At 40.3% G+C, this 113394-nt stretch overlaps 10 protein-coding genes and 2 long non-coding RNA genes across 23 annotated transcripts; 5 read left to right on the top strand and 7 right to left on the bottom strand.

The window, feature by feature from the left end:
- Positions 1 to 2809: 2809 nt before the first annotated feature.
- Positions 2810 to 10888, bottom strand: LOC137594055 (uncharacterized). Its single transcript, XM_068313282.1, has 6 exons — positions 10604 to 10888; positions 8262 to 8718; positions 7820 to 7895; positions 7031 to 7109; positions 5468 to 5594; positions 2810 to 4357 (listed from the first exon to the last, which is right to left on the bottom strand). Exons 2-6 carry the CDS (start codon positions 8676 to 8678, stop codon positions 3968 to 3970), a joined length of 1089 nt encoding a protein of 362 aa, XP_068169383.1. The 5' UTR covers positions 8679 to 8718; positions 10604 to 10888; the 3' UTR covers positions 2810 to 3967.
- A 673-nt stretch (positions 10889 to 11561) lies between these two features.
- LOC137594056 (uncharacterized) lies at positions 11562 to 13010 on the bottom strand. Its single transcript, XR_011035205.1, has 3 exons — positions 12879 to 13010; positions 11986 to 12065; positions 11562 to 11634 (listed from the first exon to the last, which is right to left on the bottom strand). It is a non-coding gene; the product is annotated as an uncharacterized lncRNA (long non-coding RNA).
- A 127-nt stretch (positions 13011 to 13137) lies between these two features.
- Positions 13138 to 14136, top strand: LOC137594434 (uncharacterized). Of its 3 annotated transcripts, none has more exons than XR_011035248.1 (3): positions 13138 to 13224; positions 13543 to 13635; positions 13729 to 14136. It is a non-coding gene; the product is annotated as an uncharacterized lncRNA (long non-coding RNA). The 3 variants fall into 3 exon arrangements; XR_011035250.1 differs by having other exon boundaries at positions 13144 to 13224; positions 13480 to 13615; XR_011035249.1 differs by having other exon boundaries at positions 13144 to 13224; positions 13480 to 13635.
- Positions 14137 to 36339: 22203 nt separating this feature from the next.
- Positions 36340 to 41654, bottom strand: fbxl22 (F-box and leucine-rich repeat protein 22). Its single transcript, XM_068313570.1, has 2 exons — positions 41226 to 41654; positions 36340 to 37217 (listed from the first exon to the last, which is right to left on the bottom strand). Exons 1-2 carry the CDS (start codon positions 41558 to 41560, stop codon positions 36827 to 36829), a joined length of 726 nt encoding a protein of 241 aa, XP_068169671.1. The 5' UTR covers positions 41561 to 41654; the 3' UTR covers positions 36340 to 36826.
- Positions 41655 to 42999: 1345 nt separating this feature from the next.
- Positions 43000 to 53920, bottom strand: usp3 (ubiquitin specific peptidase 3). Of its 2 annotated transcripts, XM_068312888.1 has the most exons (15): positions 53552 to 53920; positions 53222 to 53282; positions 52302 to 52439; positions 51849 to 51932; positions 51552 to 51633; positions 51188 to 51267; positions 50371 to 50484; positions 49312 to 49425; positions 49016 to 49165; positions 48567 to 48673; positions 48370 to 48450; positions 46809 to 46927; positions 46587 to 46700; positions 45199 to 45266; positions 43000 to 44627 (listed from the first exon to the last, which is right to left on the bottom strand). In XM_068312888.1, the coding sequence occupies exons 1-15, from the start codon at positions 53640 to 53642 to the stop codon at positions 44159 to 44161; spliced, it is 1872 nt and encodes a 623-aa protein (XP_068168989.1). In that variant the 5' UTR covers positions 53643 to 53920; the 3' UTR covers positions 43000 to 44158. The 2 variants fall into 2 exon arrangements, with proteins under 2 accessions (XP_068168989.1, XP_068168991.1); XM_068312890.1 differs by lacking the exons at positions 53222 to 53282; positions 53552 to 53920 and adding an exon at positions 52567 to 52663 and having other exon boundaries at positions 43002 to 44627.
- Positions 53921 to 55749: 1829 nt separating this feature from the next.
- On the bottom strand, positions 55750 to 60003 carry si:dkeyp-73b11.8 (BPTI/Kunitz domain-containing protein). Its single transcript, XM_068313947.1, has 6 exons — positions 59918 to 60003; positions 58766 to 58957; positions 57774 to 57950; positions 57600 to 57644; positions 57316 to 57394; positions 55750 to 57198 (listed from the first exon to the last, which is right to left on the bottom strand). Exons 1-6 carry the CDS (start codon positions 59982 to 59984, stop codon positions 57108 to 57110), a joined length of 651 nt encoding a protein of 216 aa, XP_068170048.1. The 5' UTR covers positions 59985 to 60003; the 3' UTR covers positions 55750 to 57107.
- Positions 60004 to 60989: 986 nt separating this feature from the next.
- On the top strand, positions 60990 to 70753 carry ca12 (carbonic anhydrase XII). 5 transcript variants are annotated; one of them, XM_068313475.1, is made up of 10 exons: positions 61008 to 61097; positions 61398 to 61418; positions 61566 to 61642; positions 64955 to 65134; positions 66183 to 66325; positions 68131 to 68226; positions 68295 to 68358; positions 68548 to 68705; positions 68857 to 68983; positions 69549 to 70753. In XM_068313475.1, the coding sequence occupies exons 5-10, from the start codon at positions 66206 to 66208 to the stop codon at positions 70157 to 70159; spliced, it is 1176 nt and encodes a 391-aa protein (XP_068169576.1). In that variant the 5' UTR covers positions 61008 to 61097; positions 61398 to 61418; positions 61566 to 61642; positions 64955 to 65134; positions 66183 to 66205; the 3' UTR covers positions 70160 to 70753. The 5 variants fall into 5 exon arrangements, with proteins under 5 accessions (XP_068169571.1, XP_068169576.1, XP_068169573.1 ...); XM_068313472.1 differs by having other exon boundaries at positions 61566 to 61679; XM_068313474.1 differs by having other exon boundaries at positions 61011 to 61097; positions 61516 to 61642.
- Positions 70754 to 77282: 6529 nt separating this feature from the next.
- man2c1 (mannosidase, alpha, class 2C, member 1) lies at positions 77283 to 85270 on the top strand. 2 transcript variants are annotated; one of them, XM_068312518.1, is made up of 26 exons: positions 77283 to 77446; positions 77995 to 78120; positions 78204 to 78327; positions 78426 to 78496; positions 78575 to 78752; positions 78830 to 79019; positions 79378 to 79484; positions 79565 to 79675; positions 79800 to 79892; positions 80007 to 80123; positions 80219 to 80314; positions 80420 to 80565; positions 80877 to 81000; positions 81469 to 81590; positions 81688 to 81773; positions 82581 to 82727; positions 82840 to 82919; positions 83316 to 83410; positions 83491 to 83595; positions 83688 to 83844; positions 83939 to 84082; positions 84326 to 84435; positions 84520 to 84599; positions 84719 to 84861; positions 84938 to 85041; positions 85130 to 85270. In XM_068312518.1, the coding sequence occupies exons 1-26, from the start codon at positions 77283 to 77285 to the stop codon at positions 85239 to 85241; spliced, it is 3132 nt and encodes a 1043-aa protein (XP_068168619.1). In that variant the 3' UTR covers positions 85242 to 85270. The 2 variants fall into 2 exon arrangements, with proteins under 2 accessions (XP_068168619.1, XP_068168621.1); XM_068312520.1 differs by having other exon boundaries at positions 77354 to 77446; positions 78065 to 78120.
- A 79-nt stretch (positions 85271 to 85349) lies between these two features.
- On the bottom strand, positions 85350 to 89308 carry neil1 (nei-like DNA glycosylase 1). The gene is made up of 10 exons (XM_068312521.1): positions 88829 to 89308; positions 87786 to 88264; positions 87587 to 87706; positions 86644 to 86752; positions 86455 to 86548; positions 86176 to 86297; positions 86065 to 86092; positions 85893 to 85960; positions 85606 to 85813; positions 85350 to 85521 (listed from the first exon to the last, which is right to left on the bottom strand). The coding sequence occupies exons 2-10, from the start codon at positions 88238 to 88240 to the stop codon at positions 85475 to 85477; spliced, it is 1251 nt and encodes a 416-aa protein (XP_068168622.1). The 5' UTR covers positions 88241 to 88264; positions 88829 to 89308; the 3' UTR covers positions 85350 to 85474.
- A 180-nt stretch (positions 89309 to 89488) lies between these two features.
- Positions 89489 to 92254, bottom strand: commd4 (COMM domain containing 4). 2 transcript variants are annotated; one of them, XM_068312522.1, is made up of 8 exons: positions 92194 to 92254; positions 91853 to 91924; positions 91689 to 91754; positions 91567 to 91606; positions 90876 to 90995; positions 90224 to 90304; positions 89941 to 90117; positions 89489 to 89842 (listed from the first exon to the last, which is right to left on the bottom strand). In XM_068312522.1, the coding sequence occupies exons 1-8, from the start codon at positions 92194 to 92196 to the stop codon at positions 89802 to 89804; spliced, it is 600 nt and encodes a 199-aa protein (XP_068168623.1). In that variant the 5' UTR covers positions 92197 to 92254; the 3' UTR covers positions 89489 to 89801. The 2 variants fall into 2 exon arrangements, with proteins under 2 accessions (XP_068168623.1, XP_068168624.1); XM_068312523.1 differs by lacking the exon at positions 91689 to 91754 and having other exon boundaries at positions 92194 to 92224.
- A 2176-nt stretch (positions 92255 to 94430) lies between these two features.
- On the top strand, positions 94431 to 107920 carry sema7a (semaphorin 7A (JohnMiltonHagen blood group)). 3 transcript variants are annotated; one of them, XM_068312208.1, is made up of 15 exons: positions 94431 to 94604; positions 94878 to 95017; positions 95737 to 95775; positions 95897 to 95992; positions 96305 to 96398; positions 96584 to 96694; positions 96803 to 96945; positions 98496 to 98674; positions 99443 to 99551; positions 100019 to 100214; positions 100428 to 100540; positions 100945 to 101090; positions 101345 to 101403; positions 101546 to 101826; positions 103170 to 107920. In XM_068312208.1, exons 1-15 carry the CDS (start codon positions 94487 to 94489, stop codon positions 103275 to 103277), a joined length of 1932 nt encoding a protein of 643 aa, XP_068168309.1. In that variant the 5' UTR covers positions 94431 to 94486; the 3' UTR covers positions 103278 to 107920. The 3 variants fall into 3 exon arrangements, with proteins under 3 accessions (XP_068168309.1, XP_068168308.1, XP_068168310.1); XM_068312207.1 differs by having other exon boundaries at positions 101546 to 107918; XM_068312209.1 differs by having other exon boundaries at positions 94463 to 94775; positions 101546 to 107918.
- Positions 107921 to 109644: 1724 nt separating this feature from the next.
- On the top strand, positions 109645 to 112787 carry islr2 (immunoglobulin superfamily containing leucine-rich repeat 2). Its single transcript, XM_068312204.1, has 2 exons — positions 109645 to 109993; positions 110637 to 112787. The coding sequence occupies exon 2, from the start codon at positions 110646 to 110648 to the stop codon at positions 112785 to 112787; it is 2142 nt and encodes a 713-aa protein (XP_068168305.1). The 5' UTR covers positions 109645 to 109993; positions 110637 to 110645.
- Positions 112788 to 113394: the final 607 nt, after the last annotated feature.

Genomic DNA, 113394 nt, shown 5'->3' with positions numbered 1-113394 from the left:
TCCGGCAAAGTTACAGGATGTTCTGAGACAAGCTGTTCCTTCTCCTTGTAAGTCCTGCAGCAAATTATCCAAGAAATCCGTGTTTTCTTGTTTTGTTTTGATGAACTCTTCAGCAAAAGAGCAGAAATGATCGATCTGGTTTTCTAAGTTAATTAATCGACCTGAATTTGATGCCCAAAAACTTTGAGTGACCCATGCAGGGTTAGACCTTTTGCGCTCAGTCAAGAATCTGGCATTTGAGACTCAGGATTTAATAACAGTAATTAATCTCTACTGGGCCTAAAATGGCAGCAGCTTACATTTCATTGATAGCAAATCCATTTTTGGTGACAGAATCTAATTGTGAAATATTTATGATGGAATTTGCAGGATTAAAGACACAAAGTTAACATTAGTGCATTTAGTGGAGCTGCTCATTTGAATATCGCACCTTTAGGAGGATTTGCAGAGGAGATGCTGCAACTGTCTGCCCTTCATTCATCAGATGCACAAATTCCATCTGTGTTTTATACAGGTTTGGTTTCCGTTGTCTCATCTTCATGCTACTTGTACGGATTTTATTTCTCAAATACTAACCAGCTGGGGGCGTTAGCTATTCTGAGATGAGCTAACACCTGCCCATTCTCCCCCCCTCAGTTTTCCTTCAGAAATGAATTATATAGACACGGTACATATAAATAACTATCGCAGAGCAACGCGCAGCAACCTTGGACGTCTTGTCATTTCACACTCAGCTGGAGCTCAAATCAAGGCCAATTTTCGATGAAAGGCAGGCTGAAGAGAAAGAAGCTCCATTTACTATTCCTGCCACCCTTTTTTTTTTTTTGCAATGGGGAACATGGACCTGTCCTCCTCCCTCCTCTCCCTTTTCTCTCTCCCACTCGCCTTTGAATGCTTGCAACAAAAGGCTCCCTTCTCTCCTTCAGTAATTACTGCTCTTTGTAGTTTTGCTCACATATAGTTTAGGACATCAAAATTTTTTACATAAGATACCCTCTGTGAGACAAAAGGAGATTTTGCTCCTCTAGCTGCTCGTTGTTACCTGATTAGATGACTGCAACTGATGCAGGTGAATAAATTCACATTTAATCTAACATGTCATATGAGAGGTCACAACACTTTGTGTCATGCGCATGTGATATTTCATTAAACTTATTTCTTATGATCTGTCCTCAGCCTTTTTTTTTTTTTTTGGTTTGTAATCGACCCAAATTAAAGTGTTTGTCTCCTTTTTTGGTGACATTACTTTTCTGTTCTGTTTCCCAGCATGCCTCATTTTTTTGTCATTGGCAGGCTTACCCCTGAACAATGTGATTCCGTCCAACTTTCTGTTGATGTAGTTCTTCCTTACATTCATCACAACTTCCCTTTTCAAAAACCAACGTGACGTGGATCAATGCCAGCCGTGCAGGGACACGTTCAGGTCGTTCAGCCCACGTGAGTCCAAAACCATTTGCCTTACCCCGGGAGATGGGATCAGGGTCAGCAGAGACAATGCTGAAACAATGCAGTCTGGGTAGTCAAAGCCTCCGGCTCCTGCCAATCAGCCTTTTCAATCTGGAAAAATCTGGAATGTCACAACGCTTGGTAGCTCAGAAGTAGACCAATCCAATCGTCTTCATATCCAGACAGATTATTTATCAGGCTGAAGTTCTCTGTAATCCTTTTCATATGTCATGTTTTATCTCAGGCCCAATATACAAGGTCTGCTTTATAATCAAAGCAATTTTTATAGTGGTTTCAAAAGGGGTGCTTTCCAAATAAGAAACAAAATACTGCAATGGCAATAATCCTTTTCTCCAGTGTCATTTTGCCCATTAGAGGTAAATCTATACAGACTGCACTGGCAGAACAAAGGACAGACCCAGGACTTTAGCTTGTAATTCCTACAGATGGCAGTGTTCTGTTGCAGATTTTCTTTTTAAATAGTCAGTCAGAGCTGATGTCTCTTGGCTCCTTTTAGGCAGCAGCTCAGGGGGCAGCAGGAGAACGTTGTGTCTTCACTGTTAAGAACTAGTCTGAGTGGTAATTTAGATCATTGCGTAATGTTCTCACGTTCTGAAGGAGTGTTCTTTCTACGCCAGAGATCATTTTAATTATTTTATAAATACAAAGGCGCTTCTGTTTTTCTCACTTTTGTTTTTGTCTGACAAAGACATCAACTGTCGTTTTCTGTGTTGAACAAGTACGGATTTTTTAAATGTGCTGTGTGGTTTGTGAACAAGCATTTGAGTACTGATCAGTATGTATAAATAAAGATGAATTGAAAATTACATTTTAAAAAACCCTCTCTTGCCTAGAAATGCAGGGCTTTCTGTGAAATGGGAAGCGATACTGAGCTGGTTTATTTTACTCCACTTCTGAAAAGCACAGCTGAAGTGCTGAAAATTACATCTTTCAAGACAATAATTCTTACTATTCTCTCAGTAAGTGAGCTCCCTGTGAGTGCTCCTGTTCCACTCACTCTATAAAGGGTCTAAGTGTCATATAAATCTGATAGAAATATTTTTTAGGGGGGTGTTCTTTGAAGCTTAATTGAGATCACAAAACACTTAAAAAGGTAATTTGATTGGTTTCAGTCATGGACACCATTGGGCTTCACCTCCCTGTTTTTAAAATAACAATTTTTGTAGAAATACAAAGACGTTCTGAATATTTCAGCAGGTGTGAATGGGGAAAAAAACCCAGAGCAAATTAGTGTCATGTAATATAATTGCGACAAATCCCAGATGGGAAATGTGTCTGGTGTTAAAGGTTCCTTTGAATACACTCACATAATGAAAAACTCAAATAAAACAAACTGTAGCCATTTTACATCAAACAAAGATAACCACATTTATTTTGAAAGTATAAAATTTCACACTATAAAGGCCACTTTTCAGGGTAAAATGACAACCATTCTGTAAGATTTACACAGAGAAAATGCCTCGTCCCTCTCTGCTGGTCTAGCATACTGTCCAGTTCTCTGGCAAACAAAAGAAATATTCTACTCCACCACAGAAAGTAATTGGCAAAATCTGAATAATTTACTTTGATACAGGAAAATGGCAGGAGAGCGAGAATTCCTGATTTGTACATCCGCGCAGAGGAGCAGGTATTCTGAACGACTCTCTTTATCAAACCGGCTTACAGGCACAGCTTGACGTTTAGAGGCACTGTTTGCCTTCTATTGGAAAAAACTCAGAAATGAAATCTTCAGTTGACATTCTTTACAATGGCACCTCAGACCTCAAAAGCGTCCTCTGGGGGGGGGGGGGGGGGGGCGTCCTTTTAACGCACGAGCAGAAAGGACTCGTACTGCAAGGCCTCGCCATCAGAGGCGGTTTGGCTCACCGACGCAACACCAGGTTCACATTCCTGCTCACTAGCTGTGACGTGGTGCCCACTGAGGTAGAACAGTTGTACCAAGACTTATTAATAAAGTTTATAGATGAGTAACAGTCACATCAATAGAGTTAAGAGTGGAGTCGAGAAGAAGTAGAGGGAGATGGAAGGGTGGGGGGGGGAGCATCACATTTTACCCACATTTTCTGCACAATACTTACACCAGTGACATGTCTGGGTAGCTGACACACTCCCTTCCATCAGACATGATGGCAGATTCACATGTACTCTAACTGTATTATTGCATCTACGAGTCAGTGGGAAGAACTCCTTCGCTCCACTGACCTCTTGCACATGAACTCCATCCTTCCCACCCCCACACAGGCTATTTATTCAACAGTGCAAACAATAAACAAATGAAAGTAACGAAATGGAACTAAAGCGGATGCTTGTGGTGTCAGAGAGGGCACATTCCTTTACAGACAGTACAACACGTTCATAGACGTTCCCTCCACACTGAAGAGGAGTCTGTGACGTCCCTCATGAAGCCCCCCCCCTCCCCCCGAAGGCTGGCTCCCGGCAGGGTGGGCAAGGCTAAGCTGGGCAGTGGTTACAGCTGGACACCCCCAGCCCTCTGCGAGGACTAGGACCAGCTGCTGTCCATCAGAACACCAGCCCCCTTGAGGGTGATGATGCTATCTGTTGACTTGAGGAGCCTCTCCAGACAGGGCGCATTAATTTTACCCGGCGGGGGCCCTCTGGGCACAGAGTCTGTTTTAGTGTGGCTGTCTGTGCTGGACGACACCACGTTGTCCTGCGTTAGGTCTCTGTCTCTGTGGGACAGCAGGTGCCTGGGGCCAGCCGGGGCCTGCTCGGCGATGGGGGAACAGATGGGGGAAGTGTGGAGCCACTTCAGGTTGCTGGCCGAGTAGGCTCCAGGAGGAGTCAGGTCTGTGACCCTCAGGGCTTTGACTCTGGCTGGAGGATCGCTGAGGGTGACGGGACTCAATGCAGCGGGGGTCACTGGAGACAGCTGCAAGCACAAGAGAGTTTCATTTATTAATTGCCCACTGATGGACATGAGTGAAAATGTGCAACTTCTGTGCTAACTAATTACAGTACTTTCTTACAGTATTTTCTGCACTATAAGGTGCACGGAACTATAATGATTGGCCTATTCTAATGATTGGCCTATACTAAAATAAATAAATAAAAACCATATATAAGGCGCACTGGATTATAAGGCGCACCGCCGGTTTTTCAGAAAATTAAAGGCTTTTAGGTGCGGAAAATACTGTAAATTAATTGACTGAAAGTAACACATAAGCTGGAGTCACTTAGAGATTTTGTCCTTTATGGGGTTTTTTTTTTTTAGCTAAAAGTTAAAACACTAATGAGAAATGATAATTATGGGGAAACATTAAGATTCTACACTTTGTGGTTCTTTAAATTTGCAATAATTAATTTTCATGGCTAACCTGATGAAAGACAAAAACAAATTAACTGTTGTTAAAATGATTCTAAAAATTTCGAGTTATTTCATGACGTTGCCATCAGCATGCGGGTCAACATTTACTAGAAATGTATTTTACACCACGTAATACCAAAACATGCTGAAAGAAGCTAAAATGCTCTGTTAAGGTAAGAGCTGAAGAAACAGTGACAACTCTCCGTGGAGCCGCTACCAATGAGCGACGACTTTTAACAAAATTATATTAATTTCAACAGCCTTAAAATTACTGAGTAGCTTTAACAGCGTGTCTATTTATGAAGTCAGCAGAAAACCGTTGTCTTAGTCTGGTTTAGTTTGTGATGACATGAAATTCTTCTTGACAACAAGATGTGTCAGGATTAGCCCCCAGAAAAAAATCCTCTCTGATTAAACACAAAAGAATGTTCCAGAGAAAACGGACCTTTCTTATCCCTTTAGGGACACAACTCCAAAATTACCTTTTCTCCTCTGTTATTGTTCCTTGCGAACCTGAGACTACAGTAATACCTGAGTAAAAATAGCTTTTAATCCTTCCTCCCCCACCCCAGACCTGCAATTAAATGGTAATAGGTATTTCAGTTCCTCTCTCATTACTTCACAGTCTTACGTCTTACGCAACACACTTCCCCTTTCTGTTTTAAATGACTTTACCTTCGGTTTCTTGGTAAGAACCACTTCCTCTGTCTTTGTGGCAGCAAGTTGTTCTGGTAGTTTGACATTAGGAAACCAGCTCTTCAGCATTTCCTCCATTTTCATAATGATGTTGATGTACTTCTCCCTGGAAAAGATGGTAAGAATAGCGGAGAGACAGAACGCAGAAGAGAAACAGACAAACAAAATATTTAACCACGCCATCAATGAGAACCTGACATTCACCAACGATCCATCGACACACTTCTGTTATCTTTCATCTCATCTACTTCACACACATGAAAAGTAAAATATTCAACAGAACGCAAACATTAATTTGGGACACAGTGTGTGTTTGTCTGGAGGAGAATTGCCATAATTACATTTATCACGTTGTGAGCTCACACGAGACCTGACGTATAATGGCCCCGCTCGCCTCTAAATATACCCCAGAGCCGCCACACACACACTCTCTCCAGCAGCGTCATTATGAAAACGCAACCAGCGACCGTGACGCAAGTTCTGCCTTGGAGGTGGGCAGCAGAGACAGAGCGCCCCGTCCACGACAACTCCCACCAATCAAAAACCAGATGGCGGATAGGGATTAGCCTGTGTCATGTGATCAGCACCTTTCTGCTACATCCCGTTCAGAGCATGTTAAATTCATGTGAAAGATTATCCAGAAAAAAAAAAAAAAGAGTCACTTTGATCTTATCCGCCATTGTGTGGCCGCGGAGCCTGCCAGCTGGCGGCACGGCGCAGGGGAAGGGGGTAACGTAGGGGGTGGGGGTTAGCACACCTTCCAGCCTCTGGCCTGGCTGTCTGCAGACAGGCTGCCACACCCACTCTTTGTCTCCCACACGAAGGCAGCAGCTGGTGGGACGGGGCCGCGAGGACACAGATTAGTGTGTGCCAAACTCAACGGGCCGTCACACACACAGGCAACACTGCACTGGGGTTAAAACGCAACAGAACACACAACGCTAAGCGCCCCCCTTCTCAGTTAGATGGGCTATGATTTGATTCTTTAACGTATTTGTCCATAATATTTGTAGTTACAGTACCGTTTCTGCATACTTCAAGTCGCTGCTGTCTCTTAACTAACATATATATGCTCATATTAATATTGTGTAGACTGTTTTATGCACTTCCTAAAAGTAAGACTTTCAAGGGAGCGATATCATACTCCATTTTACCTTCTGGTCAGTGGAGAGCTGCAGCTCCCACAGTGGAGCCTGATACATTATTAACAAGATGCCCAGATACAAGCGAGCGCCAGCATCTCTGCAGTAAATTTGTCTTAAATGTGTGAGGGTGGCAGTTCCTTGCAGGGCAGCTTGCTGTGAGCCATGTGTCACAGACAGCGAGCAGCGTTTCTGCCTATTGTAACTGTAAACCGGGTTTCAATGCATCACAGCTGAAGGAAGCGGAGAACACCAGAGGCTCTCTGGACAGGAACAATGAAACACATGTCGTTTCACACCAAATGAAAACACACAAAACATGTAAAGTGCTCAAAATGTGTTTGCAGCTTCACAAAGGAGACACAGTGAGCATTATGTGGGCCATGCTGAGGACACTTACCCCATGCAGGGGTTCTGGAGGACACCCATGATCCTCTGGATCCTGTCCATGGCCACACTCTCTTGGAAACTGCTGAGTCCTGGAAAAGAATATGGTTTTTAACCACATGTTACATGAAGTGTGTGTGTGTGTGTGTTCTGTGGGGCTGATTCTGTGGAGCATGTGTTGGTGAATATCTGAAGTGTGGACAGACTCCCTGCCTCTGAGGCACAGGAAGCATCAAGGGTCGGATCTGACAAAGAGATGCGGTTAAGCGTTTGTCACAACCGGTATGAAAACGGCCCTTTCCTCCCAGGAACCCGTACGTCTGTTGACTCATAAACAGCAGCTGCTTTTTGAGGGACTGTGGTACGCCATTTTCTCACTCGCCTCTGCCAAGCAGTTAATTTACCAGGAAGTGTGACTTAGTTTGTTCTCAATGGGTAAAAACAACATTCCTGTTTCCTGACTCTGAACAGGTAGATTTAAAAAAGTGGAGTTGCTAAACAAACCCAAAAATGAACAATGAACTCCAGTATAAAAGCCAACACACACACACACACACACACACACACACACACACACACACAGAGGAAATACTTGTGGTTTCTCGATAGTCCAGTAACAATACACTTTTCACAAATCTCGCTCTAAAATCTCAGGAACGCATATTCCACAAGGAGTGGCAAAACACAAGAGAGACGGGTCAGAGAGGGAAACGGACGGAGAAACGCGACAAAGAAAAAGGTTGCATTGGACAGATACACCAGATTTAAGCATTAAAAAAAAAACTTAGAATGACTAACTTACGTTCTCTGTATCTTCCTGAGCGAAGGCCATTCAGGATAGACGACAGGGGATGGATGTAGCATTGTAGCTCCATGCACTGAAAATCACAACAGAGTCATTTAAAGCTGGTCCTCCTTTGTCAAAGTATTTTTACCATCAACATACAGGTTGCTCAACCTGATTTAGACATCCTATAAACTCCCCTTATTTAGCTGCTGATAAACAGTTTGATTTATGATATAGTTGCTCTGGTTCCTCAGAAAAACATGACTAATTCTGCTCACAGAGTAAGGGTGGGGTGAGGGGGTGGGGGTGGGTGTCAGCTTTACTGGAAATGACATAAGGGAGTCAGTCTAGTCAGTCTAGGTGATATGACATGCTCTGGTTTTGCTGAGGGAGCACACACACACACACACACACACACACACACACACACACACACACACGTCACGGAGGTGCTCACCTTACGGCTGAACATTTGGTTTTTCTCCGACCCGTTGGGAAGGAGCTGCCAATCGTTGGGCTCTCCCTCCGTGGAGCTGTGAGGTCTCTTCAGTGCTTGCTGAGTGGTTTTGCCGTTAGCTTTCTCTCCTTGTTGTCTTTTACACAGTCCAATGCTGCCGTTCCACATCTCCTTGCAATTTGGGGGGGATCCCCGACCGGAGGCCTCCCTGACCTCCCAGTTATTGTCGCAGTCTTTCACCTCGCCGCCCCGGCGGCAGCTGCCATCAGGCGGGCCCAGGCGTGTTGTGTCGCTGGGGGATGGAGGAGCCTCCGTCTGGCTGTGCTTCCTGCTGGAGTCAAACTCCTGTTCGCTCTCATTGTCCTCATAGTCACTAGCCAGCCAGTCAATGGAGTTGTCCGAATCCGTAGCAGACATCCTCGACTGGAGACTCTAATGAGCACTGACCATCACGGATCTGACAAACAGAAAGTCATGATTACTACAAGTCAGACAAGCCATAAAGAGAGGAAGGCAGCGCTGGGATGATGATGATGATGATGATGATGATGATGATGACGATGATGAAAAACACAAGCATGAACAAACAGGATCCATGTAACAGCATAAATACATGCAGGAGCAGATAAAACAAAAGTGTACTTGGGCAAATGCTACTGGTTAGTCTGGATGAAAACACACGTCAGGAGGATCCGGCACCTCTAAACAAACAGGCGTGAATAAATGCAGACATGGCAGAGCAGATGGTGGCACCGAGACCTCAGTCATTCAGACCACAATGACCTGTTTGTTTTTCAGATGTAACACCTGAGTCGGTAAACAAGGGCTACCTGCTATCAAGAGTAAACACCAAACAGTCCAAGGCCATCCCGCCAACAACTGAGATCCGTGTCTCTGACGTCACACAACAACACGTTTTTGAACATTTTACAATCACCAGCTTGAATCTTTTCTCCCATTCAGGCCCAATCAAACGGCTTTCCAGCTGCTACCGCCACGATCGTTCAAGTTAGCTTGTTTATTGAAAGAGTGCAGGGATGTGCCACCATGACGACCGTGTATCGCCCAATCGACACAAGCAAAGGGATTTGACAAAATGAGAGCCGGTCTCTGTTTGTTCTCCACATGCAGAATGCCTCACAAATAAAAAAAAAAACCCAACCCACTGACTAAATGTTGCTTGCAGCTCTCTTTGCGTCGCTCCAACATGTTTCCTTAGTGATTAGTAGATAAGGAAGTGAGAACAAGGCTTTCTGCAAAGGGATTATTTTTGGTGTTTCTGTGGTTTATGCCTAGCTGGCCTGTCGGTGGTATCCTGTGAAACACAAGGCTCTGGGGGTTAATTACCCTCTACTTCTTTGTCTCCGGATGACCACCTTTTGATCTTATTGTGGAGGTGGGGGGTGGGGGGTGGGCAGATATTTACTGATTTTACCGGCGAATGAAAACATATGCTTACATATTTGTACATTGGCCGAGGGAATCGTGGATCCGGAGATGAGAATGGAATCCACACATGTCTACAGCTATATTAATATCCAATCTCAGGTGGTCTTTTAAACACCACACAAACAAAATAACATACAGAGGAGGACATATACCCAAGCACACATCCCATCATACAATAATCCCTATTGGCCACATGTTATTACTTCTTACCACTGCAGTCCTGATGACATTCAGCACATCTGAACAGATAAATGTGTGACTCCTTTTTAGTGATTGATTATGTTCATTTTATTATTAAAAAACAAAAAAACAAACCGTATTCAATCCAGGTGTGTGAACACAACACACACTGTCTTTGGATCTCAACATTTAAATATCTGCTGCAATACTGATAGCAGCGGATGCTTTTATATGGACTCATTATATGTAGACTCGAACCAGATAGCCTTTATGTCTCCATCTACCTGTGTAGGTGGGGCACATGAAAAGAGATGCCCTGCACTTCAAACAAGTGATGAACATGGATTTTTAGGAGACTTATTGTCTCCCCCAGATATCGAATATCTCTACATTTTAAGACGGAGAAGAATCAAATTAAAATAGAAGAGGTTATCCGGTCATATGAGCGCCTAAATGCGGTTCTCATCTCAGCAGACACAATGGACTTCCTCATCAGTCATAGTAAATTTGTCAGCATGCTGGATTTTAGTGATAGTTCCCTCAAAAACAGGGAAAAAAAGGAAACCCTGACGCGACACAAGTATCAAATTCTAGTTTTACGTATCAATTAGATACTGTTTGCGCTTTTATCGTTATTTACATTCCTCCGGATGTTTTTGTTTTTTTAAAATCTGACCATCCATTCCAAACATATCCGCTTGTTTTCAGCTTACCTTCCCAGGATGGAGCGGTTGGACGTGTCTTGCTTGTTTCTCGGTAGATCCACCAGCGTGTCGGGTCTCTGTGTGGCTGATGTGCGCTACGTGCGGGCGGGTAGACGGTACAGCCAGCTATCGGCCCGTGTTGCTTCTCCCAAGGCAACGTGTCTGGGTGGGCGGGACTAGTGGACACCGGCCCACCCATTGGCTTGTCAGACGGCCTCGACCGACCAATCAGCTCCGCCTCTAAGTGGAGTTGGGAAGCGATAGGCGGGACGTGTTTACATATTTAAATGAGATGGAAATGACACAAGCACGTGGACACGCGGATCGGTTTCATCAGCAGCTGGTCCAGAATCAGTCCAGCGTGGGTTCTAGTGGTTCTAGAGGCGTTCTGTCTCCTTATATCACCGGCATGACGCGGACTACAGGCATGTCAACCAGCTGAGGGTCTGTAGAATCTGTCAACTCACAGCAGAGGCAGCCCAAGTCTTTATGGAGCCCCTGAACACAATCTGACTTGGGGACCCCCACCTCCAGCATAATGCAGTGACTATTTGTGCACATTAAATCAATTTAACTCCTTGAATTTGTGTTACTTCCTTCCTTTCAACCTAGAATGTTATTACTTTTGTGTGTTCGGTGCTCTAATATTAAAATTCACTTTAATATTCAAAGTTATACTGATCTATGTGGCGTACTGTAGCTAGCATTCACCACAGATATAAATAGTATCTCCTAATATATAGAACAAATACAACTGTTAAAAATAAGAATGAAAAGAACAATGAATTAAACTGAGGCAATTAAATAGATAAATTAAATAGATCAAAGGAACCTGTAAGAAAATAATCTGCAACAGTAAAACATAAAGCTGATATTTATTATTTTTTTGACTGTATGTGCAAAATGGTCAAAAAGATGGAATGATTCCCAAATATACTATTTTAATTTAGGCATTTATTCTTCACAATTCTTTGTTGTACAAACCATCACAGTATTCCTCTTTCTCCACTCTTAGAATCTTAGAGTTTTTCCTGGATTTTCTGCAAAGGCAAAGACTTTTTAATAATAGAAACTAATGAAAAATAAATCAATGTTCTTGTAGGCCCTGGTGGATATGGTGGTTCCAAAAGTACCAAATGATGTGGCAAGTATTCATAGCATTATCAATGTACCCAGTCATGTTTATTGTCAACATGACAATAAAGGTCAACTTCATTTGATGAAATTTTGTTGTGTTGGAACATTTACCAAAGAAGAGCTCAGTAAATTGTAAGCAATACTATGCATGGGGATGAATGCAGATTCTTATGAACATTTCCAGTTCCTTCAACATTGGGAATTTTAAATGTTCCATTCCTTTTAACAATTTGCTGACATCATGAAAAACTCACATGAAATATTGAGGATCCTCCTCCGCAAACACATTTCATCAAAGAAAGACAGTCAGAAAGTTTTTCAAGTTGATCTGGAGCTGTTAATTGGAAATTACAGAATTTAAATATGAATGACGGAAAATCTGAAATCCAAAAATATTTTTCTCTGGGACTTCAGAGACGTGTGTTTTCATTTTTGTGACAGAAATGTTTAATGTTTTTCAAGTTATCCCCTGAGTCCCCTTTGTTGCCATGGAAATGGGAAAATAGAAAGGACAAAAACCTCTAAATAACAAAAGGTACCACATCAGTATTTGTACTTTTTATGTTGAAAATTTTGTGAAATAATAGGTGGTTTTTGTGTTGTGTTCAGGAAAATGGAATGTGATGTACAGATGGATGAACTATCTCTCCACCCAGCTGCTCACTCAGGTGTTTATTCACTGGTGATTCACCTCTGACAAGCAACTGTTACAGGATCTTAGACACAGCATGGAAACTATTTTCCTTTTGGTTAGGTTTCATTAACGAAGGCATTGTCAGAGATAAGTGTAAGCCTAGGATAAAACGAGGCCAGAATATTAATAAGCAGGTTGTCAATGTATAATGTGGCTTCTTTAAAAATAAACAATGAATAAATAAATAGATTTTCAAGAGGTGCTGTAAACTCAACTCAACTCTTAATTCTATACAATTCATGCTTTTAACCATCTCTGATAGGTTTATATACATTTCTAAACATATTTAGGACCTCAAATGGCAGTTGATTTAACATTAATTCGAGAAATAACCTTATAGTTACTCTATATACTTTATTGTTAATTTAATCTAAATCTCAATGTATAGAGGGATTTATTCTTGATTAAAGGTAGCCTGTAATATTTCCCTCTTAAGAAGAAAACAAAACTCACTTAGTATGACTTCATGATGCAGAAACTATAGGAGGTTTGCTGTATGTGATGAATTCAAATTAAATTGATTAGTCATTTCTCTCCTGCTTAAAGTCCTGCTGTGTTTTAGTAACAGGCAAAACGGGCTATAACGACATGCAGAGTATGTTTGATCTGTGTATTATTGCATCTGTTTTATCTTGCCACACTGACGGTAAAGGCGTGACTCACAGGACTTGTGTTTGCCTGAGAGGGGGGAGTACACTATCAGAGGCCATACGGGGATCCTGAGCCAGAGCCAGTGAGTCATGAACCCTCTCACAGCAAATTTCATCATGTGCGACTGACAGAAAGCCGTTCAGAAAGCGTGAGCAGCCGTCGTTCTCTGTCTTTCTCCATCCAGACACACAAAATGTACAAAACCTGTTTGTCTGTCTTTTGTCTGCCGTCCAGACTGTTTTAACTACTGGGTGTAAATCCATGCGACATTAAACGGATAAGGGTTTCTTCTATTGTGCTTTCTATAATAAGATGGGGTGATCTGATTTTGTGGTCAAGTGATTATAGTGGTTTGTGTTGTGCATGGCTATTTTTCTTATTTCATGTTCTACTGTCAAAGCAGAAAGTGGCAGGAAAAGGGCCCTGGTGGCCCGGCGTCCTCTAACAGAGGGTTTGCTCTTTGCAGCTCCCCCTTTAATCACGTTCTTCTGTGAAGAACGTACACCGCAGACGCCAGAGCACCCATAAAGTCAATCGAGGTGACATGCCTGCTGGCATAGTGAGCAACTCTTTTTGAATTTTAATTGTGCTGTAAGACAGCTGCAATCTTTTTAATATCCCATAAATTGTCTCCTATCATTCTGCACCCCAGGCCAGGATCCTCCAGTGACCCCAGACTTTGTGACGACAAAGAGCTTCCTACAGATTCCCAGCAAACTCTCATTTCCCTTTTTTGTCTTAAGGGCTCCAAGTCACGGTGGAGTACATCACATCTCCTTCAAAGCACAGGAAAAATATCTACATTTTTGGGGGGTGTTTGGGGGGATGAAAGCATCATATGCATCACTTTAAGCTGTACAGTATATGAGATGTAGAGGAAACTGTCTTTATTTATATCACTACTAAATTAGCAGTTTGTCGTTTAAAAAAATGATGTTAAGAAGCACATTATTTTGAAGGTTTCAGATAATCTTTTGTGTGTTTATATGTTAACAAATGCTAGAAAAAAATGTATACATTCCCTTTCATAAGTAGGAGTACAGTATAGTGAATTTGGTTTAAAAAGTGTTATATTAAATTCTTCATTCAAGTTAAAGTGAAAAACTCCACGGTGTTATTTTTACCTAGAAGAACATGTCTAGTGGATGGTTTAGAGAAAACCGGTCCTCAAATCATATTAATATAGGATTAAGGGATTATGAACTTCATTTCAACCTCTTTTATTACCATGCACAGCAAAGAACACGTGTAGAGAATAACACGGTGGATGGAAAAAACCCCGTCGTCACACCTGCTCTTTGTGGTCAAGTTTCCTGCCTATGTTATACGTTTCTCGTCTGTTTGTTTTATGTCCGTCATCTTTTTCTAAGGTCACAGATGAGTTCAACAGGGGTTGGGCATTTCTGTGTGTTACTGACCTTTCTATTTACATTCTAGAAGCAGTCAAGAGGTTTCTGACACGACTTCCGTACATCCATGGCACACAGTGAGGTGAAAAATGGTCTCAAAGTGTGAAAGCTCTAACACACCTTGTAGCACCAGGAACAACCTTATAAATAGATCAATAGACCATGAATAATAATAATGAAGTTGTTCCTGATACAGCAACTTTTACCTCTTTAGATTTTCCTTTCATTCACATTGAATTTACCAAAAACAAATTACAGATATGTGTGTTCACATCCAAGTAGTAAAAGTAGAAAAATAAATACTCAAGTACAGATACCTGAATATATTGATCAAATACATTAACAAAGGATACTTTCCATCTTTGATTAACAATAGTCAAGCGTCATTCATATATTTCATCAACATTTTTTTTAAAAAAAGCAACGATTGGTAATTTCCTCCCATCTCCTTTATCTGTGCATTCTCCTGTCAGTATCAGAGATGAGTCACACAACACAAACTGGCACTGTGATTTTCAATTTGTCAGAGAGGCTGGCTCATTCTGTATCCCACAGAGACGGGATGTCTCTTGCTCTCATTCATAAAGAAGTCCAACAGAGACTCTAGCCTGCTTTATTTTAACAATTCATCTTCCCATCCTCTTCAGAAAAAATGTTGCATACATGCGTGAGGGAGCATCAGGGCTGCGTCTCACTCTATGGGACAAAACATTTTGAAGCAAAGCGTCCTGTGGTTTGACGCATTTGTGTACTATCTACAGATTTTGAAATGTCCTCATTTTCCGTCAAGACAATGGAAAGGATTGACTGCATTCAGTGGAGTGTGGAAGTGATAACCTCAAGTGACCTTTGTTTCACATGCTCACAACACAGTGAGAGTACGTGCCCTTACCTGCAAGAATGCTGCAAGCGGATACGGGTAATATGTGAGAGTGTTTGGTTGCTGTTGGCAGGGGAACAACATGTGTGCGTCATTCTGGTAACTGTCCCCTGACTGGGCTGTGCTGGTCTGGTGTGTATGCAGATCATGGACGTATAATGAAATGTAGACTATACACTCACGTCTCCAAATACCGATTAACAGTCTCTCCAGAATATTCTGTTACACAAGCATTGGTTGGGTTTTGAGGGAGAAGGAGATCCACTGGAATACTCACAATTCTGCTAAGGATTAAACACACACACACAGACACACACACACACACACACACACATACAACACACACACATACACACACACACACACCTTGTGTTAACACAAGCACTTGAGCCATTACAGTGTGGATCAGCCCATAACGATAAATAGCCTGCCTGGACACCATTGACGTTTTAAGTTAAAAATTAAAGCCTTCAGCTGTCTGCGCGTCTTTGGAAATAAAGCAAGCATGCCGGCTTCAAAGAGGGATTAAAACCGTATTGCACCCAGTTTAACAGAATTTTTTAACATGTATGTTATGAAATGTACAGAAATTACTTCATATGTTTCACAGTCATCCACATTTGTTCCACGTGAGTAATAAAATATCAATGATCATCTTTGTCTGAAATAATCTACTCCAGTGGGTCTCTTACGTAGTTGGGGCAGAGCTTCACCGATTTTGAACCTTGCAGCTATTGTTAGTGTTCTTCTCACTGGTGCAGCTCACCCCATATGACATCTTGTTACAGGAAATGCTAGTTTCGCCAACTTAACTCCACCCACACACCAGAAATGTGACTGCACATAATGTGGGCATGCTGCAAGAGTGTGGTGGGAAAGATGCCAATTGTGTGTGGCGAGGCTCAGCCAATAGCAGTTGGGGATTTTCATTAAGGGTTATGTAGTCAGAGGAGAAGCGATACACGATGCACATTCATGACTTTAAAGGGTTGGACTTCCGGAACGTTGTCATACACCCTCCCTCTCCCTCTGTGGATTCTTCCTGGTCCAACTCCGTTCAGTCACATGCACTTTACTCAGAGAGAGCTCCCTCACTATTTTCCACACAAAGTTCACATGCAGGCAGTTGAGAATGTCTGGCAGCGAATCATTGTCAAATCTCTCATGGCTGTGTGTGTGAGTGTGTGTGTGTGTGTGTGTGTATGTGTGTGTGTGTGTGTGTGTGTGTGTGTGTGTGTGCTTTTACTCTTTCTAATGTCTGAATGGCTGCCAGGACAGCTCAAGCGACAGTAGGATATCTATCTACAGGGCTGAACGCTACATGTGACTGGGGTATATTTTAACTGGGTTATGTAAGTGCTCCAGCCTGTGCTCTACGCGCACGCACACACACACACACACACACACACACACACACACACACACACACACACACACACACACACACACGAGAAGGGTTACACATGATGCAGAGAGCCGTGAGCTTACAACCACTGCCTTTACAGCACATTAAATAATTCCTCCACTTGGCTTGAACTTGGGCCACTGAGTATTTTGGACTTTTTAGGACAGATTGAACTCTGTTTTGACTCATCGTTATAGCAGTCAGTGTTTTAATATCGATTACAGATTATGTAATACTTATAGGTTGTAGCAGAATAATATAATCTTAACGTAAAAGTTAGGGTTACATAAGGGGATTTTACAGGAGTCAAAAAAGAGAGTTTTATACAAGCACCGCCTGCTCTACTCGCATGTCTCAGACAGCACAGACCCATCTGAGGGCTGTTACCATGTGATGTGAAATAAAAAGATAATTTGTTAATCACTACATTAGACATGATGCAGATGCTGCTTGAGAGGTTGAAGTATTTAAGGCTCTCCGTGGAAAGCTGTAAAGATAGCTGGCAACAGGCTAGCCGCCAGATCTACAGCCAATGTAGAACTGCCCACGCTCCCTCTGCTATCACTTTTATGGGATGATTATGTGGGGGTTTTAGTGTGAGATCCTATCTAAAAGTGATGCAGTATGGGCTGATAATTTCTTGGGAGGCAACCATCCAATCTCACTTGGAGAGGAGCTGATGATGGTGACTTCATAGCACCACCACTGAGGACTGTTTGGATGACTGTAAAGCCCCAAAGTGAAGGATAACCAAATATATCCTAGAGGGTTTAGTTATCACTGCTGTTGATCAGTTTCATGAAAAAAAGGAAGAAATACTGTAAGTGGACAGCCTCTTTCTGTATCCTGGTCCTCTACTTAGAAGATTTTTAATAGTTTAGAGCATAAACATGACAGACCTCTTTCAAAGATCGCACAGCAGTATAATGTAAGACCACTCATACCTTATAACAGCCGTTCAATAGTGCAGTAAATAAATATACACATTATTTCCTTGTTTGATTAATTGATTAATCTGTAGAAAAACCCTTCCCCCAGCTAACAATTTAAACTTTTAAGACATTTAATTTAATTTAATTTATTAAAGAAAAACCAGAGACAAAACAGAAAGGGCAAGAAGAAAGAGATCGGTGAATACTAAAAGCTCAATAATTGGTAGAATAAGAATAAGAATAAGAAGTTCCCAGTAGTCTAAACCTGTAGCAGCATAGCTGAGGGCTGAAAACCACAAACTTTATCTAAAGCGAAAGTTTTGAGTTTTTTGCATAGAGAATGTCTGACTCCCGTACCGAGACTGGAAGGTGATTAGTCTGACAAATGAACACATCATACTAAGACTCTAGAGCAAAATAAAAATAAGTCATAATGCTAAACTCAGCTAGTCAGCGAAAACTCTTCTCATGTGGCAAAGCAAAGCACTACATCATTCAACGGGATATGTCATACGTGCATTCAGAATATGTAGCCTCAGAAGTACATGCATTTAGTTACAACAGGTAATTCTGCAGAATCAAATGTCTTTGTGCATCAGATAAAGTTACTAAACTTTAACATGTATGCGCACTGCATTCACCATCACCAATGGAGCCACTGACACTCGTATTTATGATTTGTGCCATTAATGTTGTTTTTCAAGGTTGCTATGTGAGCTGACTGGGGTCATGGTGACCTTATCCAGTAGTAACAGAATGCTGCTTCATACTGAGAAGCCTCATCATCACAAATTATTGCTGCAGCGGAACATGCATTAGTCACCCATTCAGAGTTCCTCTACAGTTAAAGTCAGTACTCAGAAATTTCCATCCAGAGCAGATCTTTAATAGCAAGGCTTGTTTGTGACTAACACGTGTCCCTGGCCCTGCCCCAGGTGTGAGGTTTCTGCTTTCCTTACCAATAGGAACGAGGCTTCATTTTTTTTTTTTTTATTATAATGCTGGTGTTGCTCCAGTCATACAGTTGCATAACATTGTGAGGCCCCCATGAGGACTACGTCTCTGTTCTTTGGATGTCATCCCAACCTTTTAAAGTGAAAAAAGTACCTGGCATCTCTCCAGCCTTCTTCTGAGCAGCAGTGCTGGGATTCAGAAGGGCTGCAGAGCAGTGTTGTCTTCTCCTCAATCATAGATACATGCGCGCACACACACACACAAACACACACACACACACACACACACACACACACACACACACACACACACACACACACACACACACACACACACACACACACACACATATATATATATACATACACAGTATGTGTGTGTGCCTCACATGACAGCAGTCCTTTATGCTGTCATGTGAGACACACATGACAGCATAAAGTACTGCTATACTTAATTGCTTTTCAAATGCCAACACTCACTTTATGTAGAGCTACAGAATTGAGATCGTTCTACCAGAATGGGTTTGCTGGTGAAGTGGGAATAAGGCGGACTTACTGCAGTAAACTAGTTGAGATTTGTGCTGGGAGGTGGGGAACAAGACAATAGCCTGGGGTTGGGGGGAGGGGGGTGAGGTTAGGTAAAGCGAAGCGGGGGGGGAGGACAGGTGTCAACGTGTGGTTGCAACAGAAAGTTGGAAGCAGCGCCATGAAAGACCTGAGGGACTGAAGGTCTGAGTGAGTTGCTGCCATGTCCAGAAATCGCCCCGCTAGAGCTCTGTACTTATTCTGGTTTACACGTGACACGCTCTCCCACTCCCCTGCCCCCCACTGCCTCCCTCACTCACTCTCTCTCTCACATACACACACATATATACACACACACACACACACACGCACGCACGCACACACACATACACACACACACACACACACACACACACACACACACACACACACACACACACACACTAACTGCGATCTATCAGGCTATACAGTACACTAATCCTGTTCCTGCCCCCGCATCGCAATTTCTCACATTTTATGCTTCCTTTTCTAATTCCATCAGTGATCTTCCAGTCAGTCGCCTCAGCCTGTCTGCAGCTTCCCTGCCTCTATCTCATGTCATCCCATACATACAGCATCATCCATGTGATCACTGTGGCATGGTGACTTCATACATATTTTAACACTCAACATGCCGGGGAAAGCACAAGTCAAAGCCTTTCTGCCTTTTTTTTTTTACACTCACATGTACATGCCGAAGACTTGTAAATTGTTTAAAAGTGTGTGAACAAAGGCACAAGGCTGATGATGATGATGATGATGGGTCTGCATATAATGAGAGCTTCAACGTGCAACAGGATTTATTTCTGTCAGTGTGAGCTTCAGGAAAATGTTACAGTCACAGAAAAGAAAGGGATGGATGATTCAGACAGCATTGTCTCCAGCCACTGGCATCACTGAGAATGTGATAATAAGAAGGCATTCATTTGCATATTTATTTAGAGTACTATATTCCATGTATTGGAAGGTAATGAGGGCAGACATGAAGGTAGTTGTTGTGAGAGAAGAGGATGCAAAGGACAGGGCTAGATGGAGGCAATTGATTCGCTGTGGTGATCCCTGAAGGGAAAAGCCAAAAGGAAAAGAAGAAGATTCCATGTATTGGCTGTAGAAGTGGCCAGAGAAAGTTTGATGATTTAAGGACTAACAGGAAAATAAGGAAATAATTACTATGCTTCATCCACAAAAGTAATCTGACTGCTTTCACCTTCAAGTTACTTTTTTAAAAATCATATAAGGGAAGATAGGGAAAAATCCTGCCAAATGGTGTTCTGTGGTGTCATTTAAACCAGATTAGGGGTCCTTGATGCTCAAACGTTAGAGTCACTGTTTAACAGACTAGACACTGATCCTGTGCACAACTGCAGAATCTCAGTGAGCTCAGCAGTGGGTAGAAGAAGATCAATAAAACACAAGTGCACTGGAATCACAGTTCCTTTGATTTAATGGTGACATTTCATCCTTCTGCAAGAAAAAAAACAAAACATTAATGGAACCCATTATGGAGCAATTATTTAGGGGGGCTCACAGCCCAGGACCTTCAACATTAATAGAAGCCAATAGAAGGATTTGTAAAATCAAAAACCTTGAAACCTGAAAATGCAATCAGCTGTCCTCCCTCCCACTGGGGGTCACCTTTCAGCAAACTTCAGCAAATCTATTCAAAATGTTATTTCGCATACAAACACATAAACAAAATTCAAACAAAATTTGAAACAGAGTTGATCACATGACCTTGTCCAGCTCGGATTGATAGGATTAACAATACAGCTGACGATGACTGCCAGTTCAATGCTTACTGGGACACTTGAGCAGAGCACAACCAGGTTTTGTCTTATACAAGTAAAATTGTATTTTTCTTGCTAAAACATAAGAACTACTTCAGCACAAACAGCACCAGATCCTGGATCAACGACACCTTCATGGAATGCAGATTAGATCAATTTGATCAAGTACCCTATTTGTTATTCTGTTGTGACAGATCATTTTCATATTACCAATAATTTGCATTGGAAGCAAGACCAAATGAAGATATATCTTTGTAATCACAAAATACATTTACTGCAGATTATACCTTAAACACAAAATAATGTTAGCGCACATTAAATCACAGAAACACAGGAACACATAGATCCATAAAATAACATCATAACAGGACAAGTCATTGCTGAGGAGGCATTTAATTACATAAAAGTGGTGACCTTAAATCCAAAGTGCACACTGTTCTGTTGACTTTGTGCAGTATTAAATTACAAACCACAAATGTCCCCACCCCCAACGAGCCCAAACAGTAAACTGGGTGTGTAAAGGGTGGAAAATTCCAGGTTTTTTTTTTTTAAGTAAAGCGGTTGTGTTTACTCCTCCATCTCTCCTGAGACATTAACTAGGTCAAGCGAAAATGAATCTGCCAACAGTCTAAAGAGTGGTGGTGACAGGACCAGGAGGGAGGTACTGGTGGAAGGGAGGGAGAGTGGGGGTTATTCTGTGGACTTTGACAAATCCCATAGTCAGGATGAAACCCAGTTGCCTAATTTTAGCTCTCACCTCCCCAGTGGCCCATTAACTTTCCAAGGAGGTCTGAATTTACAAGCGTCGGTCGGAGCTGATCTCAGTGGGGTCCTGGTTAAACAGTTTAATGGTCGCACAACTAATTATGTACAGCGAGGAGCTAAGCCGGTTGAGGATACATAAGACCTAAATCTCTGATTCCATAAGCCTCTTGCAAGACATTTACGTGGTGCATTTTACTCTCTCTGTCTTTTGTGCACGTGAATCTGCTCATGATTTCATATTTATTTGGCCTATCCTCACTGTGGTATTTTAATTTCAGTCAGCAAAACGTGCGTCTGAACTTCCTCTGAGAACAAGACCTGTGTCTACAATCATAATTATATTTATTCATTCCAAATAACATGACCACAGAGTAGTAACATCTATTTTAGCATACGTGCTAAGGGAAATTCTAGACATAAACAATCTCACTGTGTTGTATATTTTGATTATGTTCTTATTTATATAAAACAGAGGAAACTGCCATCATGTAAGTATGGTACAAAATAAATGGATAGTAGCACAAATTTAGATTATTTTACTTTACGTAATTCAATGATCCTTTCAATGAACGATGTCCAGTGATTGTGAACAACAAGGAAATGGACCGAAAACGTGGTTCAGCACATTGAGTCTGATATTCAATCCTCTGGAGGATCGAGCCAAATGTTTTAGGCTAATTTACAGGTCTACTTTTCCACAAGGTCAGGAGGTTCAGGGTGTCACAGATGGCTGAGCCCGGGATCTGGTATTTCTTTGCGAAGCGAAACAGCGAGTGGGGGATGGTCTTTCAGCAGGTCAGTGGGTTTTCTGCACCTTTGTTCACAGCCACGTGCTGAACATGCTTGTTTTAGCATCCAAAGCACTTCCTGTGGAGCAACCAATTATATTTATTTTCTAAATGGGAATTTTGTAATTGCCATACAGAAATGTATGTGTCATGATGAAAGTTCTGTTTATTTTGCAGATGTGTGTGATTCTCTTACACCTGGTGTGGAAACACTTGATCGGTAAAGTCAGTGTGCAGTTACTGGTGCTTAACACACAGTGACATCTTAATGTCCTTGACTTCACTCAAGGTCTTCGGCTCTTCTTTTATGAAAACATGACCTTTACTTCAAGCTGCCAGTGACTGTTGTTGTTTCCTCGTCTGCTATTTCCCTCCAACACATGTAAAGATTCAAGTAATTACCAATAACTGCATCAGCAGGCAGATTCATTGTATGTTGCTGCCTGTGAGTTTCAATGTAGTATTCAGCTTAGAGTAATTTTACATAGTGTGATGTAAGGTTGTGAGACATGGTGAAGTTTCTAAAAAGAATCTTCAAGAGTGATTATTCATAACTGTACTAGTCAAAATATGTTCATTTTATTGTGCAAAACAAATTATCTCTTGAGACTTTACAGTTTTCTCAGATTTTACACTAAATCTCACTGTGGCTCAAGTATGAAGAAGCACTAAGCAACATTGGCTAAGAAAAAGTGCCTTTAAACAGTAGAAACCTAAGAGCAGACCCTCTACAAGATACAAGGATGGATCAAGAAGAGAAAAGAGGTGCATATTAGCAACATTAACATCAGCTCTAATGATGATGAAAATACTACCACAGAGACTTGAGTTAGTAACATACAGAAACGGTGCATGAGTGTGTAGAGAAGGAGAAGGAGAGGACATGAGAGTATAATGGGCATTATCAGAGATGGACAGAGTACTTGACCCCAGTACTTGAGTAAGAGTACAAATACTTCTGGTCAAAATTTACTCCGCTACAAGTAAGAGTAGCCCAGTCAATACATTACTTGAGTAAGAGTAAAAAAGTACTTGCTTTTAAATGTACTTAAGTATCCAAGAGTAAATGCTTTTAAATGTACTTAAAGTGAAAGTAAGAGAGTAAATTCCTGCTTTTTTTTTTATCTTTGATGAGAATGGACCTGACTGAATTACTGTCATTTTACAATTTTATATATAGTACCTTGTATCTGTTGTTTCAGAGAAAAGTCTTTGAAACCACCTGCACTGATGTGCTTGCCTGAAGAACCATTATGTTATACTGTACCAAGCCTTCCCCAACATCTATAAAAAATGGAAATAAAATTAATGGAATCATCAAAGAGGACAATTATGTCCTTTTCACATGTAATGGGAATTTCACCTGTGTAGATTTGAAGAGAATAGAGAGGCCTGTTCTCAGGCAACTCTGTTCAGTTAAGTTGTTTTGGTCCATTCCAGTGTGCAAGGTCACCTGATAAAGATGTTTTTTTAGGGGTATGTGAATGCCTCCTACACTGCCTTCCCAGGTGTAGCGAGGGCTTCCCCACGCTGCCTGAGAAACCCCGTCTTTCTCAGACGGTGTGGTGCGTTGTTTATTCCGGCGTATAAAAGTAGAGGGTTTCCGGCGCCATGTTAGAGTCAATTGCGGGTTGCTTGTGGATGCGTACGGACACCCAGCGTGGTTGATGCTACTCTGCCATAAAACTCCAGCTCATCATGTTCATCAGATTCCATGGAGGTTTCTTCGGCAGTCGCCATTGCCACCACGGTCTTGTTTTGAGCTGATTGGGTAGGGGATGATGTATTTCCGCTTTTACGTAAATCCCAGTTGAGAACGTGTACTGTGATAGGTTTCCTTCTTTGACTGCGTGTGGCCAATTGAATTTTAGGGGGGGGGGGACAAAAAAACAACAACAGGCAAACTAAAAGTAACGAGTATTCATGAGCCCTTACCATTACCATTTACCATTATCTTTACCATGTGAAATGTATTTGAGTAAGAGTAATAAGTATGAAAGAATTCTAGTATTTGAGTAAAGTAAAAATCCTCAGAATCTGTACTTAAGTACAGTACTTAAGTAAATTTACTCTGTTACTGTCCACCCCTGGGCATTAATCAAATGGTATCGTAGCACAGAAAACTGTTGTCTTGTTTTGGAAATTAAATTTATTCCCTTATTTGCTGTATAATTGATGAGAAGATTGACTCTGGTCTAAAAGTGGATAAAATTTTTCAATGAATTTTGAACAGAAGGTGAACAAATGTGCCTAAAAAATGCCAAACCTGTTTTAAAAAATGAATGAACTTGATTTTCAGACTTTTTTTGTTGATTTTTTTAAGTGTCTTTAAGTTGCCGTTAAAACTCTTCAGATAATTTCCAGAGTTGAATTGGAAAGCAAAGCTTTATTTTGGATGTTTTTCAATCATGATTGGTTTTAGTCAAAATCTACAAATGGAAATAATGATTAAACAGTAGCATGTCATTAGATAAGTGACAGAAGGATGATATTAACATCACTTCACAACCCAGGGGCCTGGGAGCAACTGGCTTTAACACCACTGAGCTAGAAAAAGAAAAACTCCTGACTGACGTCAGAACTATTTAAGGAGCCAACAAGGGATTTTCAAATACTATATGCTCTGCCAGTTTTTGACGCCTGACTTTTACGTCACTGCCAAACAATAATGGAAACGTGAGAGGGTGTTACAGAATTTAGGGGAAACGTAAATCTCCATTCATCCCATTGAGTTCCCATAGGAAGGTATTGACAACAGAGACCCTCTGCAACATATACTCTTACTGCACATGACTTGACCTTTGCCCTCTTATGTAGAGTGTAATAAGACACAATGGGAAATGTGAGGTCTAGGATAACCAGCCAGACAATTAATTTTCCAACACACTCTGGGAAAGCCAGCTAAAATGTCACAGCTGAGCTATATCTTATCCCGAAAATTATGTGAACCAGGTCAAAAGGCCAAGGTTCACTGTGCGAATGGGTCAGAGGGTAATGTGTTACAGTGTACTCAGTTTACCTAACACCTGTTGGTATTTAACTAGTCTATCATTTTTAATACACGTTATTATCACACAAAACCTATTCTTGAAGATGTAAGACCAAAACCAAAATGTTTTTTTTAATGTCATTTCTTTGTCAGCAAGTTGATTTAGCATATTGAAATGATCTTAAAGCATCTGCAAATTTAGGTTTTAACACAAAATTGCGGACAAAAATTCATTCATTCATCTTTTTGAAGATAGGATGACTGTAATTGTGTCTGCCTTGAGGTTTGTGGTTCTGCTGGGGCCTATCCCAGAAGTGGGCTACAACCCAGATGCGTTGCCAGCACAACTGTGCGACCACACATAGACAGACACACACTCACACCTATGGTCAATTTACAGCAACTACTTCACCTAAGCTGCATGTTTTTGGAGGTGAGAGGAAACCAGAGAACCTGGAGGGAAACCAGACAGACACGGAAATAACCAGCAAACTCAACACAGAAAGGAATCGAACCCAGAACTTTCTAGCTCTAAGGCAACAGCATGACCCACTGTGTCATCATGCTGCCCATGCAGAGAGAATGGACTTTTAAAAAATTCAAGTCTTTGCAGTAAAACCCATCAAGCCAAAACTTAATAAAGTTTGTCAAGTTCCCTCACAATATCCCCGTTAAACATGTCACAATAAAAACCTGAACATCACAAAAAACCTATTTGCCCTATATTTTGATACGTGGTACTTTTAATATATTTTAAAGGCAGGATATCCATTGCAGTGCTGTATTAGTATTTTTACCAAGTAAAGGAGCTGAAATTTTCAAGGCTAGAGGATAGGACACTTTCTTGCTAAGCAAGCACCAAAACATACTTTTGGCTGGGGTCTGATCATTAATCAGTGAGACGAGCTTGTTGATGTCTCATGGAGGCTCCATTCATATTTGTTTTCTCTCACCACCTTTTCATCTGAAGGACACTTTTCAGAGCTACTTCATCTTAAGAAAGAAGACCAGCATCCTAATGCCGCTGCCTTCTCCAGAGTTCTAACCCCATTACTGCTTTTTGAGATTGTCATCCTTTTCTTCCATCTGTCTTTTTGAGTCCCAACAACAAAAGAGTGAATACATGATGAATTCATACTAAAAGCTTCTCATTATAAGAACCATGCTTATGTGCCCGTGCTGTGATTCATGAGCCTGCTTTATTCAGCCTCCCACTCCTGTTTGCACATGTCATCTGCTGCTCTGTCCTCCATCCATGCTAACGTCACAGGAGGCTGGCTACACTCTTACATTCCCTGCAGAGTGTGACCAGTTGGATTGGCAGCCAGGTCCGAGTATGCATCCTCTCAGTAGATGCTGTGATCAATAGGTGACACAGAGGGCTCTCACACTGTCTGTCTAATTACTAGGCCACATGGTGGACAACCAAACAGCACACAATGTACAATATCAGCTCAGCGGGCTCCTTCACATCTCTACACTGCGTTTGGCTGTCCTTGCCTGAAGCTGAGATGAAGAGCATCATCAGTATCTTCACCGTTTCCCCCTTTAGTGCTCCAGTTACTCCCTCACATGCACTGGCTGGAGCTCAGCAGCCTTTTGTGAATTCTCTGACAGACGGAAACAGAAATAGCTCCACAAATAGACCCTTCGTCTGCCTCACAGGGGAGCAGTAGCCCCACTTCTGTGTGCTCTTGCCTCCCATTCCATGTGTGCCTCAGGCCAAAACAAGTTAGCCAAGAACCACAGGGAAATCAAATTTGGAATTATTAGATCGCACCAAAAGTATCGAGGGAGAGACGGAGGATATGCATATATAAATACATATTGTTGTGAAAATAGGTTGATGTGTGGAGCTCTATGCTGCCTGTCAATAATACAACTTTGAACAATTGAACAAACTGCCAATAATCCATCGGTTTGCTTTAATCTAAAGTGTCATGAATTAAAATGGACTACTTCTGATTACACAACGAGAAAATGAAAGTCATTCATCTCAGGGTGCTGTTAGCGTGGAGATTAGATTACTTATGGCTCATGTTTTAGTCAGACATGTTACATGATACTATATGGTGGCAGGAAGCAGGCAGCATTGAAAGACTATGAAACCTAGTCCGCACAATGACAGCAAGATGTGGATGGATATTTAATGTGCTTCAGTGTAGTGGCTTCATGTCATTCCTTCAGCAGCAGATATTTCTTTAAAACACATTCCTAATGCGGTTTGGTAGCTTGTGACAGTGAGAGACTGTAAATGTAGGAATCAAACCTCCTTCTGTATTGTGGCTCTTGAGCCAATTCTTTTTCTTTAAGTGGTGTTGTGTTGTGACAGACACAAGCCTCGTCTCTTCCTGGGACTTCATCCATCTTCAGGATAACCTTCTGTCTCCTCCTGTAAGAATTCTGCATCTAATAACCCCATCTTTTTGTCCTTTTCAGCTCCCGACCCATCATATTTCAAACCCTTGAACAATGTCAGTATGTAGTGACTGTGCAGAGAAGGGCATAAATGCTTATTCTCAGGTTTTAATAATGAAACCACCACTAATGTGCTGTTGTACCATTAAAGAAGAAGATTGAAGTGAATTCTCATAATCAGTTTTAATTCCCTTTGTTGGTAGCCTGAATCTACACATACATTACCAACAAGGCAGTCAGAGACTGCAACATCCTGTGACATCATCACATTTTTGTGGCTTTTTCTGGCTTCCTGAAAATGTTGCTTTTTGTTTTGTGATTATATCTCATCAGGTTTCAGAGATGTGTACCTAAAAAAGGTATCAAAGTGAAAATTTGACCTTGACTGAGTTTTTCAAGGTCAAGGTTGTGATTTTCACCCCCTGGCCTCCCTGAATATAACGCCTTTTGTTTTGTCTTTCCATCTTATCCGGTTCCTGAGATATGTGCAAAAAAATGTAAAAAAGATGAAATTTGACCTTGACTTAGTTTTCTCAAGGTCAAGGTCATCATCTCATTTTCATCCCCTTTGCTGCCCGAGTAATGTGCTTTTTGTTTCCATCTTTCAATCTGCAACGGTTGTAAAATATTTGGTGGACTTATGGACGGACGGATGAACACACAAACACTGACAATTACAAGACATCCCCGCTTCACGGGATGTAACAAAAACTTCCACCATAACTCTGAACTGTAACCTCAGACAGCTTGGAGGCAGATTCCATAGAATCATATACAGACTTAGGGGATGAATCTGAGTTACTCCAGCGTGAAATATGAAGAAAAGAGAATCCTCAAACAAGAGAGAAGCTTCAAAGCTCTGCTACATTATGAAAAATGCTCCATCTGCAGCCGGCCCCGAGGACAAACTGTCACCCACCAGAGCGGGTGCAAGTTAGCACCGACAGGTGTAAAAACACAGACACAAGTACAGCACATTAGTCACTGTGTTCCACTGTTTCACTGATGACACTCATCCGTACCCCATGTTCTGGTGGGCACTTTCAGACATATTCTTTATCCGAACTGGTTCTGCATTAATGGTGAGGGTCCATAAGATGAGTTGTGACATTCGCCAAAGAGGTGACGTTTGTTTGTCACTTTTCAGGAGTAATAAAGCACTGATGAAATTGTTTGGCTCATACTAGGAAGGACCTCAACTCAATTTTAGCTTTGCATTCTTTAAAATTGTGATAACAATTACATCATTCATGTATTAACTACCAGACAGACTAAAAATGGAACTTTGTGAAAACAAAGAGGAACCCAGTTAAGTTTGGTCTCGGATCCAGATAAAGGAGCACAGTTAAGAACTTTATGTTTTGTTTTTGAGCACCACAAGATGAAGCCATTAAAGCTTCTGTCTGCTCTCACTGAGCAAGTATCTAAAAAAAAAAAATCATTTAAAAGAAGCAATGTAAGAATACATAACAGCAAACTCTACATTCAAAAAGCACGCCATTCAAAACATGAAAGGAGAACACTGTCAACATCTACTTAAACGATCAAAAATGAAGGTAGTCATTAAGCAGCGTGTCTATTTACTTTAGACCGCGATAGACAAATTTTGCTCCCACTGTCTAGACTGTGTTACTCATCCCCAATTTAAAGTCTTGGGTTTGATGTCAGAGCCTGACTCTAATGAATAAAGTCTTGGGTCACAGTAACTGATTAGTCACTGAAGACAAATGACACTGAATCTGATGTTGCAGCGTGGCTCAGATATCTTCTTTGGTCAAGGAGATGGAGCAAGCCCCCTCCCCAAGTCTTAATCTGAATTAGGATCAGACACAGACCTACAGATACTGAATTATCCCCCCAAAAAACAAATAATTTCCCTCCTCCCCTTTTGCTGAAGCCTCCCCCACCCTATCTACCCCCCATGGCTGAGCAATCACTGTCGAAAGCTGAAAATGTCTCCAAGGGCTGCCCTTATACCTGTATGGCCGTCAGGAAACTGCTGATTTTAGGTTTCAGGGCTCAAATGGTTGTTCCATTCTTGTTTGCCATCTTTCCCTCAGTGCTCCTTCCCCCATATCCCCCCACCCCACCCCACCCCACACACACACAAACACCCCCACCCCCACTGCCGTACCACCTGCATCTTTACCAGCTTGTATTTCACACAGGAGAAAGGCCGGTGCTACTCATTCCTCAAAGGCTTCTCCCAGCATGAATCATGATTATGCTCCTCTGCCTGCTGTCATCCTGAGAGCAGCCACTGTATGTGTTATATGGAGAACCTGCTCTGATAATATTCTATTTTCTTCATCCAAAAATGGTACACAGAGTGTATAGCAAGCATAATTTATTTGTGATCACTCTAATTAATGCTCATTGCCACATCATTTAAGGCTATAGGTACAATACATTGAGACGCTAGTAAAACAACAAGCAAATGTTGTTTAGGATTAGAATTTAATTTTTTTTTAAAAACTGTTCAGGTGGTCCAATGATCGTAGGATTGGCGGCTCAAATCCCGCTCCCCGGTCATCTGTTGTTGTGTCTTTGGGCGAGAGAGCTTACCCTCCTTGTTCCGATGGTAGTCGGAGAGGCTGTTTGGCGAGGGTTGGCTGCCCTGTTTCTGTCAGTCTGCCCCAGAGCAGCTGTGGCCCCACATGTAGAGTAGCATCAGTAAGTAGGAATGAGGAGTGAATAATGGAACCGCTGTGAAGCTCTATATAAATCTAAACTCTAAACTCAATATAAATCTGAATCTCTGATAACCACTGATATCTCTCAGGATTCTGGTTTAGTGTCATACAAAACTCTATAAACAAATTATTTACTAAAACAAACTTTAAAACAGACTTTTTTGTGTGTTCCTGATTCACATTAAAATGTAGGAATCATTTGTCTTCCAAAAAGACCTATCAAATCATTAACATCATAGTCTCTCCTCTCTCCTTGTGATAATGAAGAGCAGAGCAGCTAATAGAAATGATTAGAGGGGGAACTGAGTTCCTTAGCTGATTTTTTAAAATTAAATTTGTAATTCTAATGGAAAATAGGGGCAGATTTATTCAGCCTCTCAGGAGGACAGAATGGTAATCTTGTTCCTGGAGTTTGTTCATCTGCTCAATATGTTCAACCGGCAGAATTGGAAGTTTTAGTACTTTTACTCAAACACAGACTTCTGTACGGTACTTCTTTACTTTAATTCTACTTCATTACTTCAGTACTTCATTACTCTTCCAAGACAAATCTAGTTCTTGTTACTCCTCCATATTTTTCACCACTATAGTTGAAGATTTATATCCATAAGGGTTAACAAATTCACAATAATGAATACTGTAACTAGCATTACTACTGCAAATTTATGTCTAGTAAATATTTATTAATGTGTAATTCTCATTAAAGTAATTCTCAATCTACAAAGATTCTATTCATAGTTAAAATATTAAAAAGAATTGATGCATCGCTAACAAATGTTACTTACAAAAAACATAATGTTAACCTACGGCCCAAGCTGTTTTTTCACATTCATTTTTTATTTCTTTTTGCTATTTGGGCTTAGGGTTAAGGGTTAAGGGTTAGGCTTGTGGGTAGGGTTAGGGTTAGGCTTAGGGTTAAGGTTTAAGGCTAGGGGTTAGGGGTTAAGAGTTAGGTTAAGGACAAATTGCTTGAAAGTGAAATTCCTAACCCTAACCATAACCCTACAAATGTCCACGTATGTGGCTACTAAGCCTTAGGGGTATTATTTAATTAATTAATTAAATATAAATTTAGCATTTATATTCATAAATATAAATGCCATTTAGTTATTTGTTTGCTTGTATGTTCCTATTTTCTTATGTAGACATTTCCTATTTTGGTGCCTCATCTAAAAATGATTGTGTGTGCTTTCAGTTAGAGCATGATCAAACCAGTACTGAACATTCATGAATGCACATTGTGACCCAAACTAGGTTTAAAACAATTTCCTCTAGTCAAATGCAGACTAAACATTTATTATCAAAGCTGACAATCTATTACTCATCAATCCATCCTGACAGATTGACTGAACAATTTCACTTTTCTACAAATACAACAAGGCAGTCAGAAACTGCAACATCCTGCTACGTACCCTTACCTACTATAAGGGTAGGTCAGGGTCAAAGCTTCAGGGTAGGTTAAAGTTATGTAGCTTTGATCTATGGTCTTACACTGGCCTTCTCCCTCGTCTTTCTATCTTACCTGGTACCTGAGTATACAAAAGTTGAAATTTGACCTTGACCTAGTTGTCTCAAGGTCAAGATCATCTCATTTTCTTCCCCTATGCTGCCTGAGTAATGTTTCAAGTTTCAAGTTTATTTATTTTTATATAGCCCAGATTCACAAACAATGTCTCAAAGGGCTTTACAATCTGCACATGGACGATATCCCTCTGACCTTTGTGCACTGCGAGCAGCACAACCCTCACATCGGATAAGGTATAACTCCCCCAAAACCCTTTTAACAGGGGAAAAAATGGATGGTGAGAAACCTCAGGAAGACTGCAGAGGAGGGACCCCTCTTGCAGGAGTGGACAGACGAAGCAATAGATATCGCATGTACAGATTAACAACACAATAATAATAACAATGACAATAATAAATGTATGACAAAGGCACGCTGATCCATCCAGTAGAGCGAGTCACCACCAGCCGATGAAGCACACAGAGGTCACCGATTGCCGAGGATCCACCACTCTGAGGACAAACCAAACAGTGCCTAAGTCATTGATCTAAAAAAAGTTATAGTTTAAGATTACTCTGCCAAAACCCCAAAACCACAGCAGAACCAAATGAGGCAGAACCAGCACTCCAGGACCATTGTGCAGCTTGTGATATCGCCAACCACGGAAGCAGACAGAGGTAGCCTATTGCCGATGATCCACCACACAAAGGCCTGAGAGAGAGAACAGGAGAAGGAGGGAGAGAGACAGAGATAGCAGGGGCGAGAGTGGTGCTAGAGGGACCAGAATAACAGAGGATTAATGGGAGGCAGGGGCCTAACTAAGAAATCCTATGGCTCGTCGGCAGGACTAGGCTAAACCTAAACATTGAGACTGCCACCCCAGATATTACTTATATGTTAGGTAGAACAGATATGTTTTGAGTCTAGACAGTGTGCTTTTTGTTTCATCTTTCTATCTGCAACGGTTGCAAAGATATTTGGTGGACAAATGAACGAACGGACGAACGAACCAACACTGACAATTACAATACATCACCGCTTTGAAGCGGGATGTAATCGCAGTACTTTATATTATATCAATTGCATTTTGAAAAGTAGCACTGACTAGGAGAGATAATCATGAAGTGATGCTTTTGAGTGGAGAAGATCTCTAGATAAATTAACTTTGTTAACCATTAACATTAACACAAAATGTAGCAACAATACAGCAATGCTGTTAGAAATGTTTCAGCTAAAGATAACAAACACTTAGAAGTTCAATACAATAATAATAATAATAATTATTATTATTAAAAGTTTAATATATGATTGTGTCAAGTTTGCAAGGCTGACACAGACACTAATAAACTCCTGGACGGGAAGAACTCACTGTCAAGAAGTTATGAAGTGTTGCTAAAAGTGTCACAGATACACTCACAGTGAACAACAATAAAGCAGTGATATTTTTGGAGTGTTATGAAAGGGACATTTTTCAACACTAGGATAGTGGTGACAGAGTATATTCATGAATTACAATGAAATAATGCTCATACAGTATGACATGTTGGAGGAAAAAATTCTACATGAAGACCTTGGAGTCTGTCCATTGACTGTCCGCGAACAATATCCCTAATGCTAGTAATATCCCCCACCTAACCATATCCCCAATGTTACCTAATCCTCCCCTTAACCCTAACCTTTACTAAGAGAGCTCATATTTGGTTAATGGATGTGCAGAGGATTCATCTTACATTTAAAACATTTATTGAAACAATTCTCTTTCTGCAGTGGCTCAGTTTTGTAACACATGCTTTTAACCATAAAGCAAGTTTTTAGTTTATTTTTGTTCTGTAAGTGCTGTACATCATTCCTTATTTTTTAATTACATAACCATATGAATGAATGACATGTGCTTGTGGCCGAGTATTATTACATTGCGATTTTGTACATTTTACTGAAGTACAATCCCTGAGTCACATTGATCACCACTTCAATTTAAGCCCATTGTGTTAGCCTTATGCAAAGCATATCAGCAGACAAGCAGCTGTAAAATGGAGACACTGTCATGTCACCAGTTACATAACAGAAAATAAAAAGGACTGTGACATCTTGCATTGTTTTGGCAGAATTCCTCCTCAAACGGGCCAAACAAGTCCTACATTTTTTCAGAGCGCAGGTCATAAAGATAAAAAGCTTCTTCCTGACTGCTGTTTCAACAACTCCGTTGGCACAACGTGCTACTAAAGCACCTTCAACCATGAACCATCTGACACTGTTCTCGTAAAGCAGGCTGTCAACTGAAAATGCTGCTCTGCTCAAAGTTAGCATCAACCCCCAAACCTGGCCTGTTTCATAACAAGGGGGACCGATTCTGACCCCTCAGAACCCCACTGTGGTATTTGACACACATGGATGATTTATATTTCATAGGATTTCCATGTTATCATACAAACATTGATGATGATAAAGAGAAATTTAATTGAATTTGACTATTTTAATACTAAACATTTGAATGGCAGCTATTGAGAATTTCCTGGGCTTCATACCTTCACCATTTAGACAGACCTAAGAATCTATTGTGACTGCATAGCTCACACAGCAAAAAGTAGTGCATTCAAGGACACATCTACACATCTGGTATTTCAAGACTGTCTTCTTATGAAGTCACTGAAGCATAGAGGAGAACAGAATAACACTTTGATCCAGTCACGTTGTAACTAGTCTCCTTCTTAGCCCTGTTATTGTTCTGAAGTGCTGCAGGCAGCCGGATGTGACTGAAGTCTCCCCACCCAGTATACATAAGCCTTTACAGCAAAGGTGTAGCATTTGTAGATGAGCCTAAAAGGTTAGTGTAATATATGCTGTGGTTTTCGGTAGGCCTTACACATTGTTACAAATAGTTCCTGCAGGGCTGCAATAGAGAAAAATTAATTAGAAGCACAATCACTGAAAAGTCTTCACATTCATTTTTTTTACTTATAAAACAAAAAACAAAATTATTCTCAAATATACTTTTGGTGAATGTATAAAAATTTCCCGTAGTCCACAACACTCATCCCGGATGTCTCGGCTGATTCTGAGAAACCCATCTGAGATCCAAATAATATATCAATAAAAAGTTAGAGTGTGTCCCATCTACCACTGGAGTCAAGGGAACCCTGGACAAGTCAAGAGTTTGTCAAAGGGGGCACGACAATCAATCACTCTCACCTTTGTGCCTATGGGCAATTTAAAGTCAGCAATTCACCTCTGTTACATGCTTTGGTGGTGGAAGGAAGCCAGAACCCATGCAGAGTTGGGGATGACATACAAACTCCACAGTCTAGAGTTTGTATTCAATTTAAGCCCATTGTCTTAGCCTTATGCAAAGCATATCAGCAGACAAGCAGCTGTAAAACGGGTTCCTCCTGGGACTTGAACCCAGGAGGATTTGAACCCAGGACCTTCTTGCTATGAATCATTTTGGTGATATTTAATGAGCACGAACAGGTCATAAATACATATTTTACATTAACAACTCCACCAACTCTGTATAAATGGAATAATACATAACGGTCTTTGGCAAATAAAAACAATCAAAATTGATTTGATTAAATTAATTAGATTAAAACAAACTAACATTACGATTCAGACTGTTAGTCAAAGAAAACTTTATTATCCCTTTTAACACAGTGGAAAATAGTATGTACAGTATTTAATTAAGATACAAAAATTCACGCTGAGTAAAAAAAAACCCTAAATAACCTGATATAAATAAGTAGGAAAGGGGAAATAAGACAATAGAAAAACTGCACAGTATTATGATCTTTCAAACATTAATATAGAAAAAAGTCACTCCTTTTAACTTGTGTGAAAATAACTGGTCTTAATTGAGAGCTGAGCACCCTGCAGCCATAGCATGCAATAAAGTTGTCCCATGGCTTTTACATACACCCCCAATCAACCTACTTGAATACATCTCACAGTCTTATATAAGGTGATTCCAATCAGAGCTCAGGCATACTTTGTCCTCCTAGATCTCTGCCTCTGAGATCAAGTCTGAGAGAGTAGACAATATAATCACGCACCTTTCATTTTTTTTGTACTGGCCAGGTGTGCCTCGCTCCTCCAATGTGTGATTTTTCATTTTATCAAAGTACATTAAAGAAGCATTTTGAATTTTCCTTTCTGATGGGTGTTAATAGATTCACTCCAATATATATATATATATATATATATATATATATATATATATATAAAACGTTGGTTTACAATATGCGTCACCGGTCAAACCAAAAGAGGTGCTACCTGTTGACCGGTGACTTTCACCGGTGTTTGGCTTTGGTGCATTTGGTTACCATCTGACAGAGTCAATGTAACTGCTTACCACGTTTTAATTTGTGCTAAGCTAAGCTAACTCTCAGCATGAAAATAACCATGTTTCCCTAAATTTAGTTGAACTATTTCTTGATTAGGGATAATTGTGTGTGTGTGTGTGTGTGTGTGTGTGTGTGTGTGTGTGTGTGTGTGTGTGTGTGTGTGGCCACTCTATCAAACTCTGTCGCAGGTCCAGAATTTTCCCTGGCAAAGAAAAACTATTTATATTTTGTGGAAAGATCTATGAAAATTATTGCAAAGAGCACTTTTACCAAATGCTGGTACAAATCAAGTATGGTCATTTTATTTGTCAGAAGAAAAAAAAAAGTTACGGATAATTCCCAAAGTTCCTCCTGATGCCTGCAACAGGAAGGTTTTTCATCACATCATTTTGCACCATCCTCCTGTGTGACATTCGCTCCTCCGGCTTGCTGTCTGGAATCATATCCACACTCTTATAAGCACTCAGCTGGATGTCCGGCCTCTTCTCTCTGACAGCCTGCAATCCTGTCTGAGTGATGTTCCTGCAGAAGTCTATTTTCACCTCCTTCAGACTGTCTCCATGAATAACCATGCCATCCAGGCTGCAGTCGGTGATGCGAACGCAGTTCTCCAGGTGCAGGGAGCGAAGCTTCCTGCAGTTCTGCAGCACGGAGATCACATCCTCATCTGTGACGTGTCCACAGCCGGACAGGGTCAGTGAGAGCAGGTTGGTAGACCTGTGGCACAGAGAGTACAGCATTAAAATGAGTTTTCTTTGCATGTGTCTTAGTACAACAGTACATACAGACATCCTGTGCAAATTTACTTCAGCACTCTTCACAACCCGGCATGTATAACTGCAGAACTACCTATGGATTAGTTTTGTTAAGAAAGAGCAAGAGTTAAGTAAACAACGCTGATTGGCATGGGCGTGTGTGTGTGTGTGTGTGTGTGTGTGTGTGTGTGTGTGTGTGTGTGTGTGTGTGTGTATTTTCAGACAAATTCTCCTCAGATCCCATGAATTGTTTCAAATAAGAGTTGAAAGCAAATAGTTGAAGAGCCCATCTGAACTATATGTGGGCAAGCAAACACCACTGAATGCAGCAGTGTGATCTGTCAAACATATGAGACCAAGATGCTGTTTCAGTGCAAACTGCTGCACTGGGATCAAGTGCTTCCAGTCTCGAAAAAACCCTTTTGTGAATAACTGAAGGATGGATCTATTGTACTGAACAATTACAGGATGTTTGATGAATCATATCATGGTAAAACTACTACCTCACAAGCCTAATTCTGCCGATATTATATCAAAATATAATGAATAGCCATTGTTGCTCGGAAATGTCTGTTTTATTCCTGGATGTTTCCACTCTGTATCAGGAATGCATTGCCCGGGCAAGTCAGCAGTTTGGAGACAGAAGACAGACACCGATGGCAACAGATCAGGGATGTCGTTCATGTCCGCTGATGCAGATTACATAAAGACTTACATAATCTTACCACTTCACCACATGTGAGCAAAACGTATTCCTGCTGCCTGCAAGTGTTGAGGATACTGTCCCAGTCAACTCTGAGCATGGGACAACCAAGCCTGTCCACGTGCCCCATTGCTTTGCTACACAGAGTTAATGTGAGGCTTTATCAGAGGATGGAATTGCAAGGAATGGAGGGGGGGATGACAAGAAAGCAGCTGGTGTTTAGAGATTCAGGCTCTAATGACTACAGTCAGTGTGTCTCAGCAGAGACGGACATGAATGGAGGTAAACATGACGGCAGTAAAAAAAGATCTATATGTCAATATCTATATATATAATTTATATCAACAATATAAACGTAGGCAAAGGAAGGCTGGGTATGCTGAAGTCTAATTCATTTAAAACTATTATTATCATATTCATTCATTAGTGAGACATGTCACATGCTTTATTCAATTAAAGATAGATCAGTCTAGGACACGTTTGACATCAACTGTGTGTGTGTGTGTGTGTGTGTGTGTGTGTGTGTGTGTGTGTGTGTGTGTGTGTGTGTGTGTGTGTGTGTGTGTGTGTGTGTGTGTGTGTGTGTGTGTCTGTGTGTGTGTGTGTGTGTCTGTGTGTGTGTGTGTGTGTGTGTGTGTGTGTGTGTGTGTGTGTGTGTGCGTGCCTGTGTGCATGCTTGTGTGTTGTTCAACAAAAAGTTATCTGCATGCTACTTTGTCTTGATCTGCCCCTTAAAAGCCTCTTCTCTTCTCTTCTCTTCTCTTCTCTTCTCTTCTCATCTCTTCTCTTCTCTTCTCATCGGCACACTACCTAACTGACTCATCATGGCACATCATGGGAAACTCATCGTATTTATAGTTATTTGTTGGTAATGTTTCATTTACAGTTTTAAAATTACAATAAATACATTTCCATCGACAAAAATAACGCATCTATTGTCTGTCTGTTTGTCTGTCTGTCTGTCTACCTGTCTTCCTATCTATCTAGATGGACCTCAGACGATCAGGTGCTTTGGTTTGAGTTCCTTACATGTGTTTTGTATATTTTTTTTATTTTTGAGAGTAACTCTCAGCTGCAGCTGTGTTCTTTGGACATATGTTTTATAAATGAAATAGTGCCTGATGACATAATTGTGGTGTTTATTCACATAATGAATAACAGATATTACAAGGAAGTTGCCAAGTAACCAGGAAAAACTCACACAAACCTTTTTGTGACACCCACTGTGCAACCCACACATGGCATGTTGAACATTTTTTAACATCAAACCAATTAAAATCCAGTAACCACATTCTTTGTGATAAATGTAGTGTGGCACTGGGGGAGCGCTGCATTGCAAACTAAACCACAAAGACGCCCAAAGACAAGTTGTATCGTTTTTTTCCATGAAGATAAGAAAAAAAAAGTCACGAGCGTGGCGTCACAGTTTGTGTGGAGTCTTATCCAGGAAGAGGCAGGCAGAGACAGACGCACATGTTCATTCCTCTGACAGCAACAAAGAGCCAATTGTAGGCTCCACCTGCTGTGTTAACCTCCCGTCTGCAGCTGACTGGGAGGGTCTGCATCCAAATCAGTCTATCACCCCCACAGCTTCTCTGCATCCCCTCCCACTGAGTCACGTGCGCTTGCTTCCTTCTCCCTGAGACATTTTGGGAGGGGTTATCAGTATGCAATGAGTGTGCCTTTCAAAGCAAGGGGTTCTAGTTTTGACTGGATCTCGCAGCGCTCATGTCCTGCAACTCTAGTTTCACAATCCAGGAAAAGCCTCACAGGGTCATAGGCTGAGTCAGCGGGCCTGCCCCGCTTCGCTCCCCCTGGCCCATCCAGCTGCAGCGGCCAGGCTCCCTCACATCGGTGGTGGTCACTGGCTGCCTCGGAGAGATTTCCAAAAGGTCTCTTCATGCCTCTCTGAGTTAAGTCGTGCCTGCTGCCAGTGAGACACGCAGCGCCAAAAACCAATAGAACTACATTTCAGGGACCTATCTAAATGAACTGTCACATCATTTAGTAAAGATAATTTGATGCCTGACCACAGATGCTTTACTCAATAGGATCCCACAGATGTGTGATTTTTCTGTCTCAGCAGTCAGTTCAGGAAACAACATCTGTTTCTAATGATTTTGCTCTCTGCTACCAGCTAAACAAGGTAATTTCAGTGAGCCATGTGCCTCTGAGGGAAAACAATTTCAATCCTGTGGACGACCCTGACAGACAACTCTCTCAAGACAAGACATATTTGAACAGTGTAGTCAGTCAAGTTTGTTGAATGTGATTGTGTGTGACATAAAATGGTAAAATGTAAGGTTTATGTAAACTATCAAAATTAGTTTCCTAGCTTTTCGACAGACAAGAGCCATTTACTGATCCTGGTTTTCTTCAGGATCGAGGTCAGTGTCCAACGTCAAAAATGTCAATTCTGATCTCAAGTGAATCAACACAGTTTCAGTATGATTTCTACTTAAAGGCTGCAGCATTAACATATGTGATCTCATTCACATGAATTTTCCATGCGCCCTACCAATTTAAACATTCTGGATCAGCAGAACTGGATTGACACATGGTTCTGATCTTTGGTAGATCTTATGCGTATATTATTTTGAGATGTTTACCCAAGTATTGTAGGCATTATCCATGATGTGTGAGGCAACAACGTAGTTGCCTCACACATCATTTCCCAAACTGTGCAATGATAAACAGTCCTGGATCTAGATGACAATCTGGATCACCACAACATCAATATACTGTATATGTACTGTATATCGTTGGTCATTCTCCTACAATGTTTAAGGTACCTCTTAGGCTTGATTCAGATTATGGACAGGGTTTTTTTTTCTCTAGGACCTTTCATTTTTGTTTTTTCAGCTCTGGTTTACTGGTCACACAGGTGACTGCACCTCACAGGTCAATACTGTTCAAAGGTATACAGTGTGTGTAAACCCTGCCCTCCGTCAGTTCTAAATTTTTGCTGGAAGAATGTCAATGACTTTGGAAGAAGAGTTACTACATTTAAAATTGATGTTTATCTGTGCATCCATGTCCAATAGCAGTAAATCATCTGCTTTGTTTACAAAAAAATCCTGCATAGTATGTCTGTAAGGGGCCACAAGCCGAATGGTTAAACCTCCAAATTATATTTAAGAATACTCAGAAGCGCATGTGTTGTTTGTTGACACTCTTTTTGTTCAAAGACCATCAAAAAAATTTTTTTGTCCATTATCTTTTCCAGAGTGTACAGAAAGCAGTGGAGAAACACACATAGACACTTACATGTGGCAGACACGGGCCAGGAAAGAGCTGACCAGGGTTTCATGTTTGCTGCAGAGGTTCTTCTGGAACGAGGTCTTCAACCAGTCCTCAATGTTGCACACTTGCACCCTGCTGGAGTACCAGCAAACAGTCAAGTAGCGTAACGACGGTCCCAGCACAAAGTTATCCCTCCTCAGCTCACACAGGGAGCTGAAGTGGAGTAGATTCCAGAGGTGGGGGTCCAAGAAAACCTCGTGCAACTGATGACAGGCCAGGGACAGACTTTTCCGGCTGTCCTTGTCCAGAAAAGAGAAAAGGTGGAGGAGACATTCACGGTTGAGCTGTGTTAGATGCATGCCGAGTCGCACTAAGGCAGAAAGAGAGGCCTCGTCCCCGAGGCGGCAATAGGCCTGCTGGTAAGCAGCAACAATGAGCCTGAAGTCCGTATTGTGTGGCCTAGATACGTGATGCCTCCTCAGGCACACAGTGGAGGCCTGCACATATAAGGCTAGGGAATGATGGCTATTTTAGGAAGACAACTGCCGGTACGGTCAAAGATGGAAGTGCTTGAGCCATACACTCCCTTTCCATCTGTCATGGCTCTCAACAGGCAGCAAAAACAGGACTGACCAGATGTTTACACTGCCCTGGCCTAGATCTCAGATGCACACTAAGTGGCAAGAAAAAAAAGATAAACACTTCTAGAATTTACTGCAATACAACACTGTTAACAAATAAACAGTTAAGATGTTCGATTCTTTTTGAGACTCAAGCCACCGTTCACTGAAGAATGTTCTTTGTTTTATTAGTCCTCTCAGAGGTTTAAACATCACAGTGCAGGAGGAGATTTTCCCTTTTTTTTTTCCAATGCCAGAAAAGCAGAGACTGTAACTTTAAGAATCATATATGAGATAATTTTCTGCAGGAGACCCATAAAAAATGAAGTTTTATAGGGACCTACTGGTTGTATGTGTTCTTTTTCTACCACCAGCTACACAGATGACGGACGTAGGGCAACAAACACAATAATATTTGGTCCCCTCTTTATAGGGAAGAGCAAACATTGACTAGAGTATCATTAAAAACACTTGTCCTGCTGTCAGAATGATATTATATAGATCACATTTACATATGACACTGGAGTAAATGAAGATTATTTGGAGTGATCTTATTATGGTGTTGCTTGAATGATAATCTCAATGTGGCAAACCCTTCAAATGAATCAAAGTGCAGAGTCACATCCTAGGACTAGAACACAGTTAGTTATGACTCATTGGGTCTGAAATTGCAGAGTGAGAATACAGGACATACCAACATGTCAATGGCAAAATCCCATTCGATCTATGTCAACACCTCTGCACAGCATTTCTAGTTTTGTCCTGTTCCACTTGTTAGCACAATGCAGGACATTGGGAAATGCCACTGTTGGAAGTCTGATAACAGGCTGTACTGTGACTGTGTCATGATGTCCTTAACTAGAGCCTCTGATCTGCCGAACACAACGCAATGTGAGCTTATTATTAGCAGCTGCAATCCAGCCTTTAGGAGGAAGAGAATGAAGAGGGGGGGAGGAAAAGGTAACTTAATGGAGAGCGGCGAGCTCTCAGCCACCTGTGAGCAGGCGAGCTAGAGCAGCTGTTCCTCATCATATAGGAGTGCTTGTTCCTGCCAGAGCTAAAAGGCTGACTGGCTGGCACGTGTCACGGAGGAAGTCCTTATGTATGTGAGCAAAATGTTCTCTGTATGGAACAGAAAAATAAAAACAGCTCCTATCCGAAGTCGTAGGTGGACTCATCAATGCCTGTTTATTATCACAAGACATAGCGTTGAGGCAATTCATTTGTACATAAAATAAGGTAGTTTGTAATGCGCATGAGACCGACTGACAAATTATTCAAGTACAGCTGGAGTAAAACATGGATATTTAATAAAGATCCTGAACAAACCAGACTGTCAGCTACAGGCGGAGGGGATTACAAGTAGGCATAGAAAGAAATGATCTTCATTAAATTATGGTTTCAAGAATTTTTTTACAATCAAGACTTGAAAAATGATTTTCAGTTTTCCAGTCTAAACTCTGTAAATCAAGTTGAGAAAAGTTAAATATCCAAAACTCTCAAATTCAGTCATTAATTCAAATATAATTCCTGTACTCATTTGAATGATTAATCTTTAAATGAATCATTCCTTTTTCAACAATTTAACTCACCTTACCAGCATTTGGGAACACTATTCAACTACAGTTTACAAAACTTATCACATGAAAGAATTCAGAGAGTATGAATCACGCATCAAAAGCAGGTTGATTTAGTAATTTCTTGTTAGAATGTGTGGCAGCAGACACTGGGCCTTTACCAGTCTGTGATTTAAAAGAGCAAAGACTGCAGCCAGCAGATGAAACTCTGAAGTGTTTAGAAATGTAATGTCTAGTCTTGTAAAGAATAACAGCTCCATGTTGTCTGGACATGGTCATGGATTTACTGGGTTGCTGGGGGGTTCTTTCACATTGATGCTGGTCAAGAAATAAAATCTAAGGAGCACTTGTCAGTCAATGAATACATCGTATTATGTGTCCTAAAAACTTCCCTAATAAATGTAAAACAGAACACAGAGGTTTACAAGACGTGGAAATGATACAGATTGTAAAAATTTTACAACATTGTGACAATGACAGAGCCTTGGCCCAAATGATGTGTTCCGAGGCTTTGAGACAATAACTACCTCTGGAATCCATTACATACATAGAGGTCTGCCTCAGAGGAATACACATTAAAAGGAATAAATGCATAAAGTCAAACTAAACACGATAAAAGCAATGACACATGATGCCATCGTGTAGTCGTTAAAAAAGAAACGATAGCTGGATATACATTAAAGTGTGACAATCAAATGTTTAAATCAAGCAAGGACTGAGGTGACACCAAAATGGAGCGACGAACTGGACTGAGAGTGATTCATTGTGCAACGGCTCGTGAAGTTTGGCTGGCTTCCTCTGTTGCAGTCTTGTCTGAGGTATCCCTATCGGTTGCAGCGTCCAGTGAAGCTGTGTCAGCATTACGCAGTCCAGCTATGTCTCCACCCGCTATGTCTCCACCCTCATTTGCCAGCACAGCATTATCTGTGACTGCCACGTCCAGAGCATTCACGTGTGGGGCTGCCAAGTCCATCAAAACCACGTCTGGGGCAAGAGTCCCTGTTGCAACGTCCTCCTGACCAATCGCGTCTGATGAAACCCTGTCAGTGGCTCTGCTGCTGGTGGGTGTCTTCTCTGACACCACCTGTTCAGTCTTCTCCACGTAGAAAAGGATGTAGGCCTTGGCCTTCCTCACTGCGTCCTCATTGGTCAGAGTGACTGTGCTGTCATTGAAGTGGTACCAGCGGCCCTCATGGCTGCCATATGCTGTGTAATGCCCCGATCCAACCCTGCAAACACACACAGATATCATGTTCTGCTCCACGTACGTTACTGGACATGGTTCACTGCTGCTGAGATGAAAGCATGTTCAACTCCACAGCAGCATAGTAATGCAACATCGCCGCCAAGAGGACAGCAGTGGAATAGCATCTGACAAGCGGTTCCTCTGAGCATATCTAAAAACACGTTGAAGGACTTCCAGTGTAATGCCTATCAATGTGTATTTTTTAACCTTGGCTGTGTGGCAAAGCTTTTTAGCGAAATTGAATTTGACTTGTTTGTACAGTCACAGGTTGAATGACATTTAGTCAATGTACAGAATTATGGTTGCGAGGTTGTTTTTTTTAATGGAGAGATCCAGACGGTAATTTTGCTACCATGGCTACCAAAGCACTTCCTGCATGCTTCTGAATACCTGACACATTCAGGTGACAAAGGAAACACACACACACGTCTGATATGCACACAGTGCTGCAGCACTGCTGTGCTTCTTAATAAAACACTGAGCTACAATGAAACAGATCGGATGGCATTAATTTCAACTCTTTGTTCATGTGGTCAAGCTGAAATTCTCCTCACCCAGATCCATGATGCACCACAACAGCAACAAGGTCATACAAGCAGCTTCCAGGCAGTGAAATCTCTGGCTGCAAATAAAGAAAAGCAAAGTCCATTATGGCCAAAGTTACCCCACACATCGCACCTTAGATCAATAATCTACAGGACGTTTAGCACTGGGAGATGTCTACATGATAAAAGTCTCACTCTAAGAAAAATAAAATTAAAAAAATCAAGTTTTGCATCCAAATTATGGTTTGTCAAATTCTTCCTAAAAACACTGGGAGTGGTTTGAGTTAGCAAGATACAGGTGTTGTTAAGATAGGATTTTAAAAACACCTGTATGACACTCCTTTGGAAGGGAAATGGTTTACACTCCTGCCCTATAAATGAACGCCCAAGAAATGGAACTACATTTCAATGTTAAATGGAATTCAACATTCACTTTAATTTTCCAGAGATAAAAATCGTAAAAACAAGCCCAATGATTATGCATGTCATTTTAATGATCACTTGGTCACAATGTTGCAAAACTGAAAAATCACCACCATTAATTGGCAACGAGGCCAAAGCCTGTATATTCACAAGATCCCAACCAAAAGAGTTGTATTACTAACAAAAATGGATGGGATGGGAATGATTCTTCAAATTAGGAAGTATTTTTATCAGAAAATGACATTTAGACTCTGAACAACAGTAGTCAGCTAATTGTTTCAGTCTTGTTTGTGCATGATGTAGTTTTATGACGCTTCCATCATTTCCCAGGTGCAGTGTTTCTCTGGTGGGCCAGCAGAGGCCAACACTGGTCACTCAAGCTTCCATCAAACTGAGTATATGAATATATCATTACACGATGCTGATCTCAACTAGGCTCTAAAACAAAAGTAGAAATCCTTGACATATCTCAAAACATAATTGTTTGCCTTGTTATAGAAATATATATCATCAGTTTCTGGTCAACAGTGAAATTGTAACTGAGAAACTGCTACCCCTGGAAGGAACCAGGCACACTAGAGAGTTGATGTCCTTTTCTGTTTGAATTGAAGACAACATGACTGCAATTCAAAATATGTGTCTGCAAGTAAGTGATGAAAGAATTTCAACACCACATCAGAGGGGCGACGCTAAATCTACCAATGCCAGCGGCCATCAACTTGACTAGGCAACCAAGGTATTCCTGAAGCACTCAGGAGCACATTCACATTGAAGTACCCCGATAATTCAGGATTAATCCTAAAATTACCTTGTTAACAAGAAATCCACTCTTCTCTTTACAGACTATCTTTGTTTCTCTAAATTAAACACTTTGTAACAGCTTTGTACTGTTTCTTGAAATCTCTCCTTGGAAATCAACATCTTAAATTTATATTGTGTAATTCCATGACCAAACTTTGCTACTTTGTGCTCACCTCAAGTAAGTATCCCCTCATGTCCAGGCCTGTGAGTGGAAACTCCACATAGGTATCCACCTTATTTCTCAAAAAGGCTGTCCAGTGGAACCTTTTTAGGTGCAGACATAAAACCTTCATTTGGAAATAAAAACTTTAATTACATGAAAACATACATATTTACATATTGTTGGTCAAATTAGTCAAAAGGGAAGAAAGATTTGTGACTTTCTGGTTTCATACCTTTGGCAGCTTTTGGATCCAGAACTTCTTAGTGGATTTCTGTCGCTTTTTACACTTATGGCAAAAGTACAGTTCTGTTTCATCAAGTTCTTCCAGGTCTGTGAAGCTGCGTAAGCAGTCTACCATAGAGCCAAACAAAAAAAACATTGTTAATATCAGAAGTACAGTATTTTCCGCACTATAAGGCGCACTGGACTATAAGGTGCACCCTCAATAATTAGTTTTATAATTTATTTCATAGATAAGGCGCACCGGATTATAAGGCACACACAATAAAAATAAAATTTATTTGATAAACTGCAGCAGCTGTAGTTGCGCAATCCGTCCACTAGATAAAGCCTCAATGCTCAGGCAGTCATGATTGCATTCATGACTTCCTGACTACCTTTGAAAGGCCCCTATTGTTATGTCAATAAGCCATTCTGAGCCTCATCAGGGAAACCTGATCACTTGATCACTTTGCCATCTTAGAAAGAAGTCAACACGCATATTAAAAAACCTGACATTAAAAACTGGTTAAATTCATTACGAGTGCAGTCAGTGCGAACAGAGCGGATTATTTCCTGATCTGAAGTTCGAAGCAGATATTTAAGCTTCGACGTTCTTCTTCGTTTATTAATTAAATATTGTTTCGATCGATCGGTAGTCCAGTCGGAGGTGAGGTGCAGCTATTTGCTGCTGTGTGTCCTAAACAATTTTTTAACTAGTTTTTAATGTCAGGCTGCTAATTTACTGGTAAATGCGACACTGTTTTACTCCTAGAACTGACTTTAACGTCGGTGTCTCACCGCCGTGAATCTCACCGCACGTCGCTGCAGACAGAATACACGAGCCTGAGTGCACCCCTCCGCCGCCCACCCAGAGCTATCAACTACAATTGTAAATCAATTGCAGCACAACCGTTGGCACCTTTGTCTAGCAGTGACTCTGCTCTTGAAATTTCAAAAAAGACTGGAAGTTCAGCTTTGAGGGTCTTTCATTCACCTTTATGCCAATTTCTCCGTGTTTCCACAAACTAATAGAATGGACCGTCACTAGATTCCAGATGACAGCACAATGGCATTTCTAAGACCAATTAAGTGTAAAGTGGGTTATTTCCGATGCCAAATAGTTAGGAAATACTGAGATCAGTCAGTCAGTCAAACTTTATTCATAGAATTGTTGAAAGTTCCTCATGTTTTGCTACGTAATCACCGGTGCTCCTACAGTCTGCTCTACCGTCTGAGAGAAGCTCAGTCAGAGCCGGGACTTCAGTGACGCCCCTTGACTACCGTTCTTAGGGGGCGTAGGCCCGAGTGCCTTGTAAAGGGTGCTCCTCTGGTGGCGGAGTGCTGCATGACTGGCGGCCAGACTGCCAGCTTTTTTTCCAGCGATCATGTTTTTAACCAATATTAATATGAATATTAATCCATATATAAGATGCGCCGGATTATAAGGGGCACTATGGGTTTATGAGAAAATGTTAGGCTTTTAGGTACGCCTTATAGTGTGGAAAATACGGTACATAATTTTTCACTAGTGCAAAGAGAACATCAAACTAATCCAACATTAGAAAACATACCACGTAAGGTACATGTTGGCCCGGGCTCCTGGTCCTTACTTCTCTTTTGTCTGAACTTGCTAGGAATGTCCAAAGACAGATCTGATGTACAGGACAGAAAAAAGTTATAACCCTTTAATTATATACCATTAAGTAAATGTCTACATTCTTCAGAAAGCATGCCGGGAAGAAAGAAAGTCCATCTTCAACTTGTTTACCAAGAAATGGATCAAATTTCCGAGATTCTGTCCCACATATCAAGCAGTTGACTTCATTCTGAAGCAAACCCCCAAAGTTGGATGTAACAACGCTGGCTGTTCCATTTCTGTAAGGAGTCCAAAGACAAACAGAGGGAAATAAATATAAACATTGATCTTAACAAGCATCAAAATATGTAAACACTTTATATTCTGCTACCAATAACATAATTTAGCATTCCTAGTCAACTCAGAGCTGGATTACATTATCCCAACTAACAAACAACTGGAGAATAAATTGATCATATTATTTTAAATGATTAAATAAGGAAACAAAACACAGTACAAAATACTGGAATTTCATTTTCAGAAGCCATGTCTGGTGGTTTGTCTAAACTGTTCATGTTGGTCTACGTTGTCAATGTAAAATTAACCCAGAAGAGAAAGAACAAAATTATAGATGGGCTTACATGCAGCACCTTCCCTCTGTGGCTGAGAGCCTGACCCCATCCTGAGGTGAGACCGGGTGAGACGCCCCGTTGCGACTGCACTGGAGCTCCCTGTGGAGGTGGTCCAGCAAGTAACGCATGAACTCGTGGGCATCCTGCTGCTGATAGCCTCTGGACAAACACACAGCTTTAAATGACATCACTTAAATAACAACTCACATATTGTGTTGTGATACATGCTGCCTCTTCATCATGAAAACACACAACAATTCACTTCTCTACATTATGACCAAATACTTAACACAACTTGAGCCCACCTGAAGCTTGGCATGATTTTCCATATAGCATAAAATAAGGAGTCTGGACTGAACGCAGTCTGGTTTCCTTGCCACAGGGAACAAAGTGTTTTTCTGAATTCCTCCACCAAAGACCTGTTCCATATGAATAAATATTATTATCACACAGCAAAATCTGAGACAATCAATACTGAAATTTTGGTTACTACACCTCTGGGTCCGAACAAAATATGAGACGCTACGACTTAACCATTCAAACACAATAAACCTTGTGTCAGATTACATTCAACAGTGTTGGTTTTTAACTCGTATAACACCAACTCTGGGCAGATAATGCACAACATTTTTAAAAAGTGCACTAGCAGCAGCTCCCCATTCTGCTCCATCCACTGAAAATACATGGCTCGTGTATTTTTAATGGAAGCCACACAACCTGCAGACCAAGGTCAAGCCACCAGGAAGACATAAGCAGGAATGGCTTTGAGTGCTCGGTTAGCTCGCAAAACAAAACACTCTGTGTAGATTTCAGATCTTACAGAAACCATTTAGCTACATTTAACCGAAGGCAAAAAACTCCTCTCCACAAACACTAACAGCGGGGTACGAAGCTGTGTGAAGTTAAGAGCAAAAACTCCTCCCTGACAGAATGTTTAAGATGCAGCACAATCAAGGCAGGAAGGGCTGCAGCGTTGTGAGATTAGAGTAGTGCCTCACAGTATTACAGGTAGTATTTGCAATGAGTGACAGAGCAATGAAAACTAGGGGTTTTTGGGGGGGGAAAAAATGTCACTAAGGGTTCTGCACACATCCTACAGCTGTGTCCAGGGAATGACAGGTGTTAATTTTCAAATTAGAGGAACTGTGAAACATGTCCATTGTTACAACCACGCATTACAGTGTGAAATTCTATTCCTGCACTGAAGCAGAATTTTGCTCGTGTTAGGAAGGTTACCAGAAAAGGCATCCCAGATGGTCGATTGTCTTGTATGATCATTAAAAATAGATCCATTGTATTCTGTAATTGACTTCAGAAAATGCATTGAGCCAGAAAATCTCCAAATCTCCAGAAGTGGACCTTACACACTGTTGTCCCCATGGCTGCGAGTGTGGTACATCCTTCTTCCTGCAGTCTTCCCACTGCGTAGAGACACTGCAGGCAGATCCTTGAAATAACAGCTGAACTGTTCAATGTTGCTGTAAAAAAAAAAAAGGTGATTACATTTCCTAGAGATTATTAACAGGCTCAATGCCTTGTGTTAGAGTGGTACAACAGATTAAAATGATGTTGTAAACTGAGAGAAAATTCTTCTCTATTCTCATATCATTATTTTCCACTTTCATTGCAGGTAAAGTCCATTTTCTGACAGCTTTTCAAAATTTTGGATAAATCTTCTAACACTGTGATTGTTTTCCAAACTTCCAAGAAAACATTAGGTACTATTAGTTTGCTGAACATTTATTTGGTGCAGATTAAATCAACAAAGAACAATAACTTCAAAGTAATAAACAAGCTCATCACTACCTCCTTTGGTCACGATAAAACCACATTCAATGATACACTCAAATATTAGCCTCTCAGCAGCAAAAGGGTTTTTAAAATCAAAGAACATGCGAAATCAAATCTCTTCCAGCAGTTCATTGATGTACTTCTTGTTCCTATACTATCCATAGACATCGGTTTATTGACCCATTACTTGTCTTTTATTTGTACAATGCACACCAGGTTGCCAGAAATACTCCACTGGGAAATCTGGCATGTCTTTATCCCAAGGAGCCAGCAGAGGGCCTCTGAATTTGTCCCAGAATGTAATCTCTCTAGTCTTTAGGCCCTGGGAACACGAGGGAAGCACTATAGGACCAGACTGCAAATCCACATGTCTTGAGAAAACAGTCTTACCTCAGAGACTGCAGGATGGCATTCATGAAGCATGTGTTGCCTAAATTCCTCAGACCAGTGGGACCTAATACTGCTCCATCCTACAGTGATAAATGAGATGGAAAAACATGTCTATGTATCTCATTTTTTTAAAAAGGTCTTTTGAAAGTCATGACTAAAAAACGAGTTTCACTGAAAGATCAGTTACTTGTTGTAGAACTGTTGTAAAACCTGCTGTGACTCATTTAATTGGAGTTTTACAAGATTAAAATGGACTTGGAAAACGAAAGTGTGAGCAATGTTTGAGTGGGTTGGTGCTGAGAAAATTAACGATTGGATGCAATTTTAGTTCAAATAATATAGTGGAATAACTTAAGTTGCTTACTAGGTCTTTACAGATCTTGTTCTCTGAAACTGGGCTGTCTGCAAGTTTTCTTTTCCGCTGTCTGTCACCCATCAATGCTGAGCTGTAAGATAGAAAAACACTTTATCTACACATTCATCCATTTTTGCTATATTGTTAAACATATTTTACATGTGATTATCTGGATTTTAGAATACAACATACCTTGCCTTTTTATGACCTATTTTTAAAACTAATTTATATTTTCCTTTTTATTATACTAAAACAATATGGCCAAACCAACACACTTAAAAATATTCACCCATCTTTGTTACTTACTTTTCTAAAGTTTGAAGATGTTCCCTCACCTTCCGCACCTGCCCGAGTTTGGTGTCATTGACAATGAAGTCATCACATCTGTAACTATAAAAGTCAAGTCATTCATCAGGTCACACAATAAGGTCTGATTTATGATCTATAAGCAGCAAGACTACATAAGAAAACTGGAACACATGAATATGTAGTCAGGTACACAATGGCATGCAACAATGTAGATAATTCTGTGTCTGTAATTATTAATGCTATCATTAAAACCTTAATGTACACCCTGTGACCAGAGTAATGCTGCAAGGTTTGCAGAAAACCATTTTAGCTTCAATAATAAAATATAAAGACGCATCCATTTCTTGTTACCATAGCAAAACTATTTTGATGGACATTATGTACTACTGCAGGGCCAACAGGGAGTCACAGAACTGACCTAAAGAAAACCTGTCCATGAAGAGGACTCACCAGAATAAACTGTAGTTGCTGCAGTCCATACAGACAGAATGATGGGTTTTCTCTCTCTCCTGTTTATCACCTTTTTTTTGATTAACACTGACAGCTTGGCTGTCTTCAAAGTGTTTCTTGGCATGTCCATTGACGTACCTATTAATAAAGGAAAATGGTGAAGAGGTATATATAGTTGTTTCATTTTCTTTTCAGTAGGATACACTAAAAATACAGAAAAAATTCCCACATGATTTCTTTTCAAATATAAAAAATTAAAATTAACATTTCTTTTTTGTAGTCAAAATGGGATGTTTGATTTTAAATGTATATCTGCATGTATTGTGCATGACTGCAACTCTGTGAGCTGTAGGTTCTCTTGGTCAGGATTCTCTTGCAAAATAGATTTTTAATATCAATTAAACCTTCGGATAAAATAAAGATAAATAAAATAAGTAAAAATATTGTTACTGAAATTGCATAAGGAAAAAGGAAAATATGTCAGCATTTACATTTGCATACATTGTTTCACTTTTATGCAGATAATAAACAAGGTAATGTGTAATTAGACCTACTGCCTTAAACAATACAGTTCAAAATTGCAAAAAATAAAAATCTAAGTCCAGCAAATATTTTATAAGTGTAATTAGAGCAGCCTTGTAGGATTTGGGAAATATCCTAAAAACTGAGCCAAATGACCGATGATTTTCACAAAATATCAAAGAAAAGGCACTGCTATAAATATTACATGGAAGAGCAAACGGGTAGGAACCATCCCTGATCACATCTATGGGAGAAAATTTACGTTACTATGAATTTTAGTAGCCTATGAGGAAAATGTTAGAACTCTGTGACCCTTGTGACCAAAGAAAAAGTTATGTACATTAAACATGTACTTCTCAGTCCAACAGTCAGAAAGGTCACCTAAGTCACCAACTTACCTTCCACAGTGGACCATCAGGCAGGCGAGACAAATCCATGGACTTTTATTGGAGCGGCAAACTAGAGTAAAAACAAGAAGAAGTCTTACGGACATCTAAATAGTTAATGACAATGTTATCAGTCGAATTGTTCTGAATGGCCCATTCTTTCATGAATGAAACCTGCAGAGCATCTCCTATACTGTGATCTGCCTCTGTGGCAGCAGCCGCAGTGGAGCTACATTACCTGCTTACATGAAATAAATAGACCAATAACTAGCAGTAACACTTAGACAATCCTGTACATTTAGTTCAGGTGGACTCAAACGGGGTAACAAACACTTCTCTTACCGCTGCAGCACCAGGACGACGGAGTCCCGTTAGGGAACCTCGAAAGATCGACAGGACAGCTCACGTTTGAGTTGAGATGCGGGCACTCCATCAGCGGACGATAGCGAGTAACTCCGCTGCAGTGAAGCCCCAGGAGCCGGTAGACAGGAGCCGGGCAGCTAACAATAGTTAGCCAATTAACCTAAACTAGCTAGCTAGTGATAGCTGCTCAAACGCTGCTGCCTTTTCCTGACCTGGCTAACACATTTGTTAGCAGCTTGCGCCAATATATTCAGTCTGCTGAAGTCCGCACAAAAATAAATATGCTGCTGTTTCCACCCCGAAAAATACTGAAATTAGAGGGGAACGTTGTTTTTGGGGTGCACAGAATACAAGAAAACTGCTGGCGCTTGCCACAAACAAATGGAAACAACTTGAGGAAGTGACGTAGTTGTGTCTACCGGCTGTCAGTCCGCTCAAAGCGGAAGTCGGTCCTGGAAACGCTCTCCTCCCTCCGTCTTGTCTGTTGCGGAGACACGCATGCGCAATCGGGAGATATTTTTTGTGACAAAATGAGTTTTAAATTTGTGAATTTTTTAAAAATTATATTCGCAAACAGAAAAATAAAAAGCGTGAATGCAAAACTTTGTGATTTTTCTTTACAAAAAATATGAGTTTTTCTAAAAAAAAAAAAAACCCAAAAAACCCAAAAAACAAAGACTTGTTCCCTTCTGATTGGAGTGAGTACAGGTGTAGTTGAAAACACTGACTGACAGCATTATTGTACAGATGTGTATTATAAAAGGACAGTCCAAATTGGCAGTTTTATTATCATATCAAAGGTAGCACAAGTTTCAAGTGAACGTGGAATTGACACGCTGCCTGGAGCAGTGTCATGACCTGAACGCTCATTTCTCACCCTAACCCTTCTGCATAGTTTCTGAGAATCTGTCTGTACATCCAGACAGCTTCACAACCACAAGCCACGTGTAATCACACAAACTCAGGACAGCTACATCTGGGTTCTCCACCCAAGAGGCGTCATGTTGCAATGCACACATCTGCTAGAAACTGAAAACACCCTAGTTCTTGCTTGGCCAGCATTCTCACCACCAGATATGTCACCGAGCGAGTACGACATGTTCCAGTACTTACCAATTGCCCACAACTTTGTGCAGTCATTAAAGAGGAGTGGAGTTAGATTTCACAAACCTCAGTCTATGACCTGGTCAACTCCATGTGAAGACGTGTCGCACTACAACAGGCAAATGGTTGTCACACCACCTGCTGAAATGTCTTTAAAGTAGTAGCTAATAACTGTCTTTGCAAACTGTGCATTTTATCGTGAGCAGCTCAAGGCAAACATGCAATAATGTTAATTCAGCAGCTTGATATGCTGTATCTGCCAGGGAGATGGATTATCATTCTCAGGGACAAGTGCTCATCAGCACAGATTTTAACATAACAGTTGCCTCACAGCAAGAACATCCCTGGTTCAATTCCACCTGGGGCCTTTCTGTGCAGACTTTGTGTGCTCCTCCAGGTTGTCCTACCAACTTTGGTGAATTGGCCGCTCTAAGCTCAACATACGTATGTGTGTGTGAATGGGTGTCTCTGCATAACCCTGAAATGAACTGGGAACTTGCCCAGGGTGTAACCCACCAGCGACGCGGATTCGGGTAAAGTTGTTGAAGACAAGATGATTACTGATCGTTTCATCTTCAAGAAAATGAATGAATTAGTTTTGTGACCATAGATGTAATCTTTCTTTTTTTACTTCATACTTTTTTTCTACATATGCACACACACACACGCACACACACGCACACGCACACAAACACACACACACACGCACGCACGCACGCACGCACACACACACACACACACACAAACATACACACACAGGTACAACTCACTTCTATGTCTATTTCCTCTTGCATGCGCAGGTTATAATAGAACATGCTCATTGCTTTACACACCGAGCATGTTCCAAAATAAAGGAATATCAAATAGCAAGACATTAAAAAAACAATTTGCCCCCCTTTTTTTATTAGGTTTGACCTTTATTTTGTTCACATTTAAGGAGAAGTAGAATGCTTGTTCATGATTTATTGCATTCATTATATTATATATATGTATATATAATTATTGTATATATAATAATTATATATAATATATATAATAATTATATATATTATATACATGTATATCTGCATATAATTATTATCATTATTGTGCCAAAACATGAAGCTTGTATTGAACATATATGTTCAAACGTACTGTAAACACATGAGCCCATCCTAAAATTTCATTATTTGAGAAAAGTTTTTTAGTGCTTATGAATTTGGTTAGTTAGTAAATTAACCAAAATGGTGCCATTTGCCAAATGAAAATGGGGTTATGCGATAAAATATTTAAATTACCTTTTCAGTTTTTTAAAGTTGACACATGGCTGGTTGGGGTGTAAAATAGTCGTATTTCATCAATAACATCAGGCAACTTTGCATCAAATAAGCAACAGCAAATTCTACTTAACTAATAAAACAACTCAGCTTGGAAAATCCTGTTGATACCATGTTGCATCCATTACAGAATTGCTTTCCAGGTGATTTTGGCAGTGTTAAACAACATTGTTTAAGGACATTTAAAACATATTAGACTAGACTGTTAAAATGTTTGTTTTAATAAATTTACACAACTTTCTGTGAAAAAAAATGAACTCCTTATTTCCCCATAAAATAAGGTCATATTATTCTGCAAACAACTTCAACATTAACTGTTTTATATCCCAGCTAGGGAACACTGACATTTCATGATTTACAGGACAGGAAAGCTTCAAATACAGTGTGTCTGGGTTTGCACTGGCACATGCCTGAGAAAAACTTCAGACATTTTTCAGCAGATTTTTTAGGCAACTGATTATACAATTATGATTTTAAATTCTAAAATGACCACAATGTTAAGATCATATCAATTAAATGTATGCATATCAAACTGTTTATGTTTGTCTCAAACATTCACCTGTCCCGTTTTTAGAACTGAGTCTACATTATTAATCACTCATGTGCCCACAGTTTTCTTAATTAATCATTCGATCTGTAAAATCACATTCCAAATGCACCAAATTAAATTAGTCTACAATAAACATGGCAAAAAAACCCCAAACAAAAACTAAAAAACAAAAACAAACTCAGATTACATATAAGACAAAAAAATGGGGAAAAAAACATTTTGTCCATAAATGATGAATCAACTCTCCTAATGGCTACTAATTAATTATACTGAGTTTATTAACCAATTGACCAATAACTTTAGCTTTGTTTTCTTTTTCTTTTTTTTTAATTAACAAGGTTTTATTTTGGATTGTTGAAAAAAGAGAAAAGCTGTTGGAATAAAATACGACCTAAGGAACATCACCTTTGACATGAGGTGAAACAATGTAGAATATTGAGCAGTACTGTAAAGGTTATTAGAGCGGACAAACAGTTCAAGTGTTCGGTATCAGGACCAGTAGAGTTATAACAGCTCAACAAGCTAGTAAACGCTCCATATTTGTCCGACGAGGTGACATCATTCTCTATGACATTTCAATTGCCTGCTCCTGAAGCGGTGAGGTGGACTTGGGGTCTCCACTTTTACCTGAAGTCTTCTTCTTGGGGGTCTTTTTCCTGATGAAATACAATGAATATTAAATATAACGTTCAACTACAAGTAAAGTTAATTCTATAATGTTAGGTCAGTTATCATTCTTTACATAAAAAGTGAGACAAAGAAAAATGTCTTACTTTGACTTAACGGTCAAGACAATCACAGTTATGAAGATAGAAGCAACAATGGCAGCAAGCAACACTCCACAGATGATTGCTGATGAAGACAACAGAGTTATAGATGAGCAGGATTCTTGAAAATTCATTGCAGCTTTTATAATGGAGGGTAGCTAAAATTTTATGCAGACATTTGCAATCTGTTGAGATCTGAAATCCAATTTGGACTCAAAGAAAATGTTCAACGTATATCGTACATTTAGACTGCATGACGTTTGTCAAGGCTTCAGTGAATGTCTACTGACCAATAGGAGTGTCTGGTTCTGCCTCCTCCTCTTCATCACCATCGTCTAAGAAACAAAACATGTAACACTTACTGCTTTCAAAAACATACAATTACTGACCCGTTACTTTGAATGCATGGATTTAGATACTGATCATCCTGAAATGTGTCATTATTTAAGAGAGACTGTGCTCACCGTGGATTCCAAGGCAGGTTTGGTTGCAGCTTTCATAGGACAAAAATCTGTTCCCATTTCCAACACATCCGCTCCAGTGGAACTTTTTGCATTTATCGTGAAAAGAATCATAGTAGTATCTCAGATATTTACCATTGCACTGACCTTCAGCCTTTCTAAAGTGACATGCCTCATATTCTGTGAAGACACAACATCATTCTCATTGTGACCACCATCATCATCATCATCATCATCATCATCATCATCATCATCATCATCATCATCATCATCATCATCATCATCATCATCAATACGCGTCACCACAGCAGTGATTTTTGTTTTTTTAAATAATGTTGATAATAATAATAATCAAAAACTGTTATTTAAAAGTTTCTACTATTGGCATAGAAGAATGCAATTTATTTAAATGTATGCAAGTAATTGTCACAGTTTTGTTGATGCTCTCATTTGTAACGTGCAGTTCTCTATTTCCCCACGTGGCGGCAGATTACAGCTGTCGCTTAACGATGACGTTTTCTTGCGGGCACTGAAGGAAAACTAATTGCATTTTGAAAAAAAACAATTGATGAACAAAAAAAATCAACATTGTTTTTGTTTATTAAAGCGACACATAAACTTGCATGGACTTTAGTGATGTAGATTTTCGTGTTATACATCAGACATGTTGGTTGATAGACACAAAGCAAGAATTCCTGCATAGAATCAAATGCTGTCAGTCTAAAGAAGACCTTTCTTATTCACAATTTTTGTGGAGGCTTCGTGGTGATGTGTGGGGATTGGTTTCATTTTTCCTTAGGCCATAAAATTCTGTCATTATCCTGTTTGAGTTCCAAAGTCCAGAAAACATTCAGGAAGAGAAATTGGCTTTTAAAGTGTTTTCACCTACTTTTTAAGAAGGTGATGTTACATTAGTCATTTTCCTTGTTTGTGCTTAAACAAAATGAATGATTTAATTAGCTTTTCATTACTGTAAACTCAGAAAATGATCTTACCATTTATGGGGTAGACACTTCCTACTTTTGTAGAACAGTTTCTCATGCAGTGTCTTTCATTGTCAAAGCGGTTTGCATTTCCTCCTTGGCCTTTGTATATGAATGGATAGCATTCGTCTTTGGCACCATCGTAATAAAGGGCGAAGTTATAGTTTTCACCTTCACCTTGATCGTGGGGCAGATGGCATAAAGCTGTTGGACAATAAAAATAAAAAATTAGTTTCTTTGCAAAAAATGTTTCTTTGGTTTTTAAGTAATTAGTAGTTTAATCAGACTCATTTTGCTGTGGGGTATAGTGGTAAGATGTCCATTGCACAGTTACCTTATGTTTCGGTAGAAATCATCAACCTGTGATCTCAGAGCTAATGTTTAACTGACCTCATCAGATTCCCACTCCCTCTTTTTATGACAGTCATAAAAGGTGTAATTTATGGTGGAGTTTCAGTCCTCCCACCTTTAATAGATTTCACAAAAGGAAGTGGTTTCCAACGGGGTTTTTTTTTTTTTTTTTTAAATAAAAACTCTTCACTAGAAATGCCATTGAGTTTGGCGGGAAACTAACTGGTTAACCTCTGAAGGCTCAAAATGTGCACCCCTGCAATAATTCACACAGAGGTGATGTGAAATGAAGTGGCAGGGTGACATAAGTTTAGTTTGTTTTGCTCAGACTCAGACAGAAGTGAGCTCAGTGTTCAGAAGTTTAGAATTATGGAGGAAGGAAATGTCCAGTCAGCTTAACACAGCCGTTAACATAACATTTTCAGGTGCACACTTACACTAAACACCATCTTCTCTCTTCATTGTTTGCTGTTAAAGGCAATCATTGTGGACTTCAGCATCAAGTTACAACGTGAGCATAATGTCAGGTAAAAGGTACAATACAATTATACACTGCTGAGGGACGCAGTTTGAACTTCTATGATTAAGTCAAGACTTATGTTCACCACAAAGTGCTTGGATTTCTCATTGAACTTTTTTCTTTTTCTTTTTACCTTGAGAAAGCATCCCCCACACAGTCCTAAACATTTTACTTTGCCAAAAATACTCAAGGCTCATCCATTCTCACTAAACATGAGCCCAGTCGCCTGACCTACTCTGAAAAGTAAACCTCTGGTCCGTAAACTCATTTTACAATAAGTGCGACCCACGTACCTGGAATATTTGAATGGCTGATGTGGAAAGAAGCAAAAGCAACCCCCAGAAATAACAGGTACTTCATCTTGCTGCTCGTCTCTGTGTCGTCCTTCCTGGACTGAGTGAGGGTTGTAAACTACAGTCAGAGATGGATGTCATGGCTGACCTTTGGACCAACACTTCCCTGATGGAGACACCTGCAACTGAAACAAAAGTAATGGCAGTTATATTTGGTTATGCCATTATTTTTATCACAACCAGATGTAACCATCTCCAAACAATATGCAATAGCTTGAGAATAATGCCATTATTGTTAGGCTCTCTGTTTGTTAGCCAGTTTTTATACAGAATTCAATCAATTAATAATATTCATTCATTCATTCATTCATTTCATCCCATGGTATCTCCCTGAGGTATCATTTCTTCACATGCTAGGGCAAGGCCTTAGCTATGTACAATACATAGTCACATATTGACACGCACTAACTCATTTTAGCAGCAGAGAGTTTCTGCATCAAAACTGTGATTAAGTGAAGCATTTGAATGGCTGCAAATGTAACCTTAGCTTTTCTAGAGGCCTTCATTAAAGGGGAGTTTTAGTCACAGGATCAACCTCAAGGAGTTGTGGTGTCTCCTTATTTTGTCATTTCGTCTGTTTTAGTCGTGTCAGTTTCTCCTTTCTTGCAGCAAAAAACTTGTATCTAATGTGAACCAGGTAATAGAGGAAGGGATAAAAAAGAAGATTTCATATCAGACTGAGGTTGAATATTCAACAACCAATTGAAATATAGATATCATATATCACAAGGGTTGTTTTATTTAATTGCAAAGTGTGTTTAATGTCAGGAGCTGCCTCATAATTGTTCATTGAAGTGGGTTGGATAGATAGACGGTGGATGCGTGCGTGCGTCACGCGTTCTTCATCCACCAGCAGGTTGAACCTAAATGCGTGACTTCACTTGGATGCGGTCAAGCCGTCACTCTCTGGTGGCCAAATGACTGTGAAGGCTGGTTTTGTTGTTGCTCTGACGTCACTGCAAGCAACAATGAAGCTGACAAGATGGATATAAAAGCCGGTTTGGAAGCTGGGGCTCCGGTGATCCGGGATCAGGCGCGCAACGCGAGGGATTCAAGATGTACTTTCTCAGATTCATGCCCGTCGCTCTTATACAACTGACTCTCCTCCCTACTCTCCACGGTAAGGTCTGTTATAGGAGCACCTTAGGATGGTAGTGAATAGTTTTGGTGTACTTTTATATTCAGTGGAAGAAAGAAAATCTCTGCGCAACACTAGGTATTGGTGTTCACCTGCAAAAATGACGCGTCTCTTTCCACCTGCACTTGAAGAATTCTGTTGCTCACAAAACACGGTCGCCTGATTTCAAAATGAATGCTTAATATTCTAAAAATCAGTTTTCTATAGTTTTTTAAATTTTAAAATATATTGAAAATTCATGTCACATTATACTAAATTGGACGCATTTTGTTTGTGTTCCAGGTGCCAGATGGACATACATTGGTGAGTTTCCTCACAATTTGTTGATAGCACATTATAAAAATGGAGTAAACTGGTTAATTACCTAATTTGACATCCAGTTTCCAACTTTTTCTTTAAGGCAGTCCCAGTTTCAATCCAAATGTTTTTCTACCTATCTGTCCTTATAAGAAACTATGACTGACCAAGTGGAGAAAACCTCTCTGTGACCTGCTTTCCTTTGCTCTGCTGACCTGACATCACCTAATGTAATCTCACAGACTCTACACGTACATCGTTTCATAGGTGACTGACTGTGTTTTCTCATACATTAGGGATTATGAGCAGAGACTTCTTGAACCACAAGGAGCACTTACTGTGCTCAGACATGATCTCTTACCGTTGTGTCACCATGTCTCAAGAGCGTGATGCGTTCACCGAAAAATAGTAATTTAAGCTCAAACGTTTATGTAAACAGGGAATTATTCTTGGTCAACTCGGTCCTCTAAAATCTGAGATCACCAAAGTTTGCATTTGCTTAGCATTAATGGGAGCTAATTGCTCATTGTGGGTTCTGGTCACACAGCTTCTTCTCCTACCTATGTCAAAATAACATCTTAAGAAACAATGGAAAATTAGACTTGTTATTTTTGATAGATACGTCAGTGGCTAAATACATGATGACGCTGACCTAAGTCAAACACGCATGTTCATGTAAACATTTTAATATGCTTGTTTGACACAGTACAATTACTGTTGCCAAGGATTTAATGTTTACACTGGTCTTGGTTTTTCTGTATGTCTGTTTAAAGGATTGCACAAAAAGTACTTGGCAGATTGTCATTACCAGTTTGATGGATGTAGGCATTATATGTGGCAAGATCGCTTCAAATAGATCAGATTAAAGAGACAGAATTAGAGATATTTTCTCACCTTTTTTTTTTAAAGCATTGCATGATAGGTATTATAGGGCTGTTTTGGATTGCCATGAAACTGGGTTTGGGGGTGGGGGATTGGTATGCAAGAAAACCGTCATTTGCAGGTAGATTGTCTAAAAAACACCTTTGATACTATGACATATTGTGTTTTTGATACATGTGAAACTAAAAATACTAATTTGATTGCAAATTCTATGAGATATGGTTTTGATAATCTTATAGTGAAATTTTGAGGGTCAAACTATCATGAAGTTTTGTTTAGTCAATAATTGCAATAATTTAAAAAATCCTGTAGCTGAGCAGTTTTCACGGTGACATATGAAAAATGCAACAGGTTCAGATCATCAGTTATACTCATGATAAGGCTCTGTCAGAGTCAGTAGTCTGTAGCACTGGTAGGGCCCACTGGTAGGGGCATTGAGCCTGAGTCACACTATTTATCTCCACCTAAACACTCCACACTCTGACAAAGGACAAAACAGTGAACCTTAACACGAGAGTAGAATAAGTGATGTTAATGACTGTAATATTTTTCTCAACCAGTGATATGATTTTCTCTTTCCATCGATATAAATGTTAGTGATTATAGAAAAGCCCATATAAAATGTTCTACTAAATACTTTTTGTGCAGAGGAAAGAAAATACAGTGTTTAAGACTTAAAAGGAAGTAAATGTAAAAGATGTTCTTTACTAGATTTGACACAAAATTCCACTGTAGTCTAAGAATCATTCAACCCCCTGAATAGCATGTGTCATTCATTCATTTTCCAAAGCACTTTCTCCATTTTTGTGGGGTGAGGGGGGTTGCTAGAGCCTATTCCAGCAGACTTATGGGAATGAGGCGAGGAGACACTCGGGACATGTTGCCACCGCATCGCTGAACTACGAACTAACACTAACACACACAGTCACACTTATAGACATTTTGGATTCGATCAGTTTACCTAAGCTGCATGTTTTTGGAGTTGGGAAGAAACCCAGAGAAAACCCACGCAGACATTGGGAGTACATACAAATTCTGCACAGAACACAAACCCAGAACTGTCTTGCTGTGAGGCAACAGCGATAGCATGTCTCATATGATATTATATTTAAAGTGCTAAAGTTTTCTTCTGTTAAATCTAAATGTACATAAGGGATCCATGTGTAAATTCTACTGTTGACCTAAAAGCAAAAGCTAAGTCCAGTAGCTCAAATTGATCTAGACAAGCTGCAGACCTTTGAAAGCTGTTTTGTGGTATAATAAAAGAAAACTGTAACTTTGGAGTTTTATGGATCAGCATATGCTAAAAAGAACACCTTGTCTACAATGAAGTATGGTTGTGGTGATTCTTTGCTTCGTCGGGCAGTGGTCACCGGCAGCGTGTAGGAGGTAAGATGGGTTCCATTGAGTATCAGGAAATCTCAAAAGAGAACATCTCCATCTGCGAGGACAACAAAGCTTTGCCTTCATTGAACATTCCTAAGGGACAGGGATCCCAAACAGACTTTAAAGTACACAAGGGCTTGGTTTCAGAAAAGTCTTGGTTTGCTCTAGGAGCCATCACAATCACCCGACTTTAATCCAATATAAAATATCTTGTGGCACTAGAATAGTGGTTGCAGAAGGTAAACAAGGAATATTCCAAAAGTAGAGGTAAGTGTCCAAGAAGATAAGGTTATGATTACTGCCAGACCCTGATGGCCAGCTATTGATTGCATTAGGAACAAAACGATGATCTAATAAACATAAGAGACTGTAGCCATCACAGTGTTCAACCCCTCTGACGCCGCGGTAAAAATATAATTTTATGTTATATTCAGGAAAAAAAAATACTTGCATCTGTTTCTCAACAAGGAACTTCAAGGGCCACCAAAGGTCATCAAAGGCCATTGAATTTAGAACAGACGGGATGTATTCAAGCAGAAAGTAAAGTGATGATAGTTGGGTCAATTCCATTTTCTTATTAGGAGAAATGATCTTCATTGAATGTTGAGTTTAGCTTCAAACATCTTTTGGTATACCTTGCATAATCAGTATGTGTTTGGGAACGGTCAGTCAGGCATCAGGCTGTATTTTAACATTTTGCTGTGGGTCCCTGGATAACAGTCAAAACACTGAAATCGAGAAGTCAAGTGTTTCCTTCTTTCTCCTTTGCCTCTTCAGTTCTTATTTTTTTTATTTGTGTTATTTCCATGGCCCTTGTGCTTCACTGACTCAGCAGACGCTGCTGAGGGACACCCTCATAGAGCTGAGGTCACTTTGAGGACTGTTAGACTTGATCTGTAAATGTGGACATGTCTGGTGCCCTTCTGCTTCAGAGGAACCTTTCATTTGGAGAGAGAGCGTTCTCGCATCTCCCCACAAAAAACAGCTTGGTTCTCACTCATCCTGTTTTATAAGGGCCCGAGAGAGAAGCCATTGGCCTCTCCCATGTCGCCTTGATAATAATACATCACTGAATATAGATAAAATGCTCAGTAGGACAAGGACAAGCTCTGGCCCGCTTTCTAACTCTAGTTTTTAGAATACATGCAACATATCTCTGCTATTGTTTCAGAATTATATAATACCACTGCAAAACATGTACAAATAATGAAAGCTGAGTTTGGGTTATATTAAGGTGATTCTGCTGGTATTAATTCAAACTGATGCTGTTATAGGGCCGGAAGGACAGGACCACTGGTACAAACACTATCCATATTGCAGTGGAGCTTTCCAGTCTCCAGTTAACATCAAGTCAGAGCTGCTGAGGTTCAACCCAACTTTACCTCCTATTGAGGTTCAGAACTACAACCTGTCACCCAATGAGCAGCTCACTTTGGGAAATAACGGACACAGTGGTAAGTGTGATTCATGAAAGTCAACAGAATGAATTCCAACGTGCAGCGTGTACAATTAAATGTGTATTTTTAACTCACACAATCACAGGCAATGAACTTTTTACCAAGTCAACACCTGATCTTATTTGTCTTGACATGTTTAAACTCTTGTAGTCAGATCACAGAGCAGTGCGTTCTTGCTCTTGAGATGGGATTTCTGGGTCAGGCTAAAGAAAATAATATGTCGATCATCTGCCATGGCAATTTTCTGTAATGACTCTCTTATTATCTTAACTGTCCTTTTGCCGAAAGAAAGGGCTCCAAGTTTAGTCTGGAAACGTTTGGGCAGAGATCAGGCATCACTGCTGTCTCCAACGTGTCTTAACAAAAGAGAGCAGCTTCAGTTTAATGTCTGATGTCAAACCACAACACAGCCATGTATGTAATTGCAAAATAAGGCAGATATAAAGTTCATTTCTTAATGTGGTATTTAGAGCATAAACAACCCTGCCCATCTGTCACAGAATAAAATATTTTGATGACTCAGGCAGGTAAATAACACTTAGCAAAATTACGTTCAATTCTTTCAAACATTCTGTTGGTTTGAAGATAGTTTCTGGTTGCATTTGCAGAAAAATGCAACGTTAACTGGAGAATTGAGTGACAACCTCTGCAAACTCGTTCCTTTTAATGCCTGAACGTGTAGGTGATGATTTGCTGTAATACACGGACGTACAATGTTTGCCACCAACGAGTGCAAATAGTGGATAAATGCTTATGTGTGCATGCCTGATGGGCTTCAGTGCCACAGGAGTGACATCATCAGTGTGATATGTGTCTGAAATAAGCTTACAGAGGTTTTTTCTGTTGTACACAATCATCATTCACTGACAGATGTGGAAAGTGTCCTGTCATGAAGTACAGTAAAGGTAACTACAGCTTTTGAAAAAAATGGACCTTTCAGTGTGTGGCATGGTGACCTCCTTATTTTAGCTGTCATTTTGAGTTCCCCTGGAGAACTGAATTAACCTCACTCCTGTTCTGTTATCATCTGTGCTGGGTTCTACAGTACAACTATCCCTGCCCTCTAAGATGCATATCTCCAGCCTACCTCATCGCTACACTGCAGCGCAACTTCATCTGCACTGGGGCTCCTCCGGCAGACCAGTAGGCTCCGAACACATCATAAATAACAAGCAATATGCAGCAGAGGTAAGCAAAGGAAATGGCGCATGACACAGAGTGAGTACTCTGCTACTGAATGTAAATTTAATTTTACTACACTTTGCACTGTCCATTTTTTTCTCTGGACATTTCATGGAAATGTACATCACCAAATTTATCTCAAGGTTAATAGTTACCTCACAAATGAATATCCTACATATAAAACAGATTAAACAAATGATTAATTGCAATAGAAACACCAGCAGTGTACAAAGTGTAAAGTCAGCTCCACCCTGACAACACTGTGTTGATGTTTTTAGTAATAATATATCTGTAAATAAGTAAGGCTCGATACAGTTTGGAAGGAGATATTTTTTTCACGTGTTCTTTTGTTTTAGATAAGTGTATTTTGTAGTGTATAAAAACTACTGATGATGAAATTCAGCATTGCTTTGCATTTAACAGTATTTTTTAAGACATTACTAGTTTTGCTGGAGGTAAGTTTTGCTAAAAGGTAAATTATTTTACTTTCAGGTCAGTCCAGTTCATTCTTTTAGAGGAGACTTTTGCTTGTTTGCATCATCAGATAACAACTGATGAGTGATTTAATGCTCTCTGACTTAAACGTGACGTTTGACCGGCAGAGAAATCAGAGCCACTGACATTGCTGAGTCTGATGAAACTGCATCTGCATGTTGCCACTTCAGACTGCGTCATGCAATTAGTTGACATCCACTCTCCAGTCAGCTGCTTTCAGAAACATTTTCAAACATAAAGTTATGTCTACATTTTAAAGAAAGGATAGTTGAGTCGAGTTTATATACTAGATAGATATAGAAAGATATTGATAGATACTGTATTTTATCAATCAAATCACACACTTTCTGTCAGCCTCAGGTACAGTAGTGTGACAGAGTGGACGTTTTGTGGATTAGGGCACCAGACTATTATCTGCTTTGGTTCTCAACCACCTCTGGAAAGGAGAGGCTTCCTGTGCTTTGTAATGCAGACAGGTGTAGAAGTCATTACCACCCTCTGTCAAGTTGAAAAGTCAGAATCTCTTTTATCATCTAAGATAAAACAAGAAACATTTTTGAACTCTTTGCTCTCATTTGAATTACTCAAATAAAACTTGACGTGGTTACAACCTATGTGCTTCCATGGGACTATGTCCCAGCTGCGACACAGCCACAGGGAAGGAAGGTGCTGCGGTTTTGTCCTGGATTTCAGAGTGGACACAGTGGAAAGTCCATCCCTTCAATCTTAAGAACCACAGTTCCTTAATAACATGTTCACAGAGGGATGGAATGACAGGAAATTGAACATTTCCCAGAAAAAACGAAATATCTGCCTAGATTCCCAAGTCAGATTAAATTCTGTAAACATAGCTTTGTCATTCTTTAATAGAATGGTTTACAGGAACATAATCAAACAACTGTCGGTCTGCTACTTATTTATGTGGTGGAATAGAACGCATTCTGTAATGCATATTCACTGTCTCTCTGGATTTTATAATATTATATCCACTGAACACCACCATCTGACATAATTATCACCTTCATGCTTGAAACATTCTCTCCAATTAGAGACAACAGTTAGATGTAAGTTCTGCAAGGAATAATAAGAGGTGAGATGAAGAAAATATAGAAACTGTTAACACAAGGAAACTACAGTCAGAAACTACAGTTAATATGTTAAATATATTTAATGTATGTTGTGAAGACTATGAAGAAATTCCATAAAAAAGTAGTAAGTGTATAATTTGGTGAAACTTTTACTACTGTGTAACTCCACATAACTTTTATCTTGCTTGCTCCTCAGGTTCTTTACGTATTGTCTTTTTTTGCTCACAGCTGCACGTAGTACACTTCAATGCAGACAAGTATCCCACTTTATCTGCCGCTGTAGACAAATCTGATGGTCTGGCTGTGCTGGGTGTCCTGATAGAGGTGAGGTGGATTTGTGTAGTGTTGTTTTGGTGATGCACTCAAACCATCTGACCATATTTGTCAAATAGATTGGAGAGTTCAATCCAGCCTATGAACAGTTTCTGAAGTACATCAACGGTATCAAGTACAGGGGTGAGTCTAAAGCACTGAATTCTTTTAACGGAATTTTGCCACTTTATCAGTGATCTTCGTGATGCTGTCTTTTAAACCCAAGTCCGTAAATAAGATCTTTTATTACCTTTTTTTTCCTTTCATGTGCTGGAATCACAGGCCGTTATTAAAACACTCCTGATTTACTTCTATTTTATTTTCACATGACAGATCAGAGAGTGCAGATCCCAGGTTTCAATATCAGAGCCCTGCTGCCTGCACAATTGGATGAGTATTATCGCTACGATGGGTCACTGACAACTCCACCATGCTATCCCAGTGTCCTCTGGACAGTTTTCAACAATCCAGTAACAATATCACGAAAACAGGTTAGTGGTAATAAGCCTATAAAGTATTGAAATAAATGAGGAACTTATTGTTTTTCAAGTGACATTAAATTTATTTCTCAGACGTTAAATTACGGGACACCCCTTACTTTTAACTTTTATTGCTGTGGTAAAATCTCTTTTGTCTTGTTAGTTTCTGTCCCTGGCGACGGGCCTCTTCTCCTCCCATGCCCAGGACTCGACCTCTGCACCTCTGAGCAGAAACTTCAGGAAACCACAACCCGCTGAGAGCCGACTCGTACTGGTATCTTTTAAGGAGGGTGAGTATGGTCTTGAAAGATAGTGGAAACGTCATGTAAAATGGCATCACACTGCTTTAAAAAGGCAAGGGTTGAATGGTCTACGGGCATTTCTTCTTGTGCAAAGCAGCGGGCCGTCACACTTCTGCATCGTCTGCATGCAGCTGACCTTTTTTGCTGACGTCTTCTTGCAAGTTTGAATGACTCTGTTGAACTTGGTCATGACTACAATTCAAGATAGAACAAATGAACAGAACAACTTTGTCTTTGAACTCTTATTTTAAGGGGGATGACTTGTTTACCACACTGAATGGTATTTAGGGTTGTTGAGTGTGGTTTGGTGCATGTTTTCTTCTTTTTTCAAAGCTTTCCTCTCAGACCTAACGGCATGTGTTTTGACGTGGCACTGGAATTGTCTTCCTTTGCGTTAGCTTTTGTCGCATTTTGGAGGAGATGGCTTGTGCTCATGGTTTACCACTACTGGCAGAGCTGTTGCGTGCTGGTTGTCATGGCCATAGTCATTCCAAGGAATAACCTGCAGGCAGGGATGTTTAACAAGCTGTGATTGGCTGTGTGTCTGATGCAGGCAGAGGACCGCACGGTATTCGCACGGTCACATCTCCACTCACAAGAAAGCGAGTCATTCAACAGCTGCTGGTTGGTGACCTAGCAGACCTCGCTGATGAAGGACTCCATCAGCTCCTGCCAAGTGTCTCAGAGAAGCTCCATGCTGGCAAGAGGAAAGATTTCAAGAACCAGCAGAAGGAGACACTGATGAAATCAAGACAGCAAACCTTAAATCCATCTCTAGCTGAAGATGAGCTGTGTTACATCTCCATGGAGCAGAGACTTTCACATCAGCTCAGACAGTCCCACACGGAGACGCAGCTGGCTCATGCTCTCAGAGATAGAGTTTTCCCTGAGCTGAACCTGAGGAGCTACCTGGACTGTAAGTCAGACTTAGCCCTCCCCACTATCAGATACATTCTGCGTGGACGGCCACCAACAGATGAGGCATTTGAATTAGATCGCTCTCTGAAAACATTTGTGACGAATCAGAAGAAGACTTCCACAGCACTTGAACAAAGTGTGCCGGTGAAAACTTATGGAGGATTCCCTTTCAGTAGTGTTTCCAAGAAGCCCCACGGCCAGGGTCATCCACATCCCTGGCTTTTGCCTATGGAGTGGGAAGACTAGGGATCCTCCTGGCATAGCTGAGTGTCCTACAGTCAGTTTTTGCTGCTGATATTAGCTGAAAGTCCCTCAGTCCAAAACGCAACCCTGCATTCTGCTCCTTCTCTCAGATGTATTTCATCTGAAATTTTTATTTCCAGTGCCTGCAAGTATAACTTCATTATAAAGAAAACGAAATCAATTAATGTGCTGCCAACATGCACCTGTACCTGTGCATAAGCTTCACCAGTGATTGTCTCTTTACAGTGAATGGACCTAAGGACTGATCTCAGTATGTATATTTTGTCTTGAAAAGCTGCACAAATGAAAAACATTTACTTCCTGTATAATTTTAGCACATTTGTGATTCTTTGAAATGCATGTTTTACGCTACTCTCATGGCTATTATAATGTACAAGTTCTGTTCTAATATCGTAATTAACATTCTCTTTTGAACAGTATAGAGATGCAGCTTATCCAAAGTAATTTGCAAGAGTAAAGCTCTTTACATGTCATCCCTAACTTCTATGTTCTGTAGAAATGCTATTTACAATAAGCAGCTATTGTATATAAATAATGAGATACTGTATTTTAAATAAAATCATTTTACATAAAGCACATATGCTAAATTTAATCCATACAGTGTTTGAACATACAATATACACCAAACATAAGATTTTAGAAGGTATTCTTTTTTAGCTACCTGTGATGCTGTACTATCGTACACTGGGCAGAATATACTTGTATATATTGTATTTATGTATATCTAGTGAGAGAGAAGGGGTTATACTCTAAGAGATTTGTACTCTATTGCTTCTTGGAAAAAAGCTCTGGCAAGTAAAGGAAGGCTGGGTGTGCTGAGGTCTAATTCATTTAAAACCATTATTATCATATTCATTCATTAGTGAGATATGTCACATACTTTATTCAATTAAAGATAGATCAGTCTAGGACACATTTGACATCAACTGTGTTTGTGTGTGTGTGTGTGTGCGCGCGCGTGCGTGCGTGCGTGCATGTGTGTGTGCGTGCATGTGTGTGTGCTGAGTCTTATAAATCAAACCCTGTCTGAAACACCAAAAGCATCACATTTGTATCAAAGTCATTCAGCTTCTCATGTACAAGACATTAAATCCTGTTTCTTCTTCTTTATCTTATGTCCCATGAAACCTACTGAATCTCTTTAACCATTATCTTGATGGTCTGTGATGTCTTCTCCACTATGATTTTCACCTTCTCTTTTGTCTTTCTCTCTGTCGCTCAGCAGACCAATCTTGGATAAATGCTGGTACGTTGCTTTTATAAACACTTTTTCAATGTTGCGTTTCATCTTAAATTTCTTTCACAGCATCAAAGGGATCTTGCTTGATATTTTAACAAGTAATAACAAATAAGCTAAGATGACTATATTATTGAAATGAAGATATAGAGTAATCTATAATTCACTACTGTTTTAACATTGCAAACACATATTCACACACATTGTACATGAAAGCATGAAGCTAAAGACCTGAATTATCACAGTTCCTTCTACCTCTGCTGCTCCATGCTCTGCAGGTTTGTTGGTTCCTCTCCTGGTGGGCTCAGCTTTGGGACTGGTTCTCATTGTTTCTTTCATTTTCTGTCTATTAAAGGAGAAAAGGTAAGCAAAGGTTCAAAACATTTTTAAAAGACTACAATTACACTTGTGAAAATCATGGTCATGACATAATAATGTATATCAATTGAGGGTGTTCATTGTAGTATGGCAACCTTCACCTCCATCAAAGGGTTCAAAGCTTCACCTCCTACAATAATACAGAATTATTTTGCATTCATTACAATTTACATTAGAGAGTATAGGTATTACTGTGTGGCTGACTCTTATTTTTGTAACATAGTTGATATATGCTTAAGCTATAGAATTTTCAAGAGGTCCTCAAAAGAGATGAGATGAATGACGCTTGTTTTTACAACACTGTTTAAAAGCTGAATGACAAAGATAATACACCTTCTACAATTTTATTGTAGAATTTTAAGTGTGTATTGTAAATAAAACACCTGCTAGGGTTTATTATGACTAGGATCCATAGAGGAACCTCTGGTGTCAGTTTCTTTAAACATGAGTGTGAAAGTCAAATTGAAAGAATAAAGGCTATGACATTATTATAAGTGTCTGATTTTATCATCTGCTTCAAAAATATAACCAAGGAAAAGATAAACTATGCAAAGAAAAGATACTCCAGAGGGAAGGTGTTTGGCAGCTGTCTCCTCATCATCAGATGTCTTGTCTGCACCTTCATTTCTTTATGCTAATGATGCACAGTCTACTTTTGGAGGTGTAAGATAAGTGACAGCCGTGTCACAGATTTCCCTGACACAGAAAAATGTCCCTGCTATTTGCTGTCTCTTCTTCCTAACATGTTTTCTTACACTCAAACTTACTTATTCAGGGAATAAGCCTCAATAATAGATACTTTATGGCCACAAAATTTTCAGCTGAAGATAAAAAAGAGTATTAAAAATTGCGTGTGACCTTATGAATATATTGTGCACTTTTATTTCTTAGAGCTGATGTTCAACAGGACAAGAGCAAAGGTGGTGGACACGGCATTAGAGAACGAGATGAGTACGGCTCAAGTGTTTAGTTCTCCACTCTGAACTACACTGCAAAAGATTTTAATCAAACTCTAAAGACCTTCAGACCGTTGTCCTTTTGCATCAGTCATATATTTGAAAATGCCCTGGACATTTGTGGAAGCATGAAATGTTGAAGTAGAACATGTGATAATGGTCTAGGGTCCAGCGAGAGACTCCACTCACAATCTAGACGTCATTGGTGTCATGGCAGGTGGAACATGTCAGGCTTCTGTGATGGTCACTTAGGGGAGTGTCTTCATGCAGAAAGTGAGGAAGAGGCAACAACTATCCTCCCTAATCCCCCTTCATTTAACCAATGTGGTGTGGTCAGTTTCTTCGGGAAAGCTCCTAACAAAACTTCCTGGCAAAAACAGTAATAGTGGAGTTGAAGTGGTGGGAAGTCAAGGCTGCATGGAAGACAACTCGACCGCTGTCCAAACAATAAGGAGAGAGGAGTCTACAAACACCCCTGATGGTAGCGTGGCCTGAGAGGGATGGGCTGCACCACATTTTCACCAAGCCTGCAGTTACAGCTGCTCAATGGACTGTATAATAAAAGGGTGCATAGCTTAGTGCAAACACAGAAACAGACAATTCCTTCCCTGAGAGTAATCCTGAGAAAAAATAGGCTTTTGTGTGGTCCGACTGCATGTGGGCTGACCCCTAACCCCTGTGCACCAGCCTGATCACAAGACTAGCTGCTCAACAATCCTGAGAGCCCCTCAGTTAGACTGAAGCCCGTCCAACCACAGGACTGTTGGAGAGTTTTTAGATGATCCTCACAGGGTTTTCCGACCATTGTACCACCTCCGCATGTTGCTGTTTTCATCTTGCACTGTATTTGCATGCTTAATGACGTGGGGGGTGATATATTTATTTGTTATAAGACCAGACTGAATAGACCATAGAATAAGGAAGTTGTTAGATAAAGAGAAGTCACAGTAAACGGTATTACACACCAGTGTTTCCTCCAGCAGGGAGTCATTTTAGCTGCTTTCGTCCTCACTGATCTTGTTTCATTGAATCGACATCTTGTTCCCTCTTCATGTGTTGAAACATTCTTGTTTTTTTGTAAATGCAATATGTGCCGAATAAAAAGAGTGAGCAACTGCTGTTTCTTTTCAGTGAGATGCCTTTTTAACAATGCTATTTTTACCTGCTGTGTTGTCTGTTAGCAGGCTTACACAAACAATACCTGACAGGAAACGAATGACTTCATTACATTTTGTCGCTGAAGTTCTGAACCAAGTTATCAAAAACTGAAGTTTTTAGAGGGCTTGTAATGAAGAAATCCTCAATTGTTGGAGTGGAACCAGATAAATGGAACTTGCACTGATATTTTCAACGTACAAGTCAGAAATTGAGATTTTTAACAGTTGTTATCAAAATTGGCAGAAAAGTAAACTCAGTTTTTCCAGCATTTCTTTAATACTTTTAGAGCAGGACCCAACAGTGTTGTTGAAATTTGGAATCATGGTTTATTTTCATTTCTCTACTGAGTGCCCCTCCAGTTTCTATGGCAAGGCAAAGTCTCAAGTCAAGCAGCCTTATATGAATACCTATTCACACAACCAAAAAGAAAATTAATAAATCTGTTTAAAACATGTAATCACTTTTACTGTTTAAAAAAACCATTTTATATTTCACCAACTGACACTAAGATTAATTCACACTGTGGTTCACAGTGACACACATGTGATCTTTCTGCCATGATCATTCATATTCATGTGACCCTTATCTGACATCATTGTGAACCAATTTCCACCATGATCTCACATTTACAGTGAGCATCCTGATGAACATGGAGACTGCCGTCTGCTCTCTGCCGTCTTCGTCTACTGCTCTGTTTTATTGTCCAGCCACATCACGGAGCATTGGCCACAGGCTTGGTGTGCCAGAGTTTCTTGTGGCCTCTTCTTCCTCCCAGGGCACTGCAAGGCTGGATGCCATGAAGGATGTGAGTGAAGTGGACCATGACACAATGTCTGGTCTGAGATTGGTTGATGAAATATCAGCTGGGAAACAGAACCTCTCTTGAAAGTCTACCATCGCCTTCCAATAATGTGCCCTAAATATTTACCTAGTGTTTGTTCTTGATGCTTTAAGTATGCTGTCGTTCAGTAGGATGGAAGTTGACAAAGTCATCCACTGATCTTCCAGCGCTGCTAAAAGATTGTTTGATGATGCAGGCGTCCAGGCATTCATGTTGTGCATTATTTATTTAAGGTTATTCAATTTGCCACTTGGTGTCTTCCAACTGTTGTTTGCTGTGATTCTTTATATTTGACTGACATTGATGTCGTAACAGCTTATACTGTACTTGACTTTTCACACTACTGTAACTTCAGCAGTAATGAGATGCACATCTGATGTAGAACCATCTGTTACAGGCTTGGGTCATGTTATCAGGTTGGAAAAAAATAAAAATAAAATAACAACAACAATATTATTATTATTATTATTATTATTATTATTATTATTAATAATAATAATAATAATAATAATAATAATAATAATAATAATAATAATAATAATAATAATAATAATAATGATGATGATGATAATAATAATAATAATAATAATAATAATAATAATAATAATAATAATAATAATAATGGATTAGATTTATATAGCACTTTTCTAGACACTCAAAGACGCTTTTACAGTGGTTCCATTATTCATTCATTCCTCATTCATTCTTGGTAATGGTAAACTACATACACACAGCTGTCCTGGGCAGACCAACGGAAACTTGGAAGCCAAGCCACACCAACGACCTCTCTGACCACCACAATTTCACACATTCACATACCAGCAAGTCCCTTACTGGAGGGATTCTATGAATTTTCTATGACCTGTTTTTTTTCCTTTCACAAATATATGCAAAAAAGATTTCATTCTAATCAGATTGAGTCCTTAGAATATGTGTTCTAACATTGAACACATCCCAAACTCTCATCCATGTAAATGAAAACAAAGGGAATTTGTCTAGCTTTTTGCATGTCTGTGACAAGGTTCTGTCAACATCAGGCAGGACATTTGACATGGTGAATAATAATAATTCACACTTTATTGATCCCCGGAGGGGAAATTCTCTTCTCACTCTCAGTACATGCATATACTGTATAAGTGTTAGTCTTATTGCATCACACAGTATTGTGAACAAGGCCCCTGAAACACAGCACACTAGGGGCCTGTAATCATGCAATTAGACCAGGAGAGGAAGAGTGACGGGACGCGCACAGAGGTCGCGCCCCAAATGAGTGGCTTGTAGTGGGGACGGCGCCTTGGCAGTGGCTGGGAGGTGTGCTGACATCTCCCACTGTCAGCTCACACTCCAAGGGATGTCATGGCGGGAGCGGGAATCGATCCACCGATGGCTGGGTGATCCGTCTTCAAGACATCTGCTCTACCGCTGAGCCACTGCCACATCTCCAGAGAGGAAAGATGACAAAAACAATACACATCTTCAACTGCTCACAGTGTGCCTAGAACAGCTAACATACTGTTTGCCATCCTTCTGATGAAATTGTGACACTTGCATCAACTAGAACAGGGGTGGGCTATTAAATTTTACAAGGGGCCACATGAGAAACCTGAATTGTGTCAGAGGGCCACACCAACAAATCTTGAACTTAATTTTGCCCAACTTTCTTCCATTGTAAAATATTTTTCTTCTTCTTTTTCTTCTTTTTCTTCTTTTTCTTTCGGCTTTTCCCTTCGGGGTCGCCACAGTGAATCAGTTGCCTCCATCTAACCCTGTCTTCTGCATCCTCTTCTCTCACACAAACTACCTTCATGACCTCTCTCATTACATCCATTAACCTCCTCTTTGGTCTTCCTCTAGGCCTCCTGCCTGGCAGTTCAAAACTTAGCATCCATCTACCAATATATTCACTATCTTCTACCAATATATTCACTACCTTTCTTCCAGTGTAAAATGCACTAAATTAAATATTTTGAGTCGTTTGTACAGATAATCAGAAGAAAAATACACCCTGTAAATATTGTGTTAGGCTATTTGACATTGCGGTGTCAAATAGCCTAATTCATGTAATTTGTGTGTACGTAATTTATGATTGGCCACACGCAGGCCGGACAGGGACTTGCATAAGATCGGATGGCCCTAGGGCCTTAGTTTGCCCAGGTCTGGAGTACAATCAGCTGTCAAACAGATACAACACTCTTTGTTAATGGGACAATAATGATGCCTATAAATCACATCATTGTGCACATACCATCTGTTTGGAGGGCACATTTGTTCACATTATTGTGAGATAAATGTCATTTGTAATCATTATTTTAAGACAACTAAAGCTGATCTGAACAACAAAAAAACACACTGAACTGTGGGTCGCAAAAGTTGATCAAATCTGGTTTGACAGGATCAGAATCGAGGTGAGCCGTTCACACTGTAGCTTTAAAAAAAAAAAAGATGTCATTTTATCCAATTGTAGAACGCGGACTCCACCTAGCGGTGTGTTGCTTGAAATGCAACAAGTTCTACTTCCGGGTCAAATAAATCTATATGGTGAACCGGGGCCAGGTGTACCTTCACAACGATTCTTGGATAGACTTTATTCCTGTGGTGATGGCTCAGCAGCCGGTCCTGAAGAACAGACGAACTCTCCTGGAGAGAGCAGAGAAGTTCATCTCTGATGTTTACTTCACAGACTGCAACCTGAGAGGACGGTGAGGCTTTGGTCTGGATTGATGAAGGGCCGGCGTCAGTCTGTCAATAATCAGTCATCAATACAGCGGTCCGACACTTTGTTTACTTCAAAGGTGTCTGTGATTCATCTCTGATTTACGCGGGAAACTGTGTTTCTCTGATCCCAACATTTGTTTAAACTTTCAAAGTCGTTTCTTTGGGTTTGTTTTTGGGGGGTTTTTTGTGCAAGATTTGGGCACTTTACAGCATTGTTTAAATAAAACACTTTGATAAGTTGTTCACTCACCTTCTAATATTTGTAAATATTAAGTTCAAAGAGGATTTCAAAAGATATTTAGTGATGAAATCCATGCGCCACATTCTACTTTCTCCTGAATTGGACCTGTTGTACATTTTCCTGAAAGTCCCCATAATAAAGCATGTACATTTTGAAATTTTTGATTTCAATTTATGAAATTGTACATTTTTGACATTTTAAAGGGTTGCTGTCATCAGGACTGTATTGAAGAAATCGACCTGTGTTTTGTTTCTTTTAATGATAATCTGAATTGACTTCATTTTTTTGCAGTCTTTATGGGGACTCGTGTTTGCTGGAGTCCCTCACCTCCTTCTCATGCTCAAAACGGATCTCGTTCCAGGAAGCTTCTAAGCAGAACTTCACTCCTCATAATCTGGGTGACACCTTTGGACCAACGTAAGTAATATACTCACTTTATCATCCCAGGATCTGTTATTGCTGGGGTCTTGCCAATAATCCAAGCTCAATGCTTGTTGAAGGTGGTGGACCTGCTGGTTTAAAGTAACCCTGAAAATCCCGGAGTCCTGGAGGGGAAAAGAAGTTCATCTTCTGTGGGAATGTGATGGAGAAGCCATGGTGTGGAGAGATGAGCAGCCAGTTCAGGTAATGTAGAAGCAGTTTTATTTGGTCAGACTTAAAGTACCAAATTCTACACTGAAGAATGACTAGATTTCATCAGGACATGTAACTGTGACTTGTAGGGCCTGACCAAAGAGGGCGAAAAGACGAGTTATATCCTGTCTGACTTTCTGAAAGATGAGGACCCACACAGGTTAGTTCACGGCTTTTCAGCTTCCATCTTGACTTACTGGGTTCTCAGCTGAAATGTACATTTTCCCTTGTTCTTTAGCCTCACCCTTTATGTAGAGGTGGCCTGTAATGGGCTTTTTGGAGCAGGTCAGGGGTCCATGATTGCAGCCCCGGATCCAAACAGGAGGTTTTCTTTACAAAAGGCGGAGCTGGTGGTGTTCAACCGGGACGTGCAGGAGCTGCTGACTGATTTTGAGATGTTGATTGACATTGTGAAGGTAAGGTCACAAAAATCATTGTTTTCGTTTAGGATTCATGACAGGAAGCTAACTCTGGCCGTTCCCTTTCTTTGCAGGCAGTTGGAAAAGAAGACCAACGAGGTTACCAGGCACTCTTCACTGTCAATGAGATGGTGAACCTCTGCAATCCATTTGATCACAGCTCTTTTTCCAAAGCACGCGGTCTGGCTCATAAATTCTTCAACCAGCGCAATGGAGAAAGCCAGCACACCACTCATGCAATGGGTCACTGCCACATAGACACAGGTCTTACATTAATATATTATATTGAATGTGGCTGAGAATCACAGGTTGGAACAGAACAGGTCCAACCTGTGGTTTAACACAAAGGAAAAAATGTGAGACAAATTATTTGTTCGGTTTATAGTATTGTCTTCTTTTTCATTATTTCATTATGTTTCAATATCCATCCTCTAGTTCTTAGTCTTTTTGTCGTTAGATTCTAAAACACAAAAGATTTGACTGTTTTGGTATGGAAATGGTTTTGGTATTGATACTGAATGTGAGTTATCATTAGTTGTAGTAAAATGAAGCGGTAAATTTATAAAAATGTATTATGCAACATTGTCTATTTTTCAAATTACTATAATCTGACTATCTGCAGCTTGGCTGTGGCCCTATGAAGAGACGATTCGCAAATGTGGCAGAAGCTGGGTGACGGCGATCAGACTAATGGAGAAGAACCCTGACTTTATTTTTACGTGTTCTCAGGTAATCACCCACTAATCATTGTGCCTGAAAGTTTCCACAGATCAGCGCTGTCATCTTCAAACATAATCCTTATCCTCCAGGCCCAGCAGTTCCAGTGGGTAAAGAGTTGGTACCCAGGGCTCTACACCCAGATTCAGCATTATGTAAAGAAAGGCCAGTTCATTCCAGTTGGAGGATCGTGGGTGGAAATGGTAAAGTTCATCTTATAAATAAACTGCATATCATTTATCCTCTGAATCTATCACATTGGTCCTTAAACAGTTTAATGAATGTGATTAAAGTTAAGATAAGTGAATCTGTGTGTTGGTCTGCCAGGATGGCAACCTCCCTTCAGGTGAGTCCATGGTCCGACAGTTCCTGGAAGGACAGGATTTCTTTAATCGTGAGTTTGAAATCATCTGCAAAGAGGTAAATTTAGTATTAAATAACTCTCCTTGATGTCTGTGTCTAATTTCTGCTACTCATACATGTGTATTCATCACCAGTGCACAATATATGGATCTTTTTACTGCTTCCCCTTAGTTCTGGCTACCGGACACATTTGGCTACTCAGCACAACTTCCTCAAATTATGCTGGGGTGTGGCATTTCCAATTTCTTGACACAGAAGCTCAGCTGGAATCTGGTCAACACATTTCCTGTATGTAAGCTAACTCGGGGGTCAGTGTTGGGGAAAAAAGAAAAAAAAAGATCTGTTCATGAAAAGTTTTCAGCTTTGATTTCTTTTCCCCAAAGCACAACACATTTTTGTGGGAAGGCCTTGATGGCTCTGAGGTCTTAACACACTTCCCACCTGGAGAATCTTACGAGATGAAGGGCAAGATTGAAGATGTGAGTCTGATTTATTCGACACACAGAATGAATGCTCAGTTTGTAGCTGGAATATTTGCAGTCCTCACAAAGCTGACCCTTGCCTTGGTTTGCTTCTTCCCACAGCTGGTGAAAACTGTGAAGAATAACAAAGACAAGGGCAGAACCAATCACAGTGCAGTGTTGTTTGGGTTTGGTGATGGAGGCGGTGGACCCACACAGCTGATGTTAGACAGACTGCGCCGTGTCCAGGACACAGATGGACTTCCCAAGTTAGTTCCTGTCCCAAACTCAACACTCATCAGTAACAGCGACCTAGTCCAAACTGGGGCAGATAAACTTCCCACAATAAAATGAGCAACGACATTTTACATCAGCGTTGTGGGATTTCTGCATTGAACTTGGTGGGGTGTGTGCGCACATCTGTAGTGCACTGTATGACTTAAAGGATATGAGCTATGTCCTCTTGATGTCATTGTGTTGTTTTTTTATACTCCTCCATAATGTGATTGTGATTTATTCAGAATGAGTAACAAAGGCGTAGCCAGTGACGTCATAACCATCTCCTCCTCGTGTTACTCAGGGTCCAGGCCTCCAGCCCGGAAAAGCTTTTCTCTCAGCTCCGGGCTGAGTCAGCTCTGCTTTGTACATGGACTGGAGAGCTCTTCCTAGAGTTGCATCAAGGCACCTATACTACACAGGCACAGGTAGAAGAAAGATCTCCTCATGGTCCTCATTTTAAAAATAGAACTCATATTGGACACAAAACTAAAAAAGGCCAGAATAGAATGCCTTTTAAAATCCTGAAATGAGTACTTGTATTTGAAGCTTGAATATGAACTGGTGGTGCGGAGTTAACTGTGCGGAAAAAAAGTTTAAAAAATCTTAACTATTATTACTATCATCGTTATTCACATAATCTTACCCATTTTACTAACATCTTAATTTCTGAATTACATTTTCTTTAATATGAATGAATAGAAAATAATATTCAAAGGCAGATACTTGAGATGCGTGCAGCGTATTACAAAATAAGCAAGCTCCAAAAGACGACAAAAAATAATAGAAGGGTTCATCCTTGAAGGACAAGTTCTAATAACTAATAATGTGTTTATATAGTTTAAATGTTATCACTGTCTATAGAGTTATTTTAATACTTCTTATATTTTTTCCAGATTAAAAAAGGGAACCGTCAGTGTGAGATACTGCTTCACGACATTGAGATTGCAAGCAGCTTGGCTCTGTGCCAGGACAAGACTTTTCAGTATCCTGTGGAAAAACTGCGGGAACTGTGGAGGTACAGACATACAGTTAAAGTTAACGATGACCTTGAATACATGGTTTATATTTTATAGTGTTTCAGAGTATTCTATGAACTGTATTTCCCCCGTCAGGCTTCTTCTTCTCAACCAGTTCCATGACGTCATTCCTGGCAGCTGTATAGAAATGGTTGTTGAGGATGCATTAAATTATTATGAAGGTACAGTGTCCAGTGTACCTAGAGCCACGTTGATGTCTTGTTTTCAAACTAAAAAAATAAATAAGTTTTATATATATATATATATATATATATATATATATATATATATATATATACACACACACACCTTTTAACTGCTGTCCTCATTGTTTTTGCCCTCTTTGGGTCATGCGGTCTTGCCTCATGATTCCGAACAACAGATTGAATTCCAGTCCTTTTGAAATTCTCCAACCACCCACCTTCCTTTTGTTTTAATAACATGGCAATTGTAGATGCATTACGGCCATATTCTTTGGAAAGATCAACCAAAGGCATCCCTTTTTTAATGCTTTTCTATCATCTCTTGGTTTGTTTGTATGGGCAAAAAAACTTTTCTTCGTCTTTTCTTTTCCTATTTTCTCCGTCACTTTCTTGGGGTCCATAACAAATACTCTAAAAGTTAATACATTTACGTAAGACTGTCGGAACACCTCATGGGTCCAGGGCCGAATGACAAGGACACTGCATAGACACCTATATAGCTACACACAGAGGTCCCTCTTAGCCGATGGGATGCCAGGATGCTAAGTAATAGCCAATGGCTGAGCAGCTATAAGAATGTTGCATTCAGGAACCTTTGGGAGCAACGAGTTGTAGCCCATACTGTATTTTTACCTTTCGGAACTCGAAATTTCTTTCGTAACTAGAGGCAATATTTTCCTGTTGAGGCGTTTCATAAGTAGAAATTTTCGTATGTAGAGACATTCGGAAGTAGAGGTACCACTGTATATAATATATTAAAAAAAAAATCATCATGCTGTTTTTTAGAAATTCGCAGTGGTGGAGCTGTGCTGCTGCAGAATGCCTTAAGCGTCTTGGGGTCAAAGGGTAAATCTGCCGGTGTGTTGAACTCTCTGCCATGGGAGCGCCATGAGGTCATCCAGACTCAAGATGGTGCTGGTTTACCTGGTCTGGGTACGATAGATAAGTTAATGTGTATTTTAACTTACATGTATTTTTATTGATTGTTGAATCTAAAAATGTATGTAATTATTTTTAATTTCAATTGCGAATGTGTGTTGGACAGCTCTGGTGAGAGTTCCCAGCCTGGGGTTGTCTCCTGTCAAAGACACACAGCCCATGACTCCAGTGTTGGTCACTGTTCAAGTATGTATAACTCATTACACACGCATCCCCCCGCCCACTTTCAAATATGTTTCTCATGGTGATCATGGTGAGAGCATCAGCTTTCAGGGTCTCTCCGGGAGTTTGGGGTCATGTACTGAATGAAGCCACCAGTGTCTGCCATTGACCAACACCCCCCAAAAGGTGTACATGTGTCCTGAAGTAGACAAAACTAAACAGAGAGGGCCAACTCGGCTAATTTAATGCCGGGGTAGAACTCACTCTGTTTGTTTTTTATTACACACAACAACCAAGTTGTGAATTTGAGGTTTTTGCTATTCAGGGATACCATTTTTGACTTTTGTTCCATATGTATTATAGAGAATTGATTTAGCTCTGTTGTAATGTGTCTGGCTGAGATGTTGTGTAACATTGCAGGCTGATGGTACTGTCCTCATGGAGAATGGGATTATACAGACTGTCATAAACAAAAACGGCACTTTGGCTTCACTGTACTTGATTGGGGCAAACAGGTATTGTGGGAAGTCACGTGACCATCCATGTTTTTCTGATGGCAGTCTCAGCATGAACTAACATCTTTCTCCCCACTCAGAGAGGCAATCTCTGATTGCAGTCATGGAAACCAGTTTATCATGTTTGACGACATACCTCTGTACTGGGATGCTTGGGATACAATGGACTACCATCTGCAGACAAGGTTTCAATTATTACTTTTACACACATCAATTAATACACTGAAAAGACAGGTGTTTATAAATCAGAAGCTTAACAGCAGCAATGGCCCAACAGGAAGCCAGTGCTGGAAGTGGTTCAGCCTGTGTGTGTGTCGTCTTCATCTGGGCTTAGAGGCGTTGTGAGCTTCACCCTCAGGATCAGTGATAAGAGCACAATCACACAGGAGATCGTCATGGATGCCGCGTGTCAGTACCTTAAGTTCAACACAGAGGTACTTAATAACATGACATATATCTGGACCGAGCTCGAGAATCACTGATAACCCACGACCTTATCGAACCGGAAGTTGTAAACTTTAATTTTAGGTGAACTGGTTTGAGTCTCACAAGTTCCTGAAAGTGGAATTCCCTGTGCGAGTACGCAGCGCTAGTGCTACGTATGAGATCCAGTTTGGCCATCTGCAGAGACCCACACACAGGAACACTTCATGGGACTGGGCTAAATATGAGGTACAATACCCGTATTAGAAACGTTCAGCCTGAAGGTACTATATTTAGGTATATGCACTTTTTTGTGATTGTGAATACAATATTGGGCCGTCAGTGTGCACTAAGCTCACAACTGATTTGACCACACCATCTGGTTCAGCCCTGCACTCCTACAGTAGGACAATTGTGTTAGTGATGCTTTTATAACAGCAGTGATGCTGTTTAGATGCCGTGCATTGACCCTCATCTTTGTCTCCTCCTCAGGTTTGGGGTCACAAATGGGCTGATCTGTCAGAGCACAACTTTGGAGTTGCACTACTGAATGACTGCAAATATGGCTATTCAGTCTACAAGAACACCATGACGCTGTCCCTGTGAGTTTCCCCATTCCTAGGATACATCAGTAAAAACAACTGAGGCCGTTGCTCAGTTGAGATCTAACAGCAGATTTATTTTAGACTGAGAGCACCAAAGGCTCCAGATGCCAATGCTGATATGGGGACTCATCAGTTCACCTATGCGCTCATGCCACATGCAGGTCAGATTTTCTTGCTTGTTCTCATTAAATTCTGAAACTGCAGGTCAGATTTTCTTGCTTGTTCTCATTAAATTCTGAAACTGTTTATGGTGGGACTTGTGATGTCTGTTGTGATACAGGGTCTTTCCAAGATGCTGCTGTCATCCAGTCTGCATATAACCTCAACTTCCCTTTGAGGTTGGTCCGTTGTAATCCAGACATCATCCCGTGGAGCGCCTTTTCCATCAGCAGTCCAGCTGTCATCCTTGAGACTGTCAAACAGGTAGCCTTTTAAACACTGAGCTTGACCTAGTTTGACTTGATTTTCATCCTGTTATTTACTCCATTTACCATAACAGGCAGAGGACAGGAAGGGGGCACTTGTGGTCCGGCTCTATGAGTCACATGGGAGCAGCGTGAGTGCAACAGTCTGCACCACACTCCCAGTCAAAGAAGCCTGGCTGTGAGTAATTTCTATTTTTAGTGTTTACCACTATCCAGCATGGTGTATACTCTAATACTCTCTAACAACCAAACTTCCTTCTTTGCAGTTGTGATCTCTTGGAGAGACGTGACGGTGGCCAGCCAGTCCGCATTGCCTCAGAGGGCATCTCTCTCAACTTCAAACCATTTCAAATTGTGACGCTTCTCCTCATCATGTGATGCACGAGAAGTTTAGAAACACCAGGGACTACTACTCAAAATCTGATAATGCTTTCCAATGAATGTCTTTAGTGCTTGTTGGCAGCTTCTTATGGGATTTGAAATGAAGGGCTTCTTTTTTAGCAACATACCAAAAGGTAATTTTCTGTAGAAAAATTCACAGAACTTTATAGAAATGTGTTTTATTTAAAACTTATTCAGGAGTTTAAAAAAAGTAATTTTATTCTTGAGTTTTATTTGCTGGTTTGTCTGGTCACTCTCCTAGTCTGCCTCTGTGGAGCTGTAAAAAGAAAGATATCAAGATTTTATTTCAATTCTTCCCCAGTAGAAAAACACAAACCATCTTATTTCACCAGAACATCACCTGCAGCTGTCGGCTGTCCATTGCTGCTCTTCCTCCTACGTGCAGTTGAGCTCTTTTCATGTGGAGAAGGTGTATCCACTTCTGTCTTTATTCGCTTGGATCTGGCTGCTGTTGCACGTACATCCTTTTCTGTCTTTGGTGTTTTGGTCTCAGTTTCCTGTTTGACCACTTTTTTGTTAACTGTCCCAGAGGAGCGCTTGCTACCCACCTTATGAAATCAGACTGTTATCAGTTGGATCTGTAGAGTCCATTAACCTACAAGTAAAATCAATGACCATTGACCATACCTTTTTCTTATCTGTGTAGTCATGGTCGTCTTTGTTGGCTCTTCTTTTAGCCTTGGGTGACTTTGAATCTATTTGATAAAGATGGAACGTCACTTTACTGACACTCATCAGCTACACTCATTTATATTTCAACTGAAGCTCTCAGTTTCATGTATTAACAACATTCTCATACCTTTGGGCACCATGGGGCCTGGATCACCCTGAAATTAGAAAAGTTGGTATTATTATCTGATTTAAAATCCTGTGTGAAAAGATTAAAGTACAGGATTCTCCCTGAACACACCTTGAACCACATTGTTCTACCATTGTGATCACGGACGGATTTCATTCCATCCACATAGTAGCACTGCAACCAAGCCTCAAAGTCAGAGTAGTCGACCTTCTCTGGATCGTAGCCCTTTCCACCTGATGCATCGAGAAGGAGAAGCTTATAAATCCAAACATTTTAGCTCACCATTCCAAAATATTCCCAGGATCCAGATCACTCTGGCAGACAGAGTCATGGATCTTACAGTAATATCACTGTAGTTTTTGTTGAGTGGATTGTGAACACATAACCCACCTAGACTCACCACCTCCAGAGGGACTGTATGACACAGCCTGAGCAGATCATCCATCTCCTGTTTCACCCTCCCCTGTTTAGTTTTCTTTGTTGTCTAGACAGAATAATAAAGACAGGCAATGTCAGAAAAGGTGGAGGCGTTTGGGATGAGCTTCTGACTGAATCATAACTGTGTCTGGGCTCTTGCACCTTTATATTTGTGATCTCATTTTTCACAGGCTTCCCATTTTCAAATAAATCATCTGACTCAAGACCTTGGAGTACAGTCCTGGCAGGCACAAAGGGTGGAATGTTCAACCTAAAAAAAAAAACCACATCACTGAGGATCTCTTGTTTTGTGTATCTGAATCATTACGCCTTCCGATAGGAAGCAAGAAATGAAGGAAAGCCATTCATTTCATACCCGAAGGATGCAAATGCATGAAGGCCAGTTTGTTTTCATTAGAATGTTTAACAATGCAAAATGTACTTTCATTATTTTTTCCACTTAAACCTCACAGAAAAAGATCTCTAGGGAGAAACATGAAATTGTTCTTTCTAATTGTGTTCTTTAACAGCTTATTCTTAGATTGATGAAGGTCATGCCTGAAGGATTTGACTTGTTATTCTTTGTAACCGCTAAATTCAGCTCTTGTATGAGAACCTCTACAACAAAGTATTCCCTCCACCAGCAAGTGCTAGTGGGGGGAATGGTCTGGAAGCTGATGTAGCTTAACATGCAGTCATTGAATCTCGATATCAAAAGATTTTCTTTTTTTAATAAAAATCTAAATAATCACAGACTGAAGCTTCTTAGTTGTGCATATTTATTCATTTGAGTCAAACTAATTGTAAACTGATTTTGCAGGTATTATGGTGATGGGTGGACAAAACAAACTGAAGTTTAGATTTCTAGACATTGGAAACTGAAAAAAAAAAAGTATTTTTGTGATATGGTAAAGACTATATCAAGTCACTTGAGCAAAAGAAGATGAATCAATAATTAACTAAATTGTTTACTAGAGACATACTGTGCAAGTGTATAATGTGAATCATCCATCCATTATGACAGAAATCTAACATGCATACAATGAGGTCAGCATTGGTGCATCCTAACAAACGTGTCATTCAGAGGGTTGTGTACATTTATCACCTGAACAGGATTTCTGCTCTCAGATAGTTCCCAATACCATTGAAGTACTTCTGATTGAGCAGAACTTCACAGATCGGCCTGTCAAAGGCTCGGTCAGACAGATTCAACACCACGTTCTCCCTGCAAAGTAACCAAGCGATCATTTTGACAACAATTCCAGTGAATAGGTGAGATGAGCTGCACACTCAGCATTACTAACCTGAAGCTTCTGTACTCAGACATGATGCAAGGCCCTCGACTAGGCTGCCATGTCCCACAAGGCTGCCAGCTGCCAAACCTGCGTGCGTCCACATAGCTGAGGACTTTGCAGGGCTTCTGTTTCGTGTAAAAACGCAGATGGGCGTGTTTGGGCAGGTCATCCTCTGTGGTGAAGCGGAAATACCCTGACATCCCAAAGCGAAAGACGATGTCCATGGGCTGCTCTGCCTGTCCCTTTTTCACCGTCTGTTCTGGATCATCGCTCTTCATGGGTGTCAGTGTGAGCTTCACTTCCTTCCCTCTGGATGTGGCCGCGACGCGATAAGCCTCACAGGTGAAGGGCACATCAGGGCTCTTGCTGACCTCAGATTTTCTAACTGCTCCAGAAAAGACCACTCCATTACACACTTTGTTCACGTAAAGGCTGGCCAGACGCAGCTCTGGTCCCTCTGGCATTTTACTAGAGCAAATGAAGCTGTGCTACAAAGGCAGAGAAACAAGTAGTTCAGAAAATAATACATAACATCAAGACATACAACAATAACAACCTGGGGAGTGTCTCCATCATACAGGGTATTTCATAAGAGTATTCCAGCACTTGAACGCCTCATTGGACTACTTTTAGGTCATCAAAATATAAAAACGTTTCTATCCTTAATTTTGCTGATTTTTCTTTTAAACTTTGAGATCCATAAGAAATAAAAATTTTAACAAGTTATAAGTAAAAACATTCAGACTTTCAACAGTAACGCACCTTGTTTTCATTAGATTTGCAAGTTTGATTGCATTCTTTCTTAGTGTTGCTGTTTTAGATTACCCTTAGAAATGCATTTTTAATCTCAGGAGGTTTTAACTTGGATGCGTAAAGGATAAACCACAGACTTCTCCGTCCCACACATCTGTGCTGTGTTCTACACACCATGCAGTTCATCGGTGCATTTTGTTCACCATGTGTGTTTATCTTTTCTGCAGCGAACGGCTCACAACAGGAACACACACACTAAACCGGTAAGGGACGTCTTGATCGTCTGACCCCTAACTTACCCAAACCAGGAACCCGCCGGTACGAAACTAGTTACGGTTAATATGTCGAGTCTGCAGAGCTGCAACACGGCGTGGGAAGGTTTCATAACATGCATGTTACTAAACACGTTGTGTGACGTCATCTCATCCACCAGCAAATCTCGCGAGATTTCCGGCTTCCCTACGATTTTTGTGAGGTTTCGAAGGCGTTAAGATATGAATTGGAGTTTAAACCACAGGTTGTTGTTTTGTTTTGAAATAATATTTCGTAGAGTTTTTCTAATGTTAAGATATTCAACCAGTCATATTATGCAGATTACAACTATGCTGTTGAGATATAAAATCCGTCCCGTGAGATAATTAAATGTAATTAATTCTGTTCTCGTGTGTGTGGAGGATTCATCACGTTTCTCTGGCCTTCAGAATTAAGATAAGCCATTTATCTAGTTTAAGGGAATCACAGCACTAATGCCAGCCGGAACCGTAGACAGCGCTGGTATGCCAAGGCCGCATTATTCATCACAGTGAGTGACAAATATTGTGTGGAAGAGGCTCCCTCAAAGTCCAAAAGATTTAGCAAAAACTAGTCCCGGTGTTCTTTGATTACTTTCTTCCTTAAGAACTGATGCCGTTGAAAGGCCCTCAGTACAGTTTTTCATTAAATTATGTTCGAGCAAGCTGTGTGGAAACACAATTTATTTATTTTTAATTACATGTGGAACACAAACTAACAGTATAGTTAAAAATGTGTAAATGGCTGTACACTATTTCACAAAATTGGCCCATTCAGTACACGTCATTCAGTGACAAATCATTACACTAATAATTTTAGAGGAAATATGTATATATCAGTCCAGATCCGGAATGCGTCATTCACCTAGCCTCATACAAAATGTTACACTGTGCAAAATGTAAATATGGCAAACGTCAGCCGATTTGCCATTTGTCTCCAGCTTCAGATCAGACATTCATGTTTGATGTCTTTGCCCACTCTTCACTGCAGTGAATTCATCATAGTCTGGGCCTGCTTGAGCTCTACAGAAAAACACAAAGACACAGGAAAATAGTCATTCCAACTGAATTGTGTATGTTCAACATTTTGATATGGAACAAGATGAAAAACGATGCAGAACCTGTAAGCAAGACTCTGAATTTGTCAGCAGACACAGAAAAAACCGTGGTCTCAGTGGGGCCCGATGCTGCTCCTTGTGAATCCAGTTTCAGCTGTACTGTCGGTTCATTCACCTCCCTCAACTCACTGGAGCTCAGAGTGTAGTCAACACGCCACGCCACGGCTTTCAGTCGCCCCACTGAAATTCATTAGAGCGGAATGGAAGGCACCCCTGAGCCAGTGTGTTTGGCTTTCAACATCAACATCTTCCTCTTTGAAACAATAAATCGGACATAAACACTTACATCTCAGGCTCGTCTCTCGTAGTTTGTCTTGTAGTGCAGAGTGTTTGTCTTCATACGACTTACAGAGCCCCGTTGTGTGTTCTACAAGTATAAAAGTGTCTGTTCAAGCCAAGTATTATTTTATTTGCATTGCTACATAAAGATTTTTCAACACATCACACTAGAAATAAAAACATAGTATTAAACAATCAATAGGCAAAAAGAGTAAGTGAATAAAATCGAATCCATCCCAGCCATCAGCATTGTCCTTGGTGCACAGCGTGCATGCACTGCATCCCCTTTAAGTGCAGCTGAGTAAAGCATTTTATCATCCTTATGTTACACAGCATCCAACAATATCAGATATCCAGTAATGCTATAGGCTGTGATTGGAAACCGGCATGTTTATGGAAATGAGGCAATTGATCATGTGGTCATCAATCAATCCTTTAAAATCTAGATTTAAAAGGACTGATTTTTAGTGTTAATATTTTGATCACATTAAAAATACATTGTGCAAATCTTGTTAGTTTTTTTTTTTAACATTACATTACATCAACTTTTCTGTAGTTTGACCTTACACTGGCAGAGGTATGGAGAGAAGTGTGCCCTCTGAAAACACATTACATGCAATATATTGTTTTGTACCAAAAAGAATGGAAAATGAACAAACCTTTAGGCAGACCCAGTTGCTGCAACTCACTGGAAAGAGATTCACTGTCAACATCATGCTTTGCTGCACTGGAGAAAATGAAACTGAGCACAGCCACACTGGCTTTGATGTCTCCACTCTCTGTAAAATGGATTCAGGTTATGAATAAAGGCAATGTATTAGAAAAAAAAAGAGACAAACAAACAATAATGAAAAAAACAAAACAAATGTTAGAAAACATTTCATTACATCACCTGAGGATATTTTTAAGGTACTTTGCCTAAGCTTCTATCCTCCATTGCAGTGCTTATATAGTAAATGGACTGCACTGGTCTGACTGATCACTCAATGCATTTTACAAAATGAGGAAGCCTTCATCCATTCCATGCGTGGCCATGCATGGACCACCTTTTATCACAAGTAATGGGCATTCATCACAAGGCACACACAGTCAATTTGGAGCAATTTGGGATTTGGTATCAACTACACATTTGACAATTAGTTACAATACAGATTGGATTTTACACGGAAGATAAAATGCACAGAGAGTGTTCATCAAACAGGAGGAATTATTGTAGATTTAAAAATCCAAACAGCATAAATTGAGGCTTAAATAAAAGGATGAACAATAATAAGCATTATTTACATATAATGTGGTGGTTTTACAACCCAGTTATCCACCACTAATAACGTTATCTTAGGGTAAACTTACCAAACTTTGCATCTGCAGTAAGTTTTGCAACTTTGTCATACTAGGAAGAAAACAGCATTGATCAGTGTTATTAAATTGGCTTAAAAGACGAGTGATTGGGTGGAACTAGTTTAAACTCCTACATCGATGCCTTCCCCGAGTAAGTCCTTCAGCACTTGAGCACAGAGGAGCTTCATTTTCACACTTGACTGTTACAGTAGAGCGACAGAAGACACACACATTATTGTTAAATAAACTTTCAACTAGCACTGGACTGATTGTAGATGAGTGAATGATTTTTACTCACAAGCTTCGCTAAGGTGCTGATTTCGGCAAGTACCCAATCTGGGCAGTCCAAATCTCCACAGAAGCGGAACCTCTACAACAAAGGAAACACGACACGACATCACACAAGTGTTATTTGCCTTACGGTGACATCAGTCGGTCCTGCTGTAAGGGAGGCAGCTACATTAGCTACCATCGTTAGAACGTAGCTTAGCTTGAGAGCTATCTAAAAGCTGCATTACGATATGAGGCAAACAATTTATTCTGCAATTTATAATTCATGCAAATAAAAATGTGCTACTGTTAAATTGTATTTCTAAATAAGGAAACGAGGGTTTACTATAGCGTTTACTAAAAGTTTACCATGGTAGGTGATCAGGTGACCGGTGAAATGATGAACCGGAAGCACTCTTCTGCTTCCTCTCATCTGATTGGTCAATGATTAGGAGGGGCGGGATTTTTTTCAGACACCGCTGTCAGTTTATTTATAGAATGGAATGACGTCACGATTTTGAAATTATTACAAAAAATATAATTTATGTAACATCTTTCTAAAGTATCTTATAGTCAAAACAAAAGAAAATAAATGTAAACCATAATTTATATAAATTATACAACTGTATCAATTGAAGCCTTTGGATGTTTCACCTGATGATTATAATGACGTTCATTATTAAAAACTTTATTTGTTCCAAAACAGCACATGTAGATATTTCTTGATGCAAAGTGCATAAAGAAACTCTCTCTCTCTCCCTCTCTCTTTCTATATGTATCGCTGGCACAAATACACAATTCCTCCGAGAGCTATCGTGGTGGGGGAGTTTGAGTGCCCGAATGATCCCAGGAACTATGTTGCCAGGGGGCTTTATGCTCGTGCTAGTGTCTCCCTTGGCAAACAGGTCCTGGGAAACAGGCCAGATGAACAGCAGAACAAAATCCCCTATGATGACAGAAAAATCAACGACATTGACGTCGCCCGGTATGGCGCAATCGGGGCCCCACCCTGGAGCTAGGCCCGGGGTTGGGGCTCGTATGCGAGCGCCTGGTGGCCGGGCCTCTCCCACGGGACCCGAAAGGACGACGTGGGCCCAACCTCCGGTGGACTCACCACCCGCCGAGTTAACCGTAGGGGACAGGTGCAGTGTGGATTGGGTAGCAGTCATCAGCATGTGGCTCCATGCCCCAATCCCCCGACAAAGAGTCTAGCTCTAGGGACATGGAATGTCATCTCGATGGGGGGAAAGGAGCCAGAACTTCTGAGGGAGGTTGAGAGGTACCGACTAGATGTAGTTGGGTTCACCTCCACCCACAGTTTGGGTGGAGGTGGAACCCAAACCCTTGAAAGGGGCTGGACTCTCCACTTTTCTGGTGTTGTCCAAGGTGAGAGGCGGAGGAGGTGTCTGGGGAGAGGGAAGTATGGGCATCCCTGCTGAGACTGTTGCCCCCGCGACTGGCCCCGGATAAGCGGTTGATGATGGATGGATGAATGGACAAATACACACACAAATGTAATGCATATTTATAGGTGGAATTATTGTTTAGTCCAAAATGAAAATGCAACAGTCACAATGGAAATGATTCCCATCCAATGAATCAGTACATCCTGCTATAAATTTAGAATGGGAAGTACCTTGAGTAATATTATCTGTTCACATCCCAGCTAAATGGTCTTGCTGAGGACAGTTTATCCGATCGAACAGGAAGAACCGATATGGATTGCACACTGCTCCCCTATCCTATGTCTCCCCTTAATGTCAAGGGAGCACTGAGTGGTCAAATATAATTTCACTAATAATAAAACCATGAACATGTCATAATCTTTGCAGTTAAAGTGCTAATTTTATATTTGTAAAGTTTCCTTTGCTCATCACAATGTTTTTTATTCATATCTGTAAATAAAGTGTCATTTATCGAGACACTCCACCCAACCACTAGTGAAATAGATTTTTTAAACTGAGGCATCCATGTCCTGTAAGATACAACTTCAAGCGTGGGCCCTTCAACTTCAAGTTGAAGGGCCCACGCTTCTTCTTGTCATTGCCCTCCTATAGTTGATAAAACTTTGTCTAGTCGTCATTTAATGACACTGACAATTTTGCAGTGGCTCTGAATTTGCCATCAGACGCTGACGCTGCAGGTCAGTGGCTCAGCAATGGTGCGGTACAGTCTTTAATAGGATTGTCGGGAAAGCGCAACGAGGAGATTAATCTTATCCAAGTGTACAGCTGGTCTGCCCCGTTTTAAAATGTTTGGACAAGATTTATTCTCATTGGACAAATGAGCAACGCAAAATGTACAACGTCAAAAGTAAGAGAGAGCTGTGCGTAAATCCAACGTCATCAATTTGACAGGTGCGCCTTGATGGTTAGACATTCTAAAAGACCATTCATGGAGTTAAGTCTTTGCGTCAATTTTAATAGTTCGATTCTAACATGCCGATTGAAAGCACGTTACATTATTTTGAATGACCCTTTTTTTTTTTTTTCATTTTCCACCAATAATTAACAATTTTAAAAAAGAGAGAGATCAAGAGAGCGCACAAACACCTCCTCGTGTGGGGCGGAGCTCTTATTATAGGCGCAAGGGTCTATCAGATCTGAAACGGGGCAGTAAAGGTCCTACCACAGCTCACACACATGACAGATTTGTGCTCAAAATGCGGCGGATTGTATTCATTCCCATTTGGTTCGCTTGTTTTTTACGCGTCCTTGGTGTCGGCGTGAAGGACATTCCGATTTTCGGGTCGACAGACAATCCCAGAATTCTCACCAATGGTAACGTTGACTTGACACCTCCTCGACTATCTAATTTGGTTATACAAGACTGTGCAGTCGCAGACATGTGTTAGTTGTCTCGCATATGTGTAGCCTCTCAGAAAGACGGTATCGCGTACTGCGTTAATCCTGTCGCGGAATGTTTTCTAAGCCTGCTGACTTTTACCTGAGGTTTGTTCCACCAACTTACTCCGGTGATGTGAATGCACACTGCCACCATCGTTCAGTCTGATCATTCCTATTGTAAAAATGTGATCCTTCATCTTCCCATAGACGTAATCAGTGATGGATTTCAATACCAAGTCAATCAGACCCACAGTGTGTTTCTCTATCTTGAGGACTCTGAGGAGATGTATGTTGGAGGGACTGATTTTGTGTTAAAGATTGATGTGGACAGCTATCATGTAATAGAGGTAGGTGTCTCTCTACTCATAGATTTAGAATAGTTGCTAGATCTTTTGTATTTTGGTGTACTGCCCCCGTTTTTATCTCTCCTCATCAAGTTGTGTAATGGTTTATTGATGGGCTCCCAGCTTTCTTACTGGACACTATGACAGTGGAGTTTACAGCTGGGGTATAATGAGATGCTGCACTGTAACAGATGGCTGTCACAGACCTTTTGTTACACAGTGAGTCTGTCTGGCAGCAACCACTGACGGAAAGCCTCTCGAACCCACAATTCAGATGAAAGTCAGGAGTCACTGCTTCTTATTAACTCTGGGGGTGTTGAACACAAATCAAAAGCAAACCCGATGAGACACAAAAGTTTTGTTCACAACCCGGAAAATAAATTCAGTTTAATTTGTATACAAATGAATAATGATTCCAGGTAGTTTTTCAAGAAATTCCATTAAATGTGCCCTCAGTTCTAACCAAAGGACAGGCATAAATCTTCATTTCACTAATGGATATGGGAAACTGAAGCCATTTCAGCAAAACACATTATCCTGAGTGAAAGAGGTTTTGGTTGAATGTAAACCCGAGTTAATTTTTTTTTGATAATCATCCAACTATTTCAGACATTATTCAATCACAAATACAGTAAAGGAGTTTTTGTTTAAAAATTCTTTGCAAAATATGGTCAAGCTGAAACTGAGTTACATGTATGTGTAAAAATTGATTTCTCCTGCAGGAATTTTCTTTGACAACAACGGAGCAGCAGTGTGAAGAGGTCAGTTATTAGAGAGTGTCGATTTGTGTGGTCAGAAGTGACTGCTCATAAACTTTGACTGATGTATGGACCCAGTTCTGTATGATGCTGATGATGATGCTGTTAATAATGCTCTCTGCAGGGCCCCTGTCAAAATGTCATCACTGTTATTGAGAAGTTTCAGGACAGCCTATTTGTCTGTGGAACAAATGGACAAAAGCCACTGTGTTGGAAACTTGTGAGTATTTGAACACGTCATTGAATGTATGTTGCACCCTAATGTCACATCTGGGAGACAGGCTTCAGTTTTTGCAGGGAGGGAGGGAACTTTAATTGAGTTGCCAGTATACAGCTATTTAAAGCATGGAGCTGTTTGTCAAAGCTGCTCATTAAACTTTCATTCAAGAGCTGTCTGTAATTTCAGGAGAGTGTTTATTTCATTATTTTCCAACTACTCTGGAACTTTCTGTGATATATTTTCTGCTTTTATTATACAAGTTTCCCTACTCTGGTGACTATTAAAGGTTTATCTTATCTTATTGCTCTACAGTTTTCTCCAGTCAACAATCAGTCTCATGAGATAATAGAGGGGACAGGAATCTCTCCATTCATGCACACACAGAACTCTTTGTATCTGTCTGTAGGTAAGATGACTACAGTTTCCCACATGAATGAAGACTTTATTTGTTAAGGTTTAACAACATACTCTAAACTGCAAACCTATGCAACCATATCAACCTACATATTATGCGTAATATGTATAGATGCATTCTCGATCATTAAATATACCTTTGCTCACTTTTATGTGATTTCACTTTGCCATTTTTAGAAGGAGATCTTTATTCAGCGGCACCTTTAGATACTGATGGAAGTTCCTTGCAATTCAGAAGGAAAGCTGGCAGCAGAACCAATGTGTGGATGTATGATAAGTGGGTCTCAGGTGGGTAAACAGCTGAAGCCTAAACTGAAACCCTTAACTCGTGCTGCTCTGCCCGCTGACACCACAATGTAATGTAAGCACTGACTTATGTAACATGTCCTCTCTCAGAGCCCACTTTCATCTCTGCATCCTGGGTGAAACGGAAGGAAGATCCTGACAATGACAAGATTTATATATTTTTTCGTGAAAAGAACACCGATAACGACCCAGAGGCTGATCCCTGGATATCAAAGGTTGCCCGAGTTTGTAAGGTACACTGGACTCCCCTTATTAAACTGCTGCAAATTATTGGTAACGCCAGTCAAGTTAAGACATTCAGAGGTGACATTAGAGTTTTCCAATGAGTCCATCTGGCAAATTCTGTTGAAAAAAAAAAGATAGAGATGCTATGTGCATTTTTTCCAAATTGAAAATTTTCATTTTAGAGAAAATTTTAATTTTCTAGAGGCTAAGTGAATGAGTCAGGTCATTATTCAGACTATGACCCAATTTAGACTAAGAGTAGGCTACAGTAGATAGATAGATAGATAGATAGATAGATAGATAGATAGATAGATACTTTATTAATCCCAGAGGAAATTGTATACACAACTTGTACACAATTTAAATAACTATCTAGTTGATATTTACAAAAGGAACACTATTTACCAGCTGAAATCAGTAGATAATACATCACCCTGCAGTCTATTTGACTTTATTTGAATGACTACAAGTTCCTCCAGTTCAGCAGTCAGTTAAAATAACAAAATATCAAAAGGCAACACTCCAGTATATCTTTACTTTGTTCACCAAATTTCATCACAAATTATCATATGCCCTAGAAAAAAATGTCTACAGATGGAGAAACAGATGCAGTGAGAGCTTAATTCAATTTCCAGCTGTTCTGGAGCTTTCAATCATATCCCACAATCTTGATCAGCAGAAAGCATTTGCCCACTTGTCATGTATTCTTTTATCAAAAGCATCAGAAGATCTACTAAACTGACCCTGAGGTGAATTGTGTCAATTATAGTTTGAAACTGTGAAAATACAGAAGAATTCAAACTGATGAACAGATGGTCGCTTTTGAAAGACTTTATTACTTAAGATATTTTCTACACTTTACACTTACTTCTTTATGTTCTCTATTTGAATAAACACAAAACTGAACTGTATGTGTTATTTCAGCAGGATATCCTATGGGAGTGTCTGCTGCTCCTGCTTTGGTAACCCCCTGTAGAGTTTAGCAAACATACAAGGTGAAACGTCAGCATCTGTCGGCTTTGATGTTCACTTTAATATTTTTCTCAGGAATGACTTCCAAGGCTAGCCACTATTTACAGTTTTATACATAGAAGAGATCATATTAATTGATGTGATCACCTTGTGGGTGCAACATTTTATTGTGTCGAGGCTACTACATTAGTTTTTTTTCTCAGTTTCTGTTTTTAATAAATCAGGGTGTTATAATGCAGCTCTGGGGCTCTAATGCCGAGCATCGCCCAAGACAATAAAAGTGTTTAACCAGACTGACGTAATGCAACCATCTGCTAAAGGGAGGTCTCACTTCTGCCATTTATACCAACAAATTAGACTTCCTCCTCAGTCAATGTGGGATGCTGTTATTGTGGTGAAGAACAGTTCTTTCAGCACCTTGTTATTTGATACCTGCACACATGGCTTGTCCTAAAGACTGTTACGTGCTTTGTTCCTGATATCATAATGTCAATCGTATGAAGTAGCCCTTAGCTGATGGATTTTAATTTACTAGAAAAGTCAAAGAGGTGTCTTCCTGGTTTAATTCACTGGCATTATTTTACAGGTGGATGAAGGCGGATCAAAAAGATTCTTCCAGAACATGTGGACATCTTTTCTCAAGGCACGACTTGTCTGTGGCTTTCCAGAAGAGTCCCTCTATTTCAACCGTCTCCAAGAAGTTCATGTGATGCATGCTGAGGACTGGCGTGACACCAGAGTCTATGCCCTTTTCTCAAGCAGCTGGTTCGACACTTTCCCTTCTTTAATGCTGACTGGGTAGCTCTCCCCTATGATGGAAAGATCAGCATTTTTAAGCTGTTTTTATATGTTATGGAGACAAAACATGTCCTGGCCGGGAAGTTCTGCTTATGCAGTACTTTGTAACTAACACCAAAGATTGACCAAGTGAACAATCTTGATACACGCAACAAAAAGTGAATAGTGTATTGTTTGTACTAGTTTTTGTCTGGGTCTAATAATCAAGATAAGATTTAGCACATCATTTAACTCCCAGCTACCTTTTAGTCTCATATTGGGAGGTGCATTTGTTCATGATTATAAATTTAAAGGGTTACTCCAGCAATTTGATGTTGCACAAGTTGTTTAAAATAGAAGAAAATGCCAGAGCAGCACATTTAGATATCCTGCCTTTGTGCTTAGAATTGGTCAGGTTGTACGGCAACAGGAGCAGCCATTGTCCTCCTCGATCAGACCTCGAATTGGTGTGACTGAACTGGAAATGTAAAACTCTAATGTAGCGTAAAAAAGGCGCTCCCCTGTACTGTCAGACACATAAATGTTGATTGATGGGGTTGCATGAATGTGATATGAGTCATTTTGTACTGCACCCTATGAGTCCAGTGTAGATGTCACCCAAAAAGCAATTATTACTTTGATCAGCTAATTCTGTCTGCAGATTGTCCTCAGACTAAACCATAGCCATAACCTCTGTTATAAATAGTAGGCCTTTATAAAACTATACTAACTTCACTTATATTACTTCTCTTGTAGGAACTCAACAGCAGTGTGCATCTATTCTGTAGGAATGATTGAAGAAATATTTGAGAACTCAACTTTCAAGGGCTATGACAAAGATGTCCCCAAACCGAGGCCAGGAATGGTGAGGATTTGTTTTGTTGCTATGTTGCTCAGATTTTTATTTTTGTTTCCAACCCTCTTTAAACATGTGACATAAATGGGTGGAGGCATGGAACATGTGTATCTGCATTACTTATACCCATGAAGTATGGGTCACTGTTTCCATCGGAAGATTCCAGCTCTAGTTCTCTTTATCAGGTCTGTTGAAGTTCAGCTCTGTAGTTAAGGGACACTAAAGTTTGCTGGAACTAGTCTGATTTTCTCATTGAGGACATCTTCTTCCATCCATGAAAAAATCCTTCTTCCATTCATGAAAACTTCCATCCGTTCAGTTTACAGCACGAGGAAAATGTTTGTTATCACAGTTTCAGATGCCTTCAGACTTGCAAACCTTAGGATGTTTATATTTTACTTATAAATTGGTCAATTGTCGCAGAAATGGTTAATATTCCCAGTATGCAAAAACTTTCAAAAAACTTTATTTTTCAGTGTGTCAAAAACAGCAGAAGCCTTCCACTAGCCACTGTCAGCGTGGTGAAGGATTATCCAGAGATGACTGACTGGGTTCACTCCATTCATTATACATCTCCGTTTTATGTAAGCAGTAACAACTACACCAAGATAGCTGTGGATCGAGTCCAAGCCGCAGACCAGAGCATGCATAATATTCTGCTGCTGTCCACTGGTATGTTGTGGCTCGAAAAAGGTGCACTGTCCAACCACTTCAAGGTCTGCAGTACTCTGTGTGGATATTTCTGTCTAGTGTTTCCTTGTTGTTCCAGCTTTTAACCGTGCATTGTCGACACTATCTGTGTCTCAGTGAACAACAATGGCCTAAAAATACACTCTACACTCCTGAAATATCAACATTTGAATAGTTGTTTGTATGTTTTAACAGATACTGGGAGGATCCATAAAGTATTAGAGGTTGGATCTAAACCTTTCATCATCTCTCAAACACAACTGTCAAGCCATTCAACTGTACAGTCGATGAAAATTGACTCTAAAAGGGTAAAATGCATTAAGTGCTATTAATATGCATTTCTTCATCTTTTCGTTTTTTTGTCTTGTGTTCTTTCAATGAAATGTTACTTTCCTTTTTGTTAAATTTTATACATTGACATATTTTAACTCACATTAATCAATACTTAATTCACTCTACTATCATGAATGATTTGACATGAGTCTTGTGGGGTAACAAACCCTAAGGAAATCATAAAAGTTTAGGATTGGGATCAAACTAACAAATTTTTTTTTTTTTTTGGAATGTGCCTTTCTTTAATAAGCAAAAGGCAATGACTTTTTTATTATTATTATCATCAACATCATCATTTTTAATGTCTGGGTCATGTTCTGCAGTGGTCAGAAATCTATTAATCTACATTTAAAGTAAAATAATGTTCTTTTTTTCCCAGAAAAAATTAGTGGTGGGATTTTCAGAGAAAATTTCCACCATAGACCTCCAGGGGTGTCAGGACTACGGCAACACCTGTGAAGACTGCGTTTTGGCCCGTGATCCGTACTGTTCCTGGACAAAGTTTGGTTGCACCCGGACTGTTCTGTAAGCATGAATGAGTCTTTCTCTTTAGGGGACTTGATAGTGAAACCAAGGCTTTTTCTTACAGCATCATCAAAAAAAGTGAGAAGGCCAATCTGTGCATGTGCTTTTGAACATTGCCTTTCTGTGGGGTGGAGATAAATCATAATTCAGGATAAAAATGTTAGAAACGCTAACTTTTCTCAGAAAAATATCAGAATACTGCCGTGTTCCCTCACTTGTACTTTATAGATTATGTGTCTTGTCTTTGTTCACAGAGGAGGCATTCAAAGTATTACGGATCAGGACATAAGAGTGTGCATTAAATCAGTTAAAGGTAAATGAAGATCAGATTTAATACAACCCTGGTTCTTAAAAAACTGGGATGCTATTTAACATGTAAATAGAAGAAGAAAATGAGAGTTTCACAGTGCTGAGTCTCAAAAAATGGTGAACCATGTCCCTATCCTTTCTTGTAGAACCATTGAACCTTTCAGTGATACCAGCACCAGTGGATCTGAGGACAGTCCACTCAGTTCCTTTGGATGTTCCATTCTATTTGTCCTGTCCAATAAATTCTTACCACGCCGTCTACACCTGGAAACATGGAAACCAGAGCTGTCCATGTCTGCAAATGCAGTCCAACTGCCTGCACCTGATCTCTGCTATGACGCAAGAAAACTATGGCAACTATGAGTGTATTTCCACTGAAAGAAACTACACCAAAGCTATGAAGAAGTATCAGCTGACAGAGCAAAAGGTTAAGGAGACACAAAACAGTAGTAGTCATAACAAAATCAATGCTGCATCAGCATTTGTACCGCAGATATGGTTCAACCTTGGACTGGCAATAGCAGTGATCTGTTTTGGGCCAAGATGTCCGTAAACTATTAATAAGTTGTAGCGCTAACGTGTTCAGGCCTTTTATTCTGTGTACTACTAATCAGGCCAAGAAACAGAAAATCCATCCTAACACTGTTTAGGCTAGAAAACTCCCACCTTATTTGTTTGAGTGGTCACATAGGTGGGTTTGGAGTAAGAGTTTGGGTTTTCAAGTGTATGGGAACCAGATATATTTAAGGATGAAACCAGAACAGGAAGAGGTCAGTGTGCTGGTGGGAGAAGCCAGGAGCGTGGGTCAGAAATGGAGCATATCTTCAAATGTGTGAGGAACCACATGTTTGTATGAATCAGCAGACATGCCAGCTAGTTCAGTAAACTGTTTGAATCTTTAACTCCTTTAAAAACCAGGGGAAGGTGTTGGAGATAAGCAGATTGAATTCCTTTTCCAAGCTCGGTCTGTGTGTGATGGTACCAGTCAAACTAAAACCCACCATAAAAATGTTGTGATAGTGAGTTGAAGTCAGACAGCCTCAGACAGTGCGGTAAACAGTCATTATGAGTGACTTCAAACATGTTTGGCAAATGTTGAGGGAAGCTAATTAGAGGTCAGGAAAATGTGTTCCTGTGTAAAATCCCCCTGTTTACCCGTCCAGTCCACCAACAGTAGACTGACTATCATCTGTGTGGCGGGTCGGGTGTAGGCATCCAGAGACTCTTTGAAGTTCTCTGCTTTGCTCAACTTTACCCCGGTCACAACAGTCAGTGGTCCGAGAGGTGAACCAATGAAAGATGTTCACCTCCTGAGCATTCAGTGTCTAACTTCTGTGATAGTGGGCACCTTGTTTCATTTCCAAACCAGCTTTTTGAATATTTCTCTAAATGTTCATGAATAGATGAACTTTTAGGAAGATTACGAGGACTCAGATTTATTACGGTTGGGCACTGGCCAGGGAGGAATCCATTGCATGTTAGAGTGGATCCAGTTAAAGAGGTGGAGTCAGGAAGGTTTTTTTCTGTTTTGAATTTGAAAATTTATGACATTTTGCACTTTTTAAAATCAACCTTGAGGACAAATCTGACGCCAGCCATTTTGATGGTGGATATCTTGTCAGAATTTTGATTAGGACTTGATTGAATTTAAAAGCAGTGTTGGGCCATTTTGATGGTGGATATCTTGTCAGAATTTTGATTAGGACTTGATTGAATTTAAAAGCAGTGTTGGGCCTTGGCTGAGTTATGTGTCCATTTGTCTGTTTGCAGGACTCCACTAAATCCCAGAGAGACGTGTGGGTGTGGAGTGTTGAAACCGAGCAAGGGAGGGAGAGAAAGGGCATCGTTCAAAAAGATGGAAACATTATCCATTATTAATTTTTTCAAGACTGCTGCCACTTTGCTGAAACATTCACAGAAAAATTGCAAGAAACTTTTCCTAAATGTTATCTCAGGGACACGGGTGATTTACGTTTTGGAGGAATCTGCCCAGTGGAAGAGAACAGACTGGTTGTTCTGGAGCAGATACTTTCAATTCTGTGATTTCACAGTGAGAAGAATGAAACTATAGGTGTTAGATAAAAATAAAAAGGTCACCTGTGGGGAGAAGAGACTCCTCAGAGAGGGTATGCTGAGCCTTGGTAGAGGTTTCAGTAGTCCTCTTTATATTGTTGGTTAGAAACACAGGGCAGTACTAAATGTTCGAATACAGACAACAGAAGCAATAGAGCAGAAAGATCAGATAATATCTGTCAGGTTTGTCAACATTTGGCTGCCCAAATCTTATATCAAAGTAAGAGATTCTGTAGTAACAGATCCTAAGTGGATAAAATGTTTTTATTTTATTATATATTAAGAAATGAGCTTTTCATTTGTAAAATATTGTTATATGTTTATTATATATTTATCCTTCAGCGCAGTCTCAAGAGATAACAGCTAAAATATTTAAATATTTATTTCTAGAAGTGTTCATCCTCTGCAGGGTCGTTCACCCTACCACTATCGCTCACAATCAAAGCTACGGTACAATTTAGGGACAAATTCACCTGCACTGCAAATTTCTGGTGATGGGGGGGAGCCAGAGACCCTGGAGAGAACACACAGATACTGGGAGGTCATGCAAATCCACACATGAACATTCCAGGTCCTCAGGTGGATGTAAACCTATGATGCGCCACCCAAAGTGCCCCCTACAGAGATATATGTATTTATTATTTGAAAAGTGATACATGTTATGTTAACTTATTTTATTATTAAGTCTTTGTTTACTACTGGAGATTTTGTACATTTAGGAAATGTATGTCCTTTTTGAAAATCTTGTATGTTTTCTTACTTTTCTTCAAGTTAAATAATGTGGTTAAAAAGCCATGTTATTTACAGGGAGTCCAAAGGATGCTTATAGAAATTAACTTACCACTAGTTGTATTCTCATTAGTGGGTTATGTATTCCTCTGAGGCACTAACCTACTCGCAGTCTGATTAGGGGAAAGATCTTTGGTTTAATCTCTTTTAGTGCTCTGCCTGAAGTTTTGACACAGTTAAGTTTTCAAGTTTCAAATATCAATCCATCAACCTTTATTTGTAATGTATCTTTAAACCAGGGGAAGGAAATCACAACACAAGTTTGTCTTTAGCCATCAGGATAGACTTCCTGGATTCTGCTCATACTGATCATTGTTTAGAAGCTCCTCAACCCCACACTGCTGCATCTTAGGACAAAAATAAACATATTACGTATATTCATCTTCACCTGTTTGTGATCAAACCCTGCTGTTATCATGTCGACCTGTCGACACCATCAGGAAACTATTTGCTTGCCATTGCAGCCGTGACTCATATCCATTTATATGAAGTCAAATACCACAGTATGTGGTAATATTATACATCCAAGGTTACAACATGGACTACAGCTGATGTTTGTCTGCCAAGCATCATCAGGCATAACATGACAGATGACCAGCCTGCATTACACACAGATTACGGATTCTTAAGCAGAAGGTCAATTAATGCCCGAAAGACTCAGTATATCTTCATTGCTGCTTTGGAGGTAATTCACAGTCTCTGTGCAGGTGTAAAATAAGGTTCCATGGAACTTATTTTAAAATCTGTGGATTTTTCTGTGTTGTCTGCATGAGTCATGACTTCCACCACCCTGTTACATTCAATCCAGACACTCCCTGCTGACGTAGTAGGGTAAAAACAAAAACATGACCAGTGGTGCAGTGGGAAAATTTGTGTTTGTCGTCATGTTGGATAATTACAAGCATTACTTAAAGAAACAATTTATGTGTCCTGTCAAACTATTAGCTGCCCTGTTTCTACAGATGGTTTGTCACTGCAAACTAAAAAGTTGTCCAAAAGTTCACTTGTGCTCTGACATGAGAACAAGAGGACCTTGATCCCCTGAGGTTTTGGGTCGCAGTTTACACCACAATGATTTCCTGTTACTGCTCAACAGGAAAGGGTGTTGGAAGGCAAGAAAGGTCCAAGGACTAGAGGAACAAAACGCAAACCTGTCTGTTGGCAAAGTCCCTCTAAAGATTAAAAAGAAATGCACTAAATAATACCTTTATGTATTTCATAATGTACAACACACAGATGTTTGATTCATTGAAGTTATGTCACATAACTTCAATGTGCATTTCACACCTAGACCTACAGTGATTTTCTCCTTAGTCAAACGTGAATAAATACAATGCATAATACTGTAAGAGGCTCCCACCACCGCCACCTATGTAGCGTTCAGGACTATAACGTCTCTTAAATGGGACAAAAACCGGCGTCAGCCCCACTCCCTTTATTGTCACTGGCACAGAAGAACCCACTGCCACACCTTTTATAGACGTCACCCAACTACGTCACAGAACAAAACCGACTGAAAGGATCATCATTTATGACACCACAGTTGGAGAAACAAAATATAGAAATACACTAATACACTACTAGATGTTGTATCACCTCTGTCATGTATAAAACGGGATATTTATGATCTCTGTGTATTTCCACTCCAATCACACAGCTATGCAAGTGCACCACAATATTTATACACATTGCAGAAGAGTAAGATTTTTTCATTTTTAGTATATTTGTCATATTTGTTATAATTGATTTGATATAAATGAAATTGAATTACAAGAACATTATGAAAAGTTGGATAAATAAATGCTTTTACTCACTAAAACAGCTGTTCAAACAGCTTACTTTAACACAAAATCCATTCTCCTTTCTTTCCTCAAGAACACTGTTGACTAGTTCAGGTTAGCTAGAACAGGTTAGCTTGTTCAGGTTAGCTAGAACAGGTTAGCTGGTTCAGGGATCTGACCCACGTCTCACTAGAGCTTCTCTTCAAATGTGCGTCTGCATAGCGTCTACATAGCCCCACCTTCTCAGAGTGAGTATCCAATCACAGGACATGTGCGTGTCACGTAAGGTGGGCTAGCTAGCAGGTCCTAGAAGGCCAACTCGTGATCTGATTGGCTATCGCATCTGTCTATTAACTATATCTTCCCGTTCATAGTGCAGGGAAACCTGCATTCTAGATTCTGAATTTCTGTAGGACCTGAGCAAATTTCATTCAACCTGGCAACAAAAGCTAGCTGAATTCTGATTGGATAAAACCTCTCTAACCTAAAAATAGAACACTGACTCAGTGTTGGCCCATGCCAGATTATTTCCCAACGTATAATTATATATCCCCACCTATAGATTTGAATAAGCACACTTGAAAAGTCTCACGCTGTCCCCAACTCCAACCACTAGCTGTCAAGCGCCCAACCAATCAGGGCGCCCAACCAGTCACGACGCATCTGCCAGAAGGAATCACGTGAACAATACGGCATCTGCTATGTTAGGAAAAGAAATAACTATACATGGACTTCCCAGTTAACATCATTTTAGAGTCATAACTGTTCCAACAATTTTTATGTTTTTGAAAAGACAGCCCAAACAGCAGGAACGACACGGAAAACGGCAACAAATTTTGAGTGACACTAGCTGGCTAGCTATGGTTTCCGTTTGGAAGGGGACAATGGATGTAGTATCAAAAATGCTCCTTGGGCATCTGACAAAAATGGTCTTTAATCAACTACAAACAGTTCTGTTCATGTTGTCAGCTAACAGAATACATCCATCCATTTTCTTCCACTTTATCTACCGCAGCGGGTCACGGAACAGAACTATCATTTCTCTAAAATTTCTTTTCCACTTGCTCTTTTGACAGGTGCTTTTTCCTTTAACGTTAGCTCCTTTCCCAATCTCATGATTAGTTGGTTTTCTTTCTCCAGTTAGCCTGCTAACATTCCATCTACGGTATCGCAATGCACACCCAGTGCAATCCATGATTTGCCAACACAAAGTCGTTAAGTCACCACGTTGATTTCTGACTACGTTGGGTGCGCTTGGTTTATAATACCAATACATTTTTTTTCATATGTATGGTATGAAGACTGATATTATTGTTTTATCATGGAATTTACACAGGTACCCACTAGTAGTATTTTAATATATTTATTTAAGGAAATTGATTAAAATATAATTAACTTTTATCAGAAATATCATGATTTCTGATTATGTTAGACCAGCAGAGAAGGCCTTGCTGACCCTGACCGCCCGACACTGTGAGTGTACAGTACCGAGGGGTTATTCGGGAAAATAATATGTAGTTACACTCTTCTGACAGCAGAGGTCAGTGTTGTATAACAAGACGTCGTCGTCCCAAACTGGTTCTACAGGATTGAGGCACGCATCTGTTCTGTAGCAGGACTCAGAGGCCTTTTTGTAAATTAAAAGTCTTTTCGTTTTATGCACGCATTTTTTAATTCATTTATATAATTACATTAGCTATTTAGGCTTGCCTGTAGTACAAAATACATTTACAACTTTATCAATGTAATATGCAGTTTTCAGATTCCATGGTACCGGATGTTTTCAGTTGTTGTGACGTAATTAAAAGACATTCTCACAATTGAAATAACAAATGCAAGTTTTTGTGAATTTACAGCAACAAAATCCAGATTTAACTTTGAGGAACAGCAGTTCAGTCAAAGTACGCTGTCTGCTTTGATACATCAAGCTGAATAAGATAAGTCAGAAGCGCATTAACAATAAAATCACTTATGGTCTATTTACAGTCAAAACTAATGTACGTGAAAGTTCATTCCCACAATACAACCAGATATATGTTTTGCAGGAGAAGTAGAGAACTAGGACTAAAGAAAAATTGTAGATCAGAAGTTCAGCCCCAACAATCTTCACCAAGGAGGCTCAGTGATCATTTGTTTGCCTATCATTTGGCCTGGATAGACCAATACTGGAACAATTTTCATGAAACCTTTTTCCACTTTCTTCAACATTATGATTGAGCCTTTTTGTTAAAAAAACAAAACAAAACAATTTCCTTTTTATTTTCCTCCATACTTGTTTTTTTTCTATTTCAGTACATTTCAATAACGGATTTTGTTAAGAGGGTTGCCAAGGAAGAACCTTAATAATAATAATAATAATAATAATAATCCGTTAATAATCCCCAGATAGGGAAATTACTGTTTTCCACTCTAATAATTCACACATATATGTATGTATTGTACACACACACACACACACACACACACACACACACACACACACACACACACACACACACACACACACACACACACACATACACACACACACACACACACACACACACACACACACACACACACACACACACACACACACACACACACACACACACACACACACACAAGGGCCTGTGGGCATGCTGATGATGGCAGCTGGGAAGCTCTCATGTGGGGGGCACCAACAAGCAGCTTGTAGAGGGATGATGCCTTGCTCAAGGGCACCTTGCTCAGGAGGTGAACTGACACCTCTCCACTGCCAGTTCACACTCTTGAGCTGCCCACCCTATCGTCCGCAGCCCACGACCTTGTGGACTGAGCTATTTCTGCCCCAAAAAATACGGAGTAAATCCTCACAGAATGTAAAATCAAAAACACAAAAATTCTTCGTTATATGAAATCGAAGAATATAAAGAATCCCTCAAGGGGAGAAGTTGAACTGCCAGATTGTTCAGAGGCCTCCACCAATAGATGGCGGCATTTACGCATGAAACAGTCTTTAAACACCATGACAAATCAACTGAAACATTTAGCAACCAAGATACAGTAACAGTAATTTCAAAATAATAACTTGAATTAATGCGTGACAAAATTGATTTAAAAGAAACCTGTGGTTTAGTAGCAAAGTGTAGCTTCAAATTCAACGGAATATTTCGGGCCAGGAAAATGAAACCTTTATATTTTGCGTCATATCTTTTAAATTTCTATACCTATTCTTTTTTTCAGGTTTTCACCAAAGCTTAGAAATCTATATAAGAGTCACATTTTATGTTTTCACTGAATTTCTATAAAGTGTTCTGACATTACTGGAGATTTTCTTTTCAATCTCTTTTCCCTTGTTGGATCTCCTCGGATGATATTTTCGTTTTTTCTTCCTTTGAATTGATATTGTTTTATTTTTACCAATCAGTAATGGAACGGATCCCGGTGAAAAGAGAAGTCACTGTTTTTTTTTTAATTTGTTTGTGTGTTTTTTGTTTTTTTTCTGCAGCCTCACATGGCAACTAAACTTAAAATCTACCAGTAGGTTTCAAACTCTTCCCCTTTAATTAAAAACAATAACCTAGGGCCAGCTCGAATCGGGTCAAAGAGGAGCATCGGACTGAGGTAATAAATTAATCATCGGGTCTTAAATTATGAATTGTTTTTGAGGATGGAGGACCCGGAGCTTCTGTATCTTTAATAGTGAAGAGAGAGATGGGAGAGGCTGCGCGTTCACGATCCCTTAACGGGAGCGCGCAGTGGCTCCTCACACTCGCAGGAGAAGAAAAAAGCGCCGTCGGACTGCGGAGCGACTCTCCGGGAAAAATGTTCCCTCCGCCGCCCTGTGTCCTGAGCTGTCTGCAGAAGTAATATGACAGGAGCCACAGCATGCGAGGACTGGAGCTTATTTTATCATTAAACTTGTTTCAGAGGAAACCAAACTCCGACAGTGATTCATAAGACAAGGGTGTTGAAGTTGACATTGGACAGGTAAGACAATAATTCATAGTTCATAAGACCGTTGCAATAGGAAAAACACATAATTCTAACAGGGAGATGAAAATGTGGCTCGTCCTGTTGATAATGAGTCACCAGGGCATCCGGTAACGGTCTGTTCCTCCGTGTACATTGATAATACAAAGTCTGTTGCGAATAAATACTTTCATAAAGTCAAATAGAATAATGAGCGGCAAAAAAAATCCAACGGGACATCATCAGTTCTTTTGTATTTGCGTGACTGTGGAGACGCGCATCGAGCGGGAGAGACGCACTGACCCTGAAACCGCTTCCAGACACAAACATGCGCATTTATTCTCACAGCGGGGATGTGAGGACGTTTTGAACTGTCAAAAATACATTTATGTGTGAACTGGCCTCATTTTAAAAACATAACTTGTGATGCGTTGAATGGGTGTTGTTTTTGCTTTTAGTTTATTTTTATGAGTTTGTAAATGCAATTCTGAGTTGTGTTAAATAGCATTAATGGCCTTTTAAAACAAACATTACCCACTCAGTAAAACACATTTAAATTGATATAAGTGTGAGAACCTCGACAATACATTTCTGCTAATAGCCATAATGGATTTTATAGACGTTTTATCTTTCGTTAATGTCTGGTTATTGATACTTGCAGGTGGAGAAAATGGCGAGGCGACTCCTGCAGCTCTTTGCCTTGTGGACTGTGATTGGCGTTGTGCAGTGCTGCCCAGAGCTCTGCAGCTGCCAGGATAAATTTTCCCATCAGTTTGCTGACTGTGCTTACAAAGACCTGTTGGTGGTACCTGTGGGTCTCCCCTCCAACGTTACCACTGTGAGCCTCTCTGCCAATAAGATCAAGTTATTGAAAAGTAAAAGCTTCATTAATATCACGCAGGTCACCTCCCTCTGGCTGGCCCACAATGAGATAGTTACCATAGAGAAGAGCACCTTGGCCCCTCTTGTTCAGCTCCGTAACCTGGACATCAGCCATAACAAAATTGTGAACTTTCCATGGGATGATCTGCACAGCCTCACAGCCCTGCAGCTTCTTAAAATGAACAACAATGAGATGGTCAACCTTCCAAAGGATGCCTTTTCCACACTTAAAGACCTGAGGTCACTCCGCATCAACAACAACAAGTTTACCACTATTGCTCAGGATACCTTCACTGCTCTCTCCTCCATGTCCCACCTTCAGATTTACAGCAACCCCTTCACTTGCTCCTGTAACCTGGAGTGGCTGAGGGACTGGATCTCAACAACAAAGATATCTGTCCCTGAGCCAAACTCAATTGTCTGTGAATCTCCAGAACACCTGAAGGGGACACAGGTTACTAATATTCCCAAACTGGACTGTACAGTTCCATCTGTTGCAATCACATACCAGCCTGACATCGAGAGCACAGAGATCTATGAGGGTTCCACAGTCATTTTAAACTGTGAGACGACAGGGAGCCCTAAGCCACAGGTCACCTGGGAGGTCACTGCAGGAAATCAAAATTATCTTTTCCCCATGCCGTCTGCTGGAGAGGTAAATGAGGCGCCAATTAACGATAAATCAACCAACAATAAATTCCTCGTATTTAGAAACGGCACTCTCATCATCCCTCGTATGAGTAAAAAGGAAGATGGGAATTACAGCTGCTCTGCAGTGAATGAGTTAGGTAGAGCAGAGAGCACCATTAACGTTACTATGACGGTCACTCAAAAACACGGAGGAGATCCAAAGCTTGATACTACGGTAGACAAGATCCGACCATCTGGAAAAAAGCCCGGAGAGCCCAAGATATCCAAAAACAGTGTCCTCAACTGGAACAAACCTGGAGAAAAGTCAAAGGCCAGTCCTGAGGGCTCCTCAGACAAAGATGATGGCACCGGGCAGGTCGTGACTGTTTCAAAGGACCCCTCGTTTGGGAGCAAGTGTGGTGTGAGAGAAAGCAGTGAATTCATCTCCAACCATGCTTTCAACCTGAGTTTGGACGACCTGAAGCAGTACACCTTTGATTTTGGTGTTATTGCATTAGAGGTTTCAGAGACGGAGGCTAAGGTGCAGCTGAATCCGTTGCAGCTTCCCAGCAGCAAATCAAACCTTCATCTCAGTCACTCTGAAGATCAGCAAACAGTGAATAAGGAGCCGTTGGGTCTACTCCAGTCCTCATCTGGCAAAACCACCCTAGACATACTCTACCTCTGTGTAAATACAGGCAATGGACACTCAATGGTTCAGTGGTCCAACATAGAGGAGGGGGTTAATGCCTACCGCTTCCATGGTTTACAGCCTGGCACCAATTACACACTGTGTCTCACCTACGGGGGAAAGGACTGCCAAGTGCAGGTAGTCTTTACCACTCGGAAGAAGATCCCCTCCCTCCTCATCATCGTGGTTGTCAGCATTTTCCTGCTGGGCCTGGCCACTGTTCCCTTACTGGGGGCCACCTGCTGCCATTTGTTATACAAGTACCAAGGGAAGACCTACAAGCTGATCATGAGGGCGCAGAATCCGGATCAGATTGAGAAACAAATGGCTGGAGATTTCGATCGCAGGGCGTCTTTGGTGGAGTCGGAGAAAACGTTCAACCCGAGCGAGTTGGGGGAGGGAGATGGGGAGGTCGAGGGGGAGGAAGAAGCCGGTGAGGGAGAGGCTGAAGGGAGTGTCGTGACGGAGTCCATCCCTGGATCCTCCACCAAAACCAACCAGGAGGAGTTTGAAATGGGCTCTGAGTACAGCGACAGGTTACCGCTGGGTGCGGAGGCGGTCACCATCTCGGAGGAGATCAACGGTAACTACAAGCAGCCGAGCCGCTGAGCGCCGCCGCCGTCCGGTAACGCGCAGGTAACGCGTCCCACTATTACCAGCCTACACATGATAACCGGTGACTTCTGAATAAATAGATGGATCTCTTTCTTTTTACCTCTCTGTTAATGAGATTGATAGAGTCATGTGAAATTTATGTACTGTAAGGTTAAATTAAGCAACATGTATTTACGGTGCAAGCACAGCTTTATCAGACCTCAGACCTGCAGGACGCACACAGATGGGCGCAATTGTGCGTTAAATTGGACGAAAGTTGTTGTTTTTAAAAAAAAAAAGGAATCTCCACATGGAGAGCACAAAATTAAAGAAGTGCCATATGTTTTTAAAATGTTCTGAATAAACTGCCATCGGTACCATTTCAGTCGCTGCTGTGTGCGTCTGTGGATGAAAGTAATCTCCCCCCTCCAGGTGTCGGCTCTCCGGCTCCACTTGATAATTCTAGCTGATGAAATGATTCCAGATGCAGACATTTGGTTTGTATTATTGCGCGTTGCCTGTCCGCTGTCAAATGCGTCTAAAAAGGTAAATTATCTTTCACGTGTTGTACTTGACGGGAAATCCCAGGTTAATTACAACAAACTGTTAAGGCTTTAACACC

This window comes from Antennarius striatus, chromosome 4 (assembly GCF_040054535.1).
Source record: "Antennarius striatus isolate MH-2024 chromosome 4, ASM4005453v1, whole genome shotgun sequence".
Taxonomy (NCBI): Eukaryota; Metazoa; Chordata; class Actinopteri; order Lophiiformes; family Antennariidae; genus Antennarius; species Antennarius striatus.
This window is presented reverse-complemented; position numbering and strand designations above follow the sequence as displayed.

Bases quoted from the DNA above. Each gene is read 5' to 3' on its own strand.
- ca12 (XM_068313470.1), top strand. From the start codon at position 61,034: ATGTACTTTCTCAGATTCATGCCCGTCGCTCTTATACAACTGACTCTC. The intron at 65,135-66,182 runs GTAAGTGTGATT...TGGGTTCTACAG, and splicing joins GGGAAATAACGGACACAGTG to TACAACTATCCCTGCCCTCT. The intron at 68,227-68,294 runs GTGAGGTGGATT...TTTGTCAAATAG, and splicing joins TGCTGGGTGTCCTGATAGAG to ATTGGAGAGTTCAATCCAGC.
- si:dkeyp-73b11.8 (XM_068313947.1), bottom strand. From the start codon at position 59,984: ATGAAGTACCTGTTATTTCTGGGGGTTGCTTTTGCTTCTTTCCACATC. The intron at 57,395-57,599 runs GTCAGTAGACAT...TGTCTTCATCAG, and splicing joins AGAACCAGACACTCCTATTG to CAATCATCTGTGGAGTGTTG. The intron at 57,199-57,315 runs GTAAGACATTTT...GTATTTCATCAG, and splicing joins GTCTTGACCGTTAAGTCAAA to GAAAAAGACCCCCAAGAAGA.
- LOC137594055 (XM_068313282.1), bottom strand. From the start codon at position 8,678: ATGTCTGCTACGGATTCGGACAACTCCATTGACTGGCTGGCTAGTGAC. The intron at 7,896-8,261 runs GTGAGCACCTCC...TGTGATTTTCAG, and splicing joins ACCAAATGTTCAGCCGTAAG to TGCATGGAGCTACAATGCTA. The intron at 4,358-5,467 runs GTAAAGTCATTT...TTGTGCTTGCAG, and splicing joins TTCTTACCAAGAAACCGAAG to CTGTCTCCAGTGACCCCCGC.
- sema7a (XM_068312207.1), top strand. From the start codon at position 94,487: ATGCGGCGGATTGTATTCATTCCCATTTGGTTCGCTTGTTTTTTACGC. The intron at 96,399-96,583 runs GTAAGATGACTA...TGCCATTTTTAG, and splicing joins CTCTTTGTATCTGTCTGTAG to AAGGAGATCTTTATTCAGCG. The intron at 101,404-101,545 runs GTAAATGAAGAT...CCTTTCTTGTAG, and splicing joins GTGCATTAAATCAGTTAAAG to AACCATTGAACCTTTCAGTG.
- man2c1 (XM_068312518.1), top strand. From the start codon at position 77,283: ATGGTGAACCGGGGCCAGGTGTACCTTCACAACGATTCTTGGATAGAC. The intron at 80,124-80,218 runs GTATGTAAGCTA...TTTTCCCCAAAG, and splicing joins ATCTGGTCAACACATTTCCT to CACAACACATTTTTGTGGGA. The intron at 81,774-82,580 runs GTACAGTGTCCA...GCTGTTTTTTAG, and splicing joins TGCATTAAATTATTATGAAG to AAATTCGCAGTGGTGGAGCT.
- fbxl22 (XM_068313570.1), bottom strand. From the start codon at position 41,560: ATGCATCTAACACAGCTCAACCGTGAATGTCTCCTCCACCTTTTCTCT. The intron at 37,218-41,225 runs GTAAGTGTCTAT...TCTGTGCCACAG, and splicing joins CTGGCCCGTGTCTGCCACAT to GTCTACCAACCTGCTCTCAC.
- neil1 (XM_068312521.1), bottom strand. From the start codon at position 88,240: ATGCCAGAGGGACCAGAGCTGCGTCTGGCCAGCCTTTACGTGAACAAA. The intron at 86,549-86,643 runs GTGCAAGAGCCC...TATTCTGTCTAG, and splicing joins ATGAGATCACAAATATAAAG to ACAACAAAGAAAACTAAACA. The intron at 86,093-86,175 runs GTGTGTTCAGGG...TTCTAATTTCAG, and splicing joins GTAGAACAATGTGGTTCAAG to GGTGATCCAGGCCCCATGGT.
- usp3 (XM_068312888.1), bottom strand. From the start codon at position 53,642: ATGGAGTGCCCGCATCTCAACTCAAACGTGAGCTGTCCTGTCGATCTT. The intron at 52,440-53,221 runs GTAAGTTGGTGA...CTTTATTAATAG, and splicing joins CTGATGGTCCACTGTGGAAG to GTACGTCAATGGACATGCCA. The intron at 44,628-45,198 runs GTGAGGAGAATT...GTGTGTTTGCAG, and splicing joins GTGGTGCATCATGGATCTGG to GGTTGGATCGGGGCATTACA.
- commd4 (XM_068312522.1), bottom strand. The intron at 91,607-91,688 runs GTAGGAGTTTAA...TTTTCTTCCTAG, and splicing joins TACTCGGGGAAGGCATCGAT to TATGACAAAGTTGCAAAACT. The intron at 89,843-89,940 runs GTTCTGCATCGT...GTTTTTCTGTAG, and splicing joins ATTCAGAGTCTTGCTTACAG to AGCTCAAGCAGGCCCAGACT.
- islr2 (XM_068312204.1), top strand. From the start codon at position 110,646: ATGGCGAGGCGACTCCTGCAGCTCTTTGCCTTGTGGACTGTGATTGGC.